This window comes from Dasypus novemcinctus, chromosome 6 (genome assembly GCF_030445035.2).
Source record: "Dasypus novemcinctus isolate mDasNov1 chromosome 6, mDasNov1.1.hap2, whole genome shotgun sequence".
Classification (NCBI taxonomy): domain Eukaryota; kingdom Metazoa; phylum Chordata; class Mammalia; order Cingulata; family Dasypodidae; genus Dasypus; species Dasypus novemcinctus.
In genome coordinates, this window is record NC_080678.1 from 132,050,466 (window position 1) to 132,194,644 (window position 144,179).

The 144,179-nt window shown below is 48.7% G+C and overlaps 1 pseudogene; it reads right to left on the bottom strand.

The window, feature by feature from the left end:
* Window positions 1–27,194: 27,194 nt before the first annotated feature.
* Window positions 27,195–49,169, bottom strand: LOC131278955 (FERM and PDZ domain-containing protein 2-like; annotated as a pseudogene).
* Between the last annotated feature and the right edge of the window lie 95,010 nt (window positions 49,170–144,179).

Here is a 144,179-nt window from a genome sequence, read left to right on the forward strand (position 1 = left end):
CCAAACAGAAAACTCTGTGTTCTGATCTGATTTGCAGGCTCTTGCCTCCTCCAGGCCTGCTCTGCTTTGGGCAGAAAACAGTCTTGAGAAAGAGGCATCCTCAACCTCTCCCTTTACGCCCAGCTTCACAGCCAGCCGAATGGATCAGCTCAGACACCTCCTCCCCTGGAATCTGGCCTGAGGCCCTCTAGGCTTGGCGGATACTTTGCAGAAAGAGAATCCTGTGGTTTCCCCAGGAATTGCCCTGGGGAAGGGGAAATCTCCAAATGCAACTCTGTTGATTAATGAGGTCCTGACCTTGGCTAGCTGCACACAGCGCCCTCCCTCAGCCCTCGCCCTTCCTGGGTCCACTCCAGGGCTACCAATATGTTTATATATTTCACACCATGAATGAAGGTGCCAAACAGGTGGGTCCCTGAAGGCCAGGATGCAGGCAGCGCTTTGTTAGCTAAGCCCTGAACCCTGATGAGTGGGGGAGGAAGGGTCACCTTTGTGTAATTCATCAGCCAAAAGGAGGGTGCCCTTTAGTCATTTTCCCAAAAGCCCCCTCTATGTGAGCAGATATCTCGGCTCACTCACTCTCTGTCCAGGCCCATATCGCCCCTCCATATTTCATGGCGGGTCCTGGCTGCCGCTCCCGTCCAGGTCCCCTTGGACATCCACATCATTGCCCTGGCATGGGTATTGACTCTTCCTCTTTGCCCTCCCACCAGGCAGGTTGTCAGAGCCATCACCTCTCACCTTTGACTTGCTCAGGCACGTGCCAGGCCCCCAGCTCTTGTGCCACCCCAACCCCCGAATTGCAGGACCCCTATGTAAAGCCTTACAAACTTCTTTTTTTTAATGTGGCCAAAGTTGAAGAAAAGCATATGAAGGGGCAGGAGTGAGCACAGCATGACTGTCCTGGGTATTCCAGGACCACCCATGTGGCTGCAGGAGGAAGAGTTCCTCCGGGAATGGTCAAGAGATGGCATTAGAATGGAAAAACTCGGGAAACGGACTTTGGCCCAGTGGTTAGGGCATCCGTCTACCATATGGGAGGTCCACGGTTCAAACCCCGGGCCTCCTTGACCCGTGTGGAGCTGGCCATGCGCAGCGCTGATGCGCGCAAGGAGTGCCGTGTCACGCAAGGGTGTCCCCCGCGTGGGCCCCACGTGCAAGGAGTGCGCCCGTGAGGAGAGCCACCCAGGGTGAAAAGAAAGAGCAGCCTGCCCAGGAATGGCGCCGCCCACACTTCCCGTGCCACTGACGACAACAGAAGCGGACAAAGAAACAAGATGCAGCAAATAGACACCAAGAACAGACAACCAGGGGATGGGGGGGAAATTAAATAAATAAATAAATCTTTAAAAAAAAAAAAAGAATGGAAAAACTGGGTTGTAGCCAGATCCTGGAGTGTTTTGCATGCCAGGCTAAGAAATTTGAATGTTATGCCAGAGGATTAGGCAAAAAAGCAGAGCACATGGCTTTATGTGCATCCCAGTGTGCTTTGGGGGGCACTGTGGGGGCGGGCACAGTGAAAGAGGAGACTTCTTTGGTATGAGCTAAGCACGGGGAAGAAGCAATGTTTGGAGAGTCTTCCAATCAGTGAAAGAATTTCTCACCTTTTTCTCTGAGTGTCTTCAGTAGAATCTGGATAGCCACTCAGGCCTTTTGTTTGACCAGGTCTTTAAGGAAGCAGGGTGATTGAGTGGAAAGGTCCTGGACTTTATTTCAGAGTAACCACAGTTTTATTTGGGGGGACAATGAATAGTCCCCTCTTTACTGGTGATCTGAGACAAATAATTACCTTCTCTGAATCTCAGTTCGCTCCTCTACAAAAATGACACTAACAACGTTTAAGTCAGAATAAACCAGATTATGCTGCTGTAGAGCGAACAAACCCCCCATCTTAGTGACTCCTCGCAATGCAGGTTTTATTCTTGCTCTCCAGCGTGGGTCAGGGGGCAGCTCTGCTCCATGTTTCCTTTCTCCTTGCTTGTTATGATCCCTGGGCCAGATCACAGAGGGGTGGGGGTGGGTGGGATCTGCACATCTGCACATGCAATTAATGTGCCAGGATGGCATGGAAGTAGCACCCATGGCCTCTTCTCATCACTTTTTGGCCAGAATAAGTCCATGGCCCTGTGCTCAGAATGAAGAAACCAGAAATATTTGGAACACAGCATGAATGACTTCCCTGAATGTCAACTCCTCAAGGCTATGGTGAGGACGAGATCTGGTGAGACACACTAAGTGGCAGGAACCGATCTTGAACTCTATCAGGTTCTGACAGAAATGGAAGCTCCTCGAGGAAGAGCACCCCTACCCACAGCTGTAGTTAAGACTCCTAGCTTCTAACTGATAAGAACTTTAGGAAACCTTTTGTCTCCTTGGCCACAGAGGTAGACATAGGCCTTCCGTGTGAAAATACTTTCAAAATGATAAAAGGAAATTTGAAAATTCCAGCAAAGAAAATCCTTGGTGGGAAACAGAGATCCAAAAAGATCAGGACTGACAAATGTCTCTGAGTCATAGATACAGAGGGCCCTCAAGGACAGAATTTAGGGAAAAGCGGGTGAAAATCGCTGGTGACAGACAGAAGGCTTTTGGCTGCAAGTGTCAGGCAGTGCTCCTTAAACAGGAGTAGGAGAACTCCCAGAGCCACTGCAGGCAGGGTTCAGGTTGGTTGATTCAGCAGCTCAATTATGTCGACATGGACCCAGATTCTCTCCATCTTTCTGCTTGACCATCCAGTGTGTTGATTTCATTTGTCTTCATCTTCAGGCTGCTTCCTCTTGAGGTCATGGAAAGGCTTTCAGAAACTATCCAGTGGGAGAGATAAGTAATTGCTTTCTGGAAACTTTCTCTAGAGATGCATGGGGAACTTCCTAAAAGCCTCTACAAAGTATCTACACTGTGTATGCGTGTGTGTGTGTGTGTGTGTGTTGGCTTAAATTTCATCATTTGTTCTGTCCATAGTAAGAGAGATTACCCTTAAAGCAATTGGGTCTTATCCTAGAAGGAAAAATGAGAGATGGATGCTGAATGGACAATGACTAGTCTACTCTGTGTCCACTGATACTAAGCAGGCCTGGTTTTAAGAACTGCTTCAGAGATAGATGGTTTCCAGCACTGATCCTTAGCAGTTTCTTATTAAGGGGATAGTATTACATAGGACTTGTCAGCAGATTAGGAGTATAAGGAAGAACCAGAGAGCAGACAACTGGGGGGGGGGGGGGAAGAGGTAGGAAAGGGAGAGAAATAAATTAAAAAATAATAAAAAATTTAAAAAGAACCAACTAGGAGACACCAATCCTCTCCCACTTCATTCCTTGTTTGCCCCTCAGCCGTGAAATATGTCCATGTGTACTCACCCTTAAAATCTTCTTCCAAGGCTTCTCCCTTTATGCTAGAGTTTCACAACACAGCCTTCTTTAGGGTTCTTTCCATAGGATCTCTTGTGGGTAAAGTTACACTATATCACTGCTCTGAGACCCTGCAGCTGCATCCCTTGCAATGGCATTCAGGATGAACCCACATTAGCTAAAGTAGCCAGCTAACCCTCTGGGATATCTCATTCCAGAAATATCTCAAATTCCAAATGTACAAAACTGATCATCAAATGGGATTTTCTAACACCTCCATTCTCTCTTATATGAAATGAACAATAGCCTCCAAAGTGATTTCACTAATTCTTGTCTCTCCCACACCAAGAATTCATTCACCTCCACAAACCAGACTAATCTTTTTTAAACAGGGTTTGATTATAATGAATTCCAACTCAAAACCCAGAATTCTTGGTTCACAGTCTGTTCCCAGCCCATCTCTCCTGGCTCCTCTCCCATATTCCAGTTCCCAGGCACCCGTATGCTGCATCTTTGCTTGCCTCCTCCACATGCTCAAATGCTAAGCCCTTTAATTTTTACAGCACTCTCTCAGAGGAATACCTTGATCTTGCAGACCCAACCCTTAGGCATGATTACATTTTCCTTCTGGGAAAAATTTCTGTTTTCTATATGCCATCTGTCTTATTGGCCAAGCTGCTATGAAAAATGCCATACATTTGGTTGGTGGGGTATGTATTGTCTTGTAGTTTGGGAGGCTAGAAATCCAAAATCCAGGCTTTGGCAAGACCATGCTTTCTCCCCAAAGTCATCAGCGTTCTGGCGCTGGCTTGCACCAATCCTTGGAGTTCCTTAGCTTATTTCCTGCCTCCCTTGCATAGGGCTTTCTCTCTCCTTATGTCTGCATTTCTGTGTGACCTTCTCTGACTGCTAGCTTCCAGTTTCTTCCTTTTAAATGGCCTCTAGTAATGTGGATTAAGACTCATCCTGGGAAAGTGGATGTGGCTCAACTGATAGAGCATCTGCCTACCATAGAGGAAGTCCAGGGTTTAAACCCAGGGCCTCCCGGCCCGTGTGGTGAGTTGGCCCATGAGCAGTGCTGCCACGCACAAGGAGTGCTGTGCCATGCAGGGGTGTCCCCTGTGCAGGAGAGCCCCATGTGCAAGGAGTGCGCCCTGCAAGGAGAGCCACCCCACACAAAAAAAGCACAGCCTGCCCAGGAGTGACACTACATACATGGAGAGCTGATGCAGCAAGATGATGCAACAAAGAGACACAGATTCCCAGTGCTGCTGAGAATGCAAGCAGACACAGAAGAATACACAGCAAGTGGACACAGAGCAGACAATGGGAGGTAGAGGGGGGAAAGGGGAGAAATAGATAAATAAATAAATAAATCTTAAAAAAAAAGAAGACTCATCCTGATTCAGTTGGCTATACCCTCCAAGAATTCCCATTTACAAAGAGTTTCACAACCTACCACAACATCATTACAGCATTTATTCCATGCATTATAGTAATGTGCTTTTATTTTACCTCCTTCTCTGGAGTGTAAGCCCCTGGAGGGTAATGATCCAAGTTCATCACTATCTGCTTGGTCTTGCCCAGACCCTGCTATACAGTACATGCTCAATGAATGCGTGTCGAGTTGAAAATGGAACAGAAACATTTAGATATGTTCCAATATTTGTCCAATTTTCTTTGTCTCCAGGATTCTTTGACTCTGTAAAGACAAGTCCATTATTCTGCAGCAGACTTACCAGTAGCTAAAGGATGGCGTTGGCTTAGATTTCTGTAATCTATGACCAAAAATGTTTTAAATGCAGTGACACTGCTAACTCTGGAGACAGCCTTTGGGGGGAGCACATGCACCCCAGTTGGCCACTGAAGCTGGCCATGCTCACTCTTCAAAGGATCTGTCACTTTCTGTAAAAACCCATCTGCCAAAATGCAGAGCTGCCACGGCAAGGTTGCCTCTTACAGTATCACAACCAGGACTTGACCTTAATAATGAATCCATCCATCTTGTTCAGATTTCTCCTGTTTTAGTTGTAATTATTTGTATGTGTGTATTTAGCTCTAGACAATTCTATCATGTGATTGGGTACATGTATCAACCACCACAATGAAAACACAAAACATTTCCATCACCACAAGAATCCCTTGCATTGCCCTTTATAACCACACCCACTTCCCTCCCACCTTACTACTCCAACCCCCCACCCTACCCCATTCCACACTTAACCCCTGGCAACCAGTAATCTGTTCAGCATTTCTATAACTTTGTCATTTCAAGAATATTAGATAGATGGAATCATACAGTATGTATAACATTTTGGGCTTGCCTTTTTAAATTAAGCAGTCTCTGGAGAGTCATTCAATTTGTTGCATGTATCAGTAGCCTTTTTTTTTTATTTTGAAGTACCACCTCATGATTTGGATGTGCCACAGATGGTTTAGCTATCCACCTGTTGAAGAGCTTCTGGGTTGTTTCCATTTGGGGGCTGTTATGAACAAAGTTGCTCTGAACATTCGTGTACAGGTTTTGTGTAAACATAAACTTTAATTTCTCTGGAATAAATTCCCAAGGTGCAATTGCTGGGTCTTATAGTAATTACATGTTCACTTTTATAAGAAAGTGCCAAACTGTTTTTCAAGGGACTGTACAATTTTACATTCCCACCAGTGGTGTATGAGTGATCCAGTTTTTCCACATACTCATGAGCATTTGATGTCCCTATTTTTTTTCCCATTTCAGCCATTCTGCTAGGTTTATCATATCTCATTGTGGTTTTAGTTTGCATTTCCTTAATGGCTAATGAAGTTGAACAACTTTATATGTGCTTATCTGTAATCTGTATATAATCTTTAGTCAACTATCTGTTTATGTTTTTTGACAATTTTCCAATTGGGTTGTTTGTTCTTTAACTGTTAAGGTTTGAAAGTTCTTTATGTAGTCTAGATAATAATCCTTTGTTGGATTTATGGTTTGCTAATATTGCCTATCTTTCTAACAGTGTCTTACACAGGGCACAAGAGAAATTAATAACCGATTCTTATTATGGATTGTACTTTTGGTATCAAGTCTAAGAACTGTTTGCTTAGCTCCAGATCCCAAAGTTGTTCTCTTATATTTTTTTCCTAAAAGTTTTAGAGTTTTACATTTACATTTAAGTCCATGACCCATTTTGAATTAAATTTTGTATAAGGTGTAAGGTGTAGGTCAATTTTCATTTTTTTTGCCTATGGATGTCCAATTGTTCCAACAGCATTTGTGGAGAAGGCTATTCTTCCTCCATTGATTATCTTTTTTTTTAAAAGATTGATTGATTGATTAATTGATTGATTGATTCCTCCCCCCTCCCTCCATTGTCTGCTCTCTGTGTCCATTCACTGTGTGTTCTTCTGTGTCTGCTTATATTCTCATTAGGTGGCTCCAGGAACTGATCCTGGGACCTTCCAGAGTGGGAGAGAGGTGATCATTCTCTTGCACCTCCTCACCTCCCTGGTCGGCTGCATCTCTTATTGTCTCTTCTCTGTGTCTCTTTTTGTTGTGTCATCTTGCTGTGTCAGCTCTCTGCATGGGGCAGCACGTCACATGGGGCAGCTCGCCACACAGGCCAGCTTGCCTTCACCGGGAGGCCCTGGGTTTCAAACCCTGGCCCTTCCATATGGTAGACAGGAGCCCAATTGCTTGAGCCACACCTGCTTCCCCATTGATTAGCTTTTGCACTTGGTCAGTCGTCAGGGCATGAGTCTCTTTCTGGGTCCTCTGTTTTGTTCCACTGAGCTATAAGGCTGTCCCTCTGCAATACCACACTGTTTTGTTTACACAGCTATAGAATAAGTCTTAATATGGGATAGTGTGATTCCTCTCACTTTTTTCTACTTTTTCAAGGTTGTTTTAGCTAGTCTAGATTGTGTGCCTCCTTTCCACATAAATTTTAGAATAAATTTGCCTCTGTCTACAGTAAAACTTTGTTGGGATTTTGATAGGAAGTGCTTTAAACCTATAAATCAATTTGGGGAGGATTGACATCTTTACTGTGTTGAACTGGAAGTCCACTTTTGCTTCACAATTTAATGACAAACATTTGTACATTTGGGCCATCTTGGACAAATGATGTGCTGGTGCATAATAGGAGCTAAAGAAATGATTATGACGGAGAAGGAGGATGGTAGGGGCAGGCGGAGTCTTCAGGAGTCTGGAGCCTGCTTCCTAAATCTGGCCACACATGCAATCATCTGCTGAGCCCTACTGATTCAGAGTCTCCAGGGGTGAGGCCAGGGAATCTGCAGTTTTAGCACCCTTGAATGTTGTTTTCCTTGTCCAGTTGGATTTGTGAATGCCACACGCAGAGACTGAAAATGGGAGCTTTGTGCAGGCAATGAGCACAGTCCCTCTTTCTGACTCTTCTTCTGACTTTTGTCCTGAAACAAAGCAAAGTGGCAGATGCAATAGAGTCTGATTAAAACAAATACATTCATCCTGAGATATGACTCAAAAATGAGTATTGCCAGGTCTGGGGGTCCTATCCTACAAGCAGGAGGGCTAGATTAATTAATTGTGAAACTGCACCCACCCATTTCTTTTCCAAAAGGAAATAAGCAGAGTTCAGCAGAGGGCAAGCAGTTCTAAAATTGTACATACTGTTATCTATTCACTTCATTGCCTACTTGATTAATTACCTAACCTTGAGGTCAATGAAACTGTGTAATGCTGAACCAAAGGAGCTGGCCATGGCCCTAAGAGCATTTGAAACAAGACTGTTCAGATCCTTGGAAAATTCTTTTTCATTAATGGCAGAACCAGCCAAATGACCTCAAAGGCTTTACCATCACAGAGAGAACATGAAAACTAGAAATAAAAACATGTAGAGAAGAATTACAAATTGGATTTTAAAGGAAAAGTGTTTTTGAAATCTCTGCCTTTGTTTGCTGTTGAAATCCTTGTATTTTTCAATATGAAATTTACTATAAAGCAAAAAAGGAATTTTTTTAATAAAGGATTTTTTAACAAAATAAAGAGCATTTTCATAATCCTGTCACTGAAACAGTAGCTGATTTCTATTCCATTTATGAATGTTCTTTCTATTCTTTGAACTTCTTTGTGTGCGTACATGTTCTCCTATTATTGTAATCAGTTAGCATACAATTTTAAGTTATTACATCAAACTCTTTCTAAGTGTGACTTTCTTATAGTTATTATTTGGTTGCATAATATTCTATCATGCTGAAACAGAAGTACCAGAATTGCCTTTAATATTACCATATTGTAAAGCATTTTATTCACTTCCAATTTGTTGTTTTATGGAGAGCACTTTAATGAATATCTTAAAATAAATGAATATTTTATTTTTCTTATTCTGGATATTTAGGATAAATTCTGAAAATTGGCATTATTGGCTTAATGGGCGTAAACATTTTTATGGCTTTTGATACCTTGGAGTACAGCAGCTTCATCATTATCTTACCAACATTGGATAATATTCTTTTTTATTTTGAGAGTATAGTGAACGTAACTTAGTACATTGACTTTTTACCAGAATATTTTCCATGGGTTTGCCTAGCATTTGTATTTTTCTTGTGTACATTATCTATTCAAATTCCTTGTTTGATAAGTTATAATAAATTCCAAGGTTCTCTAAATATAATCTCTATTTACCATCATATAAACATTTTCCCAATTATTCTAGTTTTACATGAATTTTATCATGGTTATTATGTAGAAGTTTGAATATTTTCAATATTGTCAAGTTTGTAGTTCTTCTTTGTTAATGCTTTTTGCCAGAGGCCAAAGGAAATTATCATTCCTCTATAGATCTGATAAAAATTAGATTCTGTTTTCTACCAATTTTCCCCTGGTGGAGTTTTTTATATTTAATCTACCTGTACTTAATTTTAGTAAAATAAGGGGACTACGAATGTCAATCATGTTTTCAGCTATCCCAGCTCTATTCATGAAATCACCGTCCCCCCACCACCCTGTGTGAGAATCTGACTCGGCTGTGTGTCTCCCCATTAGACAGACTCAGGTAAGTAAGTATTCCTTGGTGCTCCCCTCTGTTCCACTGGATCTATTTCTTTTGTGCATTTGCTAACACCACATGGCTTGAGTTTTCCTTTTTGGTGGCAGGTATATGGCCTGATAGCTGGCAATGCTGCATCTGCCACTTCACAATTCCTTTTTTATGAGATAGTCCCATCTGGTTTTTTTCCTTCATATTATCTTTAGGATCAGATTGTTGAATCTCAAGGGAAAATGAGTTTGTAACTCTTTGGGGCTGGATAGGAAGGGCGCAGCCTGTATTACTCCCATTGCTTTGCGCCAAACTCCTTAGCAGATTCCTTCTAAGAAACCAGGCCACTTTGAAAACCACAGAAACCCCTTTGGCCAGTGGGGAACCCAAAAGTACACAGGTTCACGTTGCCACTGTCCCTAGAGAGCAGTAACCAGTGCAGCAGCAAGGCCTCACCCTGCCGGAGTGATCTCGAGGGGTTCTCAAGCCCTTTCCCAAAGGAGCACACCCACCCCTAACACACACACACAGCGCTTTACTTGACATAACCCCAAAACCGAAGACAGGTCATACCTACTCCTCAAAATGAGCCTCAAAGGTGGCAGGCATGATCTTTCTGGCAGTTAGCTCTTTTTTTTAATTAAAAAAAAATTAATTGCTTTTTAAAAAGATAAATAGATCACAAAAAATTTACATTAAAAATAGAAGAGGTTCCCATATACCTCCCCCCCCGCCTTCTCCCACATCAACAACCTCTTTCATCATTGTGGCACATTCATTACATTTGGCAAATACATCTTGGAGCACTGCTGCACCGCATGGATTATAGTTTATATTGCAGTTTACACTCTCCCAAGAACATTCAGTGGGTTATGGCAGGATATATAATGTCCAGCATCTGTCCCTGCAGTGTCATTCAGGACAACTCCAAGTCCCAAAAATGCCTCTTAACCACTGGCCCAGGTCATTCATCCCAGGCTGCCACAGGCTTCCTTCTTGGAGGCGGAGCCGGTGGATACATCCTCTGGCTCGGTGACATCGGAGGCTCGTCTGCACGATTGCAGTCAGAAGGGTGTCCATGCAGAAGCTCCGGGGTCTGCCTGGTGTGGCTGTCTCCCTCTCCATTTACCTAAAACAGTAAGCAGCTTTGGAAGGGTGGCCCTGCCAGCTGGCCAGCAGCCTTCCCTAAAATGACAGTGTCATGTCCTTCTTCACCCCACTGGATATGGGGCTTTGTAAAGTCTCACGAAAGAAATACACTGTGAAGAAGAAGTAGGACCGGTGCCATTTGGCAGAAAGGCGGTTTGGGTAAATGTGCACCCCACACAAATCCACGAGATGACACATTTCAGGAGAAATATAAAAATGCATCCAAAGTAGAATCAAACAGATGTATTGTGAAACCACCTCTCCTTGACATATGAGCTTGGACAAATTAAACTTCCCCACCCAACTTATAAAAGAGGAATAATAACATTCAGAGTTGAAGAGAGGATTAAATTAAATCACTTACAGACACTTCCTATGAAGTCTACTCTCTTAATGACCATAAGGACCAAACAAAATCATTTGTTTTATAGGTTTAAACCCCTGCTCCTCATTCCATAAGCAGAGGCCTCTCTATATCCTCCAAGACATCTCCTCACTTCCAGGGCAAAAGGAAGAATATAAATAACAGAGCTCCCAAACCTTTCAGGAGTTGCTGGACCTCCTGGAGTATTTAAAGGGCTGCATTTTAAAAGCATGCAAGTTAACACTCTAGAAGTGCAGGGACTTCTTGACTTCCCTGAAGGCCACCCCGAGAGCACCCGTGTCACCCATCAGCAGGGCAGGTGACACCTGCTCCCTCTTCTGTGCAGGATAAATGGTAGTGACAGGACTGCCCCCCCATATCCCATGCACCATTCTCAACTGAGGGCTACTCAGTCCACCCCAGGTTCTTACTCCCATACCAGAGACAAGTGCTTCTTCCCACCCACGCCACACCCCATGTTAAGGCACAGCACCAGCTGACCAGTTCCTTCATCGACAGGGAAACAAAACAAACTCCAACACAGTAATACCGTTCATCGTCTCGCTGAATTAACTTCCCCCTTTATTAATGATGGAATTAGCTAACATCCTCGAGAGCTTCTTCCGGGTCGGGCAGACCATGAGCCAAACATGTGCTGTGCATTGTCATCTAATCCTCTCAATACCAGCGTGAAGCCAGCTTCGTTCTCTCCCTTTCACAGTCAGTTGACTGAGTCTTAAAGGGTTTAGAAGTCGTTGGTCCAAGGTCCCCAGTCTCCGGCAGGAGCCCCTCCAGCCACAAGCCCAGCTCCTATCTGCTCTGTTCTTTGCTGCCCCTTCAAATGCTCTGCCGACCTCCGTGGCACGTGTCATAAGTACTGGCCCTCGTGGCCCCTCGGCTGCTTACATGTGGGCCTCAAAGCCTCACCCACCTTCCGTCTTTTAGTTCTCCAGCCCTGTGCACCCCCAGCCTGGAAGGTGGCCTTGCTCATAGAAGCCACTCCCCATTGGCTCCACACGTCTGTGGATCCACAGTGCATTATTCCCCACGCTGGCAAGTGTCCGACTTCCCCATAAATGAGCAGGGCAGAGTCTTCAAAGCCTCCATGTTGGCCCCTCTATTAACTTGTTGCTTCCTATTTCAGGTAAGAGCCAGCTTTTATGTGCTATTTGAATTTCAATATCCATGGTCCTTATCAGCTTGCCTGCCACTGTCACCTGAGAATCCAGCTTAATCATCTGTGCCCACTGAACTTCCTTTTATACCAGAAGGAAGAAGTAGCTGGAGTATAATGAAATGGAAGGGAATGAAATGTGTTTCAATTATACCTGAATCTTCACACACCAAGGCTCTGGAAAGTTTCCATATGCTTCCTAAAGTGTGTTTCTGTTACAGTTTCTTGAACGTTCAGCATTTTTCAAAATGCTGGCCCTACGTACATTGTCAGCACTTTAAGAGAATGTTGGGTGGCTTATAGTGGCTTGTCAAGAATTTAATTTTCTCTGCTCCCAGTCTGACAGCATTTGCCGCACTTACTCCTCCCACATCTTTATCTACAGGAAGCTGACCCCAACCTGGCAGGCCCCTCTCAGCATCTGGCAACTCTTTCCATTAACAATTCGACTTGACTTTCTAGATTCTGGTCTCTACCCAGCCACTGTGGCTCAACAGGAAGGGCCCAAATTTGCATGATGTCCAGTCTCTCCTCTGAAATAGATCTAACTCAGGGGCAGGCAGGAGCAGACAAAACAAGCACCTGTGCATCCCATGCAGCCAAACAGGAGAGGGACCTGAGAGCATGACACCCACCTGAGGTCACCATCAGCCAGGTCCCCGGGCTCCTCCAGGTCTTCCCATTCACTCTCACTATCATGGAGATCTTCTGAGAGGACTCCCCAAGAGCAGACCTGCAGCAAGGGAATGGTCTCCGAATCTGCCTCCACACATTGGCTGCAGGGGAGCTGGCTCCGAGGTGTAGAGTTGACCCTGAGATGCTCTTCATCCACCATGACAGGAGAAGGGGGTTCATGTGGATGACACAGGTGATCTTCATCATCAACCCTATCCAAGGCAGGACTAGAAAACAGAAACTCATGCCTCTGCCAATGCTGATCAGAAATTCCTCTCACCACTTTTCCCTTATCTTAAGGATGCTCAACATGAGGCATCATGTGAGACCCAATCAGCCAGGATTCATACAGTTCCTGGCAGAGATTGCTCTGGGCACTCAGAAGTGAATAATTACTGTCCCGAGGAGCTTCCAATTTAATGGAAGGAGAGACCAATAAGCAAATGTTACAATTCAGATAGAAAGTGCTATGACAGAGGTGATATAGCACAGAGCATCATGGGAGCTTGAGGCAAACCTTACAGAGCCCAGGCGACCATAGAAGGCTTTCCAGGGGACATGCTATTGAAAGAAGAGAAATGACCCAGCTCTAGGACAGACCCTTCCCATGGTAATCTGAGTTGGTCAGATCCTGGGCAAGTATATTGGCTTCTTTGGGACCTTGATTTTCTCCTCTGAAAAATGAGAAGGTCAAGTGACAGATAGGATTGTTGGACATTCAAAATTAAATAATACGATGCGGCCCTTCCATGGCTCCTGGGACATAAGTTCTCAATAAATGTTGGGTGTTATTAGTAGTAGTATGATTACTGTTTCCACAGAAGAAATCAGGTAGAGAAAGGGCCAAAGAAGGAGGCTGGGAGCAATTCAAGTAGAAAACGTTCAAAGCCCTTTTTGCAAAGAGCAGGTTCTTTTCAGAGCACTGACCAAGTGCTATTTGGAGAGGCAGACAGTCCGAGCAGCCTTTGTCTCAGGGAGAAAACAAGAGGCAGGCCAACAGTGAAGCTCCGTGTCTCCGGAGGCAACCAGCAGACAGCAGGGTAGAAGGATAAGTCTTCCCAGGGGCTGCCCTGAGATTACCACGCCGCTTTTAGATTAGAAAAAGCAGTCCATGCAGACAGCAGGGCCTTTTGCACAGCATATCAAACATGTAGAGAAGGCACTTAGAAAATATCTGTGGAGAGTCTGGTTAGAGAGGATGAGAAGGTGAATCTAAGAGAAGAGCACAGAGATTTAGCTTTTTACTCAAGACACTAATCATTGCTTATCTTTGTGATTAAAGTTGTGGTCAAATTGGCCGGGTTGTAGTGGCTAGTGTTTGCTCAAACACTGGCCTAGTTGTTGGGGTGGAGGTATTTTGTAGTTGGAATTAGCATCTATAATCAGTAGACACGGAATAAAGGAAGTGAAGGAGATCACCATCAGCAATGTGGGTGGGCTCCTCCAATCAGCTGGAGGGCTTAAGACTGGACTTCGAGGTTTTTGCAACAACCAGAATGAACTCTGTCTGAAGAGGATACCCTCCACACCTCCCAGCCCTCCCTATAGGCTAGGACTAAAGACTTCAGCATACTCCAGGAATTGCCCATCTCTAAGCTGTTCTGTGGAATTTGGACTTGGCAGCCCTCACTCAGGTAAGCCAATTCTTTAAAACAGATCTTGACAGATGATTTAGGTAGGTGATTGAAAGTCACACAGACAGATAGAGATAGAATAGACAGATGGTAGATATGATAAATGATTAGATAGATAGGTATAGATAGGTAGGTGATACAGATAGAATGATAGAGATAGATAATAGATGAGATAGATGATAAATAGGTAAGTTGATGACAAAGACAATAGATAAAAGATAGATATGGATTTAGATATACACATGATATAAAGAAATAGATATAGATATAAACATAGACATGACATAGACATAGATGTAGATGTAGACATATAGATATATAGATACATAAATGTATAGATATATTCCTATATCCATTTATATTCATTTGGCTCTGTTTCTCTGGAGAACTCCTTCCCCACACCTGGATTAATGGGTGATCTTTGCTGTGTGCCACCCGCCCTCCCCTCTCCCACAATGTCTCTCATTTTTAGAATCAGCTCTGGCTCCTCCCAAAAGCTAAAAACCCCAAATGCCCATGGAGCCATCAGAGCAGGGGCTGCCTGTCCCAAGTGGAGTTTCAACATGAAGGAGAAATCCTTCTGCTTATGAGAGCTATAGGGTATGTGTAAATGTGTATTTCATGTACCTGTATGTACACTCAGGTGTATAAAAAGAAACTTTTTACAAGGTCTTAAGAGGAACCTTTGCTTTAAAAAAAAAAAAAAAAGATTCAAAATCACTGAGCACTTTGAAGGATAATTGGATTAAATAAAAAACTTAGCCCAAATAATTTCCTTATCAACATAGGGAGGGAACAGCCACAGAAGTTTAGTCTCAGAAAGGGAAACCCAGCCTGTTGCTTGAGTCCATACCCAATCCCTTTGCGAGGTGTGCAGAGCCTGCTAAGGAGCCACCAACAGCAGCCACGTGCCCACGAGGCCCACACCCCAATTCTCCATGTGTGGTCTCTCACCACGATGCTCCCTCCATGCCTTCTATTAAACTCCTTGCACTCTGACTTTGATTGGGTCTCCAGCTATGCCCTTGCCTGGACAGTGACCCTGAGCTGAGTCTGCCTGGGAGGCAGGAGGTGGTCAGAGTGTCAGAGGAGGCTCGGTGGTCCTAAGAGTAGAGTCCAGCCCACCATCCCAGGCTGAGTCAGGGAGAATGACCGTGCTGGACCTTTCCTTCCTCACATGCTGCCTGCAGCCCTGGAGAGTGCTGGGAAAGGTGAGCAAGAAAAGGCGAGGAAGAAGAAGTATCCTTGTTGAGTCCCAAGTCTGAGCTTATTTCATGGAAAAGGCAAGACTTGGAGATTTGGGGAACTTGCTAAAGACATGGCATTTCTTTAGAGCAAGAATGTTTGGGCAGGTGGGCTGGCTACAAGCATGCCAGGCAAAGAGGCAGAGCCCTGCACCCAGGGCTCCAGGCAAGCTTGAGCACCCAGGGCTCCAGGCAAGCTTGAGCACCCAGGTCTAACGCAGCCTCCCTTCTACAGCCTGAAGCCACTGGGGCTTCCTTTATGATGAGGACTCAGTGCTTTCTGCTCTCCCCCTATCTCCAGATACATTGATGACCTTGGCTGCTCCCAGCCCTAGTTACCTGTGATGGTTAAGTTCATGCGTCTACTTGGCCAAGTGATGGTGTCCAGTTATTGGGTTAAGCAAGCATTGGCCTGATTGTTACTATGAGGACATTTTGTAGACTTAAATCACCAGTCAGTTAATTGCATCTGTGGCTAATGACATCTACAATCAAATTAGAAGATTGCCTTCAACAATGAGAAAAGGGAAGTAGACTTGGCTCAATGGTTAGGGCATCCATCTACCATATGGGAGGTCTGCGGTTCAAACCCTGGGCCTCCTTGACCTGTGTGGAGCTGGCCCACATGCAGTGCTGATGCGCCCAAGGAGTGCTGTGCCACACAGGGGTGTCTCCCATGTAGGGGAGCCCCATGCACAAGGAGTGCACCCCATAAGAAGAGCTGCCAGCATGAAAGAAAGTGCAGCCTGCCCAGGAATGACGTCACACACACGGAGAGCTGACGCAGCAAGATGATGCAACAGAAAGAAACACAGATTCCCATGCTGCTGACAACAACAGAAGTGGACAAAGAAGATGCAGCAAATGGACACAGAGAACAGACAACTGGGGTGGGGGGTGGGAGAGAAATAAATAAATCTTTAAAAAAAAAAAAAAAGAACAATGAGAAAAGTCTCACCCAATCAGTTGAAGGCTTTAAAAGAAGAAGTGATGATTTCAGCAGTCAGAAGGGAGGGTTTCCATCTCTATTTCAGCCAACCAGCAGCCCCTGGGGAATTTGTGGAATGCCTTCATTGCTTGTGGACCTGTGCATTCCCACAGTCATGTGAGACAATTTTTCTATAATCTCATAATATTTACAGTTATCTCCTGTCAGTTCTGTTTCCCTAGAGAGCCCTGACTAATATATTACCTCTCTACCAACTTTCTCCCACAGAAGAAGCCTTTTATAAACAGATGAAACCTAGAGGCAGACCTGGGAACCTCACATGGTCTCTCTACCCCAAATCCTACCACTCTCCGGTGGCTATTTTTGAGGAGAGGAATCCACTTCTCTGTGCAGTTTTAAGGTCAGTGCAATAGTTCTGAAGCCTCTGCTTATGATAGGGTATTTACTGAGAGAAGAGGACACTTGCTGACTTTCCTGAACAACTATTCTTTAAAGAGTTGGGCCACCAAAATTATTTCCACATTTCAGGAGGACAAGCCAATTAGTAAATAGCATTTCCAGGTTGCCAGATTAAGATACTATAGTCACCCTGTTTACTTTCTGTTAAATTCAAAATGAAATTCAGTTTTGGTTTCTCTTCATGTAAGGTTCCACCACCTTGTCCAGTTCTCCAATGTCAGCCCCTACGAGGGTCAGGTCCCCATTAGCCAAGGTGAATGCACCCTGCAGCTGAGGGCCTCTGCTCCTGCCAGCATGAGTTCAGGGTTTGGCAGGTTGGGTTGGTGGTGTCCCTAAGACAGGCAGAGAGGTTCCTTGGACTGCTAGACTTGAAACTCAAAAGGAAAACCTGGGTAGGTTAGGGCAATAGGTAGGGGCAGAGTGAACGTTCTGGGACAGCATCATTGTGCAGAGAAAGCTCTGCTCTCCTCTGCTCTGAGCTCACCTCCGGCCTGGGTTCCTTCCTCACTGGTTGCCCTCAGCCTCACTCCAGGCCCTCCCACTTGTTTGGCAGCCCAGCTCCCCTGGCACCTCGCCCCTTGATTAGCTGCCTGACATATCACCTGGCATGGCCAGTGCAGGTGAATTCAGCCTTGAACCTCCAATCTTGCTCTGGAAGGAACTAGCACCTTCTCCTGAGATATACTTCAGGTCAAGGATTCAGTTTGACATTGCGTTCTTAGATGGCCATAAAGTCTTAGAGTGGTTAGATCATGACTTTTATGAATGGTGCTTGCTGCACTTGTGTTTGCATGTATGTTATTTATAAGTCTAACTAGATTTGCTAGGCAAAAAAAAAAAAAGAGGACAAAAAATAAGCTTGGAGAGTCTGCAGTGGCCACTTTTCCCTGAGATGAGGGCAAGCCCTCCCGTGGTCAGGAAGGTGGAGCCTGGAGTCAGCCTTGGTTCCCACAAGACCAGCCTTGAAAGCATTGCAGCTTCACTCAGCCCAGGCCAGAGACACAAGCCTTCAGATATCATCTGAAGTGACAGGCTCCCACAGCAAGCAGCCAAATGACATCACACATCCCAAGCGGTGTTCAAGGGTAACGCGACTACAGGTGATTTTCACCTATGTCCTAGCGTAAAAACTAACCTTGCCTAAGATACAACTCCAGCCAAGACCCATGCCTTCCTCAGTCAGGCACAGCAGCCCAACTTCCTGAGTAAAAATGCACTGCTGTATTCCAAGGTGCTTTCTGAAGATCTACTGCTGTAGGATAGATCTCCGGATACACAGCACAGTAAAAGAAGAGAAGAGGGAAGGAAAAATAAAACCTCATTTTCTCCTTGAGCACACGGGGTTTGCTGGGTGCTGGCTGGCCACCATCTGGCTGGAAGAAGTAGCCCCCTGGCAGATGGCACGTTCTGATTATTTTCTGGAGATTTCAATTGCTGAGACCTGGTCCTTCGGTGGAAACCTGGCAGGGTTGAGCTCCCGCTATGTCCCACACACTGAGCTAACACACCGTCGGGGTTAGTTCTTCTGATGCTCATGGCCCCGTGCAGTTGTCACTGTCCCCTTTTACCTTGAGAACCCCAAGCTCAAGAAAGCCACCTCTCCCAGCACACCCAAACATGGTAAAGCTGAACACAAGTCCATATGACTGGGAAGTCCATGCTCTTTTTGCTCTGAACTGCTGAAAGAGAGCTGGACTCAGGAATACCAGAAACAGAGGCCACTGGCCAGGGCCAGCCACCTCTGAACTGAGCTGCTGGCTCAGTCCCCCACTGGAATCCCAATTCTGGAGGTGGAGGAACCATTTCCAGGCTGAGTGTGAGCCCTGCTTGTCTTCCCGGAGGAGGCAATCACTACTTGTGCATTAAATACTAGCTGGGTCCCTCTCACTTGAGGAAAACCTGACCTGGTCTGTGTCCTTGGTTCCGAGAGGAGGAAAGCTTCCTAAGTGGGAGAGAGAAGATAGGGTAAAAATGAAGCCAGGCAATGTGAGGCAGCAGCACGCCATTGTCACCGGTGCCAGAGGGCCTGCAGCCTCTGAACCAGAGCCGCCCAGGCGACAAGCACCATGAGGGTCAGAGGCTCCGCCAACATCTTCTGGAAAAGTCCTGAGGACTCCGGTATAACTCTCAGCAACTGTCTCGCCCAGTAATGGCAGATTCTGGACATCTGGTATAACCTGGCAAAGCAAAGACACTACGACACTATGCCAAATTTAATTAGATTTGGAAAAATAAAAGAATATGACATCTCTTGTGAAAAAAAAAAAAAAGCAAATGACCAAAAGATAGCAGAAAAGAGGGCACTAGGACTTGTGAGCAGAAGAAATAGACTGGCAGATTTCACCTTAATTTTAAAAGGGACCTTCTGATCAACTACATGATGATAAAATGGGGTGCCCTGAGAGTCACCAAGTTCTGCCTCCTGGAGATTTTCAAGCAAAGGTTAGTCACCCTTTCTTCAAGGGTGTTACAGAGCAGTTTCCAGCGTGGGGTATGTGGTGAGATTAGACCATTTTTATTTTGAACAACCCTGAGATGCTGTGAATGCACATATGAAACTGGGACTATCTATACTAACAATTAATAAAAAATAATTTCATCATTAACAACTTTTAGTATTAAAAATAATACCACTAATGAATGACTCTATTTAACTACAGGCACACCAGGCAGGTGAAACACCAGGCCTGTAAATGAACCCAGAGCCCCTGTGTGATCCAGTTCTCAGGGCTACTGTTTATCACGCCAGCACCTGGCAGTAAAGCCTTTACAAATCCAGGAGTGGTCCCCCGCCTTTGGTGAAATACAGCTCCTTTTATACTTCCTACAAGATCAGGCAGAATGTTTTCCTTGGCTAAACCAATGGAGATGATTTCCTTTCTCTTTCTGTCAAGTCTATCATTGGTTGCCTGAAATGCGATTGTAAGGAACAATAAATAAGTTTGTGTTTATAAATTTTCAGACAATGAAAATGAAAATCCCTAATGAACATACCTGCCCACTCTGGTCTACCTTGGGACTTTTGGGCATGCACTGTGTTCTCTAAGAAATTGTATTTGCATGCTTACAGGGAGCGTATGGCTGGCTCCTGCTCACCCCAGGTGCCACCTGCCTAATTGTCTAGACCAGCTGCTTCAGACTTCATGTCACCCAACAGTTCCTATAAATCTGCCCTACCAGGTCATCTGGAATGACCAACAAATAAGAGCCATTTAATCTCAGTGGGCTTTATGTAATCTCAAACCACAAACTATTATTTCTTACTATTTGCCTGCTGTGTGCGTGAGCATCTAGCAAACTCCTAGAAGCAGTATCCGACCCTGCATCTGTCCGCTTCTAGCAGATTCCCAAGCAGCCGTCATCAAAATGAATCAAAAGTGTGTTCTCCATCAGAACGGGACAAGGAACTAGAAATATTTATGGGTGCATGGGCACAAAAATGCAGATGAAGTTAAAAATGGCTATCAAAAAAGAATGTTTCATAACTCGGTTTCTGTGGATTTTTTTTAAAGGAAGAGACGATTACAAAGTATTAAAGTCAGTAATAGAAATGAGTTGTCTACAAAGGAACTTCTTTCTTACCCTGATGCTGTCAGATGCACAATAAAGGATTGTGTGCTGCCAGAGACCCCATGGCCAGCCAGGGGCTGCCTCCAGCATGTACTGGGGGGACAGACGAGGGCTGGGTGGGGTTTGCTTCCTTGAAAGAACACAAGTGCTAGTGACAACAGCTCCACACCTCCTTTTCCCTTGTTTCCTCCTCTCCCTCCAAATGCCTAGAACAGGGGTGGGTGCAGTGGCCTCTGAGCATCGTGAGTAATTGCTGGGTTACCACGTCCACCCACGAAAGCCCTGCCTTTACCCACTGTCGGCAAACAGGGCGATGCTTACCTGTCAAGTCTCCTGACATCACACACGGAATAGCAGTTTTGCCTCACATCCTTTTCCAAGGAGGTGGCCACACCGATGCGTCCAGTTCTCAGTGAGGTCCACGTAAGTGAGGGAGGGAATCCTGATGCCGGGTCAAGGAAGGGGCCCGAGGCTTCTCTCTGTGGGTGCTGTGTCTCTCCGGTAGCCCTCTGGAAGGACTCCCGCCCAAGAGCCAGGACTTGCTCTGCGACTGGTGATGCACCGCCTGCCTGGCTGTTGTCCCCATCCCTGCTGGAGCACCGCTCCAAGGCAGGGCAGGTTTTCCTCAGGGACTCCTTGCCTACCCAGAGCCCAGGAGTCTGTTAGAGAAATGCAAAGCACCCTGAGCCACATTTGGAGATTGCTCCTTTAAGGAGCGAAAAGGTCTCGGTCCATGGGATTTTAGAGCAGAGCTGGCTCCCCAGGGCAGTCCACATCCGTGAGAATCCAGCTCCTGCACCTGCTGCCACTGGCACCTGAGCCCCGCACTGAGTCATCCCAAAGCCCCTTAGCCTGGGGACTCTTGGGAAACCCCCAATATTGTGGTGGTTTTTATGTGTTTAATGGAGAAAGAATCTGCACATTTTAGACCAAGACAAAAACAGAAGTGACCGTGACAATCCCACTTTTTAGTAAGAAATGTTTAGGGGATTTTTGGGTGTGTTTTTGTTTTTCTGGGTTTTTTTTTTTTAGTTTTTTGTCTTCCTCTGTCCTCACCCAGGAAGCCTCATTTTCCCATTTCCCTGGCTCATCCACCCTACCCTCAGCATGCTGCCCTCTCCTAGAGGGCCTCACTGCTCAAAGCATGAGCTGATCTGGCTCAACTGCTAACGTCCCTACCGGCCCTTTGAGGTTGGCTGTCGAGGCCTTGTTAGCCCTGCTCAACCTTCTGAGATAAAAACATACAAAGCTGTGTATTATCTTCTGAGTTAGAATCTGAGTCTACCAGATTCATTGTCTTTGATCTATTTTACAACTCTGTGTGAATAAATATTGTGGTTCTTTGAATTCTCTTTTCAAACCAGCGTCCTCCCTCAGTGAATGAGTTAAATAAAATCTTTAACATGTATTCATTTTTATATCTGCATTATGGCCATGATTTTCCCTTTTGTTGAACATTCTTTACTACCACCATCCCACAGCCTACATGGATTTTGCTAGAGCGCACAGACTTTCAGGCCAGTTCTCACCTGTAACAGAGGAATCTTTACTTCTGCCCCCCACCGAGTGGCCTTGTGACCTCTCTGACTGTGCACACCCTACTGTGAGAGGGGCACAGCCCCAAATATCCAAATCTGCATAAGTATTTGGCTACAAACCATAACCACTTACTACTCAGCTGGTATAATGCATTATAATGTATTATAATGATATAGTACATGATCAAGGAATGCCCAAAGCAGAAATGTGTCATGGATGAGATTAAAAAATATGTATATATAGCAGTTATCCTATTTTCTTCAGCATGACTTGGGGAGACCTCCAAACCTCACTTTGAAACCATTCTCTCCTACCAAGTCTTCTCCAATGCTCCCTCCACAGCCATCCTCCAACCTCTTCAAGACTCCAATCAAGAGAGCCTGCTGCCTTTTCATTATCACCATCTCCACCTGCAATGTCCCCACTTTCCCTCTTATCCATGCTTAGAGCCCATGACTCTGCCCAGTAACCACTCCTTTCAGAGGAAACCCCAAGCTCCCATCCTTTGTGCTTCTGTCCTCATTATATGTAATGTGCAGGCATTTTAATTCCAGTACCTGGTGAAACCACATGCATACACCATGTCTGCTTTGGAGCAACTGATCAGATTTACTTCAAATGTATGACTGCAGATCTCAATGGGCACTCAAGTGCCAGATCATCTTTCTCTACTTCCTTAATAAATTCAGTGTCTGTGGTAGTTTGAGACTGCATGTACCCCAGAAAAGCATGTTCCTAAAGCTAGTCCATTCTTGTGGGTGTGAACATATTGTGGATGGGACCTTCTGATTAGGTTGCTTCAGTAACATGTGATCCAGGGTGGGTCTTAGTCCTCTTACTAGAGCCTTTATTAATGGGATGAATAGGGAGACAGAAGCAGGAAGAGCCACAAAAGCAGGATGCTGAAGGCAAGGAAGCCCAGAGGAGAAGAGGCCAGCTGATACCGCCATGTGCACTGCCATGTGACAGAGGAGTCTAGGATCACTAGCAGCCATCTTTAGAGAGAGAATACCTGATGGTGCCTTGGTTTGAATGTTTTTCTCAGCCTCAAAACTGTAAGCTTGTAACCCATTGTTAAAAGCCAACCCATTTTGGTATATTGCAATTTGGCAACCTAGCAGACTAAAATCATCTTCCCTCTCCTCAAGTCTCCAATAACTCAAAAGTTGACTTGGCCTCTTTCTTCACAGTAAGAATGGACACAACCAGATGAAATCCTCCATCTTCCCAGAGCAAATTCTACCAGCCAACCTGCATCTTATCCCCATGTCCTCCTCTACCTCTCATCCACCCAATTTCTCTGCTCTACTTCATAGAAAAATTCTTCAAGTGAATGTCTGTACTTACTATTTCTGCATCTCCCCCCTTCTCTCCTGTACCCACCCCAACCAGACTTCAGATGATCACCCACTCAGCCAAAAGGAATCTCTTTAATCAGGGTTCTAATGACCTACATCTTTCTACAGCCAAAGGACAACTCTGTTCTCATTTCACTCTACCACACAGCAACATTTGACACAATTGACCCCTTGCTCCAACTTGAGGGCTTTCTTTACCCAACTTCTAAGCTCTGCTCTTGCCTTGCTTTTGTACCCCCTCCCTGGCTCCTTCCTCTTGGTCTCATTTCTCTGGACCATACCTCTCAATATTGCAGGGTCCCATGACTCACTTGTCCCACTTCTTGTCTTTACCTGTACTCCCCCCCAAGGTAACTTTATCCAGTTCATGGCTTTAAACATCTATGTGCTGATAACTCCCAAATTCACCCTCTCTAGCCCTGACTTCATGCCTATTCTCCAGAAAAGAAAAAAGAAAAAAAAAAAACTTTCTTAGTGACATCTCCACTAGATGTCCTGTAAGCATCTCAGTTTTACATGCTGTTGAGAATGCTTCTCCTCCATCCACCCCAAGCTGCTCAGCCTGAGCATCCCTTCTCTTACTTAGCAAGTGATACTACCATTCACCCAGGTGCCCAAACCAAACTTCCATTGCTTTCTCTCATAGCCTATCAATAATCCCATGATTATTGATACCTCCAAAACGTATTCCAAATCTGACGCCTTCTCACTTATGATTCTGCTCTAACCCCAGTCCCAGCCACAAAAATACCTATCCAAATGATTACAATAGCTTCAACCCATTTCCCCCCTCCAATCCATCTCTACCAGGAATCCATGTGATCTTACTAAAGTAGAAATCAGATGAGGACACGCTCCTGCTTGAACCCCCAGTGGCTTCCCATCATTGCCAGGATGGAATTAGTACGTACTATGACCTACATAGTCCTACCTGATCCCAGTCCTGCCTATCCCTGTGACTTCTTTCCCCTCCATCCTCCCTTCCATTCACTGCAGCCCAGGCACACCTGGCTTCTCTCTGTCCCTCAAACATCCAGACTCATTACTGTCAGAGAGCCTTTGCCCTTGTTGTTCCTCCTGCCAGGAATGACCTTACCCCAGATCTTTGTCTGGATGCTTCTTTCTCATCATCAGATTTCAAATACTCCTCCCTGACCACACTAGCTAATCCCCAGGTACTCTCAGTAGCATCATCCTACCTGATTTTCTCCAGAGTGCAGATCCTGATCTCAAACTCACTTCTTTCATCATGTATGTACTTGTCTCTCCCCCTACACTAGTAGGTGTACTCCCCCAGGACAAGGGCTCTTTTTTGTTCACTGCTGTGTCTCAGATACTTGATGGAATATGTGCAAGTCCCTTAACTTCTACCACCTCAGAATCCTCATCTTTAAAACAGTATATCAGTACCTACCTAGGCAGCAATTGCATATTAGATTAGATTAGAGAGTGCAGGCAGGTTTCCAGACAGCACCTAGGGTACAGCAGAGGCTCAGGAAGTCTGGGTCCCTTCTCTCTTCCCTCTTTGTCATTCACAGATTTGGAAGGTGTAGCAGTTTGATATTATTTATGAATCCCAAAAAGAGATACTGACTATGTTTGTAAACTGGTCTGTTTCTCTGAGCATGATACCTTTGACTGTATAAGAGTCAGCTGAGATGCCTTTGATTAAATTATGTTAAAATTAGGACTTTGATTCAACACACATCATTAGGGCCTGTAGAGTTGAGTTGCTGCCCCCTTGGTGGGCTATATAAATGGATACTCAATCAAGAACACTGAAGTAGATACATGGAGAGGAACACAGAGGAAGAGAGACAGCTCCATAGTCATGGTAGAAGCCCTGGGAAGAGAGATGAACCTGATAGTCTACAGCTGACCTTGTGAAGAGACCAAAGCATCTCAGCCCAGAGAGAAATGAGCCCTCCAGCCTACAGCTGAGATCAGAAGAAGCTGGGTGCATGGAACCTTAAGAGGAAGAGGAAGGCTGAACCCTCACAGACATCTTCTGCCATCTTGTTTCAACATGTGGCAACAAAGTTTGGTGAGGAAGTAACTTTGAATTGGACTCCTTAGGGCCTTGTGACTGCAAGCTTCTATCCCAAATAAATACCCTTTATCAAAGCCAACAGATTTCTGCTACCTTGCATCAGCACCCCTTTTGGCTAATACAGAAGGTTCTCAGAGTTCCTCTCCTTCACTCAACAGGTTGACTCTTCTCAAAAGCATCCCCCCCAAGTCTTGACTCTCCTCTACTTAAACACTCTGATGGCAAATAATTTACTCTCCTTGGGCAGTCACTGTATTTTGTGGATAGTTCTGGTGCTAAAAACTTTATTCTAGAATCCGAGGCCTAGAGAAGTGAGGTAACTTTCCAAGGCCCATGAACCAGCTAGCAGCAGAACAAGTTCAATAGATGCCACAGATGCTGCTTCAGGATGAAGACACTTCCTCAGAGGTGCTGGAGGCTCACAGCTAGCCTTCCACAGGATTTGCCCTCAGCTGAAGGGGCTCCCTCACCCTAGGTTTGCCCTCTCCCTGGTCAGTCTATCCCCCAACACTGGTTGATGCTGAGATGCAAAGGCCCAGGTTCTCCTGCCCCTATTCAGGACAGCTCTTCCCTCTCCCAAGCTTCTCACAAGCTTCCGCAGGGTCAGCTGAGGGTGCAGGGGCAGCTGCACCATTTTCAACTTCTCTGCCTAGTCCTGCTTCCCTCCCCTCTCAGGTGTGGTTCCAGAGAGCCCTCCCCAGAAACTTCCCACCCACCAATCTGCTTTAGTCTGTTTCCTGCAGACCCAATGGACAGCCTCAGGCAAAAATCCTTGACTTTCCTGCTTTCAGTGCCTCTTTTCTTGGCACAGCACCACCCAAGCCCTCATTCATATTTCAGGAAGGAGGACATCTGTCCTGTTTTTTTTACACTTCAGTCCTCAGAATGAAGTACCTGGTTTTCTGTGCTCTGGTTGTGTGTCTACTTTCCTTTTTCTTTATTTCTGCTCCTGGAGGCCCAGGCTGCTGGAGAACCTGGCTCTAGAAGTTCTACAGTGAAGAAATAAACATCTACAGGAAAAGTCAAATGTCACAAGAGGCAGAAGTAGGGAGTGGAAGCCCAAAGGAGCAGGCAGAGATGCCATCTCATGAGCTTGTCCCAGACTGCGGTGGATGTGCACCCGTTTGGACATGGTCTTGGTCTTGGTCCACATTCTGGTGGCTGTGGACCACTGTAAATAGGGTCTCCTGAAGATGTTACTCCAGTTTAGGTGTGGCCCGGCTGAATGAGATAGGGCTCAAATCAGATTACTGGAGTCCTTTATAAGCAGAGAGAAAGTCAGACCGGAAGAGAAGCCACAGGAAGAGCGAGAAGCTAGAAGTCAATGGAACCCCAAAGAGAAAGGAGACACAGCTGCCATGGGCATTGCCATGGGATGGTAAAGCCAAGGAGTCCCAAAGATTCCCGGCCAGTCAGAAGATACTGGTCCTGGGAGGACGCTCACCATCTAGCTCTGAAACCATTAGCCAATAAAGTTCCATTATTTAAACCAACCTATCTTAGGGGATTTGTTTTAGCAGCTAGGAAACTAAAGCACAGACTAACTGAGCATGGGGACCAGCTGATTTCCTACCCTAGTGCGAGAAGGAGGCCTACAAGCAAGGACGAGCTTCTCAGGACCCACCACGCAGGAAACCTAATACCTGAGCCCGAGCAGGTGAAGAGGGCAGAGTGTTCCGTGTCTTACCTGCCATCCCTGGCCAGTCCCAGCCTCCTGCGGGGCTCCTCAAAGTAGATGGAGCACCTCCTAGGGGAAACCAAAGTGTGCGGTGAAATCCAGGGCTGGGCACATCTGTGGCCACCAGGTGGGCACAAGCTCCCTCCTCTCCCCCACTCTCCCCACGCTCTCCCTGGTGCCTGTTTCCTCTCCCCCCTCTGCCCATCTTGATCTGTTTCCCGGCTCCAGAGAACCCTGCAGAGTGTAAACTTTTCAAAATGCAAGGGGCAGATGCTGCAGCCCGGGGTTCCCGCAATGGGCCCTGTGTGGAAATGGGCCATTCCTATTTGTGCCAGGACCTGCAGCTACTGGTGCTTTTTCTTCAGAGAGGGTGAAACAGACTCAAACACGTGACCGTCCCATCTCGACCCCTGGCCCCCCAGCTCACCTCCATCTCAGGGGCCACAGGCCCTTGCGGTCTCTTCCCTGCCACACTGCAAGAGCCTCCTCTGCACTCCTGCCTCTCCAGGGTCAAGCCCACGCCCCACGTTCCACCTCGCTCGAGGGTGATCTTGCCAAAACGTAGCTAAAACCAAGCCCCCTCTGCAACCACCAGCCTGCCCTCCACGTGGGCTCAGCCCCTGAAGCCCGTTCCCACCTGCCGTGGCCTCTGCCTTCAGCCCCCGGCCCTTGCCCCCTGTGCACCCACATCCTAACCCCCACCAGGCGGAACCTCTCAGGGCCCCGGGCACGTTTCCCCTCCTGAGACGATCTGATATTCTCCCTCCATGGGCCCTATTTCCTCTCCAGCCCAGGATTTCTTGGCCTTGGCGCAGGACATTTGGGGCCAGCGCACTCCCTGCTGAGCAGACCTGGCCCGTACACACTGGGACACGGGGCCATGCCCGCCTCCACCCACCAATGCCGGGAGCACGTGGCATCCACCTGCGCGCACATGCGCATCCACCTGCGCACATGCGCACTCACGCCCCAGCTGTGACAGGCGAAAGTGCCTCCAGACCTTGTCAAACGTGCCCTTAGAAGCAAAGTCCTCCCCGAGACCCTCAGATCCCCCTTAGCTGCACAGGACGCCCACGGAACACCCCTCCCCAAGCCAACTCCCTGTGCCCTGGTGCAAACACCGCATTAGGTTTCTCTGTTGTTTTCTCTCATGGACTTATTGCCTGCGGTCACTGTTGTTTCCTTGTCTGTCCCTGGCACCCCCACCATGAACTCCAAGACCTCAAGAGCTGTCGCCCTGTGTCACCTGCAGTGGCGCTCAGAGAACGGCTCTGGGCTTAAAGCGTCAGCCCGGGGCACACGGGCGGCAAGAGACACAGGGGCACAGGGGCTGGCTCCCCACCACAATGGACAGGCCTGAGCCAGCTCTCTCTGTCCCTAGGGTTGGGTCACTCCCTGGCAGGCTTAGGGCTGGGTGACCGCACCCCACCGTCACCAGCCCAGGCTACTGAGCTCTGCCTTGAGCTTCCCAAACCGTTGCCCACTCCTTTCTCCAGCTCCCCTCAAATGACCTGCCCTTGTCCGGGACTCTGGCTGACACCATATTTCCCTGACATTTTGAACTCTCAGTATGAGAAGTGGCCACTTCTTGCCCTCCCCATTTTTCGCTGACAGGAAATCAATGTAACACTACACACCAAATGCTGTAAATTTGGTGGAGGAATCAGGACGAGGGCAGCGAGGCCATCGCTCTAGTCCTTTCAGTGCCCTTACTCAGCTCCCAGAACCTTCCAGAGTGTGAGGAGGCCTCGAGCCAGCACGGAAGCCAGGGGTTTCTCATCTGTTTCCACGACCTTCGGCAGCAGCAGGGCCTGCTCAAGGGCAGATTTTTAAAAACCAAGATGGAAAATGAAAAGGGAGGCTGTTCCACCAACTGCCGTCTTTGTGTGAGGGGAGATGCGGCTCCACGCGTGATACTGGGGAGCCCAGGGTGTCCCCCGGGGTGGGATGGAGCGGCCTGACGACAGTGCCGCCGTGGGGTCCCCCGGGGGCTGGGAGGTAAGGCCTTGGGGACCTTCCGTACACGGCCAGCGTGACGTCGCCGGCGGAGAGCGCCCCGTTCTACTCGGCGGGCTGCCCCGGGAAGAGCCTCTCCACCCTCAGGAGACTGTTCCAGGGGACACCACAGCTTTCACTTTCCATCGGCTCGCAGCTGAGTCCCAAACCACTGGAATTCTTTTTCAGTTTGATCTCGAACGTACAACCTGCGTGGTAGGAAGTCAAGCAAACAAAATCCTTCAGTCGATGGCACGGATTGGGATCCGGCCTCAAAATGCAAATTATCAAGGAGATGGATGATTTCTAGTTCACATAGGAAGACTTCATTTTCCTCGTTTTTAATATCTGAGTCCATTACACACGGTACAGGTCAGGGCTGTTCAATAAAAATAAAATGTGGGCTACAAATGTAAGCCACAATTGGAAGTTCAAAGCTTTCTAATAGCCACCTTTTTAAAAGAGTGAAGGGAAACATAAAATAAATATTGATCATATGATTTAATTGGATATTCCAAAATAGTACCATTTCAAAGGGTCATCAAAGTGACACAATTATTGAGATGTTTTACATTTTTTCTTGCATACGAGGCTTCAAAATCCAATATTTGTTTTATTAATTTGAGTTGGCCATACTTCAAGTGCTTAACTGCTGCAGGTAACAAGTAGCTGTCTTAACTGGAGAGTACATTTATAGTCAACAACGTTTACAGTTTGACATATGTTTTGTGCCCATGTACAACATACTGGCCCTTGGTAGAATTTGCACCACATATATTCCTGTTGCATCAATTTTTAGTATGCTTGAAATTCAATTTTTGCCTAATTAGACCATGCTGACTATTATCATCAACTCTACGGACAATATTTTTCATGGTCATTTTGTTTAGCTGTGTGGCCTGTGTGGGCCAATGCTACCAAAGATGAGCATAGCATCTGAAACCTAGCTACTCCCCCCACACACTGCCCTTCCCATCCTGCTCGGTGCTCAACACATAGAGGGGCAGAGCACGGCCAAGGAGCATGACTGGGGCCAGAATGAGAGCGTTGGAAGCAGTCCAGGTGGAGGTGTGCTGTGCGGCCAACTTTCCCATCCCCTCAGCTGGGATCCTCAGTTCAGTTCATACTCAGTTTCTCCAAGACAGAGTTGGGGTGAGCAGAGGAACAATGAAAGAAGAAGCCTCCTTGTTTCACCACCGAGTGCTACCCTCGGTCACAGCCAACCATGCCCCCCTGATCACCTCCCCTTCTGTCCAACGTGCAGGTCCTGTCGCAGGACTGAAAGCCTCTACCACGGGACTGGAAAATGGCTAAGTACCACATTACGGTATTGTAAGGCAATAGGCACTTTCTTAGCGGGAAACAAAATCAGGAGGGGTGTACAGAGAGATTACCCCTCAGAAGGCATGTAATTATGCCACTCTGAGCTGATTGTGGGTTTGCTGTTGAAAACGATGACAAGAATAAGGATAGAATTCCCGAGCATCTTCCCCTCTCACCTTGCCCGGCCAGTCCTCAGGTCCTTGGCTACAAATGCCCTGGTTGGAATGTCATCCTTAAATACTTTCGTGCAAATGCTCTGGCCCAAAAGTCTTAGGAAGGCTGAAGGGCAGGATTAGGTCTGGTAATCATGTAGGGACAATACTTTTGTTTTGCAGAACTATATATGACTAGCTTGCCTCCCAACCCCATTAGAAAGCCAGCTGCATCATCTCCCCTGGCCCTCTTCTTCTGAGAACAGAGAGGAAGCCTCCCTGCCTTTCCCCTTTGAGTTGATATTTCAAAAGCAGCACCCGATGACAGGACAATAGTAACACTCAGTTCACTCTCCTCTCACCATCTGTCACTGAGACACAGCTCGTGGGCCTGCCAGGCAAGGTTGTTACCAAGGAAACAGCTGAACATACATCTCCCATCCTGTCATTGGCAGAAGGACTCTGCTGAGCCATCCTGAGGCCTCTGCTCTCTAAGACCAGCCTTGCAATCTACAAGGAAGGGTGAGCAAACTCAATTCACATTTCATATGGCAACTGGGAGGCCCTCCCTTCACCCTGCAAATGCTTCTTAATTTCCTGATGCTTGCATTAAGCTACTTCACTTGAATCTCAAATCAAAATCTCCAATCTATTTGGTGGGATCCAGACCCATCTTTCTAGCTCCCTGTTGGACAAGTAAGTATATGTGGGAGTAAAACGTGTCCCTCTGTTTCCATATTCAAGGCCAAACCCATCCCCTCTCCTCCTTCCCCCTCTTTGCTTTGCCTCCTCCCTTTGCAGTGGCTCTCAGCATGTGGACCCCTATGCAGTGAGGCTCCCAGGGGCTGCACTTGGAGTCATCTGGCTCTCCCCCTTCTGCCCTCCAAATAGTCACCTGGTTTCTCAGGCTTGCAGGTCGTACATTAGAAGCAGCCCCCCCAGTGCTTCCCCTTTCCCCATTTCCTCCCCCAATGCCAATGCCCAGCTGGACTGGGCAAGAGCCAGCAAACTTGGCTTCCTGGGTCCTGCCTTTGCCTCCCTCATCCCCACCCCCTCATGTCACCAGTGGACTGGCCTAAAACAAAAATCAGTCGTGCTACACACTTGATTCAAAGTCTCCAATGTTTCCCACTGCCCCAATCCAATCCCCCAGCATGGCACTCCCTCCAGGCCTTTTCCAGTCTGGCCTTCAGAGGCCTGATTTCCTTCTGGTTTGATTCCCTACCCCTCTCCCCCATATGGTCTATACCCAGTTGGGGTTCATGGACGAGTAGCTGGGCCCCTCCTGGCAGCCTTTTAGAAATGCCAACTTCTATCCTGGGGACATGGCCCTGCCACCATCATCTCCTGCAGTCATCATCCAGCGCAAGCCTGTGATCCCAGGGTGACAGCTCTTACCTGTTGTCACCCCCACTGAGTCAACCAGGTAGCAAAGTTCTACAGGGTTGTTCCTTGAGCACAGTGCCCAGCACTTAGTAGGTGCTCAGTAAACATGCACTCAGTGAGGTAGAGGGATAAATAAATTAAGAAATGAACACAAGCACAGGCCAAGTGCTCTGCTCACCCAGGTGGGCCCTGGCAGTGGGAGAGGGCAGGAGGCGGATGCACTGGGAAGCTGCTTCAGAAGCAGAACCTGTAGGTCTTAGAAACCAGCTGAAGGTCTGGGGGATAAAGAACAAGAATGAAGGGCTTCCTTTCACCAGGGAAAACAGGGAAGTAAACAGTCGTAATTTGAACTGAAATGCAGAGAGCAGGATGCTTGGGAGCAGAGGGCAAGGGCAATTACTCCAGGCTGGAGAGGTTAGGGAGAGCTTACTCAAGGAAATAACACCTGACGTGAAGGCTGACGCTGTTAGCCAAGTGACGGTAGCAGGGAGGGGGGAGATGGAAGGTGATGGCCCTCCTGGTGCTAGCCATGTCATCATTTCTTCTTCTCGTAAGAACAGAGGGTCCTAATAAATCGCTTCTCAAGATATGTCAGACTAAGTTGCCAGGGTAAGTAACTTCACCATAAATCAGCAGCCTGCTTTGGGAGAGGAAGCCAAAGGGACCAGAACCATGCCCTGCAGTTGGCTGGAAGGGGCCCTGGTGGACCTTCAGTCTCTGCTGCCTTCCCAGTGATGGAGAAGGCAATGCCGGCTCTGAGGCTTGGACACTGGGTGGTTACAGAGCCCACCTTTAGGCAGAGGACCCAACACAATAAAGTCTCTTCTAGGTTGTGCCTGTACCCTGCCTGGAGTCAGGAGGAATCAGGAGGACCGCTGTGTGAGTCTCCTGCCCTGGGTGTCCTGAATTCCCACCTCATTGTGACTCAAAGGCCCTGGTGGGCAAAAATACAAGGGGATGGAGATGGGCATGCTCTGGGCAGGGGCTTTCACCATGTGCGAAGGCGAGGAGGGCAGAGGACTGGGGACGAGAGCATGAGCAAGCAGCACCCGGAGACAAGCTGGAGAAGCCATCGCACCCCACCCGTTCCATCCTGCTGTCTGGTCCTGGAATCTAGGCAAGCAACAAGGAACTTTTTCAAGGCTATTTGTAGGGGCTGAGATTTTCTGCTTGGAAATAGCTGTCTGTTTCCTCCTGGTTTCACATCCCCATAGAAAAACCGTGATAAGTGGAAGAACAAAAAAGAAAAAAAGAGAGAAGGAGAAGAAATTTTGTTTTCTTTCCTGCCTCCCTCCCTCCCACCCAGAGGCCCCTGCAGTTCCTGATGCCATCCAGGAAAGCTCTGGAAGGAAGGAAAGCCTCCGGACAAGGCGCCCTTACCTGCCCTGAACCCGTGAGGCCCGGGACAGCCTGCCTGTGGGTGAGGCCGCACATGCTCGTTCCATCCACCTAGAGGAGCCGGTCACCTGGGGGAGGGACAGATGTTGCCCTCACATCCCAGCGCTTTGGCAGGAAGGCCTCTTCTTCCACACCCCTGCCCCAGCACCCTGCCCAGGACCTCAAGGAGGGGAGGGGAAGGCAGAGCTACGCGGTGTCCCTGCAGAATCAGGGGATCCCTGCCTTGGCCAGGAGCTGCACCCCACTCTGAACGTCGGGCAGCTCCTTTCAGTCCATCCTTCCAAAGCATGTAGGGAAACGGACTTTAGCCCAGTGGTTAGGGCATCCGTCTACCATATGGGAGGTCCGCGGTTCAAACCCCGGGCCTCCTTGACCCGTGTGGAGCTGGCCATGCGCAGCGCTGATGCCCGCAAGGAGTGTCGTGCCACACAAGGGTGTCCCCAGCGTGGGGGAGCCCCACGCGCAAGGAGTGCACCCGTGAGGAAAGCTGCCCAGCCCGAAAAGAAAGAGCAGCCTGCCCAGGAATGGTGCCGCCCACACTTCCCGTGCCACTGACGACAACAGAAGTGGACAAAGAAACAAGATGCAGCAAATAGACACCAAGAACAGACAACCAGGGGAAGGGGGGAAATTAAATAAATAAATCTTTAAAAAACAAAAAAAACAACAACAACAAAAAAAACAAAGCATGTAATCAGTCAGCGATAGAAAAATCTTTCCATCACTGGCTCACAAAATGGTTAAAACAGATGGGCTCACCCTCATCCTCGCCCCCATTTCCCTGAGAAATGGTTTTGTCAAGCCTCTCAGGGGTAATTTTTATAGCTCCAGGATGTGCTTTATTTCAAAAAAGTTTAGGGAGTTGCCATTGAGATGGAGGACACTGGAATTCTAGGGGACATGAAGATAAGGAAGATTCTAAGTGCCCTTTCTGACTCAATTCTGACAGTTTTGGGGAATAAGAGAAAATTAGCCCCTTCCTTTAGAGCCATGGGCCACGAGATAGGGCCGAGAAAAAGCTGGCAAGATCCTCCTCAGCTATGAAAGTGAGTCACAATGCAAGGGAAGCACATAGCTTGCTTTACATCACTTGCCGATATAGAGCATCCAATGCCCACAGTAGACCTATCTTGGGCAGGGCAGGTTAACTTACTTCCTTTGCAGGTGATGGAACCAAAACCAGGAGGGGCACTCTGCTGGCACGAGGTTTCACAGAGCGGAAGTGGGCGAGGCCAGGGTCTAAAGTCTGCCTGCTGAGGCTGTTGGCTGCAGGATGCAAATTCCGCACTAAGCGCCATCTCTTACCCTGCAGGATCCACCCTTCCCTGGCGGTGGGCCCTCCAGGAATGATGGACTTCACCTAGATGCCTCCATAGAGCACACGCGTGGTCGTGCCACCCTGGAAAGCTGAATCTCGCAGCTCACCACCCTGCCGGCTGCCCTGGGGGAGGCCCTGCCCGAGCTCCCTGATGAAGGCAGCCCCACCCGCCTACCACTCTATCCCAGTACCTTACCGCCTTTGGACACTGTCATATGTTTTCCTGTTAGTTTAGACTACAGCACCCATGGAGCAAGAAGGGTAGGAGCTCTCAAGAATGCATTCCACGTGCAGGAGCTTTGCCGTATCCCCAGAACCCAAGCTGGGTGCAGGGAAGGCTCTCGGGAATTGGAATTGCATCTGATGCACAGCACATCTCTCCGTGGGTAGAAACCAATGTGGCTGACTGTGGCTACTGCCTGGCGGCTGGAGCCTGGCCCCTCTCATGTTGGTGGATAGTTTGTATGTACAAAAATAGAGTTAATCTCTACATAGCATGCTGCAGCTCATTTTTTTTTACTTGACAGGAGATGGTGACCATTTCTCTAGAGTTTAGCAGATAAAGACCTAATTCTATCTTTTTCTTTCCAATTTACTTTATGCAGGTAAACACACATATAAAGATATTTACAATGGAATCATACTATTCTCAAAGAATTTCTTTCTCCTTCTTCTTCTCCATCTCCTCCTCCTCCCCCTCCACCTCCTCCACTTCCTCCTCCTCTTCCTCCTCCTCCTCCATCTCCTCTTCCTTCTCCTTCTCCTCCCCCTCCCCCTCCTTCTCCTCCTCCTCTTACCTCCTCCTCCTCCATCTCCTCTTCCTTCTCCTTCTCCTCCACCTCCTCCTCTCTCACATACAGCACTACTTACTAGGACTCTTATTTCCATGAAATAGATTCCCAGGAGTAGTATTTCTGGGTGGAAAGCTGTTCTCACTTTTTAAAACCAATTTTATTGATACATATTAATAAATACGTTCACTGTTAATTGTAACAGATGTTCTAGATTGCATCCCAATGTGAATGTTAAAATAATTATTCACTTTTCCACTGGCTTTGTATGAGAATACCTGCTCTCTGCATCCCACCAGCAAAATTTTGCCAATCTGGTAGAAATAAGGTTGGAAGCTTTATTCTAATTTAATTTGTATTTCTGTGGTTTTCCATTTGTTTAATGGTCATTTGGATTAGAATGTGACATTTCAATAATTATTTTTGAAATTAAATTTCCCCAAAGAAATTGAAAGTGTTTTGCTAGCCAAAGGAAGTAGCCTACCTCTTATCAGCATATTTATTAATTGTGACTATACCAAAATTTAGCAAGTTTCTCAAAGGAGAAATAACCATGTTTTGGTGTCTGATAGGACTGTTACCCAAAGGCAAGGATAAATTGTCTATACTCTTTACCAGTCCATTCACTCAATGTGGACACATGCACATTATTTCTTGGTTTCTTATATGCACATGTAAAATCTTCCACTGACATCAAATTTATGGCTGGATGATGATCCAACAATTCAGGTATCCTTGCTCTAGGCACACAGCATTATCTGGTAGGAAAGCAAAGAATGTCCTCCATTCACTTAGCTCTTGGGCTTCTTTTGGAAATTTTCACTAGCCATAGCATTCCCTTCCTGACGGAAAATTCTATCCTGTTTCCAATCAGTAATTAAATCTAACAACAAAGTTCCTGGAATCCAGACCCATTCCAATGTCTGTAACAAGGGCAAAAGCTTCCTACCTCTGAGTTCCCACCACCCTTTGTGGCTACCATGCCCCAAACTCTCCTCAAGGGTCTGCCAGATAAAGCCCAGAAACCAAAAACAAAGTGCCAGTCCTGGCCAAGGCCTCACCAATGCGACTTGTAGCTGGCCCTTGTAGCTGGGGGGGAACCAAGACTCCACCCTGGTCCTGTTCTGGATGATTGTGGATGACCCCACTCACCTTTGGCTTTTGCCCCTGCAGTCATACCATCCTTGCCTTCTCCTTGCCAACCACCTTAACCTCAAAGTCAGGATACATCCCTCAATTCCACTCATATTTCCTCCTCTGCTTGCTGGTGCTCCTTAGCACCTGCAAACCAAGGGTGACCTGCATCTCCCAGTTTGCCTTTGACCTCCATCCTCCACTGCAGGCTCCTGCTGATTTCTTAGTTCATCCACCTCCCTAGTGGTGGTGTACATGCTTGTGCACCATGAGTACATTATCAAAGGTTGCCATATGCATGGATGCCCGCCAAATGGCCATCATTTCAACATTGGCTTTCCATGCTCTCCTAACAACTCTTACAGTCACACTGAATCCAAGAGTCCCATCTTCTTTCACCAGTTCCACAAAGTAGATTTCACCAGCATTGGTTTCTGAAGGGGATAGTGGATGAGAAGAACCAGCACTCTGCACCAAACCAAAAGAATAAAAAGAAAACATGAAGGCACTCACCCCATCTATAAGCAATGGCACCACTTAGCTCCCAGCTGCTGACAGAAAGAACAAGAGCTTCATTTCCAGCTTTATTAGCTCCTCCCTGTATGGCCTGGGATGGTATTTTGGTCTCTTCAGACTCAGTTTTTCACAGTCCACAAAAATGGAACGAGAGAGCTCCCTCCTAACTTAGTGTGGCTGTGAATGACGTGCAGCACACAGCAGGGGCTCAATAAACGTGGGTTCCCTCAAGTCTCCACTCATGATGTGAGCTTCTATGTTAAACTGACGTGTTCCAGAGACATCCTGGTAACTTCACACAGGATACACGGACAAGCAATGGCATACCAGATACCAGACAGACAAAAGCTTCTCAGGTGGAAGGAAACTTCAGGAAGAGCTTCACTAATTCCTAGCAATCATGGCTAGGATGGATGGCTGCTCCAGGGAAGGTGAGAAGAGAAAAATTTTCTATTCTGTACCAAGCATTTTGCTTGGTGCTATGACAATAACCATGTTAGATCTGTTCTCTCATTCATCCAATCATTCAACAACATTTATTGAGCACTAATTATGTGCCAGGCATTGTGCAAGTCACTGGGAATATGGCAGTGATAAGTGAGACATGATTCCTGCCCTTATTGAACTTACCATTTACTGTGGGACAGACTTTTAACAAACAGATTCCCAATTAACCCCAAAAAGTTGTGATGCTAAATGCAGTTGTGATAAAGTGCATGAGATAAAGTGCATGTTATCATCTGGAGGCTCAGAAATGTAAGAACACGTAGCCAGGCAGTGGAAGAACCAAAAGGTGAACCCACGTTCAGGCGATAGGAGCGCTCACAGAACTGGGGAGGTCTCAGCAAGCAACAGCGGGAAACCAAGCCAGAGTCACACAGGGCTAGGAGGGAACGCCCAGGCTGCTGTGGATGTCCCACTGGCCACACAGCCCACGTCCAGCAGCTGGGCCCAAGGGCACTCCAGGCTCTTGTCCATTCTGTCCCCTCTCCTAGGCTGTGTCCTAGTTGCTACATTGGAAAATGTAACCTGGACACAGAAAATAAACAAGCTGGAGTAAATGGAATAATGATCTATCAAAAAGAAGACTTTCCAAAGAGACTGGTATAGTCACAGACAAAACCCTAGCCTTCCCAGACCACCCCACACACACACCCCATGGTATTTGGTCTCAATTTTAAAAATCAAAGAGTGAAACAGCCTCTGAGAGTTGACACCCAACGTGCCCCAGGAGCTTCCTGGCAGTGAAGCTGCCCGGTGGCCCAGGGATCCTGGGCCCTGGCCGTTCTCCAGGCTGGGTCATGAGAGTCATGGCTGTGGTGACCCTCAGCATCCTGCCAGAAAGCAGGGTCCAGAGAAAACCAGGCTCGGAGAACACCAGTCTGAAGCCCCGCTTCTGGCCAAGGGAGCCTCTGATGTGTGGCCCGGTGGTTAAGCTTTTGCCTGTGGAGTCAGACTCCTTTGATTTGAATCCCAGTGTGGGTGCATACCCTCCGTGGGCCATTGGGTGTGCTCCTCCTTCTCTCTGTGCCTTAGGTACCGCATCTCTTAAAAGAGTTTTTAATTGTAACTATCTTCTAGGGTTGCCTTAAAGACTCCATGAGATGGTACCTGAAAGTATTTAGGATGCTGCCTGGCACATAGTTAAGCGCTCAGTGCACATCAGCTGCCCGTCTTCTCTTGCAGACCCCCTGCATCCGGTTCTTCATAGGAGGCCCTGTCTGGGTGAGCTCCATGGCCAAAGAGGCAGGGATTTTCATGAAGCCCTCCATCATAGCAGATAATGATAGCAAAAGTGGAGCATGAGGCTCTGAGAAGTGGAATGACTTGCCTGTTTCCATCAGGGTCCCAGAAAGAGCTAGAAGGTGCATAGGCTCAACTTGGGTCATGGAAGAGAGTTTAGTGAAAGGCCTGTTTTCAAAGGCATTGGCAGCATTTAGAGAAACTGATAAGGAACAGGTTAGGTGCTGTGCAGCTAGAAATAATGGGAGCCTTTACTACCCCTAGGCCTGAAGGGCCAAAAGGGGGAGCAGTTGATGGAACCTAGAGAGAGGAGTTACATGGCGAAGACTGCCTGATGGGCACTGTGGTATTCAAAGGAACACAGCCAGCTCGTGGTGGTCATGCAGAGGTAGAGTGAAAAGCTGTCCTCACTCTTCCTCAACCTCCAGGCTTCTGTTGGATCTTCCCCTGAGCGGGGGCTACCAGAAAACAGAGGGCAAGGCAGGCTGCTGATAGTCCAAAAACACCAGCTTCACAGGGTCCAAAGCAGTAGGCAGAGGCCGGAGAGGGGTCTGGTAGAACACAGGGAGACTACCCCACCCAGCATCTGAAGTGACACTGCTAGAGGACGGCGGAGGCAGGATGGAGGCACACAGATGACTGATACACCAAAGATGGGCTTTAGGATCTTCCTCCCTGATGGGGGCTGCGCAGAGCAAAGCCCTTGAGTTTCCAGCTTCGGGATGAATCAGAGGCCAAGAATAGGAGCTGCCTGATTGTCTATTCATTGCCCTTTGCAGAAATCAATCTCTTCATGTTGTCATTGCCAGGAATAATTATAATGAGCAACTATGGGTACTGAAGGCTCAAACACTGTGCCCTGTGGCCCAGGTACTGACTAAGAGCTTACTCCCCTTTATACTCTTCTCAAAACCAAGCAAGGCAGAAATTTATTTCCATTCTACAGATTAGAAAACTGAGACATTAAACTCCTATCCACCTGACATGGCAAATAAAGAGAAAAGGAGGACTTCAAAGGCAGTGCTGTTAGGCCCCACCACCTGTTCTCTCTCCTCCAAATTCTAGGAAGTGAGCAGAGGAAAGGAGTACCTTTACTGGCAGAGGGGAAAGTGGAGGCACCGGTCTGGGCACTGAGCTCTGAGCCTGAGCCTTTTCTACTTCTTCAATATTTCTCTCCTGATCTTGTGTGTGTGAAAGAAAACATCCCTGATTCCCGTCACCCAGGCTGTCCATGATGAAGATCCCAGCATTGGCTGTGCCGCTATTCATTTCCTTGTTTGGGGTGTGCTCACAGACACCTATAAAAACAAGCCAAGGGAAATGGACTTAGCCCAGGGTTAGGGCATCCGTCTACCACATGGGAGGTCCGCGGTTCAAACCCTGGGCCTCCTTGACCTGTGTGGAGCTGGCCGATGCGCAGTGCTGATGCGCATAAGGAGTCCCTGTGTAGGGGAGCCCCATGTGCAAGGAGTGCGCCCCGTAAGGAAAGCCGCCCAGTGCGAAAGAAAGTGCAGCCTGCTGAGGAATGGCGCCGCCCACACTTCCCGTGCTGCTGATGACAACAGAAGCGGACAAAGAAACAAGATGGCAGCAAATAGACACAGAGAACAGACAACCGGGGGAGGGGGGGAATTAAATAAATAAATAAATCTTAAAAAAAAAAAAAAACAAGCCAAGAAGAAGTCAGCAGCTGGGAAACGTGGGCAGCTCTACGTGGAGCACAGCACTTTCTTCCAGTGACAGAGGGACTTTCAGAGCTCCAGGGAAGGATGTAAGCTTAGCATCTAGGGAAGGATGGTGCTTTAAGAAAAGAGGGAAGGAAGATATGAAATGTGATTTCAAAACCTAAATGGCGCTTAAGTAACCCGACTATGAAAACACCAGATCAGAGGAGAGAACATCAACTCCTCCTTATTAAGCTCCTGCCAGGTACAAATCCTAGATCTATATGCCTTCCCATCTTCTCATAGTCCCATGAGGAAGGTGTTATCCCAATTCAAACTTGAGAAAACAAAGCCAAAAGGATTAAGTCACTGGCCTAAGTCCCCGCAGGCAGTACGTGGCAGTGCTCTTAAATCCAGCCTCTCTGGATCATGAGCACTCAGCAGCATCTCCAACCTGCAGGGCTCTTTCTGGGGTACTTGGTAATAACCAAACTAGGATACAGCCTGGGTGACTGATCCCTGTGTACCCCACATCTAACCCTTGACCTGGCAAAGAACAGAGGAAAGAACATGAAGTCATGAATTAAAAAGTGAATCCTTGAGCAAGGCATTTAAGAATGGTGACCTCAATTTCCTTACACTAAATAGAAGTAATATAGCAACTACCTGGTAGGGTTTTGGTAAGGATTAGGGAGACGGTAGATAGATGATAGATAGATAGATAGATAGATAGGTAGATAGATAGATAGATAGGTAGATAGATAGATAGATAGATAGATAGATACATAGATAGATACATAGATAGATAGATAGATACATAGATAGATACATAGATAGATAGAATGATAAAGGTATGTATGTGTGGATGGATGGAAGTATGGATGGATGGATGGATGGATGTACAGATGGATGAGAGAGAGGGATATAGAAAGATGATAGATATACAGATGATGGATGGATAGATAATAGATGATAGAATTATGTATGTATATATGGTAGAATGATAAGTGGGTGTATGGATGGATGATAGGTAGATAATAGAATGATAAATGAAAGGGTGAATGGATAGGTAGAATGATAAATGGATACATAGATGAGGGATGGATAGATAGATAATAAATATATGTACATATGGATGGATGGATGATAGAATGATAAATGGATGTATAGATGAATGACAGAGAGAGATAGGGATATTGATAGATGATAGATATATAGATGATAGATGGATGGATGGATGGGTAGATAGATGATAGAGTGCTTAGTCCATTGTAGAGCCTCAATAAATGTATTCACTGTTAATATTAGGTGCTCAATATATGTATGTGGGAAGAAGGAATAGTAGATTTCTTTAGAGTGGGACATACAAACACACAAGTAGATTTACTATATTCAAAACAGACTCATTAGCCCTGAGAGATGTGCCCACGCTCACATGTTGAATGGATTTGATTAGGAGTTATTCCAATCTAAAGGTATTCAGTAAGGAGCTGTGGGGCCACCATTGTCTAATGCTGTATTCCTGGCCATTTCCTTCAAATGTCCTCTTGTCCTTGTCCCTAGCAATATGGTAAGCACTGGGCCTTTTCTTCCACAACCTCCCAAGAGACTGTGGGGGACTTGTGATGGGTTGAAAAGCCAACTTTGCAATTGGTGCCCTGACTAAAAGTAAGACAAGCTAGGAGACCTTTTGCAGGTGATTAAAACTCACTTTACCGTAGACCTTGGTGGCTGCTCCTGATAGGAATGTTATCAGTCTGGCCCTGACTTCCCACAAGACTGGCTGCCCCAACAGCAAAAAATGTCCTGGTGGTCCATCTGTGCCCATAGATCCAGCCAGCATCACCGTGGAAATGCCTTCCTGTGGCTACGGGAATGCAGGTCATGGCTGTGGAAGGAACTCAAACTCTGATGAAGGAAGGATGCCAACAGGTGGCTGAGGTCCCCCAGAGAAAAGACATGTAATTCCTAGCCATCGTGGGGAACCCATTGTCCAAAATTCTTCTGAAACTAGTGGCTTGAGGATCACAGACTTTGGGTACTGGTTTTTGACAACCCCCATCACAACAGGCCATCCTTGAACTACTCTGAATTGAGAAACATCAGCTGCATTCTATTTCCTGACAACAAATTGGATCATTTGGCTGCGCCTCTCGGTCCCACTTTCATGGGAAATACTGGGAGGGAGACAATATTGCGGGAAGAACAGTAATCATGTTGGGAAACCTAACAGAGACCATAAAAGGAAGGTTGGTGTTTGCAGAAGTCCCAGGGCAGGCTCAGGCCCCTGGGTGAGAGGCCACTGCTGGGACCCAGGACAGCCTCCTGACACCCTCCCATGGCTTCCAGGCCACGACAGCCAGACACCTGGGAATGCCATCAGGGGGCTGCATGTCTGTGAGAGCACAAGAGCATGCATGGTTCCTGGGGGGCAAGGCAAAATGGGGTGCCTGTGTGTGGACTCTAGACAAGGGTGGATGATGTGACATGAGGCTTTCCTGCACATAAGAGGAATTTGTGCAATGCCACATCCCTGGAGTGGGAGGGAGAAATCCATGTGCCTGAATTTGCAGGCAGCCTGCACTTAAATTCTAGAACTGTTCAACCAAATAGCAGTGGTGGTCCCAGGCAATTGGGGGTGGGGGCATTAACCTCCCCCATTATCTCCATCAATCCCTGAAAAACTGCCCCAAATAAACATAATAATATTATTATTCATTACAAACAATTGTTGCTTTCTCATTCTTATCTAAAGGATGAATAAAAGCATCTTTTTAAAAAATTCACTCTTTTGGTTGATCTATAAAATGTCTGGCTGATCTGTAACAGGGGCACCAAAAAAGAAGAGCCTGCATGCTATGTGAATTCAACTTCAGAACAGCTTCCCAGGCCTCTTTGCCCTGCCTAAGCCCCTCCTAGGAAGACATCCTGGTGCAGCCACTTCCAAAAAGGACTTCAGGTACAATAAGGATGTCCTCCCTGACATGCATGGAAAAGTGGGCAGGAAAAGAAAACAACCAATGGGTGGGCCCAGCTGTGAACTGGGTACACCATACCCTTTCAACAGAACAAGCCAAGGCAGAAGCCAAGTGTATTGATTTGTGCCCCCTGCATTGCTTCTTTGCAAGCCACTAACTACTGCAAGGACAGCAATGCAGAAGACCCCCCAGGGACACAGAGACCCAGTGCCCATGGCGATCATGTGTTCCTAGACATCGAGGTGGCCCTTCTGCCTCCCTAACCTGGCTCAGATGTACCTTTCGGCTGAGAAACCATTAATTCTAGGTTGCCCGGAGAGTTCTGGACCATTCTAACAGCTATATTGAATGCGAAGCCCTCCAGGCCGATGTGATTCAAGGCCACTATCTGCCCTCCTGGAAGAAGAAGGCATCTCAATAAGAAAGGGCAGTTCCTTAAAGCAGCATCCCTGGCTGTGTACGAAGCAGATATACCTGGTTTCATCTTTCCAGCTCTTTCTGCTAGTTCACCAGGTATAATAGAAGAGATGAAGATTCCAGAGTTCACTGTGCTCACATCTTCTCCTTCATTCATGACAAAACTATAATCCAAGACAGTGTTTCTTGTTAAGAGGATATGTAATAATTTGGTAGCTCGGAGATGTTGGGTCATCAGCCAGTAAGTGCCATAGCTGATATTTGCACACACGTGTCTAATTCTCAAGAAGCTCTTTTTCCTCTGCCCCAACACATGGAGAAAACTAGATAAGCAACCATGAGGGCAAGCACAGCCAAAGCTAGGAAGGCGACTCACCCAGGTGTGCTCAATTCTGCTCCAGGAGCTCATCAGAAACTAGAAAGAGTTGATTTTTCAACCCAGCACCTTGTCTCAGTTTCTCATTTTTTGTGTGGTTTTAAAGATCTTCAAAGGTGGTAACAAGAGATGAGAAGATTGGTTATTCTTCTCTATCCCTAAGAAGCTAACTATACTATAGAAAGGCTGTTAAAAGGCATTAGGGGGAAAGAAAGCCTTTGCCAATCTTGCACTTAGATTCTCAAGATATGCACCCAAAGGCTTATGGAGGCTGAAAGGCAAACTTTAACCTTAAAATCTCATTGATCTTGGGGGAAACTGAAAGGGAGGAAAAGCAGAAGTGACCCCTGAAGAAGGCAAACTGGGAGAGGAAGGACAGGAAGGTAGAATAGAAAGTCAAAAGGGACAAGTGCCCGCCCTGCCCAGGTGTAAAGATGGAACCTCACCCAAGGGCAGCCGGGAGCTGCTTACCAAAGCCACAGCATGGGTCATGCTTCAGTGTCATGCAAATGATTTCCTGATCCAGTTCTGCTGGAAAGCTCTTTGTCCTGTTGTTTTGTGAGCCTAGAGATGGAATCAAAGCAATACATGTGCTTTCCCCAAAATTATTTGGGACCTAATACAAAAAGAGAGAATGGTACTTGACAAAGTGAAAACAAACTCTGAGAGCAAACTGAGTTTAAATTTAGTCTCCTGACAGTGCTGGGAACAGATCATTGAACACACAGTTCTGGCTAGCCTTACTGGATCAGTGTGAGGGACTTCGGGGTCTAAGAGCAGAGGTTGGAGCAGGGTGGGCTCTCCAGGGGTGCTGGCCTGGAAAGGGTGGTTTCCTGACTTACTATAGCTTTTGTTTTCTGCATTGGACTTGGACCAACCACAGAAGGTGAGCAGAGAGGTGCCTGTCTGCCAGTGAAAATCAAATGGGGAGCTCAGGATGGACAGCAAAGCCTTCCCTCCTTCACTTCTACTAATCGGGGGTGACACCAGCCAGCAGCCAGCCAGGGCACCCTGGAGCACTTCCCCCTCAGAGGAGTCCTTGGGGAGTGGCAGGCAGGCTGAGGCAGGGAGTTGGCATGCCTGTGCTGACAGAGCACATGGAGAAATGCCCAGGGGGTTCCCTCACAGCGGAGCTTTCTGCACCTCTCCTTCCTCCAGGTGCCACGGTGGATGCTCAGAGGCAGTTCATGATTAAGAGGTGCCCGGTGGCCTGCCAGATCCAACCCACATATAAATAGTTCTTCTCCTTAAGGAGTGTCTTTGTCCTTGCCCTTCATTGGAAACTTGCCGGAGGATGTCAGAGACAGGGACGGTTGTCTACTCCACATGTTTGCTGGTGAACCCTGGTGGAGAAGAGTCCAACCCCAGCCCCTTGGGTCTGCAGGAGGAGCCGCAGCCCTAAGGGATGCCACGCTTTCCTACTCATGCCCCTACCCCCTCGCCCCTCCTCCTTCAGGGGCCAGAGCACTGGGGTTCTCTCAGCCAAAGCTCTAACACATCTCAGAGCCACTTGCCAAGCCAAAGGCAGACATTGACTGTGAGAGCACTTCCCAACTCTAAGTCGCTTTGAAAATAATTTAAAAAAAAAAAAAAGAAAGATTATGGACATTATTTGGGAAGCAGCCTGAAATGGCAGTGAGGGATTTAAAGCAAGCCTCGGGAGTAAGGTTTCCTTTACCCCATATGGATCCTGCGGCCTGGTCGGTATCAGTGCACACGTTCAGAGCTGGCGGCCCACAGAGAGGGGTGGAAGTCCTTGGCTTCTGGATTGAACAGGTGCTCTGAAGCTGTCCCCGGCCAGTGGAGGGGCTGCAGAAAGCAACCCAACAAGACAAGGAGAGGCAAGATGAGACAAGGCCAGGTAAGGCAAGGGAGGAGATGCTCTTGGCATTTCAGATGGAGGCCTGGGGAAGGCCGCCCAGGCCCCGTCCTCTGGCAGGTGAGAAGATCAGCTCCGGCTATCAGGAGTCCATTGGGAAGGACAGCTCTAGGGTCTTACTTCCCAGCTGAGCTCACCCCCAGCCCCATCCCCACCAAGGAGCCAGGCTTGTGAGGACAGCCATGTAGAACACTCCAGAAGAATCCAGCTGCCTCCTGCACAGTGTCAAGAGTCCTCCATCTATACCACAGGAAGCAGAAGAACCATTTGGTTAAGCCCTGCCCAAATTTCTGAGCCACAAAAGCATGATCAGAGTAACTAAATGGTTGTCATTTAAGCCGCTTGTTTGAGGCTAGTTTGTTACTCAGCATTAGAGACTCCAACAGTTTTGTCTCATTATTAGTGATTTCATTTGCAGCCAGTAGCAATGCATATTTGCACCTATAGAATTTAGGCCATAATTTTCCAAGAATAACTTTAAGATATCTGTGCATTGAGGGTCAACTGAATCACCCAAGCCCTATTGCCAAAACAGATGCAGAACTTTTCCTGAAGAAATGGTTCAGAGAGCCGTCTTCATTGGTCACCTGCTGCCTGTGAATCCAGACTACCTATATAACTTGTAGGGCTCTAGGCTCTTTTTTAACATTACAGATCATCATGTTATAGTGTAAAGTTGTGTTTATGAGCTCATTATTTTCTTGTATAAATTCAATAACAAGTAGTACGCTGATAGGTGAGATAGCATAGTGCAAATATTTGGGACACAGGGTCTGGAGTTCACTGCATGGGTTCAAATCCCAACCCCTCAGTTTCCTCCTCCATGCAGTGGTTAATACAACAGAAGCAGATTCACAGGGATCCTAGGGTCCAATTAGTAGGTGGTGTACAGAAGTGACTAGAACCATACCCAGCTCATGATAAGACCAAAAAGACTTAATGCAACTCATTCGTTTCTTCCTCTTCAATTGCATAGCACCACCTAGTTCTTTTTTCACCAAAAGATAGGGGTAAGGTAGTAGGGGTGATGGGATGCAGTGCTTGTTTGTGTTGAGCATAAAACAACTCCCAGCCTTCACTAAAGCTCTGCAGAGTGAGTTGACAGTTGGCTACCCCAGTGATTTATACCTTCCCTAGACATCAGACCCCCTTTAAACAATTCCTTCAGGTGCTGATCACCCCAGCATGCCAAACACATGGGCGCTTGGGGCCCAGGTACGACGGCTTGCTCGGTCGGTAGAGGTGGGGTCTGGCTGCGGACGAGGGGTTGGTCCCACTTGGGACGAGGGGTCGGTCCGGCAGCAGACGAGGGGTCGGTCTCACAGGGGTTGCGCGGTTCGGCTGACGGGGTCGCCCAGCAAAGCCGGCGACAAAGGGGTCGCCCGGAGAAGCAGGCGACGAACTGGGGACAAGGGAGGCCAGGCCCTTGTCGGGAGCTCTCAGGACTGGAGGGCGCATGGCAGAAGAACTACCGCGGACACAAGGTAAACACGCAAGTCCAACTTTATTGAGGGAGAGGCAACAGTTTTATAGGGGCTGGGGAAGGCTGATTGGTCGAAGCCACGCCCTGTTCTGATTGGTTGCCGGAGAAAGGTCAGTGGGCAGTACTGGACGGGGGAGGGGTGGTGGTTAGGGATTGGCCATCGCTGTTGCTGGGGGAAGGGGCAGGGTTTAGGGATTGGTGGCTACTGTTGCTGGGGTGGAGGGCAGACTGGAGTTTCCCGCCCACACCTGGCTGTTGCGGCTGTCGGGGGAAGGGAAGAGGGCAGACTGGATTTTTCCACCCACGCCTGGCTGTTGCTGCTGTCGGGGGAGGGAAAAGGGCAGACTGGATTTTTCCGCCCTGCACCTGTGCAGGGAGAAAGAAGAAGAAGGGTGCCGCCCCACAGGCATTGTGTGGCGCCATCCGGGAGGAGGGGCGGCCGCGGAAGCATGGCTGCCGAGAAGGGGAGACCCGAGGGCACTCTGCGCCCATGCCGAGCTCCCTTCAGGGGTGGCGGTGAGTCCGACCAGCCACCCTATTATGGGGGCAGCGGCTTGGCCTGCCACGGCCGCTCCCCCGCCAGGCCAGCAAACCACACTTCAGCCCGAGGGGTGACCGCACCCAGGCAACAGAGGCACAAACCCACCTGCCTCTGACTCCCTCCCCACCACTGTCCAGGTTGAAGGCGTCCAGGGATGTGCAGGGCCGGCCTCCCTCGGCATCTTCGAGCCCACGTGCAAACAGCGCATTTCCCTAGCTCAAGAGTCTCTGAATCCAACTCGCAGGCATGGGCCCCCCCAGGGGGGCAGCATTCTCGCTGGCCATTTGCACAGACTTGCTGAGGTCTGGATTGGGGGAGGGAAAAGCAAACAAACACACATGGGGGAGGTCTGCTTCTGCTGTGCGGGGACAGTGACAGCCCACTCACGCCCCGCTCCGCTCCCCCTTCCCTTCCCACTAGCTCATGGGACTCTTCTGATTGGCCCCGAGAATGCCGTCCTCCTAACTAGCACGTGCCAGTACAGAGATCTCAGGGAGAAAAGGCAGAGGCACATGGCCGTCCTCCCCAGGAGCTGCGGGACTGGACGCGCGGGGCTACCCGAAGCCCTCATGGGAGTGAGGATCCCTCAGCTCCCCGCGGACGCCTGCATGGAAATGAACTGTGGCCACCCCTTCTGCTCCTCGCCTTTACAAAGCCATCCTTGCAAACACTTCTCTGGGTGACAAATGAGGTTTCAAACCACTTGGGCTCCTGAGATGAGGCTCTGTCCTCTGGGACATAATCCTTGATAGCTACACGGCTCAGTGGGCCCATTGGTTGCCCTGGCAATGACATTTAAGCTGGGATTCCCATTTTTTCAAATACAAATACCTGCGAGATGTGTCAGGTCTCCCAGCTTGGACACGTTTGCCCTTTGTCCCTCCATGCCTAAAGGTTAACCAATGACCCCGGTGAATTCCTCAACTCAGTACGATAGATGCAGGGGACTCTTGCGATTCACTCTTCACATGATTAACATGAAGGAGAAATTGGGATTTGATTGATAGAACCCTTAAAATAACCAGACTTCACACCAAGCCAAGTTTGTTCTTCTAAAAAGAAAAACGATGATTATGGTTCGACCATCTGCTCCCTGCTGAGACAGAGCAGGAAGGAATGTTTGAGCACAAGGCGCTTAGGTAGCTCCAGTTTTCAGAGTGTGCAAGTGTGTGTGTGAGCATGTGTGTATATATATGAACATGTGTGTGAATGCGTGTGCGTGGTGCACGTGTGAGAATGTATGCACACATGTGTGCACATATATGCATGTGTATATGCATATACTTTTGTGTGTACGTGTACACATGGATGTGTGTGCAGTTGTGTGCATCAAACAACACTGCAGCATCTACACTGCAAGGACTTCTGTGGGCATTAACCCCTCACACAGAAACGTCTCTTCCCTCCAGTGGTGTCCAGTTGGTTGCCAGGGCTTGCCCACTGAAAACTCTAGCCTTTAAAAAGCACTTCTGGAAAGGAGATTTGGCTCAACAGATAGGGCATCCACCTACCACATGGGAGGTGCAGGGTTCAAACCCAGGGCCTCCTGACCTGTGTGATGAGCTGGCCCATGCACAATGCTGATGCGCACAAGGAGTGCCCTGCCATGCATATGTAGGGGAGCCCCATGCACAAGGAGTGCACCCCGTAAGGAGAACCACCCAGCACAAAAAAAGCACAGCCTGCCCAGTTGTGGTGCTTCACACATGGAGAGCTGATGGGGCAAGATGATGCAACAAAATGAGACACAGATTCCGGGTGCCGCTGACACAAACGGACACAGAAGAACACAAAGCAAATGGCCACAGAGAGCAGACAACTGGTGGTGGGGGGGGGGGGCGGGCGTGGAAGGGGACAGAAATAAATTTTTAAAAAGTATTTAAAAATAAATAGATAAATAAATAAAAAGCACTTCTTGTGAGCTTTCTGCATGCACAAGGTCTTAGGGGATTGTGACTCAGGTAGGGTGGGTAAGCAGCAAGGCACAGAAGCGCAAGTCTGGGCGGTTATCTGCTTTGATTCATTTAATCCTCATGTGACCCCTCCATAGCTAGGGAATAATCTGCCCATTTTACAGATGTGCAAACATGAGGCTAACAGCACGTGAATAGCTCACTCAAGGATCCAAGGCTGGTGTGCTAGTTTGAGGCTTTTTTTGGTCCCCAGAAAATTATGTTCTTAAAGCTCATCCATTCCTGGGGCGTGCGCCTATGGTGGGGGGAACTTCTTTTGATTAGGTTGCCTCAGTACAGCATGACCCAGGGTGGGTCTTAATCCTCTTCCTGGAGTCCTTTATGAACAGGATGAAGAGAGAGAAACACGAGGAATTAGCCACAGGAACAGAGAGAGAAAGCCACGAGCGTGAGGAGCTGGAGCAACGAAGCTGGAAGGGAAGGGAGAGCTCAGCAGACGCCACCATGTGCCTGGCCACGTGGCAGAGGAGCCCAGGAGCAGCTGGTCTTTAGGAAGAGAGCATCGCCCGATGGGGCCTTTTTGTAGGTGTTTTCACAGCCTCAGAACTGTCAGCTAATAAATCCCCCAAACAGCTAGTGAGTGGTGATCCAGGAGTCACGCCCAGGCCTGCTGACTCCACAGAGGAGCTGAGGACACGAAGACCATGCCAGTAGCACAATGGGTCAGTTGGAGGCAAGTGCAGGTGGCCTGGGCCCAGAGGGACAGAAGGATGGGACCTGAAGCTCAGACGTGGGGGACAGTGATAGCCGCAGGGCCACTGTGGGGTGCTCTGGGCAGAGATGATGGTGCCGGGGCTCAGCTCGGAGATTTGGCTGGATGGGGTGAGGCTTTGCCTAGAGGTTGGGGGTACAAGAAGAAGGGGCTGTCCCTAGGGGAGGGGCATTCCCTGAGGTCATGGAGGAGGGAGAGGGAGGCTCTGTCCCCAACCAGGAGAGCAATCAGGAGACTGAGGCAGAAGCCCGGGGGTCAGGATGGAGACTGGGGCGGGGGAGGACATGAGTGTGCTGGGGTCCTGCCTTCAACGTCACCTCCTCTGCCCCAAGCAGGGCTCTGTAAGAGCTGAGGGGCGAGGGGTGGGCCAGGGGCTGCTGGTGCTGTCAGGCCTCCGGTGGGCATCGGTTGGGTGGGCAGTCAGAGCAGGCTCAGCTGGCAGGTACGAGAGCGGAGAAACAAGTAAAGGAGAGCTTGAGAATCCCTTCAGGAGTGGAAGATGGGTCATCAAGGACACCCCAAAGCTGCCACCCAGCTGAAGGGAGTGGGCATTATCTGTTCACAGACCACGGGGGACTTGTGGCTGAGACATGGCACCCCGGAAGCAGCCCCCGAGTGTCTAGCTCAGCCTGGACTGTGAGGACCAAAGTCCAGGTGAGTCCCAGCTTTTCAAGGTGTGGGAGTCACAGGGGCTGAGGGGATGGGAGGCAGAGACCCCGGGCAGCCCCCTGAGCCCACAGCGTGCTGCAGCCACTCGACTCACGGGAGGGGCTTAAGGGACGCCCCCCCAAAAGGACCGAGAAAGACCGACAGGACCTGCTCTGCCCAGGGACAGAACCTGCCTAATTTATTCCAGAAATTACACCCTTGTCAAAGCTCGGTGGTTTTTCTCTCTCCCCAGGAATCCAAACAGAGCTATAAAGTAATATGCTTGTTGAGACAACTCACAGAAGAATGGCTAAGAAACCATTTAGAAAATGTTCAACTACTCAACCATCAGAGATGCAAAATAAAGCCACAGTAGCAAACCGTTTTCACCCATCAAATGAACAAAGATAAACATGGTAATATCTTTTCCAGCAAGGATGCAAGGAAGCAGGCTCGAGGATACTAGGCATGGGAATGGCACTCAGGAAATTAGGGCTCTTGAAAATTTCCATGCTCTTGTACCTGATAATGGCACTTCTGAGCTCGAGCTTAAAGAAACAATATAAGGCATAGAAAAACCTCTTTTCCAAGGAAGTGTATCTCAGTACACTGACAATATTGCAAAACCAAAAGTAAATGAAATATCTAAAAACAAGGAATGGTTAAGCACATGTTGAATTCCCACACAAATCATTCATTCATTCATTCATTCATTCATTCATTCATTCATTCATTCCCATTTGACACACGCCTGCTCCCTGCTGGGCTGTAAAGGCAGCAGGAGGTGGCCCTGTCTTCAAGGGACTCCCGGTCTGCTGTGGACTGAAGTTAGATGTATCGACCCATGCAAACGGCAGGCTACCGCAGGTCTACCCAAACAAGGGAGTGGTTGGCTCCGGCTGGCAAGGGAGTGTAGGACAGTCAATCAGGGAGGGCTTCCAGCGGGAGGCTGCCCTTGAACTTGGTCTTGAGGTGTCGGGCTGCTCTTGGAGGTCTGAGCCTGGAAGAAGGCAGGACCCATGCTGCAGGCAGAGGCACCTCTGAGCACCAAGGCGCAGAACCTGAGATGTCCACGTGGGGTCAGCAGCCTGCAGGCCGGCTGTGGTGCAGACAGAGAGCAGAGAGAGGGGTCAGGGGAAGACGTAAGTCAGGGCTGGGGCCGGACGGCGAGGAGTCTTCCAGAGGCGTGGGCTGGTCTCTGCAGACAACCGAGAGCCACCGACAGACATTCAGCAGGGGAACGACACTACCGGACTGGTCTTTTCCAAGGCCACTCTGAAGACTGGGGCAAGGATGGACTGCAGGGGCCATGCCCACTAGGGAAGACCTGGGGAGGTGGGCTGGGAGGAGAGGGCGCAGGTCCAGACCCTCCCCATTTCCTACAGGGTGGTGGGGGGTCCCATTCGAACAAGGCCATCCTGGTGGAGGGAGGTGGTTGGAGCAGGTTGTGTGGCCACACTGAGCCTGAGGACAGCATGGGGCCACGAGACGGAGGTGACCAGTGCTCGGCTGGATGCGATCATTGAAAGTGGTGCCTACAGAGAGTTTCTAATATGAAGAAATCTTTTAAAACCCAGGAAAAATGGTCTAAAATAGTCCTTTGTGATGCAAATGTTAGATTCCTGAAGTCTCATGGTGGTAAAATCTGCTGCTTGGGAAAACAGTATATTATGAGCAAAATAGGCTTAGAAGGACTAATTGCCCAAGTGAGCCTGTGAAATCTTTATAAATATTTTACACTCCCTGAAATCAGGCTGTAAAAGCAATATTCATGGTCTTTTACCCACGGCACCTCGGCAGGGGCAGGTAAGTCAGGTATAATTAATTTACATTCATCATCCCCAACTCCCTAGAAACATCTTGGCACTGCCACCCTGTGGTTTCAATGAAATGCTCATGGATTTATCTGGTTCTGTGCAAATAGTCTGCCACCTAAGATCCTTTTTTCATTTTGTTTTCTGAGTTAGGTTCTGCAGCCAAATGCTCAGACCATGGGACCCAGTGGTAGAGCTCCCATGGGAGCTGGCACACCCGAGCAAGATCTCCGTGAGCCGGAACGGAGCCGCTGCTCCTGCTCTCACTGAGCACGGCCCGCAGACACCAACCTTGCAGCATGACACGCACCGTCCCCCTGGATGGAACCCTACATTATGGGAAGGGCAGAGCTGCTCAAATGAGGAAACTGAGGCTCAGAGAGGGGAAATGAGTCTCCCCGAGTGACGCGGCTCCTCAGCACCCCTGCATGAGTCTATTGGATTCTCGCATGCTCACGCGCATCCAAATTACCTGGGTTTCTTTTAAAAGTGCAGGTGTTGGTTCAGTAGGTCTGGCACAGGCCTGAGAATCTGCATTCGAAGCAAGCTCCCAGTGATGCACATTCTGCAGGCCAGGGGAGCCCACAGCGACTATCAAGGGTGTCACCCGATGTGTTATATCATTCTCTTTTGTAACAGAAGAAGCCAAGCTTAGAGATGATGAGCTAAATGTGAGAACGCCGGCACGCAAAGCCTGGCTCCCTGGCCTGAATGTCCACCCTGGCAAGTGAAGAAGGGTTATATTGCAGGGGTGAAGGGAACAGGCAGTGCAATCAGAGAGGCACAGGTTCAAACCTCAGCCAGTGGGCACATTACTGGACTTCTCCGAGCTTCAGTCTGCTCATCCTTTAAGGGCCGGTACCTACCTCACCAGGCTGCTTGATAATTAAATGAGATAATTCATGCAAAGTACTTAGCACAACACCTGGGAAAAGGAGCAATCACAGTAGTAAACTGTTTCAAAGCACTTCCGAAGTGCTTAATAAATATGGACTACTTGCAGGGGTGGCACGATCATGTTTAAAGGACTCATCGCCTTCCTAGTTATACCAGTGATGCACACTCCTTGCAGAAAGTTTGATAAATACTGACCCATACAAAGGAGGGGAAGTGATTATGCCTGCAAGCCCAGCTCACAAAGGCAACACAAAAAACCATTTGTAGGCAGTTCATTTCTGTCTTCTTTGTTTCTTAATTTCTAACCCATTAATATTAACCAAATTGATATCACAAGTCAATGGTACCTGTAAGGTCTAATACAGTGGCCACCTGTGCCCATTTAAATTTTACCATCATTTAATTAAAATGAAATAAAATTTAAAGTTCATTATCTCAATTGCACTAGCCATCTTCAAGTGTACAACAGTCTGAGATATGGGACATCACAGCTAAAGAACATTTCACCACTGCAGAAAGTTTCATCAGATACCGTCCCATGAGTCACCTTTCCTCACTTAACATTATGTCATGTACACTTTCACACGTCATCCTTCTCTGAAAACTGATTTCAATGTCTAAATTATGTATATGTGCTAAGATTTATTTAACTAGTCTTATAGTTTGGGACACTCGGTTTGCTCCCAAATGTCCACTGTTACAAATAATGCTCTATGGAACCTCCATAAGCATGAACTTTTGTGACCTGCAGATAAGTAACAACCCAGGTAAAATGACAGGGCCACAAAGACCTGGACATTTTTAAGGCTTTTGATATCTATTCCTAAGTGCTCTGGAAAGACTGTATCAACTGGCTCTCCCAGTGAGTGTCGTTGTTTATTTTAGCCCTTAGCCACCTGAGGGGGAACAAAACAAGAAAATCACATTTCATTTTAATCATGTTTCTTTCATTGTTAGGGAGATTTAAATCTTTTTAAGAGGTTTCCAGGTCAAGTGTATCTATAAAAATTGTTGTATGAAAAGCACACTTGCCGAAGCCCAGAGGAGCCTGCAGCATTTACTCACGGGCTACAGGCGGGGAGGCTGTCGGGAGCCCATCTGCATGGTAAACCCCTGCTGGGTAGAGCGGAGGTCCAGGAAGTGTTTACAGGTTCCAGCCGTAGCGGTGACATCATGTGCTTCTTCCCAGTGACACTACTCATGATGGACAACTTTTTTCGCTGGGTGACACAAAGATTTCCATGCATTGGCCATCCCTGAGCCCCAGGATCATGACTGTACAGTGTGAGACAAAGTACTAGACCCCTCAGCTCAACAGCAATGTAGGGGACCAAGAGGTTGGCAGCAGCTGGCATCTGCCTATGCCCAGCATTTTTTCTTAAATTAAAGGAAACCCTTCTTGGCACTTTGCCCATCATTCATCAATCAAATATTTGTTTATCGAGCAATGTACTGAGTGGAGTATTAGGAGAAAAGGTATAAAATGAGCCAGGTACACGTTTGGCCCTCTATTCCCCCTTGTAAGGTGTGAGCACAGCCTAGAAGGTATAGTTCCAAAAAGCGGTTAAATATACCTGTTGTTTTCATTACACAAATCCCAAGACGTTGAAGGCAAGACCTCAGCTAACAGTGGTTGACATATTCTACCACGTCTTGCTATTATGTGCCTGGCTCTACTCTACAGGCTTCATGGGAATGCAGTGCTCTGGCCTCAAAGAAAGAGGACGCTTCTATGACTAGCCTTGTCTACAGACCAGGAACAGACCAAGGCCCACAGGACACAGGGCAGCTGGGACTGAGGTTACATCGCTGGGAAACGCTTCTCACATTTCCTTCAAAGCCCACACACCAAGTGAGACTCTTTGTATAGCTCAGTAGGATGAGCTGCAGAGGACTGAGGGTTATCGATATGGAGGCTCAGAGGGAAAAATCCATTATTGTTTGTGATATACCATTCTAATAAGAAAAATGAAATGCCAGGTATTCATGGTGGCGATTGACTCACATCCTCCACCAAAGACATTCACATCTTGAACCATGTCCATGTGGCACGAGCCCATTTGTCAATAGCACCTTTTGAAGATGTTGTTCCTGGTTAGGGTAAAGACAAATTGAACCAGGGTAGGTCTTAATCCACATGACTGGCAGTCTTAGAAAGAAGGAAATTTGGATGCAGCCATGTGAAAGCCAGAAGTCTGAGGAAGCCACAGGAAGAAACCAGGGATGTTGCCATGTGACGGAGGACCGCCAGCACCAGAGAGCCACAGACTGCAGGAGAAGGCATGGCCTCACCTGGTGGCCTTCCTGCCTCAAAACCATGAGATGATCAGTACCTGTGTCAGCCAACCCATGGTGTGCTATTTGTCATAGCAGCTAAGGCCGACTAAGACAAGTAGAGCTATTAGGTACAAATTCGTATGTAACTTCCAAATAAAATCTCTTCAGGTAGTTCAGTAAGAATCTCAAGCTTCCTCCAATGAAGCTGTCTTTATAAAGACAGATTTGGGGCTTAAAATGATCCCCTGCCACTCTTGGTCCACCTTTTTAAAGCTGATCTTCACAGCCACCATTTAAAAAAAAAAACAAAAAAAACACTGAAACTCTGCTTACATAAGTTAGATGGTAAACAAATGGATGTAGATGACTATTAGTTCCCTTTCCTCTGAAAAACTTTTATTTTCCACTAACCACATTTTAGATAAGTTGATCATTCTTCCAACTTCCTTTCCTTTATTTATTAAATCTTATTTTATTTTTATTTTTAAATAATGACATATTTTCTCAAGCATTCATAAATGCTACTCAATTGACCAGAGTAACTCTTAGTATTCAAATTATAAGTGCCTAAACCCCACTAGTCAATCATTGTAGCCACATTTTTCCAAAGCTGAAGATTTTCTGGAAATCCATAAATTTTGTCAATAAGCATTAATATTCATTCATAGTGCCTTGAAAAGTTTATATTAAGGTCATTCAGATGTCAAAAATGTCTGATAAGTAAACTGTTTTTTGAAGCTAATAACTCTTCTTTAAGAAATCTGAATTATTCAGACACACACAAATCATGTTTCTTTATGTTCAGAAACTCTTGACAAAACTCTCCTTTCGGACAGTAAATGCTCAAAGGTAAGAAACTGCACAGAATGATATTCTGATATTTTTTGACGTGAAGCCGAAAACAGACTTGGCTGCGGTGCTTCAATTTTATTTCTATTTTTCACCATGTGGATAACATCTTTTGATGGGAAATTCATATCTGCAGCCAAACTTTGACACAGAAGAGCTTCTCTGTGAGGAAAATGGCATGTAAGTTGAGGTGGGGATACTTTTACTTTGGATTCCAGCACTTTGTATGGCATGTGGCCACTTCAGCAACAGTTAATTTCTTGCTAACCATCTCAGAAATACACCTGGCACTTTTTGGACCCACTCCCCTGATGTCATGACACGAAGGTGGAGGCCAGAGGCCACATGAAATTGGCCTTGTCCTACAGTGACCAGCACAGAAAGGGTGTGAGGGATGGAGGAGAACAAGCCTCAACATGTGCAGAACCGGAAGCTGGACTGCAGAACTTTTTCAGTCACTGCAAATGAATACTCTTAATTCTGTTCTCAAAAACAGAACCCCATCAAAATGGAACTTCTGTCCTGTCAGGAATATATCCCATATATTTTCAACACCCCACACAAGACTTTTCTTCTTTGGATGGGATTCACTGAAATTGAGTTTATTAGAGTTTCCTGTTTGTAGCACAGAGCCCTGCTGCAAATCCATCTCTGTACGAATGTGCATGTTTTATCCATCCTAACTATCAATAATAAAAAGGGATTCCAACAAGCCAAGCTAGAAGAATCACTATGTTATTTTTATTATCCCTAGTGAAAATATTGTTTAAAAAATGTTATCCTATGACAGGTAATCAAAGAGAATGTCATCAAAAATTGGAAAGAAAAAAATTATTCCCGGGTTTTGGGGAGTAATTAAGATATTATTTTCTGGCTTTTATGATATTTGCTTTTAAGAAGTTGTGTTATAGACCAGCGATATTGACCAGACTCAGACTTTGAATAAAAGTTCCAATTGAGAGCTTTATTAGCTGTACGGCGACTGCCTCGTCCTCCGCAAAGGAGAGAGCAGCCCCGAGTTTCAGGGAAGAGGTGTTTTCATAGCCTTTTAGGAGGGGGAGGGGGTTTACTAGTAAGTGAGCGAGCAAGCAGGCACAGAAGTGGAACACTGCGGTTAGCTGAAGGTAGCGTATCTATTTTTTTTCCTTTAAGAAAAGCCCCTTCTTGTGAGCAGCCCCATGTTATTTATTGACACTCTCCTTGGAGGCTGCCTTAAGTTATTTATTGACACTCTCCTTGGAGGCCGCTCTAAGTTATTTACACTCTTTTTAGGTGCAGCCCTAAGTTGTTTACACTCTTTTTTATGAGCAGTCCTAAGTGATTTATTTATCTGAAGGCACTTGCAATTCCTATTTCCTAATGTAGTCCTATTCCTATTTTCCCAATGTGGCCTTACCCTTACAGTTGTATGTTGTTGTGATTTTATTTTCTCATTCTAAGTAAATATTCACTTGCGCACCATGTTTTATGTTTGTAACTTTGTATATTTTTTCTTAAAAAGGGACCACAAAGCCTGTACCTGCCCCCACCTTCTGCTTTTCACTTCAGAGGTTTTAATTCCTCCTAATGACTAAGAACAATGACCACCAGGGGCTAAAATTCTATGTTGAAAATGGTTTTGATTGAATAACCTTGTCATCTGACCTGCTGCTAGTGTGGCTCCGGGTTGAATTCTTTGAACCTGGCAGCTTCCTCTATTCCCTTTGGAATTTGGCTGCAGGCTGCTCAGACCAGCCTCTGTAATTATTGGAAACATTCTGGCTTTTGTTATAAACTATTAAACTGAATACCGGCTTCCTGAGCTCATTATCAGATTTCTCAGCATTCCCCGTTCTCTGTTTATAGAAGCTTCTGGAATTCATGTCACATTCCATGTAAGATGTGTGTTTGCGGCAAGGGGCAGAGTCATTAATTCATATGATGATGTTCCCATAAAAATAAGGGGAGCAGATATGGCTCAAGCTGTTGAGCACCTGCTTCCCACACAGGAGGTCCTGGGTTCTGTTCCTGGTGCCTCCTAAAAACAAACAAGCAAACAGATGAAAATACCAACTCAGGGGAGCTGATGTGGCTCGGTGGTTGAGCACCAGCTTCCCCCATACGAGGTCTCAGATTCAATCCCCAGCCCCTGGTACCTCGAAAATAAGAAAAAGAAGAAGATCATGCCAAGGAAGAAAATGGCCTTCAGGGCACAGAAATCCTACCTGGTGACAAGGTAGTTTTAAGCCATCTTTGTTTTGTGAATCTGATGACTGCCCAGCTATAATTAAGAAACTGTCCCTGATAGTGGGGAAAACAATTTAAATATAAAATACTTACATAAGGGAACTGTAGAACTTTATGACTTTGCAAAATACCAGTTTTTCAAAATTACTTTCTTAGGTTATTGCATTTCTAAGAATATATTAAAATAAATGAGATTGGAAATTTTGAACAATTAAATATGCTGTCAATAAAACAGAACAATGAAATAGTATTGAATCAATTCAGTAATTAAAATTCTTCAAATATTCTTTTAATTGAATTAAAATAATTCCAATAAATAAAACTCCAAAAAAAAAAATAACAAAATATAAATATCGTTTATATTTCAAGATGGTTAAAGTATAAGAAAAAATAAGTTCCCTGATAATATAAAGGCCACTTGAATGTTCTGACTTAATGAAATTATATTAAATTATTATGTATTTTAGATATAAACATTTTTTTCCTAAAGGCAAAAAAACATTTATTCTGAAACTACTTACTATTCCCTTCCTGGGTATGGGAAAGGAAAATTTAAAAGGAAAATGTTTCAAAACCACGAGACTCCACTCCATGTAGACAAGTGTGACCGTTATTTCCATGGGTCAGCTTGGCTAGGGGATGGTGTCTAGTTGTTGTGTCAAGCACGCACTGGCCTGATGGGTACTGTGAGGGCATTTATCAGATGAATTTGCATCTATAATGAGTTGATTGCATCTACAAGGGACTGCATCTACCATCAACAAAGGAGATTGCCTTCAGCAATGTGGGGACTCTCTTCATCCAGCCAGTTGGAGGTCTTAAAAGCTAGGGATGAGGATTTCAGAAATCAGAAAGAGGAACGTCAGCCTCTACTTCAGTCAGCCAGCTTCCCCTGGGGAGTTCAACTTCACCTTGGTCAGAGTTTCCTGTGTGCGGCCACCCTACAGAGCTGAGCCAATGCCTATAATACATCCCTTTATATATATCTGCTCAATTCTGCTTCTCTGGAGAACCTCATAAAAGCACCCTCTCCTCTCCCATCTCCCTCATTCTCCCATGCTCTGAACACTGATGTATTCCCCAGATTGAGAAAACTTTACCCAGAGGGAAAGAGTATCCCCTTAGGTGGGTGTGGGTGGGAGGGTGGGAGAATTAGAGAAGAAACAGCCTCCTGGGAACCTCTCCAACCCCCCTGCTGGACTTCTGAACCTCCCACCGGGCATCAGAATGTCGGTTCAGGGACAGGCTATCTGCACGCCGTGCGTCTGGTCAGGGAAAGCTCACGTTCCCATTCTGCCTTGAAGGGGCAAGGGCTCAAAGGCAAGCGAGAAGCTTGCGTCCTTATCACCCGAGCCGCCCTCACGTGGGTGGAAGCCATCCCAATCTCACCACTGAAACTGCAAGGTTGCGATTCTGCTGGCATTTCTCACTTGGTAGACGATGATCCGCTTGGCACAGATCCCCAAGGCCATCTCCCGTCCCGGCCGCATCTTCTCTGGGAAAACTTGATGGACCAGCATGCCGTAGTCTGGTGCTGCTGAGCGAACTGCAGCAAGACAAGGCCAAGATTTGGCAGAGGCAGGCACACAGGTTTAAAATGATGGGTTTCAAACTACTCCAAGAAAACACGTGCTTAGGTGTTCTGGGAGAAAACAGCAAGAAAAACAAAACAAGAGTAGGTTTGCCAGATAGGTTTAGGAAACTCTGAGCTAAACAAATTTTCTTGCTACAGAATCTCTCCATGCATCTGACAGGGAATGTGCAGGGTGAATCTCCAAGTGCATTTTCCTATTTCCTACATTTTTAACCCAAGGAGTCTCTTTTTTCAAGAGTGTCTACTAAGGGCACCAGGCAAATGGTTATTATGGAAATGGTACAATAGAAAAACAGTATTCTGAGCAAGGTTTTAGAATTCAGACTCTTCTCAGCCATGGCAAGGTAATGGAGTCCTTTTTCCCACTTGTGTCAACTTAAGTCCACAGCAGTATTTTCTGCTTCCCCCCCACACACACAAACACATTACAGATGGAGAAACTGAGGCACAGGCCTAGAAAGTGATGTCCCAGATCATGAGCATGGCTGTTAGAGCAAGATGAGCCATAAGCACTCTGCAGAGAAAGTGACCAGTCCCCTTTGCCCCAAGATCTGTCCTCAATTTACCAAGTTAGAAGACTCTATTTTGTCAGGGTCTCCAGGGTCGTTCGGTGCTGGGGACTGCATCAGACCAACCGAATTCTTAAAAGAGATAAGAGTATAAACCTGATGCAAATGGCTTTTGTTTGAATGGTAGCCGAGGCTCTAGTGGGGGCTCCCCCATCTTCATATCCACCTGGAAGGCAAAATGGGGTTCTTATGGCTAAGAGACTTAAAATGGAGTCTGATCAGATATCATAAACCGCCAAGGTCTGCAAAACTATGAGCAGTGATGTTTCTGAGAACAACTGGACACCGGGAACCAACCGCACGGTGAAGAAATCAGTAACTGTGGACCTTAAAGGACATTCAGAAAGCCCCCAAACATCCACCGATCCTAAATCTTTACAAACAGCTTACATAATCTTCTTTTTCTTGAAAACTCCTTTCTTGAAAACCCCAAGGTGGGACACAGCTTGGGGTGCTCCCTGAATCTGTGCTCCCTGAATTGCAATTCTAAGACCCCCAATAAACTCTTTTGTTGCCTTGCAGCTCGGTCTGTAATTTCTCGGCCAACAGGTGACTGAGGACGGCCCCCTGCAAGGGTTATTTCATATAAGTGGAGTCATACAATATTGTCCTTTTCTGTCTGACATTTCACCCAACATAATGTCTTCAAGTTTCATCCATGTTGCAGCATATATCAGAATTGCATTCATTTTTATGGCTGAATAATATTCCATTGTGTGTACAAATTTTTTTACCCATTCATCTGCTGAAGGACACTTGGGTTGCTTCTACTTTTTGGCTATTGTGAATAATGCTGCTATGAATATTGGTGCTCACATGTCTATTTGAGTCCTTGCTTTCAATTCTTTAGGGTCTATATTTAAGAGAGGAATTGTCAGTTCATATAGTAATTCTAGGTGTAATCTTTAAAAGAACCACCAAACTGCTAAATTGTTTTCCACAGCATTTCGTATGACCACCAGCAATGCACAAGAGATCCAGTTCCTCCATATCCTCATCAACCCTTACTACTGCCCATCTCTCTGATTAGTCATTCTTGTAGAGGTGCAGCAGTATCTCATTGTGGTTTTGATCTGCATTTCCCTCATAACTAATGACGGTGAGCATCTTTTTATGTGCTTATTAATCATGTGTATATCTTCTTTGGAGAAATGCCTATTCCTTTGCCCATTTTTTATTGGGCTGTTTTTTTTGTTGTTGTTGAGTTATAAGAGTTCTTTATATATTCTGGATATTAAATCTTTATTAGTCACATGATTCATAAATATTTTGTCCCATTCTGTGGGTAGGCTTTTCATTCTCTTGATCTTGTCTTTTGATGTACGAAAGTTTTAAATTTTAACAGAATCCAATTTCGCTTTTTTCCTTTTGTTGCTCATGTTTTCAGTAATGTATTTAAGAAACCACTGCCTAATCCAAGGTCTTGAAGATTTGCTACTATGTTTTCTTCTGAGAGTTTTATAGTTTTAGCTCTTAAAATTAGGTCTTTGATCCCCTCTGAGTTAACTTTCCTATTTGGTGTAAGGTAAGGGCTCTGCTTCATTCTCTTGCATGTAGATATTCAGTTTTCTCTATACCATTTGTTGAAGTCATTACACTTTTTAATGGTTTAGTATTAATTTATTTTTTAATTATAAAGAAGTATGACATTTTTCAGTATTCAGAGTCCCAAAATCCTTAAGCTTGCTAAGCATTTTGTATGTGGTATTTAATCTTCATGACAATCCTAAGAGATAGGGGAGCTATCTCTTTTCAGATGAGAAAATGAGGGACAGAAGGGTTAAGTACCCACAAAAGGTCACACAGCTTTTAAGTGGTGGACTGGAAATGTGTGTCCCTTTGTGCCTGAGTCTTCTCTTTTAACTACTGAAACGCAGGATATCCAGAACATTTGGAGAGATAGGCAAACATAAGTAATGTCACCAAGGACATGCTCAATCTGAGAAAGCAAAATAGCATTGTCTGTGCCTGCACACCCTCTCGATTAAGGAATTTTCTGAGACGTCACTTCTTGTCCATCATGTGCTGCTATTGCTGGTGTACTTCTCAGAGACGCTGCATCTCCCCGTACTTCAGGGCATCTCACTACCATGCCCACTTCTCCCTACAGCTGGCAGCCAAGTTGGCACTGGAACCAGGCTCTCCTGGCTCCCAGCCTATATAGAACCTTGTACTGGAAACCATAGGGAACAAAATGGACTATTTCCAGATTGTCATCAAGAGTCACAAGAAGTCCTACCCTTTGACCCTATAATTCCACCTGGAGAATCTCCCCTAAGAAACTAGACTGAAAAATCTCAGCACCACCGTTCATAGGCTGTTCAACACAGGGTTGTTGACCACAGCTGAGGCTTTTGGGAGTCGGGGGGAGACTGGCTCTTGAGGGGAGAGTGATTTCCTCAAGCCTCTCCTGCCTTAAAAAGGCTTACCAGGTGACCCTTACAGAGGAGCTTACAGAGCATGGAGGGTCACCCGGGGAAGGCACAGTTGTGATGCTAAGTATAGCACAGGGCTGGGGGAAGCAGGCTCCAACCAGTGTGATGCCAGTAGTGTAAAAACAAAACTCACCAATGGAAAAAATGTTTGTAACATTCCACAACCCCTGATTCTGTAGACAAAGGGTTCTGCGGTTGAAAAAGCCTGGAAAACACTGAGTTAACCTTCAACAGAGTATTCTGGGGTTTTGATATGCTAATGTCGTTGACAATCTTGGAGTTGGGATTATGTCACCCAAACTGGACTTCTGCCAAATCTACTTCTGGTGTGAAATAATGAACTAGCAGAGTCAATCGTCAGTGAACCCAGGGCCACAACAGGCGTCTGTTTCAAGAAAATGCCATCCGAGAACGGCTTCTTTTTCTCTTTAATGAGAAAACAGAGCCGTGAGGAGATACACTTGAATAACCCAGTGACTGTTCATGGAGTAACGGGGTCCTGGGAGGAGCCAGCGTCCTCACAGTACTGGCAGCCGGGGGAGGAGAGGAGACCATCCAGAAATGATGCCAGTGCAAGGTGCCTTTGCAAGGCCCCCACACAATTTAGAAAGGCCCGTAGCCTTGGACCCAGAAAGTCCACTCGTGGGATTCGGTGCCTAAGGAATGAAGCAGGCAAGCACTGGCTAAAGATTTAGGTACCAAACACCAACTAGCAAAGCTTTTGGAAAAAGACCTTGACCAAAAGGAGGAACTATTAACTACAAATGAGTTTTTATGGCTGAGAGGTTTCAAAATGAGTCCGGAGGTCACTCCAGAGGTTACACTTTTGCACGTCTCAGCAGGATCTCTTTGACAGCCACAGTGAACAGTGCCTCAAACGGCACAGATTCTGAGGGCTCTAGAGATGCAGACACTAGAGGCAGGGCAGACAAGCCTCATGGAAGCAGAGTGGGCATCACCACCCCAAATCCTCAAGACTGAGGAACAAACAAACAGGGGGAATGCAGCTATGGACTAAAATAGACTTACTATTACTCTAGTAGTGGAAGACCTTAGAACATTCATGTGAAGTCAGTGGCCACCTGAGGTTCTGAGGGGAGGGAGAGGGAAGAACAGGGGTAATGTGGGCATTTGGGGGACATTGGAATTGTCCTGCATTATATTGCAATGGCAGTTACAGGCCATTATACATTTCATCAAAACCTATAAAATTGTGCAAAATGTAAAGCATAAACCATATTATAAGCGATAGACCATGGTTAGTAGCAGTGCTTCAATATGTGGTCATCAATTGTAACAAAGGTACCACACTAATGAAGGAAAGGATGGGAGGGGGAGGGGTTGTAGTATATGGAAATTCCGTATTTTTTTTTTAATTTCTCTCCTCTTCCCCCCCCCAGCCCCCCATTGTCTGTTCTCTGTGTCTATTCATTGCATGCTCTTCTTTGTCCACTTCTGTTGTTGTCAGCGGCATGGGAATCTGTTTCTTTTTGTTGCATCATCTTGCTGTGTCAGCTTGTGTGCAGGGCCATTCCTGGGCAGGCTGCACTTTCTTTCGCACTGGGTAGCTCTCCTTATGGGGTGCACTCCTTGTGCGTGGGGCTCCCCTACGCAGGGGGCACCCCTGAGTGGCACTGCACTCCTTGCGCACGTCAGCACAGTGCATGGGTCAGCTGCACATGGGTCAAAGAGGCCCGGGGTTTGAACCGCGGACCTCCCATGTGGTAGACGGATGCCCTACCCATTGGGCCAAGTCTCCTTCCCTCCTTATATTTTTGATGTAACATTTATGTAATCTAAAGCTTCTTTTAAAAAAAAATTTTTTTTTAAAGATTTAGATAGAAAACTGTTAATCTCGGTATTGTCTAAGTCTATCCCAGACTGGAAATAATTTTGTATGTCAAATAATAGAGCCTTGAAGGGAAAAATTAGAGGACACTGTGTGCTGATTTGAAATAAGTTTTCAAAAATATTCATGATGTGCGAATATAAGAATATGCAAAAATGTGAACATAAAATAAGCCCAATTTAAATACACTTGCATATTCACATGGGATTGCACAGGACACGGCAAGCAGGACTAATATACTGGAAGGCAGTTGTGCTGTCTTCAGGTGGAGGGATTATCTTGCTGTATTTCCTTTTCTAACCAAGGAGAAGAAGAGGACTCTGTTGAGCCCACATGCCCCCAAGCGAGAAGGATGGCAGTGGGCTCTGGGGTGCGGATGGCAGAGCTCCCCTCATTTGTCTCTCTGTGCACCTTGGGCAGAAAGAGCAGGCCTCACTCCAAGCAGCCTACACAGGGGAATAAAGACCGCCTGCAAATTAAGTCAGATCCACTCAGTATCTCCCACGAGAGACTGAAACAAATAAGACAGGTTTCCTGCATCTTTGCTGATGAGATGGTGGCTTCCCTTCTATGCATTTTCCATCATTTGGATGGGGAGGGGGGGATGCACACAGTGAGCCGGTGACACAAAGCCAGGGTCTGGGGGCAGCAGCCGCCCTGCAGTGGCCTCCCAGAGGGCTGATGGGCTCAGATGGTTCTGGAAGGCCGCTTGTCAAGGGAACGCTGAGCCCTCTTGGGAGAGCACACCGAGGCGGGAGCAGGCAGCTGTGTCTGTCGGTGTTCTTAAATGACGTGATGGCCGGCTGGCCCCTGCTAGGAGCTGCCCACGGGTCTGCTACGTCGCGCAGTGTTTCTACCGCCATACACCGAGAAATGCGTACACCCTGCAGCTCCCTTTGAAGCCAATCCGAGCCAGTTCCCAGCTGTGGGGAATACAGAGTTCCCTCCCGGTCGCTGCCCAGCTCTGCCTCCACTGCCCCTCTCCCCCACTCCCCCAGCCCTGCACGCAGTACTAACCAGTGTGATTGTTGCTATCATTAGGGCATTTATTATGTACCATTGCATGCTTCTGGTACACTTCTGTCCTCTCCGGGGCACTTGGGACTCTTTTTAGTCCCTGCTCCCACCACCCCGGCCCAGTGGCAGTGAGATGTGCAGTAAGCAAAGCCACATGCGTGGGGCAGGAGGGCCACTGCCCTTCCCAGGACAGTGGGCAGAGAGGGGCCCAGAGCCACCGTGGGGTCCCAGACCCCATGGGTGTGCTGTGCTGAAGCCACAGACTTGGAGTTCCCAGCCCAGTTCTGTGCTGTAGCTGCCCTGTGCATCATCTCTGAGAAATGTGGCCTCCCCACCACAGGAAAATGGCTGGGGCCACTTCTCTCAGGCGAAGAAAGGCCCTCTGGCATCCACTCCCATCCCCCAAACCCCACCCATCTCCTGGGGTCATCTCCCCTGCCACCTGCTTCCAGAAGCTTCCCCCTGAATCCCAGGGGGACGGAGCAACCTCGCTCGTCCCTCTTTGTGGGTCCGAACCCCCCAGAGAAGGCGCTGGGTCGGGGCAGCCGCACTGCACCCCCTCAACAGACCGAAGGGCGCCCATGGCCTTACCCGCAGGAACTCCAGCTCAGCCTCTGCCCTGCCGAGCGCTGCAGTGACACGGCGCATTTCTTTTTTTTTTTTTAAGATTTATTTATTATTATTTATTTCTCTCCCCTTCCCCCTCCCCACCCTGGTTATCTGTTCTCTGTGTCTATTTGCTGTGTCTTCTTTGTCCGCTTCTGTTGTTGTCAGTGGCACAAGAATCTGTGTTTCTTTTGTTGCGTCATCTTGCTGTGTCAGCTCTCTGTGTGTGTGGTGCCATTCCTGGGCAGGCTGTACTTTCTTTCGCACTGGGCGGCTCTCCTTACGGGGTGCACTCCTTGTGCGTGGGGCTTCCTTATGTGGCGGACACCCCTTCATGGCAGGCACTCCTTGCGCACATCAGCACTGCGCGTGGGCCAGCTCCACACGGGTCAAGGAGGCCTGGGGTTTGAACCGCGGACCTCCCATGTGGTAGGTGGATGACCTAACCACTGGGTCAAGTCCGCCACCAACGGCGCATTTCTGAGACATCCACTCACCCCTGGAGCGCCATCGTCCCCCGGATCAGGCTGGCGGGAGGTAACCTTCCACTCGGAAGGACGCCTTCCTCTCTGCCTGCTGCACATGAGATGCAGAGAGAGGGCAGGACCAGAGCAGAAGGTGGGGGCCCCACCAGGGCCACAGGAGGGAGGTCCCTTGTGGGGGAGACCCACCCGGGGGGCCTCTTCTAGCACACGACAGGAAGGAGACCCCCTCCAGCCCTCGGGTCTATGGGGGGTCCTCAGAACATGTGAGCCTCCGGGATCCTCACCTACCCACGAGAAAGGCACTGCTTTACGGCCAATGCCGGGATGGACAAGTGCAGATATGGGAAGTCGCTCCACAAGCTGATGGAGGTGACTGCGGCAAGTGACGGAAACGAAGCCTGCCCACCCGAGCCCTCCCACGTTCCCTGCTGCCGGCCACACTGCCTCCCAAGTGGCACAGGAGTAACCCAGGCCCGAAGCTTTCTTTTCTCTTTGCACACACACCCCTGTCCTTGGCTCCTCTTTGGGGCCTTCGCCACAGTCCCATCTGTCCACGAGAAGGTGTCCCACAGCTGCCCCTGGAAGACAGAGTGCTGGGCCCCTGCCCCCACGGCCTTCACCCCCAAGCCTGCCCTCTAGGGAACCCGAGGCTGAGCGCCCTAGCAGTGGCCGGAGGGGCAGCTTCCCGGGGATCCCCAACTTTCCTGCCCACGCTCCGAGGATCAAGGCGCTGAGGGAAAAGCCGCCCCCCAAGGCACCTGCAGCTGAGGGGAGCTCTGAGCTGGCCGCTCCGGAGTTCACCTGCCCTTGTGTCCTAAATCAGCCAACCGTGGCCTCAGGCCGCCTCCCAGCCTGGCCTTGCCAGGACAGTTCCCAGGGGCTGAGGGCGACCTCCCACAGGAGAGGCTGCTGCGAGCCTTCTCAGGAAGGGGTGAGCCAGGAGAGGAGATCGGGGACACAGCCCGTGTACCCTACATCCGCAGGCTCCTGGCGTGGCCCCCGGCGCCTGCGGCCTGAGAATCCCCAGCTGGACGGCCTTGTGGGGTCTGAGCTCAGCTCAGAGGGAAAGAAATTGCCCTGCCTTCAGGCCCCTTGACCTGGCATCTCACTGCCAGCCATATGTCCTTGAGAAGAATTCCACGTGGAACTGGAAAAGCTCCGGGCATAGAATATTTATTTCTATGTCACATACCCAAGAGAGATGTCGGGCAACTCCAATGGCATAACAACCAGTGTCACTTCCAGGGTGCTTAGCGGGGCCAACACCCAACAGTAAGGGAACGGAGAGCGGGCAAAGCCCACCCACCCGCGTAGGATGTCGCACAGCCTCTCCCGGCGGTCACTAGGAAGGCCTCGGGGACACAGAGCACGCTGCGTGAGAAAGCAGGATGCAAAGCGAAGGTGGCGGTGCTGACTACTGGCCACACGTGCCCGCACGTGGCCGGCGGCCGGGTGAGTATGCAGAGAGAGCCAAGTTGCTCTGCCGGGAGGATGTGATTAAAGAGATTTATTTTTATACTAAATTGTCTCTGTTTCCCTCTTTAAAATGCAAATGTAATCATGACACTCACTGCTTAGAATTCTTTGGAGGCTCCCCATCTCTCACTACATTAGCTTTCAAATTGCTTTCCTTTCCAGGCATCAGAACCGCTTATGAAACCAGCTGGAAGCCCCCCGGGAGGGTGTACTAGACCCGGAACTGAGGGGAGGCGCGCCCAGCCTCAGAAGTCCCCTCAGCCCTGGTCCCCGCGGCCCCCTCAGCCCTGGCCCCTGTGGCCCCCACTGTCCCCTCACCCCTGGCCCCCACGGCCCCCTCATCCCTGGCCCCCGTGGCCCCCGTGGCCCCCTCAGCCCTGGCCCCCATGGCCCCCTCAGCCCTGGCCCCCACGGCCCCCTCAGCCCTGGCCCCTGCAGCCCCTCAGCCCTGGCTCCCACGGCCCCCTCAGCCCTGGCCCCTGCAGCCCCCTCAGCCCTGGCCCCCACGGCCCCCATGGCCCCCTCAGCCCTGGCCCCCACAGCCCCCGTGGCCCCCTCAGCCCTGGCCCCCACGGCCCCCATGTCTCCCTCAGCCCTGGCCCCCACGGCCCCCTCCTCCCTGGCCCCCATGGCCCCCATGGCCCCCTCAGCCCTGGCCCCTGCAGCCCCCTCAGCCCTGGCCCCTGCAGCCCCCTCAGCCCTGGCTCCCACGGCCCCCTTAGCCCTGGCCCCCACGGCCCCCGTTGCCCCCTCATCCCTGGCCCCCATGGCCCCCTCAGCCCTGGCCCCCGCGGCCCCCTCAGACCTGGCCCCCGCGGCCCCCTCAGCCCTGGCCCCCATGGCCCCTGCGGCCACCTTAGCCCTGGCCCCTGCGGCCCCTGCTGCTCCTGAGCTGCCAGCCACCAGCCTCCTGTGCCCTGAGCAGCTCAGGGGAGGGGCCGCCTCGGGAGCACCCTGGAGGCCCTCTGTAGCACCCAGCAGAGCTGCCACCCCTGGCCAGGCCTGGAGCTGGTCAGGAGACCGGGACGTGACCCCAGACTTCCCAGCTCCCTTGACCTCACAGAACGTCAAATTTCTCGGCTGCCGTGGAAATAGCAGCAACTGCGCGGGGCTGGTGTAGAGATGAGAAGAGGCCAAGTGCGCAGCAGGCGTCTACCAGTCAGGACTGCGAGGATGACGACCCCACGAGGGGGTCTGCAGCGAGACCACGGGGCCAGCAGGGCGTGTCTCGGGGAGGCCCTGGCTTCCAGGCAGGGGAGAGGTAGAGGCCTGGCAGGATCTGGGCGCGGCGCAGGAGGTAGAAGCGAGGATGGACGGGGCTGAGCGCAGAGGCAGGGGGTGGTCAGCAGGGAACCGGCGGCCCTGGGGGCATCGGCCCTCGGGAAGGAACACGGCCTGTGTCCAGGGCCAGCTCTGCCTCCCCAGCCGTCTCCACAGCCTCGGCCCGCGGTGTCCCCAGACTCAGCACTGGAGCCAGGGCCCCGGGTCTGTCACCACGTGTGGGAATCCACAGGCAGGGGCTTAGCTGCTGGGCCATTTTCTAATAGAGCAGCCCTGTTCCCCAGCACTGCTGCTGGGTGCAGGCGCCGGGGTGTGGGCAGCCAGCAGCCCAAGCCACGCTTTGGAGTGTGTGTGGGGGCTCACACCCTGAGCCAGTGCTTTGGGGTGTGTGGGGGGGGCTTATACCCTGAGCCAGTGCTTTGGGGTATGTTAGGGGGGCTTACACCCTGAGCCAGTGCTTTGGGGTGTGGGGGGGGGCTTATACCCTGAGCCATTCCAGGTGCTGGTAACTGTACTTGTATCACCACCCTTCACCCTTTATTTCCATTTTACAGATGAAAAGGCTGAGACCCAGAGAAAGGCGGCGCCCATGGTCACACAGCTTCTAACCATAAGAGCAGGATTTAACCCACTCCCCTCTGCCCCGGAAACCGAGGCACTCTGCTCTGCCCCAGGCAGCCTGCTAAGGCTTTGCTAGCACTGCCCTGGGACACACCCTGCCCTGTCCACCTCAGCCACACACAAGGACAGGGCGGGAGGCTGCAGCTGGGATGTGAGCTGAGGAGCTGCGGGCCCCTGACTTAGAGCACCCTCAAAATGTGCATGCCCTTGTCCTCCCAAGGCCCTGAATGTTGCAGCACAAGGGCAAGCCAAGTCACTGTCCCTGCGGGCTGGGGTGACAGGGGCACCAGGGCGTCAGCCTGGGTGGGAGGGACCTGGGACTCCAGCTCCGGTTCCCACAAGCACGGCCGTGATGTTCCTGATGGGTGACTTTCACCCACCGTGTCATCCCCTCCAGGAGCCCAGTACTTCATCCACTCCCTAGAACAACAGCTCCTGAGCAAACTGGCCAAGCTTCGGGCACAGTTGGTGCCAGGCAAATGGCAGAACAAGACAGACAGCACCCTTACAGGACCCTCCCTGAGGGTCCATGCTGATGGGAGAGAAGGACAATCACAAGACAGTAAGGGAAGTATAACGCCAGGTGGTGATCAGTGCTACAAAGAAAAATGCAGCAGCGTAAAAGGATGAGGAGGAGCCTGGAAGGCTCCAGAACACGGCAACTTTGGAAGATGTCCTAGGAGCAGAGCAAGACTCTACTGGTAAAGTCTAAAAGGTGTTTATAAAATTGCAGTCCATAACCCATTAGTAAGTGATAACATCAGTTTAGGGGCTCAGACTCAGCCTTTTAAAAGTTAAATACAGACTTCCAGCAAGATGGTGGCTGAGTGAGCTTGCCTTGCCGTCTCTCCTGGGAAGAGGCAGCTGGGCACCGCTGGAGGTTCTCCGGGACCAGGCTTTTTCAGGATTTTTTCAGGGCAGGAAGTGTCTGGACATCGATTTGGTGGGAAGGTAATGGAAAGGATTGGTCTATAAGATATAATTTGGGACTTTTCAGGAGGGGGAGGCAAGATGGCAGCTGAGTGAACTTCCCGGTTACTAGCTCCTGGGGGGAATCGGCTGGGAGGCGTCGGAGACTCTTTGGGACCGGCTGTTTCAGGATTTTTCCTGGTCCGGAGGTATCTGGACATCGATTTGGAGGGAAGGTAACAGAGAGGATCCATCTGTGAAATATACACGGAGATCCCAGCTACGAGTGGAGGACTCCCTCCTTGGGTAGGCGAAGCCGAGGCAGCTAGCACTGCGGTGGGTGGCGGGCGGGAGAGCCGAGCCGCGCTGTGCCGCGGCGGGCGGCGGGCGAAGGAGCCGAGCCCAGCCGAGCCTAGCCGCGCTGCGGCGGGCGGCGGGCAGGAGAGCCGAGCCACGCTGCGCCGCACCGGGCGGCGGGCGGGAAAGCCGAGCCCAGCTGAGCCCAGCCGAGCCGCGGCGGGAGGGGAAGCCGAGCCCAGCCGAGCCGTGGCGGGCGGCAGGCGGGGGACCCGAGCCCAGCCGAGCCCAGCCGAGCCCAGCCGAGCCGCGGCGGGCGGCGGGCGGGGGACCGGGGCCCGGCTGAGCCCAGCCGAGCCTGGCGGCAGGGTTTCTGTTCTTTGGGTTTTTTTTTTGTTTGTTTGTTTTGTTTACTTTATTTTTTTATTTTTTGTTATTGTTGTTGTTCTTGTTGTTTTTTTTTTTTTTCAATCCTCTCTTTCTTGTCCCCAATATTCTTCTTATACTATTTTACATTAACAATACAATAGGTCCTACAGGAAATACCTCACATTTGCTGGGTTTCCTCACCCTCCACTGCCTCATTTCTCTGTGAATAGATTTAGCCTATCTACACTATCCCCTTTCCCCTACAACTTGATATCCTCCACCATCTGCTATCTCTCCTATATTTCATCTCCCTTTCTTTGATCCACAAAGTGTATAACTCTTAATTTCTAATACCTTTGCTTAGTTTTCCATCTGGTATTCGTCCCTGAAACTATTACCTTTCTTTTCTCTTTCCCTCTCTCACGAAAACAATAGCCTCTTAGTACGTACCACATTCCTCCCATATTCAGTCGTCTACCTCATTATAGGTACTTTCCTACTACTATAACTCTACACAATTTACATGATCTAACCTCCATCCTCCCAGAACTCATATTGTTGCTTTGTAAACATATATCACCAATACTACTTCACACTTTTTCCTTCCTTACACAATTGACTTTCCCCAGCACTAATACTTTCCTTTAAAGTGAGCTTAACTAGCAATAAGAAATTGGAATAAGAAGAACAAAGTGACAAAGAGAAGATATAACACTTACGCAAAAACAACAGCTAATTAATCTCCAAGACTAGACAAAGAAGCTAAGGAACTGATTAAACCCGTCAAGAAAAAATGTTGACAAGACAGCAACAAAAATCTACAAACCAAACCAGTAATCAGGAAAACATGGCTGAATACAATCAACAAACTGAAAATCAGGAAGGGGGGCAGGACTTCGTACAAGCAATGAAAGATCTCAGAACATTTATCACCGACAAATTTGATGAAGTAATGAAAGAGGTTAACAGCGTGAAGACAACACTTGGAGGGGAAATTGCAGACATGCGCAAAAAAAAAAAAAAAAAAAAATAACAGATATGATGGAAATGAACACCACAATTCAAGAAATCAAAAATACACTTGCAGCAAATATCAGCAGACTAGAAGAGGCAGAGCAGAGAATTAGTGATGTGGAAGACAGTGCATTGGAAATCAAACAGATAGTAGAAGTGGTCAATAAAAAGGTAGAAAAAATCCAGATAGGACTTAGGGACCTGAATGATAACGCAAAACGCTCAAACATACGTATTATAGGCATTCCAGAAGGAGAAGAGAAGGGAAAGGGGTCAGAAGGAGTGTTGCAGGAAATAATGAATGAAAACTTCCCAAATCTACTGAAAGAGACAGATGTACATATCCAAGAAGCACAGCGCACTCCACTGGTCATAAACCCCAACAGGCCCACCCCAAGACATATACTTGTCAAATTATCCAATGCTCAAGACAAAGAAAAAATTCTAAAAGCAGCAAGAGAAAAGAAAACCATCACATACAAGGGAAACTCCATAAGATTAAGTGCTGATTTCTCATCTGAAACGATGGAGGCAAGAAGGCAGTGGTATGACATAGTCAAGGTACTAAAGGAAAAAAATCTCCAACCAAGAATACTCTATCCAGCTAAACTAGCATTCAAAAATGATGGAGAGTTCAAAATATTCACAGATAAACAGAAACGGAAAGAGTATATCAACAAGAAACCTCCCCTTCAAGAAATTCTTAAGGGAATTCTGCAGGAAGAAAGGAAAAAACAGGACAGTCAGAGATGGAGGAGAGTGTAAAAGCAACAAGAAAGACAAAAATAGAAGGGGAAAATAAAATAATACAAACAAAATATAACAAACACAAATCCAACCAAAATATGGCTACCATAAATAACTCTCTAAACGTAATAACACTGAATGTCAACGGATTAAACTCACCTATCAAAAGATTCAGACTGGGACACTGGATAAGGAAATACGACCCATCTATATGCTGCCTACAAGAGACACATCTTAGACCCAGAGACTCATGGAGGTTGAAAGTGAATGGCTGGAAAACAATCATACAAGCAAACAACAACCAAAAAAAGGCAGGAGTAGCTATATTAATATCAGACAAAATAGACTTTAAATGCGAAACAATTGTGAGAGACAAAGAAGGATACCATATTTTAGTGAAAGGGACAATCTGTCAAGAAGATCGAACAATCATAAATATTTATGCTCCTAACAAGGGCGCCTCTAAATATGTGAGGCAAACGCTGGAAAAAATAAGTGAAAGAATAGATGCATCTACAATTATAGTGGGGGATTTTAATACACCACTATCAACTCTGGACAGAACATCTCAAAAGAGAATCACTAAAGAAACAAAACATTTGAACAGTATATTAGAAGAGCTGGATCTAATAGACATATATAGATCATTACACCCAAACACAGCAGGATATACATTTTTCTCAAGCGCACATGGAACATTCTCCAAGATTGACCATATGCTAGGCCACAAAGAAAGGCTTAATGAATTCAGAAAGATCAAAATCATACAAAACAATATCTCTGACCACAGTGGAGTCAAGCTGGAAATTTGCAAGGGACAGAGACCCAGACTTCACACGACAATTTGGAAATTAAACAGCACACTCTTAGAAAAACAGTGGGTCAAAGAGGAAATCTCAAAAGAAATCAATGACTACCTTGAAACAAATGAAAATGATAACACAACATACCAAAATTTATGGGATGCAGCAAAAGCAGTACTGAGAGGGAAATTTATAGCCATAAATTCATATATCAAAAAAGAAGAAAGAGCAGAAATTGAAGAATTAACTGCACATTTGAAGGAATTAGAAAAACAACAACAAAGTAACCCAACAGGAAGAAGAAGGAAGGAAATAACAAAGATAAGAGCAGAACTAAATGAAATAGAAAATAAGAAAGCACTTGAAAAAATAAACAAGACCAAGAGCTGGTTTTTTGAGAAGATCAACAAAATTGACAAACCTTTAGCGAGACTAACAAACAAAAAAAGAGAAAAGATGCAAATACACAAAATAAGAAATGAGAAAGGTGAAATCACCACTGACCCCACAGAAATAAAGACTATCATAAGAGGATACTTTGAAAATCTATATTCTAACAAACAAAAATGACAATTTAGAGGAAATGGACAAATTCCTAGAAATACATAAGCAGCCCATACTGACGAAAGAAGAAATTGATGATCTTAACAAACCAATCACAAGCAAAGAGATAGAATCAGTCATTAAAAATCTCCCAACTAAGAAGAGCCCAGGGCCAGACGGCTTCACAGGTGAATTCTACAAAACATTCCGGAAAGAACTAACACCAATCCTGTTGAAACTATTCCAAAAAATCGAAACAGAAGGAACACTGCCTAATTCCTTCTATGATGCCAACATTACCCTAGTACCAAAGCCAAACAAAGACACCACAAGAAAGGAAAATTACAGACCAATTTCTCTAATGAACCTAGACGCAAAAATTCTTAACAAAATACTTGCTAATCGTATTCAACAACACATTAAACGAATTATACACCATGACCAAGTGGGATTTATCCCAGGTATGCAAGGATGGTTCAACATAAGAAAATCAATCAATGTAATACACCATATAAACAGATTGAGAGAAAAAAACCACATGATTATATCTATAGATGCAGAAAAGGCATTTGACAAAATACAGCACCCCTTCCTGATAAAAACACTCCAAAAGATCGGAATACAAGGAAACTTTTTGAACATGATAAAGAGTATATATGAAAAACCTAAAGCCAACATTGTTTACAATGGCGAAATCCTGAAATCCTTCCCTCTAAAATCAGGAACAAGACAAGGATGCCCATTGTCTCCGCTCCTATTTAACATTGTCTTGGAAGTACTGGCTCGAGCACTGAGACAAGAACCAGATATAAAAGGCATTCAAATTGGAAGGGAAGAAGTCAAAATTTCATTATTTGCAGATGACATGATCCTATATATAGAAAACCCTGAGAGATCTTCAACAAAGCTCCTAGAACTCATAAATGAGTTTAGCAAAGTCGCAGGTTATAAGATCAATGCGCAAAAATCAGTAGCATTTCTATACACCAATAATGAGCAAGATCAGGAGGAAATCAAGAAACAAATACCATTCACAATAGTAAATAAAAAAATCAAATACTTAGGAATAAATTTAACTAAAGAGGTAAAAAACTTATACATCGAGAACTATACAAGATTGTTCAAGGAAATCAAAGAAGACCTAAATAAATGGAAGAATATTCCCTGTTCATGGATAGGAAGACTGAATATTATTAAGATGTCTATCCTACCAAAACTGATCTACACATTCAATGCAATCCCAATAAAAATCAACACAGCCTTCTTTAAGGAACTAGAAAAACTAACTATGAAATTTATTTGGAATAAAAAGAGGCCCCGAATAGCCAAAGACATATTGAAAAAGAAAAACGAAATAGGAGGAATCACACTTCCTGACTTCAAAACATACTACAAAGCTACAGTAGTGAAAACAGCATGGTACTGGCATAAGGAGAGACACACAGACCAATGGAATCAAATTGAAAGTTCAGATATAGAACCTCATGTATATAGCCATATAATATTCGATAAAGCCACCAAACCCTCTCAACTGGGAGAGAATGGCCTATTCAACAAATGGTGCCTGGAGAACTGGATAGCCATATGTAGAAGAATGAAAGTGGATTACCATCTCACTCCTTATACAAAGATCAACTCAAGATGGATCAAAGACCTAAATATAAGAGCCAAGATCATAAAGACCTTAGAAAGCAGTGTAGGGAAACATCTACAGGACCTTGTAATAGGAAATGGCTTCATGAATATCACACCAAAAGCACGAGCAGCAAAAGAACAAATAGATAAATGGGACTACCTCAAAATTAAAGCCTTCTGCACCTCAAAGGAGTTTGTCAAGAAAGTAAAAAGGGAACCCACACAATGGGAGAAAATATTTGGCAACCATATATCTGATAAGAGACTTATAACTTGCATATATAAAGAACTCATATATCTCGAAAACAAAAAGATAAACAACCCATTTTAAAAATGGGAAAAAGATTTAAACAGACACTTCTCCAAAGAAGAAATACAAATGGCTAAAAAGCACATGAAAAAATGCTCCAAATCCCTAGCTATCAGGGAAATGCAAATCAAAACTACAATGAGATACCATCTTACTCCCATAAGATTGGCAGCCATGAAAAAAACAGTAGAATACAAATGCTGGAGAGGATGTGAAGAAAGGGGAACACTCATCCATTGCTGGTGGGAATGCAGAAGGATCCAACCATTCTGGAGGACAGTTTGGCAGTTTCTCAAAAAATTATCCATAGATTTGCCATATGACCCAGCAATACCACTGCTGGGTATATACCCATCAGATCTGAAAACAAGGACACAAACCGATATATGTACACCAATGTTCATAGCAGCATTGTTCACCATCGCCAAAAGTTGGAATCAATCCAAAAGTCCATCAACAGATGAGTGGATCAATAAAATGTGGTATATACACACAATGGAATACTACTCAGCTGTAAGAACCAATACACTACAATCGCACGTGATAACATGGATGAACCTTGAGAATCTTATGTTAAGTGAAGCAACCCAGGCATTGAAGGACAAATACTATATGACCTCAATGATATGAAATAGGTTAACTGCCTCAGAGAGCTAGAGTCTGGAAAAGTGGCTTACTGGAAATCGGGGGGTGGAGGAAGGATGTGAGTTAATGTCTGTAGGGGTGGAATCTGTGATGAGCTGGGGGTAAGTATGAGCACAAAGAAGGGACAAAATGGGGGCAAGGGGTTACCTTTGGGTGGGGTTTTCTGGGTTTGAGGGGGGCTGGGGATGGGAAGAGGGGTAATATGGTCCAAGAAATAGGTGGAAGGGAGGGGCAACATACAAACATGGGAGAGTGCCAGAAGTTCGCTGAGAACTAAATGTTGAGTAAAACGTATCAAAGTATAAGTAGGAGGGTCACCTGGTTAGGACGCTCAGGGGGTATGGTCTGATGCGGGACGGACTCCGGAGGGAATAGCTGAAGGCTCCTTTTGCCAAGGTGGGTTCTACCATTGGGTGGGGTGGACCCATATCCTGGGGAAGACTAATGCCATCGAATAGAGAGAACTGTATCTCTCGTGAGAAAGGACGGCTCCCAGGGCATTAGATTGGCAGGCGTTGTGGGCCCTAAGGGGAGGGGAAAATGGATGTGCAATGGATAGAACAAAGGTAAATAAGGGGGCAAAAGAGGAGTTATGTGAGAGTACACGAGGATGAATATAAAACAGCTAATATTACACCAAAAACATATAGGGGACGACAGACTAATAATGAAAACCATAAGACAAAACATAGGATAACTAAAAAATGTAGAAAACTGTACAACCTAAAGTATGGACCACATAGTAAGCACAAATGTTACCTTGTTTGAAAACTATAGTTTCGGAATCTGTACATCAGTTTCAGGAAATATGATATGAATAAGTTAAAAGATTATTGCTGTGGAAGGGAAAAGGTTTTATGGTGGATCTGGTGAAATACTGTATATGGTATATATGAATTTTGGTGATCTAAGACTCTTCTGAAGCTGACATTATGTTGGGATTCACTTTACGGGAAGTTTTGGATCACAGAGTGGTTCAACCATGGCAGCGGAGGAATACTGATATGGGATGTTATTGACAGGATATATATGGTTGACAGGGAGTTATACAGGGCATATGCCCAGGGTATATGGTAATGTCTATATATACTCATAGTGGAAACAATTAAAAACAACAGCTGGGGGGGTACTGGGCTCCTGGCCGGGGGGTCACTGTTGTGGGCCCTGGGAGAGCAGCGGCAATCCTCCAGGTGCAACGGCAAGAGCCAGGAAGGAAGGAGGGCCCAACAGTGGGCTCTTGATACTAATGGCTACACTTTTGAGCCTATGCACCTGCAATAAGAACAAGGCCTAGAGTAGCATTGTGCCTGGGGGTTTCCTCCTGACAGCCTTCATGTTACTCAAATGTGGCCACTCTCACAGCCAAACTCAGCGTGTAGATGTGATGCATTCCCCCCAGCGTGGGACACGACACCCGGGGATGAGCCTCCCTGGCACCGAGGGATCATTACCACATACCGGCTGAAGAAGCAACTAGAAAATGACCTTGAATTAAAGATTCAATGCGGAACAGCAGAATATACCTGTCTACATATAATAACATGACTTCGGGAAGCGGTTTGACCTAATGTAAGGGGGAAATGGAAAGAAGAAATGAGATTATAAGGCTGTGAGTCTCCAAAAAAGAGTCTGGAGGTTGTCAGAAGGAATACCCCTATGTACAACTGAACAGAGTCTAAGAGACAGATAAGGTAGATACAACCCCAGGTATTGGTTCTTTTGAGGGATAAAGAGACCCACGGGTTCTATGGTCATGGCAGAAGGGGTTCACTGCCATGACAGATGGCCCTTCTTTGGAGCTGGTGTTTCTGCGTGATGGAAATGGACTCAGAGGGGATCTCTTTTCACAAGACTTGCATGCTACTTTATTGAAATTGTAGTTGGTGCTGAGTTTAAGATATATGTAGGGGATTTGAATCTCTGGACTGATAATATGACACCCAGGCCCAGAGCCTCAACAGACTTCAGCTACTACACTTTGACTTATTGGACTTACTCCACTCAGCTAACATGGAGTTGAAGAAGGTCAACCACCACAACATGGAGCCTAGAGTGTCTACAACTAGAAGCGGGAAGAGTGCATCCAGTACCCATGTGGAATCTAAGCCCTCACTTGACATAGGTGTGCAATGGACACAACCAATCCAATGTCCACAGAGAAAATGTGGAATGGGTGTGGGAACGGTAGCCATGGGGGCTGCTGGGTGTGGGGAACAGGAGGAAGAGATGAGATGTGGAGGCGTTTTCGGGACGTGGAGTTGTCCTGGATAGTGCTTCACGGACAATTACGGGACACTGTAGATCCCCCCAGGGCCCACTGGATGGAACGTGAGAGAGTCTGGGCTATGATGTGGACCATTGACTATGGGGTGCAGTGATGCTCAGAGATGAACTTACCAGGTGCAATGGATGTATCACGATGATGGGATAGAGTGTTGCTGTGGGGGGAGTGGGGGGCGGGGGCGGTGGGGTTGAATGGGACCTCATATATTTTTTTAATGTAATTAAAAAAATAATAATAAATAAATATTTTTAAAAAAATAAAATAAAAAGTTAAATACAATCAAATAAGAAACAGAATATTGATATTTGTTATATTTACATATATGTTGAATTGTAGTGGCCATTATTTTTTTTTAATCATAGATCAAAAATATCTGAAAGCCAGTGCACTAAAAGAACCATTTTAACACTCGCCCTTGCCCTTGCTCTTTTACCCAATTACTGGGAAGAAGCTTGCAAGCTATGGCAGAGCTCCACCCCATGCACTCTGTGAAGACCAAGAAGGCATTGGCACGGTGCCAGCTGCTGCTTCTTCTCAGCCTCGAAGCCAGGCCCAGGCGACCCCAGCAGTCCAGGAAATGACTCAAAGCTTCAGCCAAACAGGGCTCCTTTGTCCACCAAGGCTGGAGCACAGCGCACCACTGAGTGCTCACTGGTGACAGCCACGTATGTTTGGCCATGCAGTCCCCATTCCCTTCCTTCTGCAAGTGAGCTCCCCTTTTCCCTGGGGAACAGTCCTTCCTCATTCTCCCTCCATGCACTCTGGGACTGTGAGCTCAACCTCGGCTCCTAGAGTGGACTCATGTCTCAAACCCAACTACCTCCCTGCATAGCAATTAATCTAGGGTGAGCAGATGACCCTACCAAGACCTAGGGGACAGAATGTGGGGATTTCCATAGGGTTACAGGGGTGGGGGAGGAACACTCTTTTGTGCTGGGCTGGAACCTGGAGGATGAAATCCAGGAGCTGCTGAAGGTGAACCTGGCTGAGGATACCTCCACCCAGAGCCCAAGTCCTGCAGACACCCTTTACTCCTGCATCCAGCCATTCCCAGACCCTGGGCCCTTCAGGTTGGCAAGCCAATAAACCACACATGTAATTCCAGCCCATCTCTGTTTGATTTTCCATCTCTTGTAAACAAGCAAGCACTAATGTGTACTGGCCAAGGGCTGTGGGTGAAGAGTGAACTGTTCCTCTGAAGCTCACACCTGAAAGATGAAGTAAGTCCTGGGTGTAAACCCAGACAACGTGAAGGGAAGGGGCGTGGTGTGTGAGCTGGGGGAGACAGAGACTGCCAAAAGGGCCCAGAAGGTGGAGGAAGGGTTTCTTTCCACTTAGGGGAGGGCAGGAAAGTTGTGGGTTGGGGCTTGCCTTGAAGGATTGGTAAGAGGGGAATGGACTCGTTTCCATCCTGGTACAGAGTTGCTGCTCCGTCATCCCTGGCATGGTTTCTCTTTATCATAGACGCCTACTCTAACGGGCCTTCACTTTTCCTTACAGGTTTGAGCTCTGCAGTTTCAGTGGGTACAAGATCTATCCTGGACATCGGAGGCACTATGCCAGAACCGACGGGAAGGTTTTCCAGTTTCTTAATGCAAAATGTGAATCGGCGTTCCTTTCTAAGAGGAACCCTCGGCAGATAAACTGGACTGTCCTCTTACAGAAGAAAGCATAAAAAGGGTCAGAAGGAATTTTAAAAAAGAGACCTCATCATGCAGTCAAATTCCAGAGGGCTATCACTGATACATCCCTTGCTGATATTATGGCCAAGAGGAATCAGAGACCCGAAGTTAGAAAGGCTCAGCGAGAACAAGCTATCAGGCTCCCACAAAGGCAGCACCCAAACAAAAGATTGTGAAGCCTGTGAAGGTTTCTGCTCCCCGAATTGGAGGAAAATGCTAAGTTGGCAAATCAGATTTTTAAATAGAGATTTGGCTGTAAAAATAAAAAGAAGAAGAAGAAGAAGAAGAGGGGAATAGACAGGTAGACATGATTGAGAAGGCATCAAGCTGAGGATGTACTGGTTTAGCAGATCTCAAGGATGCAAGGGACCTTTTGAAGACATCTAAAGGAAGTATAAACCTTTGTTTTTCTCTTTCCTTTGAGCTGTGGATTCCTGCCTTCATATGGCTCTCACACCCTCTCTAGGGCCTCTCTCCTCCAAGTTAAAGACTCCCAGTGACACCCAGCTATTGTCCCATGGCACAGCTGAGTATCCTCCAAGGTAAAACCCAGTACACCAGCTAGGACCTTCTTCCCCCTTGCTTTTCCCTCTCTGCTCCTAGTGATGCAACCAGAGATGGACTCCACTTTTGGGTGGCATTTCACACTGCTGGGTCAAGCTGCTCAATTCCTGTTGAGGTCTATTGCCAAGTCTTATCTTGAACATGGGCAGGGGGCTTCAAGTGCCTAAGAGCAAAGCTGCTCTGCTCTCTGTCTCAGCTCATCAGCTTGGTCTCTCCTCACACCCCATTTTCAGCAGTACCTTACCATCATCCCTCACAGCTTTCGGGCATCTGCACATTAAATATCCAGGAGCCTCAGTTAACTTTCTGAGGACCATAATACAAGACCATGATAGTCGAATTAAGTCAACTGAAACTTAGATGTGGTTCTGCCGAGGCAGCAAGGCCTCAGCCCACAAGGTTAACGTCATCATTTGCGAGACTTGCAGCCCAGAAGATTCAGCACCAGTCATGGAGCCGGACAGAGCTGGGCTCATATTTAGACTTCCCCAATTCCTCGCCACATGAGCTCAGATCATTCCTGTAGAAAAGGTGAGTGATAACATCAACTTCGTGATGTTGCAGTGGGGGGCAAATGAATTAATACATGAAAAAGGCTTAGGTCAATGGCTGTTACACAGTGATCTCTCAGTAAAGGTTGACTCTTACTATTGATGGTGATGATGTGGTGATGGTGGTGATAGGAATCAATAAATGGTGATTATTATTTTTATGAGGGACCTATTAGACTAGAACTGTTACAATGTATAACCTTGACTTGCTCATCTTTATATCTCCCAAAGCTTGGCAAAAGGCACTCAATGAATGTGTGTTGGATAGGTGAATTGTGGGTGGGTGGGTGGATGGATGGTGGTGGATGGAAACATGAGTGACGGGATGGATGGATTGATGGTAAGTGGGTGGATGGGTGGGTGGGTGGATGGATACAGTTTAACCAGTCTCAGTGGTAGATGCCAACATTTCTCAAAGGCAGAGCTTCCACATGACTAACAGTTTCCCCCATTCCAAAACTGCTTCTCCAGTGACCTCACCCCCAAATCCATGCTTTGTGCCCCTACTTCCTGAGGAAAACTGCCCGGCTCGCCTTGCAGGGCGAGGGCCCCAGCTGCAGCAGGGTCTCATGGTGGCAGTACAGCATCTCCTCTAGGATGTCTTTCCGAAGCTGCAGGTAAACTGGTGTCTTGTCAGGCTGTGTCTGGGAAAGAAATGCAGGAATAAAGCCTGCTGGAGTGCTGTGGGAAAGGGAGAGTGTGAGGCCAGAGGGCTGGCTTTCCGCTCCTCTTCAGGGCTTGACTCGATCGACAGAGATCAAGGACAAGAACTTGTTGCTCACGGTTCACCAAGGGCTTTCATCTCCATTACCTCTCATTCTTAAAGCGAGAGTGGGGTTAGTATTCCACCTCAGGGATGAGGAAACTGAAGCCCTGGGGGCTAAAGGGGCAGCGTCTGTCCCTGGACCCATTTGGGCCTGGACAGGCCCTTTAGGAACAAACGCACAAGTTGGCAGCACTCACTGGAGCAGCCCCAGGGGCTGACGGAGACCTTTATCCTCAGAAAGAGCGCGAAGTTCACCCCCAGTGTTTTCTTCTGCGGTTGCTCCCTCCAGCCCTCAGGGGCTATTTTGCACAATCTGGTTTCATTGTCCAGGAAAAAGAACTCGTTGTCTGTGAAAATGGAAATAGTGTTTGGAGGGTGAAGCAGGCGGGAAGCCCCTGAGCCCAGGGCCCAGGGTGGGGGCAGCACAGGAAGCGAGTCCTCTGGGCACCTGGCACCACCCTGACTTTTGTGGGGTGGGCTCCAGAGGAGGGGGTCCCAAAAGAGAAGCTCAGCACTGGGCTCCACTTCCTATCTGCCTCCCAGCTACCATCTTCAGAGAGAAAAGGAGAGATGTATTTTTTAAGTTCCTGCCATGCAGGCTTTCTGTGTCAGCTGGAATGGCCAGGTCTCCCAGCCAGGCCTGTAAATGGTGTCACACCTGCTCAGCCCTGAATTTCCATCTTGGCAACTTGCTGGTGGACGCCCCAGAAGGCACCTGCCAGTTTCCCCTCGAGCCTCACAGATCGGTGCCAGCTCTCTGCTCTCTGAATCCTCCAGCCAGCCTCAGCCCCTTCCCCACCTGCCCTGGGGCACTGCAGGTCTCCCGGGCCCTGCTTGGTGGCCCACCCACCGCTCTCCTTAGAAGTGGCTGCCTTCTCCACAGGCCACCTGGGAGTGGCATGATCCCGAGTTTTGGAAGGCAGAGCTTTAAAACACGTAACCAGCCTCTTCTCCTAAAGGCACATGTCTCGTGGGGGTGAAGAGTGTCTAGAATGCCACCAGCAGGCATCACTTGGTGCCCCAGTCTCACCCCCCCCTCACCCTTCCGTAAGGGCCAAGGCTCCCCAAGACAGGGAGCTCCCAGAAGAGTGTGGCTGGCAAACCCCACACACACTGGTTTATATAAACCCACAGGCATGGGCCCTGTTGAGTGGGGTTCCCGGAGGCCCCCTAGCTAAGCAGCTCTGGACGATGCCCCCGGGAGGGGCTCGGGGAGGCCCCCTGGCAAGGAGAGGCAGGTAGGGGCAAGCCTCAAGGCAGTATCCATGGAGCAAGGACACTGTTCTCATGAGGTTGCGTGATACGGCGCAATAAGAACACGTTGCTTCAAGATGCTAGGATTCTCACCCTACAAAGATGGAGCGAACGTCAGTTGAGCTCATGGAACACATTATGGTTGTAATGTTTATCTGGGGGTGGGGGGTCTCTTGGAGATGCTGGTGAAGACCATAGGGACATAACAGCATGGTCCACCCCCCTCCTTAGCCACCCTGTGGCACACTGACCATGAGCCCGTGAGCTTCCCATTACGACCTCGGCTGGGGAGGGGGACGAGGCATGGCGATGGGACGTGTGCAAGGTGGGCTGGGGGAGCCAGGGTCAAAGCCGCAGGCCTGCCTGCCCCGACCCGGTCTCTTCCCCATCACCCCACATTGAGATTAAAGGGGCATTTGGGTGATGGACATCAAGCCCCTCAAGTGAAGGGCAGGGATGGGAAGCAGGTGGAGACCCCCTTGCCCTGCAGATCCTTAAGACAGAGTCAACTCAGCTGGGGATGGGCTGGGGATTGGAACCAGAGCCCGTCAGTCCAGCAGGTCTCAACAGACACGTTTTTAACATTGCTCGTCTAACTCAAACCACGGAGGCTGAGCAGCCAGAGCCAGCCAGCCCCCAGACCCACAACGTCCCACACGGGTGTTTCCTTAGAACCACCTGCCCAAGGCGCACTGGATGCCTTCCCATGCCAGCTCGTTTCCAAGTGCGCCGAGAGGGGCGTCCCAGCCTAAGGCGGTCAGAAGGCCCGGAGCTCAGCATCCGGCACCCGCATGAACTGGCCCAGGTGCAGGCTGCTCAGCTGATGCCCACTTTTCACATAGGCCCAAGGTCAGGAAGGACGTGATGACATGGAAGACGGCGCCCACCGCGGACCCGACATCACACGTCACCTCCAAACGCCACCCATTCAGGAGCGCCATGTGGAGGGTCTCGAGCACCAGGCAGGAGTTCCCTTTGTCGGTCTGAAAAGGACAGTAATAGTATCAGGTGTAACACCAGCCAAGATGCTGCGCCTTGACCGTGTGCGAGCAACGGTGCTAAAGCACGTCGTGGGCATCGCATGTTTAACAGGCAAGCAACCTAAGGGATGTGTGCACTGCCCCCCAGGATCTAAGCCCCTCTCAACCGGAAACAGGAGGGGCATCACCATCCCCAGGTCCTCAACGAGGAACGAACCACCATGGGGGGAACGCAACTATGGGCTGGAATAGACTTATTATTACTCAAGCAATAGAACTTGTGTCATTGATATGAAGGCAGTGGCCACCAGAGGTTGAGGGGAGGAGAGGGGGAGAATAGGTATAAAATGGGGGATTTGGGGGACATTGGAATTGTTCTGAATGACATTGCCATGACAGAACCAGGCCTTTATACATTTTGTCAAAACCTACGACATTGCCCAGTACCATAATGTAAGCTATAGTCCCTGGTTAGTAGCGATGCTTCAATACGGGTTCATCAGCTGTCACAATGTACCACACTAACGAAGGATGTTGCTAATGGGGGAAACTGGGGGGAGGGGGGATATGGGAATCCCCTATATTTTCGATGTAAACTTTTATGTAATCTAAAACTTCTTTAAAAATAAATAATTCTTTTTATTGAAACAAAAGAGTACGTATATTGACTATCCTCATTCAGCAGAAGAGGAAGGAGACTCCGAGATGGTGAGGGGCCTGCTCGTGGCTGCACAGGGAAAGCCGTGCGCTCTGCGGCCAGCAAGGCTGGGAGGCGGGCCTCGCTGCCGAAGCCCGGGTGTCCCCGGGGCCCGGCGTCCTGAGCGCTGCCCCTGGCCCTGTCCAGGGCCCACGCCACCCCCAGGTGGTTGGTCAGCCTGATGTGCAGAGCCCACGCCCCCGCAGAGCCCGGGCTGATGAATTCTGGAGAGCAGAGAGAGCTTGGGTGGAGACCCACTGGAGGGAGAAGGCTGGAGCTAAGGGGGCGAGGATTACTTGGAATGCAGAAATCAGTGGGCAGAGCCCCACCCAAAGGCCTTGCCAGAGGCCCCCTCTGCCTCTTCAGATCACCTGGCCATCAGCACCTCCACTGTCCCCAGGCACGTCCCCCACCTCCCGGCCACTGTGGGGGTCGCTCAAGCCCCCCGTTTCTGCAGCCACATGGGCCCCTGCTGCCTCTGTCGTTGCACACACTGTGCCCGTCCCCTTCTCCCGTGAGTCATCAAGGTCAGGCTCAGGGCCCTCGTCTGAGGCCTGGGGGGCCAAGCCCCCTCTCCCTGGGCTCAGCTCCCAACCCTCCTGAAATACTCCGTGTGCAGTCTTCTAAAGACGGGGGCCCAGCAGCCCAGGGTCTGTCCCAGACCTCATGGGGAGTCCTCGTTCAAGGGCAGTCAGGGAGGGATGCTGGTGTGGAATGGCGACTGTGCCCGCCGTCCCCCAGCCTCCCCTGACACTGGCAGCAGCTGCCACACTCCGGGGGCCAGTGCAGACTTCCAGAGCCCGCGGGACCTGCTCCAGATCCTTCCTGTGGTTCCCGCTGCCGCTCGTGGGTCACGGGGGGCCTGTTTGAACTACAGGTGCTGGGGGACCACCCCAGAGCTGTTCAACTGGCCAGGCGAGGCCCATGGACCAGCATTTTCAGGCCTCCCGGGCTGGGAGCTGGTGGGCGGCCGACCAGGGCAGATGCCCAGGAGGACCCACTGGGAGGTCAGGGCTCTGCAGCTGTCACCTCGAGGTCCTTCTTGATCATGTCTCTGGATCTGTGCTTGGTTAGCAATGAGCGATGTGACAGTAGAGCAGGTGCAGGGCTCGGAGGCTTGGCTCCCACAGGCTCCTGCCTGCCACTGCCTCCCTACCTCCCAGGAAAGCCTTCTCTGCTGTCCTCCCTCCTGGCGGCCCAGCCCCCTGTCCTCCCCATCCCTACTCCACCAGGTGACCACAGTCACCTCCCACCCTGGGTGGCCACCGGGGATGGGCCTGCATGCCACAGTAGCCCTCCCTGCCCTCCCGAGGGACCCGGCACAGGAGGGGCTGGGGACAGGCACACATGCCCCCAGGGGTGGGCACGGTGGTGGCAATTTCGGTGGGGGTCTGTGCCGGGCCACGCCTCTTGCTCAGCCCAATCCAGGTCCCAGCACGTCTCGATGCCCTGACCTTTGGGGTCGGCTCTCTGGCACGAGTCCAGACGGGAGGCCTGTGGGAGAGGGAGACTGATTTTACCATCCCCAGCTGGGGCAGGGGCCCAGCAGCGGGCGCGAGGGGAACCAGCCGACACACCAGTGCTCAAGTCGCAGGTGGCCTCCAGGTCCCTGGGAGGGTCTCCTCACCCTGGCAATGTGCCCAGGGGTGTGTGACATAAGGAGCAAATAAACCCTCCACAGCAGGTCAAGAGAGAACACAGACAAACAGTACCCAGGAACCACAGTGGCTGCTGTTGAGCAGGGCAGTGGCCTGCAGATGCGGCCAGCGGCCCGGCAGAAGATCTCCCAGGGTCTCCCACAAGCAGCCCTGGGAGGGCGAGGGAAGCTGCTCTGCTTCCAGCACCCACGGGAAGCTCGCAGAGGCCCTTCCTTCTCATGACGTGGCTCGATGGGCTCTGGGAAAGCTGATGCCGCAGAAGCAGCCAGGGAAACAGGGGGTGTGACTCCACTCAGAGAGGGAGACGGGGGGCTGCGGCCCCTTGGGCTCGCTGGGATCCATCAGCACAGACAGAGGACCCTGGGACAAGAAATGAGGGGCCAACGCAGCCAAGAATGGTCGTTTCAGCCCAAGCCAGGCCAGCCCCTGGGGACAGCCCAGGCTCAGGGCTCCCCTTCCCCAGATGCCCAGGGAGGGGCACCTGGAAACCATCGTCTGTCACTGCACCCCTTACCGAGGGGACACTTGGCTCACACCCTTGTGCCAACTTCAGAGAGGTGGGTTTCAAGCAGTAAACAGGCCCCTGGAGCTGCAGCCGGGTCAAGATGCTCCCTATGGGTGCAGCAACACCAGCACCCACCTCTGCAGCCCCCGATCTTGGTCTGCTGAGCACTGCTCCAGCAGCCTTGCAGGGAGGGAGTGGCCCCCGCCGATCGCAGCAGACCGCCCCATCCTCCCCAGGCGTAGAGCAGTCTGCGGTCACCCAGGCCACGTGAGCCCAAGATGCCAGGAAAGTGTCCCTGCAGTAGACCTTCCATACCAGGGGGACACCTGCAAGGCAGCCTGGGGGAGGGGTGGAGGTGGGGTCAGCCCAGAGCCACAGAGATGTGGGGCTGATGGGGGAAGTGGCCAGAGAACCCGCCCAGGACTGCATGCTGCCTCTGCCATTCCCCCCAGGGGGCCCCCAGTCAGGAAGTGTCCTGAGAAGGCTGTGGACCCCCAGAGAGAGGTCCCCTGACCCCCTACCGAGCCCGCCAGCCTCGTTGGGATCAAGATTCACCTGCCATGGGTAACGTAATCCTTGCTTTCTTGGAATAAGAAAATCATCACTCCATGTCACACTTTACACCCCAGCCCAGGTTCTGCACGCAGTGGGGGCCTTATCAGGGTTCACCCCACAAATCAGTCCCTGTGATGAGTGCACAGGAATTGGGGCCTCGGGCACTCAGGGTTCCTGCTCACAGGGCCAGTTTGCTAGAAGAAACGATGCAAGTGGAAGCAGCAGAGGGCTCGCTCCAAGGGAGGTGTCAGAGGATGTGACCGGACTGCCCTGAAGGCGTGGGCTCCACCACGGGAGGAGCCAAAGGGCACGGTGCTGGGCCGGGAGGAAGGGCGGTGCTGGGAGGGGGGTGAAGAGGCTTGGGTCTCCCGTGGCCGTCTCCAAAGGCTGCAGAGGCCAAGTGGCCGGCCCGACAAGGCGAGCACTTCCAGCCCCAGGGGCCGGGGAGGTGGGAAGGTAGAACAAGCACCAGCTGCACATGGGGGGTTGGAAAAGGAGGTACAGGACAGAAGAGGACCCAGCCGTGTCCTCGGGCAGTCATGGCTCAGACCAGCAGTTGCTGCGCTCCCGAAGGGCAGCTCTGAGAAGCAGGTGCCGAGGCCGTGGGGCACCTGCTCCCCTGCCTGCTGCTCACCCCCAGAAGCCCACATGGCCCACCCCCTCTCTCCATCCTGGTCTCCACTCCCCAGGCACCCCCAGGGAGCTGCCTTCCTGGCTCCCGCCATCCCCAGCCCTGCTCCACCCCTGCCTCTTGGCTGGGATGGCGTCCTCTCATGCAATGCAGCTGATTGTCCTCTGTGTCCCCTGCTAAATGCAGAGGGAAGAGGGCGTTTGCTCACATCATGGATCCTGTGCCTAGAATAGTTCCTGACACACAGCAGAGCCTTAAGAGTGTTACCTGGACTTGGCCAGGAGTTGCAGAGGGCTCCTTTCCAAGGCGAAGGGAAGCACCGAGGGAAGGGAACGAGCAGCTGCGGCAGGACCTGGCGCCGTCTCAGTGGGCGTCGGGGGGAGAGAGTAAGCCCCCCACCCAGGGCCAGGCACAAGGAGCAGCCCCTGGCCTGCTGCCTTCTAGAGCCCACCCTGAGCTCAGCCGGCCAGCTGGGCCCACCCAACCTGGCAGCTCCCACCCCCTCGAAATCCCAGTTACCACAACGGAGCTGGGCAGATGCAAGGTCGCCAGGGCCTCTGCAGCCAGCAGGACAGATTCGGGCCTGGAGAGCTGGGGAGACACCTCAGAGTCACTGAAGGCATGGAAGGCAGGGGCCACAGGGCTGGAGACTCTGCCGAGGGCCTGCACCCCCTCACCGGCTCGCCTGCCCCCGCCCCCCGGCCCCGTCCTCCAGCGCGGGCAGGACATGCGGCTCGCCTGGGCTGAGGCCACAGCTCGGCTGGGACGTCTTACAGGTGGACTGTAATGCTGGCGAGCCTCTTGTTCTTAAGTGGGGAACGGGGGTTCCTTCCTTTATAAGGCTCATAATTCACATGCAGCGACAGTGTCTTTCATACACAGCAAAATGATAAAATGCATTATCTATACCAACACATCTTGTAGGCAATAAAAGGGGTTTTCTTGAAAAACATAAACACCTTTAGATGCTGATTCGGGGGGTTAAACGTCACGCGGACGCCCAAGATGGAAATGCTCCGGCTCGCGCCACGTGGGCCAGCTGAACCCTAACATGCCTCCTACGTCCCCCAGCTCTCATGGAGCCGGAACCTCAGAGCAGCCCGTCATGGCCAGCGCCGGCGCGGCCCCCGGGGGCAAGAGCGGCCCAGGTAGCCTTCCTGCTGCCCCTGGCCGGGGCATGGAGGCCGCTCCGTGGACCCTGCCTTTCATGCGCTCCTCTGCCGTCTGCACGGGACCCTGCTCCTCTGCCGTCTGCATGGGATCCCACCGCCCCACCGCCCCCGGTTAAGCAGTGAGGCCCTCGTTTTCACGTGGTTAGAGAGTTTCCCTTTTATCCAACGGAAAGCCTGCCCTAGCTCTGGACCCTGACTCCGGGGTGAGCGCGGGAGGCTGTGGGCCACCAGTGTCCTCCATGCGACCAGGGGAGCCCCTTAATCCCCGTCGTTACTGAGCTCCCATGTCCTGCGGGGTGCAGAGTCTCCACCCGCCTTACGGGTGAGTAAACTGAGGCTCCAGGAGGTTGAAAAACAAGCCGAGTCACAGACCAGGAAGGAACGGAACTTGGGGGGCGGTTCTCAAGTGCCAGGAGCCCCCTGGGGACCCCTGAGCCAGGCGGCCACCACTCTAGCTGGGGTCTGGCTTGGGCCTGGGAAAGTTCCCAAAGGGGTGGTGGGGAAGCAAAGCCTCCTGGGCCGGCCACCTCCGCCCAAGCCCCCCTGCGCCTGGGTGGGTGTCACCCTGGGGTGCTGTGGGGGGGCTGGGCAGGAGTGGGACCCGCACAGGGGCCTGTGCTGAGGTTGGGAGGGGGGCTGCTCAGCCTCTAATTCGAGCAGGGCTGTAAGCAGGTCCCTGAGACAGACAGACAGTTGACCACCTCCTCAGAGCATCTGGTGTTCCCCAGGGCTCCCCAAAGGGTCCTGCAGCCCGGAGAGGAGCCCCTGCAGAGACCCTTGGGGAACAGCCCACCCGGGAGGGGCTTGTCCCCACCCCAGGGGTGCCACTGTCCTCATGGCACTGCCGGGTTGACCGGCTTCAGCCAAGGACCGGTCACGTCTCGAGGGAGTGGCCGTGGCACCGGGCACCAGGGCGGCCCCCAGCAGGCCCCCTTGGCCCAGGAGGACATCCCACCCCCAGCAAGCTGGGCCCTCAGCAGAGCCCACTGGCCTGCAGGGAGCCGGGGTCCCCCAGCCTGGCCTGGGGGGCCTGGCGCCACTGCACCCACATCCTCTGAAATGGACCCTGTTTACCAACCAGAAGGGAGAGCCTCTCCTCCCCCGCTGTCCTCTAGCTTTGCTCCTGCATCTCCGCCGAATCCAAAAGCCACTTCCTCTCCCTGAACTCCATCTGCAGCCAAATCCATCTCCCTAAAACCCTCCTTGTCCGTGAGCAAATCCGCTCCCTTTGCGCAAGGAGCCCGGGTCTTAGTGGACCTTATATACCCAGGTTAGTACCTTCTGCCCTGCTTTTCAGGGCTCTTGTCCCACACCGCCCTGGGCCCCCACCCAGGCCCACAGGCCCACCTGTGGGGTGGCCCTGTCATCTGCAACCTTAAACCCACACAGCATCTGGCACCTCAGCACCTGCCAGGCTCAGGCTACGCCATAAACACCTCTTGACCTGAATTCAGGTTTATTTTAGGCCAGTTGAATACATCTCAGTCTGAGCCTTAAAAAGAAAAGAAAAATCCACAGATCTATTCATGGGAGCCCACGGTGCATTGCCTGACATCTGGGGCAGGAGAAAAATCCGTCTGTCCCTCGCCTGGACCTTCTCTCTACCAAGGGCCTTGGGTAATGCGCGTCCGTGTGCAGTATCCCAGGTGAGGGCAACAGTTATTGTGTTATGATCAGGGCTTCAGTGCCCAAAGGGATCCGCTAATCCTCAGAGCGACGGCTTTGTGAGGCAAAAGAGGTTATCAGCATGAACGCTGAGCTCAGCCCAGTGGGGTGATGTGTCGGTGACCCCGCCGCTCTGGAGCTGGGAAACCAAGATGTAAGCACCACACCAAAGCTCCTCGGCCCAATCATAGCGAACAAATGAGGGGTCCAGACCCTTCCAACTGTGAGCACAGCTCTGCCCGGTGCCTCCAGCCCCGGGCCAAGGGGGCACCATTCCAGGGAGGTGGGCCCCAGTTCCCCCGGCCCCCCATGGCTCACTGCCCAGCCCCCATGGGGAGTCTGCTTCAGGCTGCCGTTGGCTTCCCTTGTCCTTGCTTTGTGGGAAACCCCTCTGAGAAGGAGCTGGTGGCTGGGAGTCTCCCGCTGGCACAGAGAGCGCAGATCCGGAGCTGTCCGTGCGGCCCCCTGGAAGGTTCTGGGGAACTTTGCCTGTGAGGGCACTGGCCCATGGTCAGAGAAGGGGGCACGCCGCTAACAAGGTGGTGGCTTCCACCGAGCCAACGCCTGCCACGGCAGGGCCTGGGCTGGGCGGGTTAGAGCCACTGTTTCCTGCCACCAACCGAAGCCCAGCAGGGAGTGGCCATCTCCATTTCCCAGACGAGGAAACTGAGGCCGAGAGACGTTAAGGTGGTGGAGCCACGTGGTGGGGACAAGGTTTGAGGTGGATGAACCCGGCTTCCACCTGCGTCTACTTCCCCGCCATCCACAGCCCTGCTCTCTGCTCCTGGGAGCCAGCAGCTCCCAAACAAGCCCTGGGGTGGGCAATGGGGATTTTTACTTTCTGCCTTCTAATTTTACATATCGTTCAATTTTTTTTTTAATAAGCATATATTGGTTATGTGGCCAGTAAGAAAAAAATTTGTTTTCGTTGGGAAAATAATAAAATAGAGTTTTATATGTCAGGGGAGAGCATGGTGACGTGAACTCTACAGTACCTAGCTAAAGTCTGTTATGGGTGGAATCACGTCCCCCACAAAGTCATGTTCGGGTTCTAACCTGCTTCTGTGGGATGACCCCATTTGCAAATTTGATCTTTAAAGGTGTTAGGGAAGGCCAACCAAGTCAGGTGGACCTTAATCCAACAGGGTGGAGGGAAGGTGGACCCGGTAGGAGGAGAGTGATGGGACAGAGATGGCCAGGGGACAGGGGCAGAGGCCGAGCCAGGGACTGAGTCAGGCCAGCACCAGCACACTGCACACTTGCAAGGAGGCAGAGCCCCACCGACGTCTCGATTTTGTACCTCTGGCCTCCACAACCATGAGAAAATAAATTTCTGGTGTTTAAGTTAACCGGTGTGTGTGACTTTTGTTACAGCAGCCCTGGCAAACTAAGGCAGCCTTCTCTGTGTATTTGACATCAAGTATGGCCAAAGTTCTTGGCTGAACCCTGGGAGCACACAGCAGGGTCACACTTCTCAACCAATCAATATGTAAATAAACATATCCCTCAAGCTTCACGCTGCCCGGGGCTCCAGGTCCAGGAAGCTATGGACATATGCAGGCTCTGATTGGACTGAAGCATCTATGTTAGATAATTGCACAATTGGCCACAATTCTTCACACTGATCTATACCCTCTGCAATGTGAAATGGCTGCTCTTTTAGTTTCCCACAGCTAAAACAAAAACCACACAACGGGTTGGCTTAACAACAGGAAGGTATTGGCTTATGGTTTCAGAGCACAGAAGACTTGCTCTCCTTCAGGGTCAGTGTCTTCTGGCTCGCTGGGAATTATTGGGGTTCCTGGGCTCCTCTGTCACATGGCAATGCACATGGCAGCATGTTCTCCTTTCTCTTCCTTCTTTCATTGACTCCCAGCTTCTGGCTACTCCCATGGCTTCTCTCTCCATGTCCAATTTCCTTTTGCTTCTCAGGACTTCAGCCATATTGGATTAAAGCCCCCCCTGCTTCAGTTTGGGCACAGCTTAGCTTCAGATCTCTTCAAAGTCTCATTCACAAATGTGTTCACACCACAGGACCTGAACATGCCTTCTGTTGGGGGGGTTTCCATCCCCAATACCGCCCTCCTCATTAAGAGGTGGCATCTGTTTCCCCAGCCCTTGAATCTGTGGCCAATGGAATGTGGTGCAAGCGGGAGCAGACCCGTTCTGAGCCTAGACTAGGAGAGGTTCTGTGCACTTTGCTCTCCCTCAGGCCTCTGCCGCCACTATGAGAGCAATTCCAGACTAGCCTGGGGCAGAGAGACACTTTGTGGAGAAGAGTCAGGGCTGCCCAGAAGCAAATCATTCTAGGTGAGCTGCAGCTGATTACCACTGTGTGATGGCACCCAGCAGAGTGCAGAAGAACCTTCCAGCTGAGCTCAGCTTCAATGACCAAGCCTCAAAACCCTGAGCTAAATAGATCACGGATGTGCTTTGTGGTTGCTTGTTACGCAACATTGTGTGGCAAAAGATAGCTGAGACAATATCAAAGCAGGTTAGTGTTCTATAATCAAGGCTGAGCTTGGCTCCCCAAAGGAGACATGACCTGACCACACAGTTGCCCTTGGGTCCCTCTCATCATCTTGGCTTTGAATCTTCTTAACTGTGGCCTCTTCATCTGCTGATGGAGTAGGGTCTGCTTTTGCTGGAGAAGCAAAGGGCTTTCCATCAGTGATCATAAAAAGCATAATGTGGGGGTGCCCACACCATTATCCCACCCCAAGATTCCAGCAGTCTATACACCTTGCCGCTTACTGTTAGCAAAGGGGCTGCAGTGAGAGCATCCAGAGGCACTTGAAGAGGATTCCCAGGAGCTTGGGGTCTCTGTGCCCTTCTCTGAAACTAACCAACAGCACAGTGGAAGACAGGAGCAGAGGCCACGGGCAAGGCCTTATTGAATCAGGCGGTCTGGAGCATGCCTACCTGCTTCACGAGTTCCCAGCTCTGTGGCCTTGGCAAAATTACTTAACCTCTCTGTTTCCTCATGCAGAAAATGAGGTAACAGAGGTTTAGGGCAGAGTAGTGAGGAGATGAAGTCTAATAGCAAGGGGAACCTTTGTTTCAGGGACAACAAATAATAACATTAATTTTTTTTTAAAACTCAGATTTGGTTGACAAGTAGCCACTCTTTTAATGCATTTAAGGCAATAACAAGGGAAGCAGACTTGGTCCAGTGGTTAGGGCATCCACCTACAACATGGGAGGTCCGCAGTTCAAACCCCGGACCTCCTTGACCCGTGTGGAGATATCCCATGCACAGTGCTGAAGCATGGTGTCCCCCGCGGTGTCCCCCACGTGGGGAAGCCCCACGTGCAAGGAGTGCACCCCGTAAGGAGAACTGCCCAGCACAAAAGAAAGTGCAGCCTGCCCAGGAATGGTGCCGCCCACATGGAGAGCTGACACACAAGATGACGCAACAAAAAGAAACACAGATTCCCGGTGCTGCTGATAAGGATAGAAGCAGTCACAGAAGAACACACAGCTAATGGACAGAGAGCAGACAATGGGGGTGGGGGGAATGGGAGAGAAATAAATAAATTAAATTAATCTTAAAAAAAAAGAGAATAACAAAAAGAGTCTTTTACAAATGGCTTCTCACTCCACCTAGAAACTCATTACAGGGAAATTTTCTTGCTTTTTTTAAAAATTTGTTTTATCAACTTAGATGGAATTTACTAAAAAAGGGTCATAATTTGAGGTAAATAATTCTATTATAGTGTATCCCCACATGAAGTGTTCCCCAGAACCAAGAGCGGTCCCAAGCTCAGCCGTTTCACCTGGAGGGCTTCCTGGACGAGTGTACCTGCCACAGGCTATCTCCACTGTCACAGCAGGAGCTACCCACCCACCCACAGGTTGCTTGGGACAGCACCCACCTCTGCTGGGGCGGGGGTGCCCCAGAGCCTGAGGCGGCAGGCTCGCACTGCTGGCCAGGTGCAACCTCTTCCTGAACAGGTGCCTTCTGCCCTGCTGCCGCAGGAGCTGTCTTCCAGCACTCTCCTCTCCACCTGAAGGTCAAGGGTACCCACGGCCCACGGTCAGGAGGGGGCATGCCCACGGACACATGCAAGGTGGGCTGCCAGGCACGACGCCCGGGTGGCAGGTGCACCCAAGGATGCATTCTTTCTCCCTAGCAACCCGAACGCACTCTCGCCCACCCGCCCATGTGCAGCTCACGCCCACCCCCACCTCCTAGGGGCCTCTGCTCTCCTGCTTCTTCCTGGGCAGCTTGTGCCTCCCTGGCCAGCGTCCTTGAGCCTGCCACACCCAGATGCCCTCCTCTCGACTTCTCAGTGGCCCTCCTTCTGCCCTCGGGGCCCCCGTCGATGTCCTTCTATCCGCCTTTCCTTGGTCCCTCCTCACCTGTCTCTAAGTTGCTGGCTTACCTGTCCCCCCGCATTGCCCTGTGTGGACGCTTCATGGTAGTGGCCCAGCACAGCGTCCCAGGAACGTGGAATAAGTGATGGAAATGTACGTTATCCGTCCCTGACGGAAACTCTGCAGGCCACTGTGGCGTCCAGCAGAGGTGAGTGGCATCCGTGGACGTCCTCACGTCTTTCAAATAAATATACCCTCCTTGCCCATGAAGCCTCTGACTCCATTGACAGGAGCATGTTCACATGCCAGAAGGACAGGATTCCCGGCAGGGCACAGCATGGGAGAGCCATGGTCTGCCCCCTCGTTGGCAGCACCCCCACCTCTCTCCTCCTCTCCAGCCTCACGGCGTCTGCTTCAGTCGTGGTCTCCGTTCTCCAGCTTGTCCCTCAACTCCCAGCTGGTCTCTAGCCTTGCCTCCCTCTGCTTCTTCTAAAATGCAAAGCTCCTTAAAATGTGTACCATCGATACCATACCTAAGTCCCCCAATCCCAGCCCTGCCCTTGCCTCCAGGGGGACCAATCTGGGGTGAAATTTGGGCTCTGGAGCTCCCCGCAGGATCAGGCTGAGGCTCGTCTCCACTAGAGACCACCGCCCTGCTCAGCCTCTCCCCTCTCCTCTCCTCATGCCATATCACACACACACACACACACACACACACACACTCACACACTAGGAGCCCCAACAAACAACTTACAGGGTCCCTGTCTCCAGCTTTGCTTTGAGGAAAACCAATGCAAGTCAAATGCCTGCTGTATGCCAGGTCCCTTGCTAGGCAGTGGGGAGTGCACAGGGCAGCAAACAGTGCCGCATGACAAGCATCACTCGGCACCCCTCCGTGGGGCACAAGATAGCAGAGAGAGCAGAGGGGAGGGAGTGGCCAGGGACTTTGCTCACAGCCCTGAGAGCCTTGGTAGTGTCTCTTGACATGAAAACAGCCATGTTGATCAACTGTGAGGCAGTTCATCTGTCAAAATTTGGTTCTAGGCCTCACCCAACCTGTAGGAAACTGGAGTCAAATTTTGATACGTGAACTGACTTACGGATAGTAAACATGATTGCTTTCATGTCAAGAGGAACTCTTAGAGATCTCAGGGGTTGTAGCCATGTTAGGAAACTGGACTTGTCTGAAGATTTTCACTAGGACTAGTGATGAGAATGTTCTAGATCATCTACCCTATCCAATATGGGAGCTGCTGGCCTCAATGGCTCTCAAGCTCTTGAAATGTGGCGAGATGACAGAGGAATTGGCCTTCTAACTTAGCTTCATTTTACTTGATTTAAATTTGACTCATTTAAATTTAAACAGCCCGCGTGGCTCGTGGCCACCGTGGTGGAGTGCACGGGTCTACACAGCCCGCATGGCTCGTGGCCACCGTGGTGGGATGCGCAGGTCTACACTGACCACGGTGATGGTGCCCAGGACCAAGCCCACCAGCCGTCTGACGTGGAGGCGGGGCGGGGTGAGCGGCCACTTCTGGGGAGCGCAGCAGGCTTCCAGAACCAACGGCAGTGGCCGCCGCTTGCAAGCCCCCACACGTGGCCAGCAGAAGGCCGTGCGCAGGCTGGCCGAGCCGCCGGGGCTGGGGAGCAGGAGCCGGTGCGGACCTCGGCGTGCTGCCGGGGGGCGCTCGCCGGGGCTGCCGGAGACTACGGGAGGCAGGCGTGCTCGTCACGGGGAGCACAGGGCCTGCGCCTCCTCGACAGCTTCAGAGCAGACCCGAGCTCCGGCACCGCAGCCCCGCCGCTGAGCAGTTCTCTGCCTCAGGTCCGTGTGCTGTGCTGCTTTTTAAGCCTCAATGCCATTTGGGGTGCAGAGAGAGCCCCAGTATGTGCAGTGAAGTCTTGTGGAAACCAGGCGCCGGCCAGAAAGGGTTTCCCCTGTGCCCAGTGACCCCGACCCAGACAGAGGCCAGCTCTCGCTGGGATTTGCCTGGGCAGCCTGTCATCTCTTACCTTGCAGGGAGGCCTCAGGTTCAGACCAGAGCTCAGGTGCTGCCACACTCGACCCAGGTGAAGGCTGCACAGCCGTTTCTAGCCATGGGGCATCGGGTGGGAATTTGTATCTTAGTTTTTGCAAATCAGGGGCCTCTCCCGTGCCTGGGACTGCAGAGGTCCTCAGATGCACAGAGGGGGGCGGACAGCCCCTGCCTTGATGAGGTTGACAGCCCACGAGGACAACTGTCACTTAGAGAGACAGGAGGACATGGGAAGGACCCAGCCTGGGGTCATAGGAAGTGTCCTGGGGAGGGAACTGGGACCAGGAGAAATTTCGGGGGTTGAGTTGCAGGTGGAGGGAAAACCATGGAAGCAAAATCCTGAGATATAAATGAGGTGGCAGAGGCCCCAAAGGGAGGGCCACTGAGGGCAGGGCCGGAGCCCAGGGCAAAATGGCAGTGCCAGGCCCTCCTTCAAAAGTGTTAAGGATTCCAAGAGGTGACAGCAGAGGATTAGCCCAGGCGTGAGGCCTGGAGCATGGCCTCTTGGACTGCCCAGGCCACGTGGTCTAAGCTGACCCTGACCATGGGAGTAATCCAGGAGGAACCAGAGCCTGGTGGGGAGCCCTGTTCTGGGCCCCACAGGGGTGTGCTGTGAAGGTAGAGCAAACCCTTTGGGTAGTGGGGAGCTAAGAAGGAGTTCAAGAGAGAGGGACGTAGGCAGGTGTCTACTTTAGGAAGAGCATGCAGGAAGCACCTGGATGTTGGATTGGAGGGGCAGGGTAAGCCAGAAGGAGGGAAGGGAGAGACGAAGGGAGGAAAGAGGGAGGGAGAGAGGGAGGAAGGAAGGGAGGGAGGGAGGGAGGAAGGAAGGAAGGAGGGAGGCAGGCAGGCAGGCAGGAAGGAAGAAGGCAGGAAGGCAGGAAGTCAGGAAGGAAGGAAAGAAGGAAGGAGAGAAGGAAGGAGGGAGGGAGAGAGGGAGGGCTGCTGGTCTGTGTTCTCCGGCACATGCCCTTGCAGCACTAGTTTCTAACAAGTTTTTATAGGTTTCAGATGAAAGTTCACACATGCACACCACGCCCAGTGCCCCCGATCCAGCCAGAGACCAGCTTTCACTGGGATTCGGCCAGGCAGCTTGTCATATTCAAAAATTTTGTAAAATGCTGATAAAGTAAAAAATTTTGCAAAATGCTATGATAAAGTTTAAACATTTAAAAAGTTGAGGGAAGCACTGTGGCCCAGTTGAACTCCCATCTACCATACAGGAGGCCCTGGGTTCACATCCCGGGGCCTCCTTGTGAAGGCGAGCTCACCCGCACGCTGCAGAGTGCCGCCCGGCCCACAGGTGCCACAGAGAGCCGACTCAGCAAGGTGACGCAACAAAAAGAGGGTTGTCTGCGAGAACACAGAAGAGCGCGCAGCGAATGGACACAGAGGACAACAAGCAAGCTGCAAGGGGGAGGGGAAATAAAAATAAATACAAAAGAAAAAGACCTAAAAAAGTTGAAACACTTCTGTCTTTAAGCTTCTTCATGCTCTTTTAAGGAACAATTGCGAAAAATCACCCAGGGGCGATATTGCAGGGAACACTTTCCCAAATTTGTTGAGAACCTTTTAAGGCAAGCACCTCACCTTAGGAGGGGCTCATTTTTATAAATTCCTCTAGCCTGCTACTTCCTCTGAGCAGGGATGGCAAATGAGTCTCATCTTGCTTGCCAATCCCAAAATGCCTCACATGCTATGTTGAGCAGGATTCTGAGGTTGTTTGTGGACTCAGCAGGAAGGCGTTCTGTGATTGATTAGCAATGTCTGCCCAGAACCTACAAGGAGAGGGTGTGTAGCAGGAAGGCGTTCTGTGATTGATTGGCAATATCTGCCCAGAACCCAGGAGGAGAGGGCAGGGGTGCGTATGTTCACTAGGTGTGGTCCCTGCCCAGGAGAAAACCTTCAGAGAAACCCAAAGACACGAGCTGGTGGGATTTTGAGTATCTTGTTACAGACCTGGTTTGGTGGAACATGAAACTCTGCTGACCAGTAGAGGGTCATTCCTAAAGAATAGACGTGCATCTGCCCGAGAGAGAAAAAAGCACATGACTAGATTTGTCCCCTCTGGAAAAAACAATTCATTTCCCACATGTGGCAGACACTGCAGTAGAGGCTGGAAAGCTAGAAATTTGCTTCCTGGCAGTGACTATGCCCCAGTTTTGGCTAAAGACGTAAGGGAAGTCCATTGGGGGAGGGAGAGGCTTCTGAGAAAGCTTCTGCTTTATAGTCTGAGGGATTGAATGTGACTGATTCCATATTTTCCCATTGTCCTTGCCTTAATCTCTGATGTGCTTCATGGAACCATGCAGCCATTTTGTGACCATGAGGTAACAAGCCTAAAGAAAAAAAACTAGTAGCTAAGTAGAGTGGAATGGAAATAGTCTGGAACCTTGATGACAATGCTGAGCTGATAACCAAGCCCAGGACTTCTTAAGTAAAGAAAATCTATATCTGTGGTTCTTATAAACAGAAACATTTGTATCTGACATGCTACAGTTCAACCTGATTAAAAAGCAACACATTTTGTCTGGAAGAAGTTTGATGTGATGGGAATAGCATTGTGTGACCTCTCTGAGCCTCATTTTCCCCATCTATAAAGTGAGTATTTTGCCTGAAAGCTCATGAGGATAAAGTTAAAAGTACCTGAATATGGTACTAAGAATAAAAATAATTGTCGGTATTACACACAGAGCAATTACAATCCCTAGGCCTTGCTCTACGTCCTTTGCTCATATTAAACTCACTCAGTCCTCACAACCACCAGTGAGGTAGGTATTTTCATTATCCTAAACCTGACAAAGGAGGAAATTAAAATAACGGCAGGTTAGGGGACTTGCCCAAATCAGACCTCAAACCTGGACTTAGACTCACATGATTTGGACATTCACCACTTTGTGCTCAGAGGCACAAATGTCCATTTTTTATTTTTGTGGGGCTTCTCAGTGCCCATAAGATCTCTCTTTTTAGGAAAGAATTCTGCAGACTTTGGAGGGAAGATGTTGAATGAATGAAACTTGCCACGGAAAGATCTGTGGCTTTTGAGGGGTCCTGTGAGTTTCACGGACGTGGGTTTTGTTTTTGCATCTCTAGGGCAGGGCAAGTGTTCAGTGTCACATGGGCCAATTAGCCCTCTTCTTTGCCCAAAATTGTTCCCCTAAACCAGCTGTCCGTCCCATTGATGGATATGACACCACAGCAGGGACGTTTAGCTTTTGCACCCTCATTTCCAGAAAGATGAGGCTGAGCAGGTGGGGGAGCAGCCCCGAGCAGCGCCAGAGCCTCTGTGCACCCTGGGGCCCCGGCCCGGGTCCCAGGGCCCTGTGGCAGGGACTCTGAGCTCACGACTGTGCACCCTGGGGCCCCTGCCCAGGCTCCCGGGCCCCTGCGGAGGGGACTCTGATCTCACAACAGGGAGCCATGATCCCACTTGGAGACCCATGGGCCTACTGTGCTCCTCAGAGCCCCAAAGAAAAGCAGACCCCGGCCAGGACATGTCCTGAGAGGAGCAGAATTTCCAGATCTGCACTTTTTCCTGGAAACACTAAGGATGGAAGGACAGAAGCCCCTGCTTCAACGCCCACAGGGCAGCCCGCCCAGTGCTGTGTGCCTGCCTTCTTTATTTCCTTGGAATTTCCTCTTTTTAAAATTAGACCCAAAAATTGCCTTTTGGAACTTCTTGCTATTTGGAAGCAAAACATGTCCATTGAGAGAAAAACAAAATTACCCCTGATGCTGCCGTCCAGAGATAATCACTGCAAACACCTTGCTGTACATGCTTTTAGAGCCTGCGTGTGTGTGCTTATCCACACCGTGTGTATTAAATGCCTTTTCAGGTCATTATACAAACTTCCACGTTCGTTTCAATAGCTGTTTACGTTCCACGTCTCCTTTAGCTTGTTTCCAATTATGACTAATCCAACAACGCAAATAAAACCTTGCTGCTGCTGAGTAAACCTGTGCTCACACCTTAGGGTAAATGCTAGACGAGGACCTGTGGGGTCACTTTTAGGGTTTCTGTGACATCTGGCCGATGGTACCAGTGCCAGGCCACTTATCCAGCTTTGGCATACTTCCTTTTGCAGATTTATAATAACCTGATGGATTAGGCAGTTATCAGTCCCAGGTCACAGATGTAGAAATTGGGGCTTGGGGACATGGCCTGGTGCTGGTTCAGGAGCTCATAAGCTGCCGGAAGGGAAGTCTGGGAAAAACGGTCTTTAACCCATTCAGAACCAGGCTAGCGAGGGCGGCGCTGGGAGCCGGGGCACCGAGCCCCGCACAGGCCTTGCCGGAGCCCTGCACGCTTACCTGAGCCGCCTCTGGCTCCCCCTCCTCGTCGCATCCCTGCAGCTGTTCAGGGGCCTTGAAAGGAGCAGTCTCTGTGGGAAACATGGGCTTGGAAGGACAGGCTTCCGGCCGCAGAGAGCAGGGCTGACCAAGGCAGACCACGTAGCCCGAGGAACCTGAAACCAAGGCGACGACCAGGAGGGCAGAGGCCGGCCCCCCCGAGAGCAGCCGGGGACTGGCCGGCAGGCCCCACGCGGGACCGGGGTTTCAGCTGGACTGTGAGCAAGGCCAGGGAACAGCCCTGAGGCCTGCACACAGGTGGGCACAGGTTATGGGGGAAGTAGTGTCTAGCTCCTGCACCCAGAGGCCTTGGCAGCTGGGGGTGCCCAAGTAAAGCACAAAGGGATGTCAGGCCCACCGGGAAATTGGCACAAGCTGGACACCCCTGGGCACAGGCCTGAGACCAGGCAGCGCTCTCCCGGGGATGCTGTAGCTGCCCACCAGAGGGGAGGGGGGCTCCTACAGGCCCGGGACCTGCGCCTTCCCTGGCCACTTCTGAGTGGACGCCTGGGTGTCCGGATGTCTGTCCACTCCACAGTCATGGTCACTCCCTGCTCGGCCACCCTGCAGCGCTCCTTCCCGCCAGCAGAGGGCGCTGGAGGGACACGGCCCAGGCCAGGAGCTCCCCCTCCACTTTTTTTTTTTTTTTAACATAAATCATTTTTTTTTATTGACTTTGTAATAATATTACATTAAAAATATATATGTGAGGTCCCATTCATCCCCACCCCCCCACCCCCCCTCTCCCCCCCCAACAACACTCGTTCCCATCATCATGACACATCCATTGGATTTGGTAAGTACATCTTTGGGCACCTCTGCACCTCATAGACAATGGTCCACATCATGGCCCATACTCGCCTCCATTCCATCCAGTGGGCCCACCATCTCGTCTTAAATTCTGAAGGGCCAGCGGTGCGGCTGGGGTCCCCCGGGGGTCCTGCGAACCCCACCACGCGCCCTGGCCAGGTCACCCCCTTCTTGCGCAGCCCTCAAGGCTGCACTCTGGGCTTCCTGTGGCATCAGCGCCCCCACCTGTGCCCGCCTGCACCCCAGAGCTTTCCCCCTCCCCACGCTAGCCCCCTGGCCCACACCCAGCGATCACCCCTGCCCCTGGGGTCCTTTCTGCCCACTGGGGGACTGCGGACCCCCGCTGGCCCCAGTGATCCAGAGAGCTCGCTGTCACCCTGGGCTGCAGCCTCAGCTGCCCCCACCGGGTCTGAGACCTGGGGAGGGGCCCCCCAATCAAAAAAAGTGTATCCCTTTGTTGTGGGTGCTGCCCCCTCAGCCCTGGTGGCCTGGTGTAGCGTCCCATCTTGTGGGGCTCGCTTAGGGCCCTTGGCTCTTTCTTTGTGAACCTGCCCTTTTCCCATGGCGTGAGCTTTGTCACCCGCAGCGCCTTCAGGGCGTGGCTGCCAGTCCTGGGGGCTGACCAGCCTCCCCACGGGAGGGGACAGCCGGAGAGCCTGCAGCCAGCCTTCTCCCTGAGCAGCCCCCGCCTGCACCAGCATGGAGACTGTTAGAAATAAAACGAAATGCAGTTTCTAGGGCTAAGAGAGTTAAGTGGAGGCGGGAGGCCACGTGGGAAGTGGCTCTCAGGCAGGTCTCAGGTGTCACAAACCACCAGAGTCTGCAAAGCCTCAGGCACAGGCTCCTCAACACCCCAGCGAGGGAGTGGACGGGCTCAAGTGGCTGAGCACCCACCTCCCACCTGGGAGGTCCTGATGCCTCCTGGGGAGAAAAACAAAACACCCAGGGACATCTGAACAACAAAAGGCAAACCGTAAGAAAAAGAACTCAGCCTGCTACCTAACCTGAAGGACAAATGCAGCACCCCAAATACCCACCAACCACAAACGACTTGCCTGGTCTGCTTTAAAAACCCCGGCCTGGAAATGCCCCGATGGGACACGGTCTGGGGTGCTTGCTGACGCTGCGCTCCCCGCCTTGCGATTCTAAGACCCCACATGGCTTCCCTGCCTTTGCAGCTTCGTGTATTTCGAGGTCCTCCCCAGGCCTGCACGGCGCTGGGCAGCGTCACGGAGGCGCGGCCAGCACCTGCAGAGACACAGGGCAGAGCACACCTGGGCCAGCCCTGCAGAGACACAGGGCAGAGCGCACCTGGGCCAGCCCTGCAGAGACACAGGGCAGAGTGCACCTGGGCCCACGGGCAAGCTGCTGTCCCGTCCAGCATCTCGGCCTGCTCAGCCCAGCAACGCCCAGGAGTGGAGCAAAGGGGGGCCGGCCGGGGGCTAGCCCTGCCGGCTGGGTCTCAGCGCCAGAGCACATGTCCATAAATCAACTCCCAGATGCACGGGTAAATGACTAGATGAATGAATGGACAAGGGCACCCAAGAGCCGGGCTCCTTCCGAAGGGCGCCCAAGTGGCGGCCGAGAGCTACCCTCTGTCCAGGAGAGGGGGCACCACCGCTTTGCCTCCAGCCCACGGCTGCGTGATCTGCCCTCCTGCCGCAGGCAGAATGGGACTCAGCGCCGGCCCCTTCCCTGAGGGTCTGCAGGCTCTGCCCCAGCAGGGAGAACCCCCTGAAGTCCCAGGGTGAGGGGAAGTGCAGACTCCCCGCCGCATCCAGCAGTGGAGCTGGAGGAGGCGGTGAGGGCGACGGGCTCCTCTTCCTGCGCTTCTTAGCCGCCGTCCTGTAGACCGAGGCTCACACAGAAGTTGATCCCACCAAGCTGCCCCCGCCAATCCCCAGGGAGCCCCGGGGCTGGGGCCGGGGGCCAGCTGGGAGAGCCAGGCGGGCCTTTGCTAACTGGCGACGTCACGGGTCCTGCCAACGGCCAGTGCTTCGGGCGTGGTGTTGCGTTGGGGCAGGGTGGGCCCCCCCCCAAGTCAAGCCTTCCACGTGCCCCTGCTCAGCGCTCTACAGAAGCCTCTAGGGCTGGTTTCCTCCCGTCTCAGGAAGAAAAGGAGGAGTACCCAGGGAAAAGGGCCTTCATCTCTTGAGCGGAAAGGACGCCACCACGGTGGGCAACTCCCCGGGGCCAGCTCCAGAACTGGTCAGGCTTCCTGGGCGATGAGCCTGGGAAGAAGGGATCGCAGGCAGGAAAGCAGGGTGGGTAGTGCAGGTAAAAGGTGAAGGCTTGGAGGCTAAGGCCCTAGCCCTTCTTTTTTTTTTTTTTTTTGCTTTTCTCCTTTTTTTCCAACTTGCCTTGACACTTTACACATCCCATTCAGCCACTTTTTAAGTTCTCTATACCCATAGTGAAAGGCTACTTATTAAAGGAAAAACAAGGACAAGATTATGATTCTCAGATGGGAAATCCCTGAATCCCCAAATAAATATCATGCAAAAATATTGAATGTATTTTTTGCCCACTCAATTAATGACTAGAAAAAATATATACAGTAAAATTCTCCTAGGATGGTGCGGCTAGTTAAAACTGTCATTTCAATATAGCAATTCTGGAGTAATGGAGGATAGACAACCTTTTCAAGAAATAGTGCTACATCAATAGAAGAAAATTTAACATTGGCCTAAATTTCATGTTGTATAAACATTAAATAAAATGGATATTAGAGTTAATGTAAAACACAAAACTATAAATTTTAGAAAGAAACATAGGAGAAACTCTTTGTGATCTAGAACTAGAGAAAGAGTTCCTAGATTTGACAACAAAAATATGATCCTTAAAAAGAAAAATGGATTATCTAGACCTCATCAAGTTTTAAAATATTTGCTTTGAGAAAGACCCTGTTAAGAAGAAGAAAAGACAAGCTATGCACAGGAAGAAAACAACTTGTAAACTACATATCCACTCATACCTAGCATATATAAAGAAGGCTTAAAAGTCATCAGTAAGAAAGGAAACAATGCAATTAGAAAATGGGCAAAAGTCATGAATACACATTTCACCCAAGAGGATATACAGATGGAAAATAGCCCATGAAAAGATGTTCAACATCACCAGCCATTAGGGAAATGCAAATTAGCCCCACAATAAGAGAGCACATCCACCTATTAGAACGGCTGAAATAAAGCACCATGACAACACCAATTATTGGCAAGGATGCAGAGAAACTAGATCACGTAAATATTTCTGGTGGGAATGTAAAATGATGCATCTGTGCTGGAAAAGAGTTTGGAAGTTTTTACAGAACCAATTGTGTTGCTACCATATGACTCAGCCATAGCACTCTTGGGCTTTTATCACAGAAAATTGTAATTTATGTGCACGCAGAAACCTTTCTGTGAATGCCCATTACAGTTTTATTTGTGTGGCCCCAAACCAGAAAAAAAACAGATGTCCTTTGGTGGGCGAAGGGGTAAACAAGCTGAGGGACCTCCAAACCATGGCATCCTCCTCAGCAATAAGAAGGAGTAACTTATCAATACATGAAACAAGTTGGATGAATTGCCAGAGAATTAGACTGGGGAAAAAGCTAACCCCAAACGGTTGTATGCTTCCATTTATACAACATTCTTGAAATGACAAAACTGGAGAAATGGAGAACAGATGAGTGGTTGCCGGGGATTAAGGATTAGGAGAGAGGTAAGTGGGTGTGGTTATAAAACGGAAACAAGAGGGGTCCTTGTGCTTAAGGGAACTGCTTTACATATCTTGATTGTAATGGTGTTACTTGAACTGGTGATAAAGTCACACAAAATGAAATACACACACACAGACAAATGCACACAAGTAAAGTGGCAAATCTGAGTGAGATCAGCAGAATGCATACAGGTCATTATCCAAGTTGGGATAGTTATGTTTACACTATAGTAGCCGCGTTTGAGAGAAATGAGGCAAAGGAAACATGCGAATGCTCTGTATTACTTTTTACAACCGTATGTGAATCTACAACCATTTCAAAATAAAAAATAATTCCAAACCAACTAGATGGGGAAAAGTAGATCATATGCCACCACTTGGTGCTATCAGCAACAGTGGAAACTCTCACATACTGCAGGGTAAAGTACAAATTGGTTCAACCAGTCACCCTGGAACACAAGTTAGCATTAACCAATAAATCTGAACATACACGTAAAGCACTCACACACACGCACAGAGGCAGGTGCTTCCCTAAGTGTGATTGCTCGGCTCAAGGACATCCAGGCTGGCAAGTCATATTTGGAGTCAGACGCCTCATACCACTGACACCATGTGGAAATGTGCTGCTGTGTGTGCACACAAATATACACACATGTATGAAGTGGCTTGGTTTGGCATGTCTGCTCCTTTGGTAGATATACCATTTCACAATAACTCTACCATCACCTAGATTTGTGGTTGCCAGGAGTTTGCAGGAGGACTAATAGGAAATAACTGCCAATGGTTATGGGTTTTTGGGGAGGATGATGACAAAATTCTTAAATTACAGAGGTGAACAGCTTTGATTAGTTGCACTCAAGCAGAAGACATTATTTCCCTACTTGTAGACTTTGGGGCAAGCTTTAAAAATGCAGAGACTGAAATTGAGGATTTAGGGATTCTTGGCCATGATACAGTCAACACTTTCTAACACATCTGAATTGGAGGAACAAAATGTAGATACTGTGTATTTTATATTCCCAACTTACCACAGGCCAAGTAGAGGCAAATGAGAAGTTTATGAAATATGGAGAAGTCAGAAAAGTGCCTAGCACAAACCAAACATTATGTAATTGTTAGCTTTTACAATTATTATCAGGCAACTGTAACCCAGCACTGATAGGTAATTAATATACTATGACTAGAATATTACTAGTTGTTATAGTTATAGATGAGGCTGGATATTAAAAACTTGAGACTCAGCAAACCAGCATATTGAATTATTCTTATGTAATAGACTCCAAAGAGTCTAGGCTTGTTTGGGTGAGATTTGTGCTTGCTCCTGTTTTTTTATTTTAAAAAATAAATGCATATACCACTCTAAATTTGACTGCATTATAGATTTATCTTCAAAATTCAAACATTGTACCTCTGTTATTAAGAACATACCAACACTTACAGTCTTGTTAAAGGAATCAAATCTGATTTAGATCAGATATCACAACTAACAGCTAATTTTGATGAACTTCAGAAGATGGAGGGCATGTTGAACTGCAGATAGCAGGCAATTGCAAAATCTGAACTTGGAAAACTCTGCAGGTCAAACAGTCTGTGCTCCTCAGAGAATAAATTATAAAGCCAGGAAAGAGTAAGTAAAGTAATTGGGTGTAACAGAGTAAGGGCCTCTGAAATCCTCTCCTTAAAAGAAATGAGAACGTTGGCAAAAATTGTCAGAATCAACCTTTTCAGAACTCCTTACATGAATGTGTGCATTTCCAAGGCTGTGCGCATGCTCAAGAAAAACCTGAAACGACCCTAAGCTCTTGCTTCTGACAAACCATGAGGCTCTGTGTGAGTAGGATGTGAAGGCTAAGGCAGGGGTGAGAACTGCCTAGCTAAGTGTTAAGGACATGCCCCAACACCCGCAAAGTTCCTCGGCAAGGCAGGGAGCCTTATGGGTTCCAGGCACTTAAAGAAACCTCTGCCCAATCGTTAGCTGACTGCTAAGTTAGCCAAGGAGAGACTTTAGGGACCACAGATGACAAAGAACACAGACTTCAACACCGTTCAGGAAAGTAACTAATCGGCCAGCAACAATAGTAACGCAACCCAACAACAGACCCTGGGGAGGGTGAAAATCTGATTTCAAGAGATCTTACATTACGCTGTTTAAAATGTCCAGTTTTCATCACTTCTTGGCCTTTTGGCTAAGTTTAAGTATAGTATCAAGGGTAACATGTCCAGTTTTCAACTAAAATTTATGCAGAATGCAAAGAAATGAGAGAGTATGGCCCATACAAAGAGTAAGGGACAAATGGTCACCATCCCAAAGAAGCCACACCAACACTACTAGAGCCAAAAACAAGTTCCACAAGGTTGCAGGATACAAGATCATTATAAAAATCTACTGTGTTTCTATATACTAGCAATGAACAAAGTGAAACAGAAATTAAGAAAATAATTTCATTCACAATAAGATGAATCAAAATATCAAAAAGAATAAAATAATTTAATTTAATAGAAGTAGTACAAAGTTTATACATTGAAAACTATAAAACATCATTGAAAGAAATTAAAGAAGAGCCAAACAGATGGAAAGAACACAAAAATGCATGGATAGGAAGACAATATAGTTCAGTGGCAATACTCTCCAAATTAACCTACAAATTCATCACCAAACCTTACCAAACTCCCAGCTGCCTTTTTTAGTAGAAATTGACAAGCTGGTTCTAAAGTTCATAGAGGAATTGCAAGGGAACCAGAATCTGCAAACAATCTTTAAAAAGAAGAAAAAATTTCAAGAACTCATACTTTCTGATTTAAAAACATACAACAAGACTAAGGAAATCATGAAAGTGTGGTGCTGGCATAATAATAGACATATAGATCAATGAAATAAAATTAAGAATCCAAAAATATATGCTTGCAATTATGGTCAATTGATTTAAACAAGAGTGGCAAGGCAAATCAATGGGGAATGAATAGTCTTTTCAGTAAATTGTGCTAAGACCACTGGATAACCACACTGAAATGAATGAAGTTGGGCCCCTGCCTCATATTATATATAAAAATTAATTTAAAATGGATCAAAGGTATAGTGTAAGAGAAAAAAATATAGAAACTCTTTGAAGAACATGTAGAAAGAACCTACATGACCACAAATGTGGTAATGGATTCTTTCTAGCAGCCAAAGCACGAGCAAAAAATGAGATAAATTGGCCTTCGTTGCAAATAAAAACCTCTATGTTTCAAGAACACTATCAAGAAAGTGCAAAGACAAGGCCCAGAACAACAGAAAATATTTGTAAATCATATATCTGGTAAAGGTCTAATATTCAAAATATATAAAGAACTACAACTCAATAACAAAAGACAACCCAACTAAAATGGGCAAAGAATTTGAATAGACATTTCTCCAAAAAAGATAGAAAAATAACCAATAAGAACATGAAAAGATTCTCAACACCATTAGTCATTAGGGAAACATAAATTTAAAACCATAAGGAGAAACCACTTCCCATTGAACAGGATGGCCATAGTTAAAAAAAAAAAAAAAGAAAGAAAACAGACAATGACAAGTGTTAGCAAGGATGTGGGAAATTGGAGCCCTCATGCATTGATGGTGGTAATGTAAATCAATATAGGCACTTTGGAAAACAGTTTGACATTTCCTTAAAAGGCTAAACACAGAATTACCACAGGACTTGGCAATTCCATTCCTAGATATATACTCAAGAGAAATGAAAATATGCCTACACAAAATCTGTGTAAGAAAGTTCAGAACGTTCACAACAGTATTATATAATAACCAACCCAAATATCCATTAACTGAGACTGGATTAAAAAAAAGGTGGTGTATACATACAATGGAATATTATTCAGCAGAAGGAATGAAATACTATAAGATGGTTGAACGTTGGAAACATTATGCTGAGTGAAAGAAGCCAATCACAAATGACCACATATATGACCCCAAAACACTATTTATATGACACATCCATATCCATAGGGACAGAAAGTACATTTGTGGTTGCCAAGGATTTGAGGGAGGTGGAGTGGGTATAACTGCTAAAGGATATGGGTTGTTGTCAGGGTTTTGGGGGAGCAAGTGATGACAACATTCTGGAATTAGTGGAGGTGATTGTGCAACTTTGTGAACATACTAAAACTTCTGAATTATATACCTTACAAAGGTGAATTTTATAGTGTGTGCATTATAGCTTAATAACTTAAAAAAAAGGATAGAGGGAGAGACTCTAGGTAAAAATATTTAAAAATTTTTTAATTAGGTAAGACTAAGCTGTAGTGTCTAGGGACACACACTTAGGAGGTAGAACTAGAAAGAAACAAATAGAAATAGTGAGTACAAATGCCAGGGTAGCGGTTGCTCTCGGAGGGCCAGTAGGGCGATGGCCGTAGAGTGGGGGTTCTTTTTTTTGTTTTTTTTTTTAAGATTTATTTATTTATTTATTTATTTATCGCCCCTTCCCCCCGACCCCGGTTGTCTGTTCTCTTTGTCTATTTGCTGCATCTTCTTTGTCCGCTTCTGTTGTTGTCAGCGGCATGGGAATCTGTGTTTCTTTTTGGTGCATCATCTTGTTGTCAGCTCTCCATGTGTGCGGCGCCATTCCTGGGCAGGCCACCCTTTCTTTCGTGCTGGGCGGCTCTCCTTACGGGGCGCACTCCTTGTGCTTGGGGCTCCCCTGTGTGGGGGACACCCCTGCGTAGCACAGCACTCCTTGCACATGGGGCTCCCCTACACGGGGACACTGCGCATGGGCCAGCTCCACACGGGTCAAGGAGGCCCGGGACTTGAACCGTGGACCTCCCATGTGGTAGACGGACGCCCTAACCACTGGGCCAAGTCGCTTCCCTGAGCAGGGGTTCTTAACCTCCTCTGTCTCAAGGCCCCTTTGCCATCAGGTGACAACGATGGACCCCTTACTAGGTCCCCACATCCTGTGTATTATTTCATAGCGCTATCACACCCACACCGACACGTCCCCATAGAGTCATGTGTTTAGGAATCTCGGACCCCGTGTTAGGAAGCCCTGCCGTAGCTTCCGGAGAGGGCGGCAAATTTCTATCTCGTGGCCCGGCTGATGGTTACAAAGGCGTCTGCCTTGCACTAGCTCATGAAGCTACATGTTTCTTTATACCGTTTTCTGTCTATGTTTCTGATAAAAAGATTAAAACCATTTCAAATGCTGCCCTGCTAAAAGCATCTTTTAATAAATCCAGAAAAAATGTATTCCATTTCCATCCCTCTTCTCAAAATATGAACTTGACACTTTTTATCAGTTATATTAAACTGCTCTGAAGAGGATTATCCTGAAATTCTGTGAACAGAGTCCAAGCAGCGGCGAGGCCCGACCATTTCTTCTTTCCATCGAGGGTAGAGGGAAGGTGCACCTGCCATCGAGGGCACCGCAAGACGGCGACTGTGGGCAGTCAAGACCCCTGGGTCGTCAGCGCTGAGGAGTCCCCTGAGGCCTGACACTCCAGCCGTTCCTGTTCCCAGAAGTGCCACAAGCACACCTTCCGCCTCGAGCTCAACCACAAGCCAGAGGCCAGTGCCGGCCAGCTCTCCACTGTCCTTCCCTTCCACTTCCATCAACCCACTGTCCTGACTCACACGTGTGGCCCTGCTGCGGAAAGAAATGCCAGCGTGCCACTTTTCTGCACAAACTCCCCCGTGACTGGCCCCGGGGTGGCAGCTGACCACTGCCATCTGCCCGCAGGGCTGAGGTGGGGCCTGGAGAGTGTGGGTACCCCGGGAGCATCTCGGGGTCTGCATTCGGCCGGCAGCCCTCACCACCCCCGTGTGCAGCTGCCTGTTGGAGAGGCCCGCGGGGGAGGGGCCTATTGGGAGCCACTCCAGGGACTCCAGCCCACCAGCCACTCCCCCCCTCCATGGACCAACTCCATTTCACAGTGGTGTAGTTACCTGTGCATAATGTTGCAAATTCCATTTCAGAGCCGACTCTGCTAACAGCACAGGCCAACATTTCCATCGTGCTGATTGGCTGCTGGCCACTGCTCTTTGACTCCTGCCAACAGCCATTTGAAATGGGACTGTCAGCATGCCCATCTCACAGTTGAGGAAACTGAGGGTCCGAGAAGGCCAGAGGTTCTCCTGGGCTCCTGCAGCTAGGAGTTGAGCTCACACGGCTGGTTCCTGAGGCAGTGCCCTCTACCACCACACCGTGCAGTCCCTGGAGATGATGTGAAGTGTTTTAGAGTCCATGATCTTGGACTAGAAAGCAGACATCAGCCTTTCCCCACCATACTGTGACACCCCTGGCCTCTCTCCAGCTTTTCTGACTGGTCTGGTTATAAGAGGCATCTTGAGCTGTCTTAAGAGCAGAGTCATCCCCCCGCCCAGATGAGGCCCGTCCAGCAGCTGGTGGGATGCTCCGCATGGCGGCACGGCCTTAGGGGGGCTCCACGGCCCTGCCCTCATCTCTAGCCCTTTCCTGGACCTCGCCTCCGTGGCCCAAGGCCTCTGCTGAATTGACTCCACCTTCTGAAAGCTTCTGGGGTCCTCTCAGGGCTGAACAGTCTCCTTTTCCCCCGAGGCCCCCCTTCCCACCAGGAGCTTCCCCGGGCCCCTTTGGTGACTTCCCATGCTGGGGTGCAGCCCCGTCTCTGAGGGACTCCTGTCGCCCTCACCACCGGGCTGGCGCGGGCTAGAAGCTCGCGTTATGTGCTTGCTCTTTGGTGCTTCTCCTTGGGCCTCCCCCCAACTTGGGCCATGGTGACAGCAGCCCTGAGCCTCTGCTCTGAGGCCATCCTGACTCATAGCCCCCATCGTGCATTTATTTGACAGATTGTGATGGGTAGGTTCATGTGTCAACTTGGCTAAGGGATGGTGTCCAGTTTTTTGGCCAAGAGAGCCCTGGCCTGATTATTCTTGAGAGTGTATTCCATAGATGGATTTGCAACTACAGTGAGCTGATTGCATCTACACTGGATTGCATCTACAATCAACAAAAGAGACTGCTTTCACCAATGAAGGGAGTCTCTGCACCCAGCAGTTGGAGGTCTTTAAGCCATAACTGAGGATTTCAGAAGTCAGAAGAATTCCTGCCTCGACTTCAGCCAGCCAGCATCTCCTGAGGAATTCAACATCGCCTTTATCTGAGTTTTCAACCTACATAATCTGGAATTGCCAATATCCATCAATGTCCATGGTTACATGAGCCAATTCCTTGAATAAATCATTTTACATTACATATGTGTATATGTGTGTCCTGCTGGTTCTAGAACCCTAAAACACAAATACTTACCAAGGACCAAAATACATTTTCCAATCTGTGCTGCAAATAGAATGGAGAACACCCTTCCCAGCCCTGGGAGGCTGTGCTCCGGTGGGAGCATGGAGAGGGAGAGCGAAAGGAGCAGAGAGACCAACCGGAAAATTCCAGAGAATGCAAAAGACTCTAAAGGAAAAGTAAGACGAGGCCCCTGAACACGCCTCTGAGCAGAGGACCCCTTAGCAGGGGACCCCTTAGCAGAGACCTGGGGAGGTCACGTTTGAGCCGAACCTGGCAGGAGGGGAAGGCGCCAGGCCTGGCAATGACCTTCCAGGTGGAAAGAGCAGCAGGCACAAAACCCAGGGCGTGGAAGGGCTGACGAGGCAGGAGCACGGAGAGTGGGGGAACAGGGAGCGAAACCAGCCAGACGGGCAGGGGTTTGGCTTTTACTTGGGGGCAAGAGGAAACCAGGGTGGGATTTAACCCGAGAAGGGGCTTGTTCTCTCCGCTAGCTGGCAGGACTCACGCGGCCCACTGCGCCAAGCCGGGCAGAAGCCGCTTTGCTTTCTGGGCACGCTTGAAGGGGTGCGGGAGCTCACGGCGCCGAGGGCCACCCTCTCCATGCCTCGTGGAGTCCCTGGGGTTAGCTCAGACGGTTTCCAAGCAAAAGCTATACTCAGGCCTGCTCTCCCCGCCCCAAGGGCCCGGTGTCCACGTCCCCGGCGGCCGCTCAGCGACGGTCACTGAGCTCCAGCTTGCGGGTGGGCCCGCGTACCCGAGGACGCGCAGGTGCATTTGCCACCCACGATTCTTCACAGGTACGTCGCGTGCTGGCTTCTCCGCCCGTCCTCTCCTGACTGCTGTGTCGTGCCGTGTCTTTTGAACTGTGTGACTTTAGACACATCCGATGTTCTGACCTCATTAACCTCCTCCCGTTCCCTCGCCTCCACCAAGGCACTGTCGACGACCTCTGGCCTTAAATACTTCCAGCGTTCTCGCAGAAATTCCCGCACTGGGACGAAAGCTGGCCCAAGTCTCTGGGGCCGCTCAGGCCCCCCATAGCTGGAGTTCAGGGCGCCACTGCACAGAGATAAGGGGTGTGGTGGACCAGGGACAGCCACACTGGATGGGACGAGAGGTCTGGCAACGATTCCCCTCCTACAACCCTCCCCCGTCACGCCGCACTCCTGGATCCCCCAAGTTTCCCAGCGTCCTTTTTCCCTCTCACTGCCCCTGAAATGTTGTTTCTCAGAATTTGGTCCTGAGGCCTGTATCAGTCTCCTATGGCTGCTGTGACAAAATTACCATAAACACAGTGGCTTAAAACCACAGAAATGTATCCTCTCCCAGTCACAGAGGATGAACTCCAAAATCAGCATCGCGGGGGTGAAGTCCCGCTGACCTCCAGAGGCTCTGGGGAAAACCCACCCCTCGCCTCTCCCAGCTTCTGGCGGCGCCCGCCATCCTTGGCGTGGAGCCCCTGCGCTCTCCTCTCTGCCTCCGTGCCTCCCGGCCTCCTCCTCCGACGCAGATCTGCTCCCCCCGTAAGGACACTTTGGTTGCATTTAGGGCCTCCTGGGTGACCCTGGATGATCTCCCCACCTTAATCACATCAGCAGAGCCCCTATTTTTGCAGTAGAAGGTGACATTCACAAGTTCCAGGGGTGGGTATATTTGGGGCCATTCCTCAACCTATCACAGGCCCTTAATTCGACATTCACTACCTGGTGGCTAAAAAGAAGACACGCACCCTCCAAGGTTGGAAGCCGAGGGCCCTGCCTTTGAGGGGGAGACCTTGGGCACAGGGCGCCCACTTGCCCTCGCTGAGCTGCCTTGTGCCGTCTGGAAGTGGAACTATTGGGAAGATTATACTCACCTGCTTGGACTGCACCAGGTGCAAAAACCATCTCACTGAGCTTCTCTTCCCATCACTGCCCCTCTCTATCTGAAAAGGGATTTTAGGCATCAGGGCTGCTGAGCAGCTTCCAACTATGAGATTTCAAGATATGGTGTTAATTGTTTCCATCTGTCTGCCAGGGTTGAGGTGCCATAAACATCCCATTTCGACCTTCGTGAAAAGGCTTAAAATATCTCATGTCCCCAGAATAGACACCCGGGGGAGAAACCACAGAAGGACGCAAGTGCCACGGAATCCGAGCTCTCAGAATGATCGTCTCCTCCCTTCTTTTGTTCTTTCTCTCTTTCTCTTCATTCCTCCTTCCTCCGGACATTCAATAAGAAACAATTGCCCACTCTCAGGCCAAGACCTGAGTAAAACTTTCCAGAAGGCAGGCTATATCCCTCTCCCTAGGGAGAAGATTGCTTGTGCCTCATCTTGGCCCAGTTTACAAAGCTAAAGGTGTCAGGGCTTTTACTTTCCAGAACTCTCTTACCCAAGTAGGTAAATTCATCACTGCCGCTTTCTCCATGCAAACTGGCACTCCTCCCTGCTTTACAGACTGGCAACACCAGTTACCGCTATACCACCTGCATCCCATGACCTTGGGCAGGTAAATGCTCAAAATCTCACTGCCCCCATCTGTGGAATGGAGGCGATAATTCCCATCCTACCAGGCGAGTGTGAGAAACAGAACAAGCTAATGCAAGAGAGGCAACCAGCAGCTGTCTTCCCTTCCCTCCGTGCTCCAAGGAGCAATCTCGCATTTGTAGATGAGAGGATGGATGCTAATGTGCAGAAAAATATTTTAGAGCTCTTAGAGTAGTTCAGAGTAACATTTTCCTTATCCCCAATCTTTTATTTACCATTTTCCCAATATTTGCTACCTTTCTGTATCACCTCTGCTATCATGATTTTTTAAATTTAAAGGCATTCATTTTAACAGGAAACTGTGTATCTTTATAATAAATGAAAAAGTGGTATCAATGGATGTTAATGGAAGATACCTAAAACTTTCTTTTAATTATCAACTTCTTGCCAGATATTTTTGCCTTCCAAAGGCTCTGAGCTGAGGACCTGAACTTTCATTGTGAAAAGAACAATTAGTCGCATTTGAGGAGTGTCAAAGGCTGGTTTCAAACACACTCTCTTCTTGACACGATCTGAAAATTGAAGTAAAATATCAAAAAACCATTCAATGTCCTATTGCAGCGGGGGTCCCAGCTGGTTCCGTGGTTGGCTAGCCCTGTACATGCTTTGGGACATACGTGTTTCTTCTTTGTTTATATCCTAGGGGCCAGTCACAGTGTAGCTTGAGCTCAGAGTGACTGGCTGAATCCTCACCTGCTGTACTTCCCAGCAACGCCTTAGGAAGAGGGTAACCTGATTCAACTTCCCGCATTCCATAAACTTTTGTGATTCCCACTGCCCCCTTCACAGTGGACAAGGGAATACGAGCCCTATTTCCAGGTGAGGAAACTGAGAATTAAGTTGACTAAGGCCACAGAAGGCGCATGGCTTGTCGCATGGTGCTCAAGTTGCTAAGCAGGGTTTTTTTTCCCAAGACTTATTTTTATTTATTTATCTGCCCCCACCCCCCTTTGTTTGTGCTCTGTGTCTGTTCACTGTGTGCTCCTCTTTTTAGGAGGCACCAGGAACCCAGGACCTCCCATGTGGGAGGGAGGCACCCAATCACTTGAGCCACCTCTGCTCCCAAGCGGAGCTTCTTAGACTTTTTTTGTCCCAAGGACCCCTTTGCCAGTCAGGTGAAAACCACAGACCCCTTAAAGTCCACACTATGCTGTGTATTATTTAACAACTATATCACACCCGCACCAAAATGTCCCCACAAGAATAACGTGTTTTTGAATTTCGAGTCAAGCTCATGGACCCCTTGTTAAGAACCCCCGTGCTAAAGGGAGAAGGGGCAGGGGGTGTGAGCAAACAAGCCTAATTAAAGGTGCATGCGTTTAACTTAGTAAACAATGTATTAAAGCTGGGAATTTTGAAAGCTAGCTTATCGTAGCCTTTCCATTCAGCTTTAAAGTATAATGCTCCACAAATCTAGTGATTTATATATTTTTAAAAAACCCTTTCATATGATGTTTGATTAATGTTCAACTAATTCCTAAGATAAGCTTATTAAATACTCTGAAACAATTAGCTCCATTTTCGAAATTAGTGAATCAAATTTCTTTGCACATTTGAACTATATTTGAATTTTTAATACATTTAATTAGGCCAAAGCAAATTTATAAAGTTACCAAGCCAAATATTTTTATGTATAGACACAACACCTATAAATCAAACAAGTCAAGCTAAAACATGGAATAAGGTAGGTTTTTTAAACATTTTCACAGTCTATAAACTTAGTCAATTGCATTCTTGCACATTTCAAATTAAAATCGTAAGTCAAATATGTCGAGTTCTCTAAAATGTCAGATTTTCCTAAACATTTTAAATACCTTAAACAACAGAGGCATTAGTTTCACGGTCAGAAGACTCACCCTTGCAGCAGGGGTTCTTAACCTTTTTTGTTCCAAGGACCCCTTTGCCAGGCAGGTGAAAACCGCAGACCCTTACTAAGTCCACACTATCCTGTGTATTATTTAATAACTCTCTCACACCTGCACCAACACGTCCCCACCAGAGTAATGTGCTTTTTAATTTGAATTCAAGTTCACAGAACCCCTGTTAAAAACCCCTTCCTTAAATGAACATTACATTATTAACACTATGTTGCCTTCTTTGTCATCAAGTATTTGTGTTTCACCTTCCCAGAGGAGGTGACTGAGCCTAACTGCCGAGCTGATGGGTGGGTCACAGAGATTCTGAGCCTAGGATCTGTTTCAGTGTTGGGACTTTCAATTCCACTCCATAATCTCTTATACCTGACAGTGGACTTTTTTCTGTGAAATTTCTTGCCTGAGTTGCATTGAGTGGATGCTGTGCTGCTCATTCTGATGACAACTAAGCTCTTTTTTGGTTTGGTTTGTTTTAAGATTTATTTAATTTATTTAATCCCCTCCCTCCTTGTTTGTGCTTGCTGTCTGCTCTCTGTGTCTGTTCATTGTGTGCATTCTGTGTCAGCTTGTCTTCTTTGCTGGAGGCACCGGAAACCAAACCTGGGACCTCCCCTGTGCGAGGAGGAGGCACCACATCACTTGAGCCACATATGCCCCCTGTTTGTTGTGTCTCTCATGGTGTTTCCTCATTGTGCATCCTTGATCAATCATCTTGTTGCATCAGCTCACTGTCTTGCTCATCTCCTTTAGGAGGCACTGGGAACAGAACCTGGGACCTCCCGTGGGGTAGACGGGTGGCCAATTGCTTGAACCACATCTGCTTCCCAACAACTAAGCTCTGTATCACTTAAATCGTACCTTCCCTTTATATAGCTTTCTTATCTACCTCCTCTATCTACTTCATCAAGACTTCCATCATTCTTGGATCTACCATAAGTGGCTGAGAATACTCAAATCCTGGCCCCCACGCTGGCCTGTGCTTTTCCTGGCCCACACACAGCCATGCAAAGTAAAAAGCAATGAGAGCAAAAAGGCCCCAAGAAACTGCAGTCAGGCTGTGTATGAATTGAGCCTTGCAGCACCTTCTTTCTATTTATTTGGAAATTGTGCAGTTTCACAGCAGGCAAAAGAAGATTTTGGCTTTTGCTGAATCTTTCTCATAATCAGCTTACTAGAAGCAAAAGCCCAAGACCAGAATGCAATACCCATTAGCGTTCAGGGTCACTAATTCCAGAGAGAGGGACGAACTGGCCTGTGCTTTAGGAGCCCGTGGAATGCCCAGCTCCTAGTGGAATGCGATTCCACTGGCGGAGGGCCCCATGTGGGTGAGCAGGAAGGAGGCTCCGGGGCAGTAACTTTCCTCCTCTATGCCACAGTTTAACAATAGCAGTGACAATAGCTACATATAATGTCCCTGTCACATGCATTTATAAATAAATACAAACAACCATAAGTGTGCATGTATATTTTCACTTAAGCCACCTAACACCCTCTAAGAAGCAGCTATGAATATGAGCTTTTTGCTTATGAGAAATCTAAAGTTCAAAGAACTGAAGTGACAAGCTTAAATTCACACAATAAGTGATAAAAATTAAATGTATCAAGTCATCAACTTCTAGTTACTGATATGCATGCTAAAGTGTTTGGGATAATGCCTGTAACTTCCTTTGAAATGCGGCAAAGATACAAGGTGAAAAGGAGGAGACTCTGGCATCTGTGGCAACATGGACATACCGTGAAGACCTCATGCTGTGTGAAAGAAGCCAGACCCAAGAGGACAAATACATGATCTCACTGACAGGAATAATTAGAATAAGCAAACTCACAGAGTCAGAATCTAGAATACAGGTTACCAGGGGTCGGGGAGGGGGTCGGGAAGAGAAAGTTAAGCCTTAACATACATAGAGTTTCTATTTGGGCTGATGGAGAGGTTTTTGGTAATAGATGTTTTTGGTGATGGTAGCGCAACACTGTGAATGTGATTAACAGCACTGAACTGTATACTTGGATGTGCTTAAAAGGGGAAATTTTAGGTTATATATATGGAAATAGAATTATATTTTTAATAAGTCTGTGGAACTGTATAACACAGTGAATCCTAAACTAAACCATGGATTAAATCAAGCAGATCTATTAAAAGACTTAATTTACTTTCACCATGAAAGAGTAAAAAAAAAAAAAAAAAACTCAGAAGGTGAGCAGATATTTATAATACATATATACAACAAAGGACTCCTAACCAGAATATGTATATATGTATTACATTTTTCCTTTATTTCTAAAGAAATTTTAGATTACATAAACTTTACATCAAAAATATAGGGGATTTCCATATACCCCATCCCTCCCCTTCTCCATAAAATATTTTAAAACTACCACAAATCAATTTTAAAAGGACAGACATCTTAATAGAAAAATTGGGCAAAAGACTTGAACAAGCACATCCCAAGATATCCAAATGTCCAAATAACATATGAAAAAGTGCTCATGGGAAGTGGACTTGGCCCAGTAGATAGGGCATCTGTTTACCACATGGGAGGTCCACGGTTCAAACCCTGGGCCTCCTTGACCCATGTGGAGCTGGCCCATGCGCAGTGCTGATGAGCGCAAGGAGTACCCTACCATGCAGGGGTGTCCCCCACATAGGAGAGCCCCACACACAAGGAGTGCGCCCCATAAGGAGAGCCGCCCAGTGCGAAAGAAAGTGCAGCCTGCCCAGGAATGGCGCTGCACACACAGAGAGCTGACACAACAAGATGATGCAACAAAAAGAAACAGATCCCCGTGCCGCTGACAGCAACAGAAGCAGACAAAGAACACACAGCAAATAGACGCAGAAAACAGACAACTGGGAGGGGGGGGAGGAAGGGGAGAGAAATAAATAAAATAAATAAACCTTAAAAAAAAGTGCTCAAATTCATAAGTTATCTGGGAATACAAATTAAAATCAGAAAATACTACTACATACCCATCAGTAGGACTAAAATGAAAAAGAGAGAAAATACCAAGTATTAGCGTTGATAAAGAGCAATTGGAATGCTCACATCTCACCCATAGAAGTGTAAATTGGTATAACCACTTTAGAAAACTGGCAGTATCCACTAAAGCCATTTATATGCTTGCTCCAAAACACAATTTTACTTTTAGGTATATATCCAAAAGAAATCCCTTCACAAATCCACCAAAAGCATGGACTAAATTATCATAGCAGCATGATACATAATAGGACCAACCTGGAAATAATTCAAATGTCCATAAACAGTAGATACATAAATAAACTATATCCTATGCTCACACAATGAAATACTACACATCAAACAAACTACAACTAAGTGCATCTGACAAATATAATATTGAGCAAAAGTAGCCATGAACAAAGGGGTATCTGTCTGACTCAATTTCTATAAAATTCAAATGCAAGCAAAACTAACCTATCACATCAGAAACCAGGACAGCGTTTACCCTTGGCCAAGGGTAGTGATGGAGGGGGCACAGGTGAGGCTTCTGTCCCCCGGGTGATGCTCTATTTACTGATCTGCTTTCTGGCTGTACAGGTGTGTTCAGCTAATGAAAATTCAGCAAGCTTCACACTCAGAAAGTCTGAACTTTCATGTACACATGTTTTATGCCAATAAAAGGATGTTATAAAACTAAGTTGATCCAATTAGAAGAAAAGCAATATCCTAGTGGGCTGCTTACAAGACAGTCTAATTACCACTGCCAAGCTGACAAAAATTCTGCTGGCAAGTACAAAAGAAAGCAAGTTTTAGCAATGAAAGGAAAAGAGTGGAATTATAAAGCATTTTAAACAAGTGAAAGAATATGGGCCATCCCTTAAGTAACTTAGTCTAGGGCATTATCATAATTGTATGAAATGGTAAAAATAAAAGAAATAGAACAATTGCTAGTACAAAAAAAATCAAATTGAAACTAAGGAAAAAATAAAGCAATGGAAAGACTAACACAAAACAATGGGGAAATTAGGGGGAAATGTTTCCACAATTTAAGAAAAAGCCTTGGCAATATATAAATAACTTTAAAAAGAAAAGTCCTGCAGATGTGCTATTCTTTAATGCCAGCAGTGGCTGCTTTAGTGGCTTCAAAGCTTGCTCTGTTTTCCCCAACATTAAGTTCTCTGGAGGAACTGGAGGTGCAAATGAAGAAGCTGAAAAGACATTTTACCCATTGTTAAAACAAAACAAAACAAACGATTGTATTATAAAACCTTTGTGACTGTAACAGTGTTGATTGACACATGAAAAGACTATTGAGAGGGCATAGCAAATCTAGAAATTGACCCAACTGAGTAAGAAAATGTAGTACTTAGTAATCCAAATCAGTGAGAAAAGATGCACGGATTAATGAATGGTGCTGAAACAATAGCTCTCCATTTGGCAAACAGTAAAGGCGGATTCCTACTTCACACCCCACACAAAAACAATAAAAGTTCTGTATGGCGACATTCATCATGTGTAACATTCCGAGCTGGGCATCACCCTTCCATTTCTGGATAAGACAGCACAGACCCACTTTTCCCTATTTCTTCCACTAAGTGCACCCTGAAACCCTGACATTAAATATGAAACAGACATAAGAAGACTCCTAAAGGTGGAGAAAAGAAGGTAGACCACCTAGAGCTCTCAGGATCCAAGGAATGACAAGGTGGTAAGTGCCCTTTCTTTTCCAGCTCATAAATCCCAGTCTGGGCACTGGAGAAACTGGCCACCGGGAAACACTGAGTGCAGACAATGCAGCCCCAAGAGAAACCAAAAGAGCAAAGGACAGCACCATCACAAGGCAGAAGACCTGTAGACAATAACCATCCTACACCAAACACCACGGAAACATTTACAGGCCAACCCTCACATGGTCAGCCAGAGCCAGTGGCAATCCTGGACTTGCCACACTCCCCAGCTGTGGTGAGGCATTCCCCCGCCGCACTTCCCCCCACAGTGGTGTCAGAGAAGCCAAGTGAGGAGCCACAGCTTTCGTCCCCACCGGGTGGCAACATGCCCCCCGCCTCCACGTTGTGGTGACCCCATCAGGAGCTTGGACTTCTGCCTGGGGCTAATGAGGTGCCTTCTGTGGCGTTGTTCCTGGGGAGATGGAGTAGAGAGTCAAGTTTTCACCATAACCCAGGGGTAAAATGACACCCCACTGCAGAGCAACGCCTCTGGTCCTCCAAGAAGGGGTGGTATCAAAGCAGAGCCAGGAGGGCTCTGCCACACCCACTCCTGAGCCTCGGTAGCCACGTGCTCCTCTACCCCAAGCGCATCAGAAGAGGCCGGGTAGAACTTAGGCTCCCATTTCCTCCTGGAAGCAACAAGGTGGCCAGAGCAGGGCCGACACCTGCTAAAACAGAAGGTTTAAGTTAAATCCAGTCTTATATCATAATACCCACATATCAGTTTTCAATAGGAAGCACTTATCATATAAGCACCAGAAAAATCCCAAGTTGAATGAGATAGACAGTCAACAGATGTCAACACTGAAAGGACACAGATATTAGAACTTCTGATATGATTTTTAAAGCAGCTGTCATTTTAAAAATGAGTAATCATGAACCTGATGGATGGATTGAAAAACAAAAAGTCTCAGCAAGGAAATATACAATATAGAGCCAAATGGAAAGTTTAGATCTGAAAACTGAATAAACAAAATTAAAAACCAACACAACCATGTGATTATACTAAATATCATTGATTGTACACTTTGGATAAATGGTATGCTTTATCAATATGTATCAATAAAATTGATTTGTTTTTTAAAAATCCAATCAAGAGGCTCAAGAGCAGAATGGAAAGGACAGGAGAAAGAATCAATGGGCTAAAGGCAGAACAACAGACATTATCCAATCTGAATGGCAGAGATAAAATAGACTTTTTAAAAAAAGAAACAGAGGCTCATAACAAAAGATTTAGCATCACGTCTTTGGCATTCTTGAAAAATAACAGCAAGAGGGCGGGGCTGAAGAAGTATTAGAAGAAATAATGGCTGAAATTTTCCCAAATTTAGCAAAAGCTACAAATCTACAGATTGAAGAAACTAAGCAAACAGAAACAGGCTAATCCAAAAGAAAATAGATGAGACATATCATATCAAACTTCTGAAAAACTGACAAAAAGAAAAATCTTGAAAGCAATGAGAAAGAAATACCTGTAGGGGAAAATAATTTGAATGAGAGCAGATTTCTTATCAGAAACCATAGAGATCAGGAGAAAACAGCACAGCGTGTTTCTAGTTCCGAGAAAAAACAATTGTCATCCCAGACCTTCAGGAATGAAGAGGAAAGCAAGCCATTCTCATAGGAAGGAAACTATGAGAATTTTTGTCCCAGACCTTCCTTAAAAGAAAGGCTGGATGAAGTCCTTGAAAACAAAAATGGAAATAATAAAAGAAGGAATCTTGGAAAATCAGAAAGGAAGAAAACATCAGAGAGTATAACAATATGGGTAAATATAATAGACTTTCCTTCTTGAATTTTTCAAATTATGTTAGATGGTCAAAGTAGTTACTATAACACTGGCTGATCTGGTTCTCAATGTATGCAGGGGAAATACTTAAGGCAAATCATAAACAGGAAAGGATACATGGACATAAGTAGAGGTAGGGTTTCTACACATCACTTGAACTGGTAAATTTTCTAAGCTGTAGATTGTGATAAATTTTGTATGTATAAATAATATCTGCTGCAACATCTAAAAACTCTATACAAAAAAGACACATTCATCAACATTAGCATATAAATGTATAGTGGAATATTATTCAGCCGTAAAAGGAATGAAGTACTGATGCATGCTACTGCGTGGATGAACCTGGAAAACATGCTAAGTGAAAGATACCACAAAAGGCCACATGCTGTGTGATGCCATTTGTAAGAAACCATCCAGAATAGGCAAATCCAAAGATAGAGACTAGATTAGGGGTTGCCAGGGTCTGAAGGAGCAGTTAATGGGCGCTGACTACTTAATGGATACAGGGTTTCATTTTGGGGTGGTAAAAATATTCTAGAATTAGATAGTTATGGTTGCATGATACTGCAAGTATACCAAAAAATAACACAATTTTACCCTTTAAAATGGTTTACATGGTGAATTTTATGTTATGTGAATTAGAGCTCAATGGAAAAATTAAATTAAAAAAGACCCAAATTAAAAAAAAAAAGAAAAAAGGAATTAAAAAAAGATCTAAATAAATGCAGAAGCATATCACATAGATGGGTTGGAAGACACAACATAGTAAAGATGTCAGTTCTCCCCCATTGACATAGAGACAATGCAATTCCTCTTAAATTATAGCAACAGTTTTTGTAAATGTAAACAAATTATTCTAAAATTTATATGGAAAGGCAAAAGAACTAGAGAGTTTAAATATTTTTGAAAAAGAAGACTAGAGTGAGGAAACTTTCTATCTGATTTCAAGGCTTATTATATTGCTACTGCCATCAAGGCTATTTGGCAGTTGTGGAGGGACATCACTTAGATCAGTGGAAGAGAATAGAAAACCCACGGGAAGCAGATGTGGCTCTAGTGATGGAGCTTCTGCCCACCATGTGGGAGGACCTGGGTTCGATCCTGGGGCCTCCTCGTGAAAAAGAAGAAGAGAAATTGGGCCGCACGGCAAGCCAGTGTCCATGCGAGTGCCCGCGTGGTGAGCCTGTTCCCGCGCAAGTGAACCACAAGTGATGACGCATCAAAAGAGAGACAAGGGGAGAGTCAAGGTGAAGCGCAGCAGAGACCAGGGGGTGGTGCAATTGACAGGGAACCTCTCTCCCCATCAGAGGTCTCCAGGATTGAATACTGGTGAATCCCAGAGGAGAGAGAATGAGAAGAGAAGAGAACACAACTCAGACAGCAAAAACAGCAGAGTGGGAAGAGGGGAAGGGGGAAAATAAAAATAAATCTAAAAAAAAAAGAAAGAAAACCCAGAAATGTATATAACCAGCTGACTTTTTTTGCCAAGCTTGCAAAAGCAATAAATGAGGAAAAAATAGTCTTTTCAATGAAAGGTTTTGGAGCAATTGGACATTCATAGGCAAAAGAGGGAACTTCAACCTAAACCTCACCCCTTATACAAAAATTAACTCAAAATGGACCATAGATGTAAATGTAAAATGTAAAACTAGAAAACTCTCAGAAGAAAACAGGGGAAAATCTTAAGGTCCTGGGATTTGGCCAAAGCATTCTTAGATATGACACCAAAACCACAATCCGTAAAGAAAAACTCAGTAAGCTGAATTTGATCAAGATTTAAAACTTCTGCTCTGTTTAAGACCCTCAAAAGACAAGTTACAGACTGGGAGAATAATTTGCAAGCCATTTCTCCAATAATCACTCATGGGTAGAACAGATAAAGTCCTCTCAACAGTAAAAACCCAATCAAGGAGGAGGTGCAGCTCCATGGTTGAGTGCCTGCTTTGCATGTACAAGGTTCCAGGTTCAATCCCCGGGTCCTCCTTTAAAAAAAAAAAAGGCAAACAAATGGGCAAAAGATATAAAGGGACATTTTCACTAAGAAGATACACAGATGGCAAATAAGCACACAAAAATGTGTTCACCATCACTAGAGGAAAATGCAAATTAAGACCACAATGAGATATCACCACCCCCCTATTAGAAGAGCTAAAATAAAGAGTGATAATTCCCAACTCTGCCAAGGGTACTGAGATACTAGTTCTCTCACCCACTGCTGATGGTGGTGTAAAATGGTACAGCCTCTCTGGAATATAATTTGGCAGTTTCTTTAGCAACTAAGCATGCTTTTATTATACGACCCAGCAATTGCACTCTTGGGCACGTATCCCAGAAAAATGAAAGCTGGTGTCCACACAAAATCCTATACACAAATGTTCATAGCTGCTTTATTCATAGTAGCCAAAAATTGTTAACAGCCAAAATGTCCTTCACTGGGAGAATGGTTAAACAAATTGTGTTTCATCCATACCATGGAATCCTGCTCAGGAATAAAAGTAAAAAAACTCCCAAACAATTATTGATACACAGCATCGTGGATGGCTCTCCAGGTCACTAATAAAACCCAGCCCCACAAGGCCACACATTGTGTGACTTGACGGGCGATGGCCTTGGTGACGAAGGGTAGACTTAACGAAAGGGACTGAGAATATACCAAGAATGCAGATTAAATTTAAAAGTGGGTCCTATATGTAACTGGTACACTGGGAATAGCACAAAACATTTAGGAAATATTCTTGCAGTCTTCAAAAACCGTTATCCGATCCAGCAGGGAAGTGGCTCCTGTCACCGACAAATGTCTGAAGTGAAGATATCCTTCCTCATTGTCTCACTTTCATCTTCGCGTAAACAGAAATATCAACTGACATCCACGTTGGAACCATACTTGTTGGTCTGGGGCAAACAGAGGCCGAACAAATATAAAAGGGTTCAGCAAAACTCCGTGAACACGGTCTGTGAGAATCAACAGGCTATGTGCAGGCGAAGCTCGGTGGCACCGCGCATTTTTTCCAGACCACTGTGAGACAGTGAATGTCCCAATAAAGCGAGTCGCTTTGAAAGTTTCCAGTTTCCCAGCGCATATAACAGTTATGTTTATGCTCTACTGTAGTCTATTAAGTGTGCAATAGTGCTACGTCTAAAAAAACCATTGTGCATACCTTAATTAAAATGTGGCACAGGGACACCAAGTGAGCATACACTGTTGATAAAAATGGCACCGATGGACTTGCTCGATGCTGGGGGCCACGAACCTTCGATTTGAAAAAACCACAGTATCTGCGAGGACAATAAAGTAAAGGGCAATAAAGCAAGAGCTGCCTCTGTTTTGCTGTTGCCTGGAAATTGTGTGATACACATTCCTCGTATTAGAACAATTATAACAAGCCTGTGTATGCACAATAAGCATGTTTGTTTTCACAGAGCCACAGGGGAAGGGCCACAGGGTGGCCTTCCCTTCCTCACACCCCACTATTTTTACTGTGGGCTGGGTCTCAGACTATCGTGCCACGCTTCAGCCCTCCGATCCCACCAGGGCTTCTTCGATTAAAATGAGCTTAACCTCAGGCCCTTCTGGATGATGTCCAAGTCACTGAAGCCCTTCCCTGCTCTGGCCACCATTTCCCTCCACAGCCTCCTTTCCCGTCAGACACTGACATCCACGTTTCACTGAAGTTAGGCCAGACTACCCACAGGCCCCACAAGATGCTTCACTTAACATGCCACTATGCCTTTGCATGCTCTTTGCTCACATGCCTCTGTGCCTTTGCATGCACTTTGTTCTGTGCCACTGTGCTTTGCACACATTTTACTCACGTGCCGCTGCACCTTTGCAAGCGCTTCGTTCATGTGCCACTGCACCTTTGTGTGTGCTTTGCTCACATGCTCCTGGACCTTTGCATGTACATTGCTCACGTGCCACTGTGCCTTTGCATGCACTTTGCTCACATGCCACTGCGCTTGCATGCATTTTGCCCACCTATCACTTTGCCTTTGCAAGTGCTTTGCTCCCATGCTGCTGTGCCTTTGCATGCGCTTTGCTTATGTGCCACTTCACTTTGCCTGTGTTTTCTCAGGCCTGGGTCCCACCGCATCCCTCCTCACCCCCCAATTCCCACTTCACATTCAAAAGCACGCTTAAGAATCACCTCTTCCAGGCCTGTGCTCACGTACCTCCAGTGAGGCACATGCAAGCACAGGAAGTTGTCATGTGAATCCACCTCTCTGGCTCCCCCACCTGCCTGGAAACTCCTCAGGGCAGAAATGGGTGTTCCCAGCACCTAGCCCCTGGTTAGGCAACCTTAGTAAGTGCTCATTGAATTAACAAGCTAATTAATTGGTTGCAGCCATCACCTATAATTTACTGGAGAAAATATGCATTTCTCTGAATTCCATTGCTGCTTAAAAAAAAAAAGTTGCTCAAATTGCTGAAAAACTCAACTGACTTTTTTCCCCCTCTGAACATACATGTAAAAGCAGGTGACTTGCTGGCTCTCTTTTTATTTCTCCTTCATTTCTTGGAAAGCCATCGGACATGGCCTAAAACTCCTTCCCTTGCTCCATTGACTTTCTTTAAGCAAAGCACTCATTTCTGGAGCTGGTGGCAGCCGTCCTGTATTGGGCTGCTATGATGCTCCAAGCGCGTCGCCCCAACCTGATCCTCAGCAACCCTGTGTCGTGGGTGCTGATATCCCCGTGCTGAGCAAACTGAGTCTCGGGAAAGTGAAAACGTGTTGGGAGCTACACAGGTGCTGGAGAGCAAAGCAGTAAGTGGTTCAAGCCTGGGCTGGTCCAACTGTAGAGTCAGTGTTTGCTCCGGGCTTCGCTGCTTAAGAACAATCTCATGGTCCCAGGCCCTCCGAGGGCTGAGCAAAGGCTCTCCCACCTCTAACAGGTTGCCCTGGGGCTTCACAAGAGGCCCCAGTGCGCGAAGCCGGGACAGCTGTGTTGTCATTTCTTCCCTATACCAGACCCCAAGAATGGGTGTTCCGGTGACCCAGACCTTCAGGACAAAGCGGGCAATGCCAAGGTATCCCTGCATCCTTCTCCAGAAGCTGCATCGCCCATCTCTGTGGCTGCACCAGCCTTGGTCGGGCTACAACTTTCCAGCAACGGGTGGCCAGCCCTGGCTGGCCTCCCGGCCCAGCCGCCACTGCCTCTGCCCTGCTTTTGTTTGCTGTTTGTCACTAAGCGCTGGGCCGTCTCCAGGGACTCAGCAAGGACCCTTTCCCGCCACTTGCTCTGCCAGTGTAGCCTCAGAGCTGCCCAGCAGTCCCCAGCCAGTGCCCATGAGAGCCTGGAAGAGCGTGCCAGGGGCGCCTGCAGGCCGCTCCTCGGGGCTTCTACCTGAGGTCACTTCACTCCCTCTTGGCTCAAAGGAGCAGCCAGGCAAGCAGCCAGGGGCCCGGCCCTAGTGTCCAGGTCTCCTGAGCTCAGGTCCCCCCTGCCCCTTAGTGGAGGTAGACTTTGGACCTGCCGCAAGGACAGAGAGAGGTTGCAGGAGGCCCTGGGGGCCTGGAGCTGCCAGTGGGAAGGCAAGAGGGCTGTGGGTAGGGAGCGGGAAAGGTCCTGGGGAGGGGGCGGCAAGGAGCAGGCCACGGCTCCTTAGGGGTGGAGGCGAAAGAACACCTCTTCCAAGACCTGAAAAAGACAGTCATTTCAAAACTGAGGGTCATTTTTTAAAAATACGAGATGTGTACTTCTACATCACGTATCGCCAAAAACAAACCAGTAGTAGTGACATGGGGTGAAACCCAGGGAATGGAGCACTCTCACGTGCCCAGCAGTAGGAATGTAGGGGAGCATTACCTCTCTGTGGGGAATTTGGGGAGATTCATTAATATCGGAAATGGCAGATCCTTTGCAAAACCAGTTGCTGGGCATCGGCCCCGTGGACATATTTGGAAAAGTTCGCCCAACAGGTAAAATGCAAGCAGCTGACCAGGGGTGGAGGAAAGCACAGCCCGTGCCTGGCGGCCCCACTCTAAATCCTGAGCGCCCATCTCACCACCCAGTAAGCCCCTCTGTTTCCTCCGACTCTTTCCTCTTCTCTGCGCATGCTCAGCTTGTATCCTTGAGCCTCACAAGGAAGGAGAAGCTGTCAGAGGGAAGCCACTTCGTATTCCCAGGCTCACATCACCCACCTTCCTGCTCTCCCTGGACGTGTGCCTCTCCTCTCCTCAACCTTCTCAAGTCAGTCCCCACCTCACTCCCCAGGAGCACGGAAAAGGCTCTTGTGCAGGTTATCAGACGTCAGTTGTTGCTCTCCTTGACCAACCCACGATCAGTCTCCTTGGATTCCAGAGCAAATCTTCTGATTTCCTCCCATCTCACTGCCCCCTCTTCCTCGGTCTCCTTGCCTGCTTCCTCCTCCAGCCCTGGAAATGTTGGAATGCCTTGGGCTTACTCTCAGCCCTTCTCTTCTCTTTCCGAATTCATTCCCCACTTACACCCATCAGATCTCATGGCTTTAGCTTCCACCTGTAGGCTGGTGCATCCCAAATTCAAATTTAGAAAGAGCTCCCACCTCTCCAACATGCTCTGGAATCTTCTATCCAGCGGCCCACCCATCTCCACTTTGAGTTCTAGTAGGCAACTCAACTTTTAGCCTAGCTGAAGAGGAATCATTGATTTCCAAAGCTCCTTCCCCACACAAAAATAAACCCTCATCCCTCCCAGTATAATTATTTCAGTCAATGACACCAGCATTTGCCCAGTTGCTCAAATAAACAAAGTGCCATCTTCAATTTTCTAAGCCCTTCCCACCTCTCGGCTCACTGATTGGCAAGCCCCCTTAGCTCTGCCTTACACCCTGTGCTGGATCTGGTGGCTCCTCACCAGCACCTCCACCCCCCCCCAACCTGCAATGACCCCAGCTCTCCCCTGAAGTGGGGTCCGGTCTGGTCCTGCCTTGACAGCTGACCCCTGCCAGCCTATTCATACCTGGCCATGACGGTTGTCCTTTTCAAATCCAAAGCAGAGCCTGGCATCACTGGTTAAAGCTTCCCATGGATCCCCATCACACTGCACACCGCGGTGTGTCTTCCCCTGGCTCTTGTCATCCTCTGTGATCTAACCCTGCCACCTCTCCATCCCCTTTATTCCATCCCCTCCTGTTGTGCCTGTACTTTCCATTCTTCCCACGGGCCTAGGGTGTTTCTCTCGCATGGGCTTTGCCCTTGTTTATCCTTCTGCTGGAAGGCTCCTTCCCCAGATTTTCCCACACCATCCTCCTCTCTGCTCAAGCGTCATCTTTGAAAGTCCATCCCTGACAACCCTGCCTTCCTCGTTCTATGTCCCCTCACCTTCTTCATTTGCCTTCATAACAGTATCATTTTTTACTTTAAAGTAGTATATTTATTTTGTTGGCATGTCTATTTTCTATCTCCCTGGGACTCTACCCATCTTGCTTACTGCTTCTAGGGGAGGTTTTCAGCTGCATGTGATGGAGAACCAATGATAAGTGACTGGGACAATGAAGGACATACATGTCCCCAATAGATGTGCATTCAGGAGCTTAACACCCCTGGCTTGACGTCTTTAGAGTTCTCCTCACACTAAAGAAGGTGGCTGCAGCTCCAGCTTTTCATCTTCCCACCATGTCAGTGGGAAGACAAAGCACTTTCTTTTCCAGAATCTGTAGCCAACTTCCCCCTTTGTACCAATGTCCAGAACCAGGCCAGGGGCTTGCCCTGAAACCCACGTGGAAGAGGATGACCAAGACTGGCACTGACCCATCAGGACTCCTCCCTGGAGAGGAGGTTGAGCTTGTCTTTAGGGAGCACAGGCTCCGTGATATATCACAAACAGGGACCCTGAGACGGAGGAAGTAAAGGGTATGCGGTCACTGGGGGAGAAACCAAGACCGCCTGCCAAGGTGCTGCATCCCCAGCACCTCGAACAGAGCAGGTGCTTGATAAATCTGTGCTGGTCAGGGGAGGGGATAGCTGTGCCTTTGCAGACTGAAGGTCAGGCAGGCCCAGGACCCCAAGAGCACCCCTAGCCCTGTCCGACTCTCTTCGGTCCAGTCCCGTCATCTCTCACAGCTGCCCTGGCAGCACAGTGCCTCGGCCTGTTTGGGTTTTCCTAAGAGAAGGAGAACATGCAGATAGGTTCCCTGAAATGGTCAAGGTCACCCAGCTGGGAAGTGGCTAAAGTGCCCGGACCATGGAGAAGTTCCCAAAGTGCTCAGATTAAAGATTCAAGAGCAAGGGAACAGGGAAGCGGACTTGGTTCAGTGGTTAGAGTGTCCTTCTACCACATGGGAGGTCAGCGGTTCAAACCCAAGGCCTCCTTGACCCATATGCAGCTGGCCCATGTGCAGCGCTGATACACGCAAGGAGTGCCGTGCCACACAGGGGTGTCCCCTGTGTAGGGGAGCCCCACACACAAGGAGTGCACCCCATAAGGAGCTGCCCAGTGTGAAAGAAAGTGCAGCCTGCCCAGGAATGGTGCTGCACACACGGAGAGCTGACACAACAAGATGACACAACAAAAAGAAACACAGATTCCTTTGCTGCTGACAACAACAGAAGAGGACAAAGAAAAACACGCAGCAAATAGACACAGAGAATAGAAAACTGGGGTTGGGGGGAGAAGAGGAGAGAAATAAATAAATAAAATAAATCTTTAAAAAAAAAGAGCAATGGAATGACAGACATCAGAAGAAGAGCAGATGGGGACGGGGAGGCAGAGGGAGGCAGCTGCAGGCCAAGGAGCACCATGGAGTGCCTGCAAACCCCAGGAGCTGGGAGAGGCAAGGCAGAAAGAAAGGGCAAAGAGAAGCGCAAGGGACAGTGAGGCTTAGCGGAGCAGAACCAGCATTAGCTCGCTTTAATGAGGGGCCACCACCTGTTGAGATTTTTATGCCTATTATTCAACACACACACACACACTCACTGGGAAGTGGGGACTATTATCTCCATTTTACAGATTAGGAAACTGCAGCTCAAAAAAATTAAATGATTTGCCCAAGAACACATAGCTATAAAAGATCGTAGTTGGTTGTGAACCCCGATCAGTCTCCAAAACTGGTTTTCCTTCCAGCAGAAGAAGCAAGCTCGGAAAACTGTGGGGAGCAGAGGGGTGGCTCTTTCTTTGATGTGGGTGCTAGGGAGAGACCTAAACAGAGATGTTTAGGTCTGTATCAGTCAGCCAAAGGGGTGACTGCCCCAAAACACCAGAAATTGGTTGGCTTTTACGGGGATTTTTATTTGGGGTAGGAGCTTACAGACACCAGGCCATAAAGCATAAGTTACTTCCCTCACCAAACTCTATTTGGAGCAAGATGGCTGCCGACATCTGCCAGGGTTCACGTTTCCTGGGTTCCTCTCTTCCAGGGTCTTGCTTCTCTCCAGGTTCAAGCTTCCTCTCTTCCAGGGGCTGGCTTCTCTTTCCTCCATGAGCTTTCTTCCCAGGGCCCCAGCTTAAGACTTCAGCATCAAACTCCAACGTTATGAACCCACCACATTAAGATCCCCTTTCATCTGTGAGTCCCCACCCACCAAGGGGCAGGTACTCAATGCCCTGCTGACATGATCCAATAAAATCTCATATGCCCAGAGGAAAAGATCAGTTTACAAACAATCCAATATTTCATTTTGGAATTCATCAATAGTATCAAACTGCTACAAGGACCTTGGGGAGAAGTTGTGCAATCTCACGACATAGGGTCTCAACCCTTTCTGGAAAGTAGCTCTCAGAGCAATCTGCTGATGAGCATTACAGGATCCCTTAACCAAGAAGACTGGCAGACTGAGAACTGGAAGACTGAGAGAGTGATCTGAAAAGCAGAAATGGAGAGCAGCAGGAGGGCCCAAGCGCCTGGGGCTGTGCAGAGGGGTCAGAAAATTGAGAAAAACCAAGGAGAGCCCCGATGTGTGGGGAGGGCATGGGGGGAGGCGAACTCGGAAGCCTGGCTCAGTGCCTTATACACCACGGCCTGTGGGTGCTGCAGGGAGAAGTTGGATCAGACTAGACACCCAGGTTTCAATTCTGGAGCCAACATGCCTGGGCAGTTTTTGAAAAATGTGGAGGAGAAAGGAGGTTTTGTGCACAAAGGAGAGAAGATATGGTAGGGAGCAAGAAAGGGGCTGGTCCCAGGCCAGGCAAAGCCGGGATGGGAGGGCCAGGCTACACTGGACTTGTCCAAGTCCAGGGAGGTCAGGGGGGTGTGGGGGCAATGAAGCCAGCGAGACTGGTGAGCTGGCCCGAAAGGTCAGGGATGGAGGCTGGCAGCTGCTGCAGGGCTCACCTGTCAGGTGGACTGGGTCTCCTGTCAGCTGCCTAGTGGGTGGGATTTGGGAAACGAATGACCTTGGCTAGTGCTGCTACTACCTGTTGAAATGAAATTTGGGCATTGTTTTAAGAATCATCGTTGGAAGGAGAGCCCACACTTTGCCAAGATTCCCACAGCAGGGCCCAGTGGGCCAGCCTGGATGCCACAGGCAGGAGGTGGGCAGAGGGTTCTCGCTGCACGAGCACAGCCTCGGCCTCAGGGGCAGACGCTGTGGGGACAGGCACCCTTCCCAGGGCCCACGTCTGCCGGGGCGGCTCTACTTTCCAGCATCATGAGGTCCATGGAATGTTCTGGCCTGGTGCAGGGAGAAAATGACTCCTCAGCTCTGAGCAGGGATTTGGGGCCAGAATCAGGGATCCACCGAGGCCAACCCTGTAGGCAGAGCAGAAGCAGGTGAAGAACCGAGGGACACAGAGCAGGCAGAGGCGGGTGCAGGACGGGGGTACCAGCTGGAGTGCCCGTGGCCTTTCTGCTGCCTCCAGCGTATTCCAGGGGCCCACGGGGCACTGGGAAGAGGGAGGCAAATGAGAAGGAGAGAGCGGTTCAGGCAGGGCCACTCTGGGAGCTTCCAGGGCTGTCCATCGCCAGCGGCGGAACACGTGCTGGGTTGCGTGGCATCCCTGCCCCCCAGGTGCACACTGCACCCTCGGAATCTCACGCATGTCCTTCCTGATGAGCAACCCCACTCTAACCCCTATGTCCTCTGCCAGGCGGGGCTCACTCTCATCCCCACCGACCATGTTAGTCATCACTGGGTCCCTGGGTGAGAGCCTGGAGCTTCCCCACTGGCCTCCCCCAGCCCTCCCAGCCAGGCCCTCACCCTGCCGCCTCCACCCTGCCACCCCCTGCCCTGCCCTCCACAGCCAACCCATCAGGGAGAGAGAAGCACTGCCTCCGGAGTCTCCTGCTCCTGCTGTGCCCTCTTTACACCAGAGCTTTTCCATGACCAGCCCAAGCCAGGTCTGAAAGAGCCTGACTGTAAGGATGCTCATCTCCAGCAGCCAGTCAGTCATTCATCCCACCATCATCCCTCCATCATTCATTCCTTCATCCAGACACCACCCCTCCAAAACTCATCCCTCCATCCCGCCATCATCCTTCCATCATTCATTCCTTCATCTGGCCACCACCCCTCCATCACTCGTCCCTCCTTCCTGCCATCATCCCTCCATCACTCATCCCTCCATCCCGCCATCATCCCTCCATCATTGATTTCCTCCACCCTGCCATCATCCCTCCATCACTTGTCCCTCCATCCCGCCATCATCTCTCCATCACTCGTCCCTCCATCCCACCATCACTCTCCATCACTCGTCCCTCCATCCCACCACCCCTCCATCACTCGTCCCTCCTTCCTGCCATCATCCCTCCATCACTCATCCCTCCATTCCACCATCATCCCTCCATCATTGATTTCCTTCATCCCACCATCACCCCTCCATCATTGTCCCTCCATCCCACCATCATCCCTCCATCACTTGTCCCTCCATCCCACCATCACCCTCCATCACTCGTCCCTCCATCCCACCACCCCTCCATCACTCATCCCTCCTTCCTGCCATCATCCCTCCATCACTCGTCCCTCCATTCCACCATCATCCCTCCATCACTCGTCCCTCCATCCCACCATCATCCCTCCATATTGATTTCCTCCATCCTGCCATCATCCCTCCATCAGTCCCTCCATCTCACCATCACCCACGGCAGGAACTTGGGGAGTGACTGACCCTGTTAAAAATGCATGCTTGCGAGAATAAAATGAATAGACATGTAAATCGCTGGCTTATTCTAAGTGCTCAATATGGGCCAATTGTTAGCTTTAGAGCTGTTTCCTTATAACTCTATTATTATCTACTCACACATCTACGCTTTCCAGATGTGCAAGAAGAAAGGGAAATGAGACCTTTGTTGGAACAGTCTCGTCCTTTAGCGGTGAGCAGCACTGCCCTGTCTATCTGCTGCTACAATGCACTACTTTTTAAAAACCTTCACAAATAGGACCTTTCTTTTAGAGGTCAAGAAATTCTTTACATTCTCTTGAGCCATGACCTCTCGGTCCCCATGACTTCTTCCCCTGAAGGAAAAGGCCTATCCAAAGGTGGGGAGGAGGCCATAGTGAGAGAGGAAGTGGCACGCATTGGCAGGGATGCTTCTCTGGGCCTTTGTCAAGGGGCCCTAAGGAAAGGACTTCCAAGAACCCTGGCAGAGCGGGGTGCTGCCCGACCCCTGGTGGCTGCCCCTGGAACTGCACCCAACCTCCTCCTTCCCGCTCCGCCACTGTCCCTCCCTCTCAGGGTCACCTTGAGGGTGCTGGATGAGAAACACAGCTTAATTCAGGAGCCATGTCTTAGAGATCAAAGCGAGAAGCCACACACTGCCGGACAGGCAGCGGACCTGTCTCAACTCCAGACTCTGCCATTGACAAGCTGGGTGACATAGCCAAGGAACTCAGCCTCTGTGAACGGACGTCTCCATCTGAACAGGTGTCCTGATAATGCCCGTCTGGTGAAGTCGATGTACATGCGACCCAACAGTCTCCATGTGCTGGCCTGATTCGTGGTCGGTCCTCCCAAAATGTTAGTACCTCTAGCCTAAGGGTCCCCAGGCCCCCCAGCCACTGAACCCAGTGTCATAAATATCCAGTGTATTCCAGTACGAGCCCCTCTTGCTTGGGACCTTGAAAATTGATGTGCCCACACATTTCTAGGAATGTCTACGGTCCCCACAGATCCATCCTTGGTACCATCACAGCTGGGGGCCACGGATCTGCACCCCCTACCTCTGCCACATTCTCCACAAGGGACCACCTGAAAGGGGGCATGTTTACAGCTTTGGGGCAGAAGGATGCAAAGCTGGCCACATACATTCTTCCCACCCCTGGAAGCCTGGCCCTCTGCTGAGAGATTCCAGCCACTGACACTCTGGCCCCGCCGGGGCTGGGAGCACGACTTCAGCAGCAGGGGAGAGTCCCTCTCTTGCTCTGCTGTGCCTGGTGCTAGGCTGGCCTAGCCCCGAAGTGTCACAGACCTGTAGAGACTCCCAATTCCCCCACAGTCACTTTGCTCCCCCTGGAGTGGGCACACAGTGCTAGCTACAAAGCTGCCCTCAGAACCAATCTCCCCCTGGATGCCTGACCCTGCTGCAGAATCCTGCTAACCAGGCTTGTCTCATTCTTCCTTTTTGATAAATCCCTTCTCCATGCTTGTGATGATTCCCTGAAATCTGGCCTCCATAGGTCCAAGTGAATCCCAATCAAGAATACAGAATTTGTATCAGTTATCTACTGCTGGGAACAAAACTGCCCCTAAGACCTAGTGGCTAAAGACATGATTCTGGGGCTCAGGGTCATCCGTGTGGCTTCAGATGGCCTCCCTCACATATCTGGCCAGAGGCGTCAGCTGTTGGCAAGGTCTTTATCTGCTTGTGGTTTCTTATCCAACCTCAGGGAGGTTAGTCCAGGCTCCTTCACATGGTGACAGCAGCCTTCTAAGACAGAAGGCGTGGGAGCTGCAAGACCTCTTGGCACCTAGAGTCAGAGGTCACGCAAAATCACTTATGCTTTCCAATTGGGTACAGCATGTCCCACCAACAGCCCAGATTCAAGGGAAATAAACTGAGAGCAAAGTTACATTACCAAAGAGTGGGTACCTGGCAAATGGAAGGACCTTTTGCCACCATCTTTGCAAACAGTCTACCACACAGTTGTAGTGTAGTACCCCCCACTTCAGCTGGCTCCTCCTCCTTCAGGTATACCAGTGGATGAAAATTATTGCTCGGGAATGGAAGGGAAGGAGCTCAGCATTCAAACCACCTTTATTTTTCTCTCCTTGTCTCATTTCTGCAGAATTTCCTGCAAGTCCCGTCTTTCTCCTACCTTTGAAGACAACCATTTCTAAGTCAAAAGGACTTGGCTTCCTCACTCCACCTGCCCAGGGGCCATTGGCCACTTTGACAGGGACAGGGCCTGCAGTTAGCTTGGTGGCCGTGGTGAAGTCTGAGAGATGATGGAAAGGAAAGGAAACCTGTTTGTGACAGAGAGGCGGGCCTTGAAAGAGATTTAAGACCACTTATTTGGAGAAAGTGCTGGAGAGAAGGTCAAGGAAGAGTGGAAAGAGTTTAAGGCCAGCACAGAGTCTGAGGTTCGAGCCCTAAGTGGGAATTTGATTGTGAACAGTGTTAACTGTTCCCATAAATCTAGAGAGAATTGACAGCTTTACAATTACTGTCTTCCACTCATGGACACACTTTACCTCCCAAGCTCACTAAGGACAGCACCTTATGGGGTGGTGGTCAGACATGGGGTTTCAGAGCCAGGGGATCAGCAGGCCAGCACAGGGTGTCAGAGCCCAGGTGTTGTGAAGGGGTGACCACCCAAGAGAAGGAGACGGCCAGGTGCAGAGCTTCAGAGGCCAAGCAGAGTGAGGTGGGAGCGGGCAGGTGAGGGGTGAGAGAGGTTGGCAGGGGGGAGTTCTGTGAGAGACTAGTTATATGCTGGGGGATCAATCAATTCAAGAAAATATATTAAGGATAATGTGCACCAGTTTTCTCACTGATGGAGAAGGATAACACAAACAGAAAGAGAAAAACAGAATGAACCCTGTGGTATTGAATTAGATTGGGAGGTTTTGGTATAAACTCATGGTCTTCAAAATATATAGGTAGCTATTGATATGTGTGTATACATATATAGACTGATAAATTTCCTTGCTCTGTCCAGGAGCAGCCACACCCCGATAGCAATGAGCACCCCTAGCTCTCATATCATGGCTTCTAGATGCTGTTCTCTATGAAAAAGTTCTAAGGCTCTTTCAGAAAATGGTTCATCTCAGGCCTGGAGCTGGGAAAACACAAGATGAACCTGAAAAATCTTTGGTAGCTAGAAAGTAACAAAGTGGTCAAAGAACAATAGAGGTATATCAACGAGATACAAAATCCAGCTCAAAGGAACCCTCAATGGCCAAATCTGGGTCAACATGTGTATCAGAATAAATGGCGACAGTAATGGATAATAACACATGGAATAAATTAGAAATCTGTGAGTCTACTGTGATACAGTGATGTAGTGAACATTTGATGGGAACAAGATATGTACATCTTTTCAAAGCCCCTTGCCACAAAATACTCTAGAGATCAAAGTGGGCTCTATCACAAATGCACAAATGCTGGAGGTGAAATCAGGTCCCGTGGTATGGTGGGAAGAGAAGAATGCAGCATTGCTTCTGTGATATTCCTGCCAAAGATGCATAGCCTGAATCCAAGTCTGAGGAAATATCAGAATGACCCAAAGTGAGGGACATGCTCCAGAATGCTGGGCCTATAACCTTTAAATGTGTCCAGGCTATGAAAGTCAAGGAGAGAATGAAGGGGAGTGAATGTGGCTCAAACAGCTGAGCACCTGCTTCCTATATGGGAGGCCTCAGGTTTGGATCCCAGTGCCTCCTGAAAACAACAACAAGCAAACAAATGAAAAAACCAACTCAGGGGAGCTGATGTGGCTCAGAAGTTGAACATCAGGTTCCCACTTAAGAGGTCCCCGGGTTCATGCCCAGCCCCCATACCTCAAAAAAAAAAAAAAAAGTTCTTCATCCTCACTTGTAACTTCTCTCTAACTTTGAGATGAATTAAATAAAATAAATAGACAAATCAGAGTCTGAGAGAATGTCTTCACCTTCGTGGAAATAAATAGAAGTTAAAGTTGAATTAGTAACCTTCAGAACTAAAACTGGGCGGGGGGGTGGAAAGAGTGTCAACAGGAGTTATCTGAATGATAGGGTGACAGGGTATTTTTGTTTGTTTGTTTCCCTCTCTAAACTCCTCTCTATTTAAAAAGAATTAAGAGTTGCAATTCTAAGAAGAAAAGAAGAAATAAAAGAAATGACCTGAAACCCCACAAGCACAGAAGACAAGGAAGGTTGGTAACAGCCATGCAGCCCCGTTCCATCCTCTGTAAAATGGGGTCAAGAACGGTTCAGACCCCTTCTAGACTGGCAAGGCAGCAGAGAATTAAGGAATATGGACACGGTTTCTAATCTGTTGGGTTTTGTTTTTTAACAGATTTATTGAGATATAACTCATCATACCTTAAAACTCACTGGGTTTTAGTATATTCACCATCACCATTATCCATTTTAGAATATTTTTATCACCCCAAAATAAACCCCCTCACAAAGCCATGCAGAAGGGAGATGCGAGGGAGGGACCCCCTTCTGGGTCAGGGTCAGGGTGGAGATGAGGGTCTGGCCACCTCTCTGGTGGAGAGGGGACCCTCTAAGGAGGGGTCTCTAACTAGAGGTCCGAGCCTGCATGTTAAAAAGGGCGCACCTGCTCTGGGGGAGGCTCCCCAGCCCCTGAGGAATCCTTGTTCTTTGTCTTTGCTCCCTGCTGAGGCCATAAAGAGACTGGGTTGTAAAATAACCTTTCGGGCCACAGGAAAGAAAGATAAGGGATGTCAGCTGGGCAGCCGACACCGTGCCTGCTCCCACCCCAGACAGCTGCCTTGCCTCTCTCCAGAGTGAAACCACCCTTCACTCGCACCACCTCCCTCATCCCCCTGCCCCCTCCTCTCTACTGAGAGTGGGCCAGGGTCATGGAGGGTCCCATCAAACATGCCCACCAGCCAGGAAGAAAGAGGGGAGGGGCCCGTTGGCCACCTGCCACTAGATCCCCGCCACCCAATCCCTGACCACAAATCTCAC